Source organism: Saccopteryx bilineata, chromosome 4 (assembly GCF_036850765.1).
Source record: "Saccopteryx bilineata isolate mSacBil1 chromosome 4, mSacBil1_pri_phased_curated, whole genome shotgun sequence".
NCBI lineage: Eukaryota > Metazoa > Chordata > Mammalia > Chiroptera > Emballonuridae > Saccopteryx > Saccopteryx bilineata.
In genome coordinates, this window is record NC_089493.1 from 231,707,079 (window position 1) to 231,851,257 (window position 144,179).

The window sequence follows — 144,179 nt, forward strand, 5'->3', positions numbered from 1 at the left end:
AGGTCAACCCTTTATCCACTGCGCCACAACAGGTCAGGCATCAAGTATCATCTTGATAAGCCAACATTGTAGTTCTGTTCCCAGTCTGGGTACATTTAAGAATCAAATGAATGCAAAAACAAGTGGAACAATAAACTGATGTTTCTCTCTCTCTCTCTTTCTTTTTTTCTCTTTTCCTTCCTCTCTCTAAAATCAATTTAAAATAATTTAAAATTAGGCAGGGGGATATTTATACATTGAAACGGCCAAAGAAATTTACATCTAATTGTCATATAGCCAGTTAGATGGGGGTGATAGACATAAAGACTTGTATGACTACACAAAAATTAGGTAATGTAAATTTCCAATCTAAGAAATGCAGGCTACTTACAAACCTCTCTCCTTAGGTCAGAAGGTGCTTATAGAGCAACTATAAACAGTGTTCAGTAAATCAATGTTGGAGGCAAAAATCCAGTCCTTGACCAATCCAAGGTATTTTCTGAACATAAAGAAACTGATCAAGCTGAAAAGGTGGTCAGAAAAATGATGTGGGATGGTAACTTCAATATTTTAGTTGTGGGTAACAATTTTTCCTTAGTGGGAAAGAATTATATACTTTTTAACCTTGGAAAGATTTAGAGTTATTCAGAGGAATATTTAAAGAATTTAAAGCACCAGTACTTTTTATGTTAAGGAATCTTTGCACTTTTGCATTTTATGCAATTATAATATTTTAGAAAACTTAGTCAATTGGAGTATACAGATCAGCCCTGTCATTCCAATTTTAAGATGTATAATTGATTTAATTTGATTTTAAGCTGAAATTAATTTATTGGATTGCTAAGAATTATACCAGCACCTAGGAATTTTTGTAAGACATTTAAAGAATTTAAAATGCAGTTTCAAATGTTTAAACAATTATCATGAACCAAGTTAGTAAATGAGACTAAACATTAATAAAAAGCTAAAAAATGATTAAAATTTGCTAGATTTACAAATTGAACAATGTTGTATTTAAGTGAATGTGAGTGCTTAGGAATTTTGAATTTATAGCTTTACTCAATTGAGCATTTTAAAAACCAAAGTGCTGTCTGAATAATCTTTTTTGTGCCCCCAGGGTCCCCTTAAGGGCATCACAGAACTCACATTAGCAGAGTCCCCTGCTCCTGTGCTCCAATCTGGGCAGATGGCTAAGTCTGTGTTCCCTGTTCCTCAGTGTTAGCTCCAGTTTTCCCAGAGTATATGCCCGTGTCTTCCTCTGAATCACATGGCAACACCATTGTACTCAAAGGACACAGTGTTCTTCTGGGTGAGGGGAAGGGTGAGCATGTAAGGGCTGAGTGAGGAATAGACTTTGAATAGAAAAGCACTGGCTTTCCCGGAAGCCCCTGCCCCAAGCCTTCTGCACTCCTGTGCGGCTGGTTTGCTTTGGTTGCACTTGCCTCTCTCCCCTCTTCAAATCCAGTAACAATGCTGTGTGATCGCTACTTTCCAAAAATGTGGTGATCACTCTCATTTGATGTATTTTCTCATTCTTATTCTCTCTTGCGGTTTATTATTTTTTAGTCTTCCTTTCTTGTCGTTTGAGAGCAGACTAGGGAGGAGGTGTAGATAAATTGCATGAGTTCAACTCGCATTAATGGGAAATCTCAGCATTTTTACAATATGTATGATATAGTCTGTTAGTTAATCGACTATAATTTGTTTAAATGTCCCTTAATGTAAAGCATTTAAATTCCTTCTTTGACTTTCCTGTCAGCTTGTTTTCTCCTGATTATTTTCTTGCAGTAAGTTATAAGAAGTGAAATTGTGGGATAAAAGTAGTAAAGGGATACAATGTTGGGTAGTAGAAAGAATGATTCTGTTAGATAAGCAATTTTTTTTTATCTACATGAGTCTCAATACCCAAATTCAGATCGACTGAGACATTTATTCCCTAAATCAAAATACTATGCAAAATAAAATACAATAAAAGCAAATACATAAAATTTAAAGTAGCTATAAATATGGCTTAAAAAATAAAAAGTAAAGTAGTGCCATTGGTGTTAATATCCTATTCTCCAAAACTTCCAAAGTAAATTTAGTTCCATTACTTACCATTTTCTACCCTTAAAAAGTCTCTGGTTTTGAAAATTTCTATCTATCAAATCATATCAAAGTTTTATCAAGCTGTTCACACTCTCTAGGCTTCTAGCTTAGGCATTTGAAGGTTGAACAGTGCTTTATCTCCTAATTAGAGCATAGCAAGTGCTATTATAATAAAAATGAGTTCTCTCACTGACAGTGTTTTGTAATCCATAATGAAGTTATTATACCTTTCTGGAATCCTGCCAGCTTTGAGATAATGATATTAAACAAATGTTAATGGAAGGATGGTTTCCTTACCTCTTTGTTCTACTTGTATTACTAAAAAATTGATTGTCAAATCTGCTCAGCATAGATTCCTAGCATTTCTCTTTCTGTTTTCAGTTTGAAGAGAATATTTTACTACAAAATCTGTCTAGATTGAATCCTGCCCAATTTTTAATTCTTGCTTTCCTCTCCTCAAACTAAAGATAAGCCATTAAATATTTCTCACCTTCAGTGGCACCTTTAATAATAATAATAATAATAATAACAATAAAGCCTTGGCCATTTGGCTCAGTGGTAGAGCTCGGACCAGCTTGTGGATGTCCAGGGTTTGATTCCCAGTCAGGGCACACAGGAAAAGCGCCTATCTGCTTCTCCACACCTCCTCCTCTTGCCTCTCTCTTTTTCTCTCTTCTCCTCCCTTCCCACAGCCACGGCTTGATTGGAGTGTGTTGGCCTTGGGTGCTGAGGATGGCTCCATGGCCTCTGACTCAGGCGCTTAAAAAAAAAAAAAAAAAAAAAAGACTGGTTACAAAAGAACAAGGGCCACAGATGGGCAGAGCATTGCCCCCAAGTGGGCTTTCCAGGTGGGTCTTGGTGGGGCACATGCAGGAATCTGTCTCTAGCTGCCATCCTCTCACTAAAAAAAATAAAAAGTAAATGAGCACAAGCAAAAACAGAGCAGATGGGAGTAGAGGACGTCAGGAAGGAATATAAAATTATTTAATTATATTTCCCAGAATTTTATAAGAAATAAAATATGCAAAAAGAAAAATGTTAAGCCTATTTATTATTCAACATGGTTTTAAACAGCAGAAGTTCTAGTCAAGTAATTCAGCTACAGGCCATTCATTTATGTGGAGGCGTTCTTTTCAACTTCATCATAAATGATCTGGTCTAGTTCTTCCGAGAGCCCTGGGAGGCTAGCAGACCAGGTATTATCATTCTCACTTGGCAGAGAAGGAATTTGACATCAGAGAGTTTGTCAGAGGAAACGCAGTGAGTCAGTGACAAAGCTAGAAAAGGAGCTCAGGTATCCCAAGCCCTTTGCCTTTTTCTCTCATGAACCATCTGTCAGTGTGTAGCTCTCTCCTCTCTCTTTATTAGTTTAAGTTTCTAACCTTGCAGAGTGGCTGTAGTTCTCAAGGAATATCATTTGGTTTTTGTTTTTTTTTTAATAAATAAATTTTTATTTTAATGGGGTGACATCAATAAATCAGGGTACATATATTCAAAGAAAACATGTCCAAGTTATCTTCTCATTCAATTCTGTTGCATACCCATCACCCAAAGTCAGATTGTCCTCCGTCACCTTCTATCTAGTTTTCTTTGTGCCCCTTCCCTCCCCTCTCCCCCTCTCTGTCCTTCCCCCCCCCCCCCCGTAACCACCACACTCTTGGTCATGTCTCTTAGTCTCGTTATTATGTCCCACCAATATATGGAACCCTGCAGTTCTTGTTTTTTTTTCTGATTTATTTATTTCACTCCATATAATGTTATCAAGATCCTACCATTTTGTTGTAAGTGATCCGATGTCATCATTTCTTATGGCTGAATAGTATACCATGGTGTATATGTGCCACATCTTCTTTATCTAGTCATTTTTTTTTACAGTGATTAAAGCCTTTAAGCAAACTCTTGGCCAATACAGCAAGAATCCATAAAAGAGTAGTGTCCTTAACATGTTCACCAAGTCCAAGTTGGCCCCAAAACCATGCCAAATCCCTGAAAAATGCAACCCAACCCCAGTTCAGTCTGTTAGGAGCTGTCCCAAGGAGCAGGAGTCCAGGAAAAGTTCACATCCAGGAAAAGACCGCATGGCACTGGAATTGTCACAATTCTATACTTTGCAGCTCACATCCAAGTCCCAATGACCGCTGCTTCTAGCTGGTAATGATTCAGGTAGACTGGAAAAGCCATCTGCAGCATGTGTGGAGATGGAGCTTCTGTTCTCCTCTGCCTGGAGAGATGAGACCAGGTTGCTTTTCCCTGGAGCTCTGTGACTGTGGCGTGGTAAAGAGAACCTTGAGATACACTAAGCTGGGTGGCAAAGGTAGATTCATAATAGAAGTTGGCAAAAGGGGGAAAGAGAACTCTAAATTAGGAGTAGGTCCCAGCCTGAAATATGAGTGGGGCATTGAGGTAGGAGGAATAAAGGAAACACTATATATTAAACAAAGCAGCAGAAAATAGGACTATCAACACCCACAACAGAGATCTTTGAGGGAAGAATAAAAAACCTGACCATTCAGGCAAGACATAGTTTAAGTGGCCCTTGTGCAAATGAGATCAGTTTACCTGCTTCTTGGAAGAAATACCCTAGGCTTGTCCACAGTGTCGTAGATGGGGCCGATGGCCCTGGGCACCTTCAGCCTTCAGTGGCAAACCCCAGCATTCTGGGCAAGGTTAAGTCATAGGTGGCTGGAGCAGGGCTGGAAGAGACTAAACCCTCCCTTAGAGGAGCGAGGGGGAAGCCTACCTTCCAGTGTCCCTGTTTCCTCACAGCAGAGGCATGTAAGTCTGGCAGGCTTTAGCTCAATGACCTTCCTTTCCATTATTGAAGCAGGACCCAGATGGCATCCTATGAGACCCCTTTGGGGCATTGGAGCCTTTAAGGGTGTATCCTAAAAGCTGGTAATTCCCCTGATCTCTATTGGGCTTTTTCTGCCTCTTGGTATCTTAAAAGCCATGCTCAGAAGATCTCTCTGAGGGGTTTGAAGATTCCCATCCGCCTATATAAATCTTTTCATTATATCTGGAGCTATTTGGAAAAAGACAAAACAGTATTATTAGCTGCATCAAATAAAGAAGGTAGTAGTTTGCAGAAGAAAAAGATTTGGCATCTCCTGTTCATCAGCATTGAAAAGAAATTTAAAAAAATTTTTAAGAAAAAAGCATGATATGGTAGACCTGTAGGAGTTCCAGGATATGACTTCTCCCTTTTAAATTTCTTTAAATTGACCTTAAAATATTTGCTGGGTACACTTTAATAATACCTTAACTTTAAAGATTGTAAGAATGACAAAATACAGTAAATGCTTTTGCTCCATATGTAGGAGCATTTTCAGTTTAACCAGTTTAGGAAATCCAATAATAGAACAATGCATACAGACAATGAGCTATAACATGCTTAGCAGCCTCTCCTGTTCTGACAGAGGTTACTATAAATCCAGAATAGGTATCCACTGTAACATGGACATAGGACTGTTTGCCAAAAGAAGGTATATGAGTAACATCCATTTGCCAAAGTTGTCCTGGTAGGGGTCCTTGAGCGTTAACTCCAAATGAAGGGGCAGATTGTAGAATAGGACCCCTTGGACAAGATTTCCCAATCTGCCATGCTGCTTCCCGAGAAAGTTGAAACTGTTTACACAGGGCTGCAGCGTTCTGGTGATGAATAGTATGAGACTGAATTGCTCGATCTGTCATGGTTGCTCCAAATAATTTTCTTTTGGGTAGCTTGATCAATAAGGGCATTCCTAGTCCCTGTCCGGTTGGCTCAGTGGTAGAGCGTTGGCCTGGCATGCAGGATTCCCGGGTTCAATTCCTGGCCAGAGCACACAGAAGAAGCGCCCATCTGCCTCTCCATCCCTCCCCCTCCCCTTCCTCTTTGTCTCTCTCTTTCCCTCCTGCAGCCAAGGCTCCACTGGAGCAAAGCCGGCTGGGGCACTAAGGATGGCCACGTGGCCTCTGCCTCAGGTGCTAGAATGGCTCTAGTTGCAACAGAGCAACACCCCAGATGGGCAGAGCATCCCCCCCTGGTAGATGTGCCGGATGGATCCCCGTCGGGCGCATGCGGGAGTCTGTCTGACTGCTTCCCTGTTTCCAACTTCAGAAAAATACAAAAAAAAAAAAAAAAAAAAAAAGGGCATTCCCTTATGCTAAAGCTCCAGGGAGCATGGAGTGAGCTCAAGTATGTCCTATAAAACATGGAGCTCTATGTTGACATACAAGTCTTTGAAGAAGGAGGACCTGCTGAAATAGTTCATCAGCATTTGTCCCTAAGACAGCAGTCTTTATAGTGGAAACACCATAAGTAAATATTTGCTGTCTGTATATAGATTAAAGGGGGAATATGGAAAATGCTGAAAAGCCATGACAATGGCATATAATTCTAGACTTTGAGCTGATTTTAAGTTGACAGTTTCAGTATAAAGTTGTCCAGTGATTTGCAAGAGCAATTGCCATTTAGTGGAAGTTTCCCAGAGCCATTGTTGTTGATCCTTTGAAAAAAGGAACAACAATAAATTTGAGGCTCAAAACCTCTAAGCTGTAAGGATCACCTGTGCCCCTTGATAATCCAGGAGGCAACAAGATCAAAATATGGAAGTGTATTCCATGGGCTATTAGATGGTTCAATGTGCCCAAGCTATAGCTTGGCTTGTACAAGTATATACAATGTGCCAAGCTATAGCTTGGCTTGTATAGTATAGCTGCTCTTGTACAAATTGAGCAGCTGCCCTAAGTTTCTCCTGAGAAAGGTGCCATTGGTCTACCCATACAGGATTATCTGATTTCCATGTAATTGGGTCTGCACAATGCATTATTGTGGTTGCAGGAGCTACCAAGGCCCCTATGCTAAATTTTGATATCCTAATCCACACCTTCTGGTATTGGGTGCCACTTCTATGGGGGTGAGAATTTCTCGCTGTTCTTTCCCTAGACCCCTGGTGGGCAAAAATCCCTGATCAAGCATCTGAGTACTGACTAAACCATTCGGACTGACAAGCAACGCTCCCATATTCTTCAAAACATCTCTACCCCACAAATTAACTAGCCATCCAGGGAGCACATAAGGCTTAAAAAATTCAGAATGACCTTCTTAATCTTACCAATGTAGAAAACTAGAACTTTGTTGAGGGGATTTACTCTGCCCTATACCTTGTAATTCTGTGGCTGCTGCATGAGTGGGCCAGGAAGAAGGCCAGTGTAGCTTAGCAATAACAGATACATTAGCTCGAGTATCTAAAAGTCCTTTAAATTTATGCTCATGTATTGTTAGTTCCATTTCAGGGCGTTCCTGACCTTTTTAAAAAAAATCCAATTGGCAAAATCAGAGGAGCCGAATCACCAATTTGCTTGGGGCCCCTTTTGCAGAATGTGGCCTGAGAAGCAGAATTAGCATCCTTATACTATTCTTCTAACTGCCTGAATTAGCCGTGAGACACACTTTTTTTTTTATTATTAATTTTGATGGGGTGGCATTGATAAAATTGTCTTCTGTCACCTTCTGGTTTTTTTTGTGCCCCTCCCCTCCCCCAACCCCCTCCCTCTCCTCCCCCCACTCTGTAACCCCAACACTGTTGTCCATGTCTCTGAGTCTCATTTTTATGTCCCACCTATGTATGGAATCATATAGTTCTTAGTTTTTTCTGATTTACTTATTTCGCTCAGTATAATGTTATCAAGGTCCATCCATGTTGCTGTAAAAGATCCGATGTCATCATTTCTTATGGCTGAGTAGTATTCCATAGTATATATGTACCAAAGCTTTTTAATCCACTCGTCCTCTGATGGACACTTGGACTGTTTCCAGATCTTTGCTATCGTGAACAATGCTGCCATAAACATGGGGGTGCATTTCTTCTTTTCAAACAGTGCTATGGTGTTCTTGGGGTATATTCCTAACAGTGGTATAGCTGGGTCAAAAGGCAGTTCGATTTTTAATTTCTTGAGGGATCTCCATACTGTTTTCCACAGTGGCTGCACCAGTCTGCATTCCCACCAGCAGTGCAGGAGGGTTCCCTTTTCTCCACATCCTCGCCAGCACTTATTGTGTGTTGTTTTTTTGATGAGTGCCATTCTGACTGGTGTGAGGTGATATCTCATTGTGGTTTTAATTTGCATTTCTCTAATAATTAGTCATGTTGAGCATTTTTTCGTATGCCTATTGGTCATCTGTGTGTCCTCTTTGGAGAAGTGTCTATTCATTTCTTTTGCCCATTTTTGGATTGGATTGTTTGTCTTCCTGGTATTAAGTTTTACAAGTTCTTCATAAATTTTGGTTATTAACCCCTTATCAGACTCATTGTCAAATATATTCTCCCATTGTGTAGTTTGTCTTTTTATTCTGTTCTTATTGTCTTTAGCTGTGCAGAAGCTTTTTAGTTTGATAAAGTCCCATTTGTTTATCCTGTCTTTTATTTCACTTGCCTGTGTAGACAAATCTGCAAATATATTGCTGCGAGAGATGTGAGAGAGCTTACTGCCTATGTTTTCTTCTAAGATGCTTATGGTTTCACGGCTTACATTTAAGTCTTTTATCCATTTTGAGTTTATTTTTGTGAATGGTGTAAGTTGGTGCTCTAGTTTCATTTTTTTGCAGGTAGCTGTCCAATTTTCCCAACACCATTTGTTGAAGAGGCTGTCTTTACTCCAATGTATGCTCATACCTTCTTTGTCAAATATCAGTTGTCCATAAAAGTGTGGGTTTATTTCTGGGTTCTCAGTTCTGTTCCATTGATCTATATGCCTGTTCTTATGCCAGTACCATGCTGTTTTGAGTACAATGGCCTTATAGTATAACTTGATATCTCATTTGGTTTTTGTAATTCATGAAAACGTATGTTACAAATTAGAAGTATTTTAGTTAGTTCATGGAAATTCTGGTAGCTTGATTGGATTCCAGAAGTCTTCATTCAAAGAAAAATATATAGCTCAATTTGTCTTTTATTTATTCAGCTGATGTCACAACTCTTTATAGTATGTTTGTGGGAAGAGAAGTGGATGAAGATCTGGAAGGCTTGTCTGCCTTAGCCCTGTCCTCTACTGGTCCACAACCCAGTGGGCAGATCAGCCACCCTCCTCTACCCACAGTTGCCTCAAGGTAAGACTGAAAATAACATCTACTTTTCCTGCTTTACCAATTTTTTGTTTATTTTTTTGTTTGATAAGCAAAAATAAGATGATACTCAGGAGAGTGCTTGGTAAATTGTAAAACACAACACCAAGGTAAGATACTATTATTTCATCAATACACAGAACAGGTGAAGAGATATCTCTCAGACTAATGTAAGGGAGAAAGTGAAACGACAATGAAGACACTTCAGCCTTACCTGATGTTAACATTTATTTGCTTGAATGGGTGATACAAGTTGTTGACCTTATGTAAAAATTTCCACTACAAAAGCAGCTGAAAGGTGTGCATTTACAATTAGCTAGGGGTGTGTTTCCAGAGTACAAAAGTACACCAGCAAGGTCACATTTCTAATCCTCAAAGATAAGAGTAACAGGGAGCAAGCAGTAGGATTAATTCCAAATTCACTATAATTTGGTAATTTACTAGTTGTTTTTAGACTTTCTATCTTGTTTCTGGGTTTTCAAATTTTCTTACCAATGAACAGCATTTTTGGAAGAGAAATTAGTAAACTCGTGTGTGTGTGTGTGTGTGTGTGTGTGTGTGTGTGTAAACACAGGCAAGAATGAAATGTTTAGAGAAAATTTTAATTGTTCCAGAGTTATCACTCATGGAAAATTCATGGAGGAAAGAATACCATGTGATGCCCAGCCTGAACTACTCATCTATAAGGCCTGACTAAAACGTGATACAATAGAAGTTTTAAAAAATTTAAGTTTTCTGCTCCACTTTGGTGCAGGGAGAAGAGAGCAGGCCACCAAAGTAACACGCATCTGTGTGGTGGGGTCCTACTCATGGCTGTCCAAATGTCCCTCAGTGCTTTTGCAGTACTGAAGACGATGTCACCCTACCTATATATCTTTGGTCACCCTACCACCGTCCCTGGCTTTTGAAATTCTTTTACTTAATAGTTCTCAGATAAGAAATTTAGATCTATAAAAATAGATAGGAGTGAATAGAAAAGACAGAAAAAGAAAAGAATTGATTAAAAAAAATTTTTTTTTCTGAGATTGGAAACGGGAAGCTAGTCAGACTCCTGCATGCACCCAACCGGGATCCACTAGGCATGCCCACCAGGGGGCGACGCTCTGCCCACCAGGGGGCGATGCGCTGCCCATCTGGGGCGTCACTCTTGCATTCTAGCGCCTGAGGCAGAGGCCACAGAGCCATCCTCAGTGCCCGGGCCAACTTGGCTCCAATGGAGCCTTGGTTGCGGGAGGGGAAGAGAGAGACAGAAAGGAAGGAGAGGGGGAAGGGTGGAGAAGCAGATGGGTGCTTTTCCTGTGTGCCCTGGCCAGGAATTGAACCTGGGACTCTTGCAAGAATTGATTTTTAAATTGAAAAAGTACCATAGAAAACAATTATTCTTCCAATTGCAAGATAACTTTTTTTTTTTTTACAGAGACAGAGAGAGAGAGAGAGTCAGAGAAAGGGATAGACAGGGACAGACAGACAGGAACGGAGAGATGAGAAGCATCAATCATTAGTTTTTTGTTGCACATTGCGACACCTTAGTTGTTCATTGATTGCTTTCTCATATGTGCCTTGACTGTGGGGCTGCAGCAGACCGAGCAACCCCTTGCTTGAGCCAGCAACCTTGGGTCCAAGCTGGTGAGCTTTTGCTCAAACCAGATGAGCCTGCACTCAAGCTGGCGACCCCAGGGCCTCAAACCTGGGTCCTCAGCATCCCAGTCCGACGCTCTATCCACTGCGCCACTGCCTGGTCAGGTGCAAGATAACTTTTATTAATATTTTTATTTTTTATTACAGTTGACATACAATATTATGTTAGTTTCAGGTGTACAGCATAGTGGTTAGACATTTATATACTTACAAAGTGATCACTCACATCAGTCTAGTACCCACCTGACACCATACATACTTATTACAATATTATTGACTTCACTTCCTATGCATACAACTCTTTTTGTTCTCTTTTTTTTAGACAGAGAGAATTTGGAGTTTTTTTGTTATTATTATTTTTATTTATTTATTCATTTTAGAGAAGACAGAGAGAGAGAGAGAGAGAGAGAGAGAGAGAAAGAGAGAGAGGGAAGGGTGGGGAGGAACAGGAAGCATCAACTCCCATATGTGCCTGACCGGGCAGGCCCAGGGTTTTGAACCGGCGACCTCAGCATTCCAGGTCAATGCTTTATCCACTGTGCCACCACAGGTTAGGCTCTTTTTGTCTTTCAAGACCACCTTCTTACTTTAATTTTTTACTAAACACTCATCCAAAATACGGTCTCTTCACATGAAGTGTTGGTAGCACCTACTAGGCTTGATTGAATAGTTGATAATAAACTGTTCATTTACAACAGTTATTAATGCAGCTCCTCTGGATGTTAGTAGCAATTACTTGGAAAAAATTTTCAATGATTAATTAAATCTTGAAATAAGCTTAGATTAAACAAAGTTAAATGGGCTTCCTTAATGTAGGAACCCTCACAGCCTTTAAAAATGATTACAAGTCTGTGATTCTTTCAATGGAGAATTTAATAGACAGTATTCTCCAAACATATTTGACCATAAAATACCTTTCTCTTGGGAAAGAAAGATAATTTAGGAATTGATATTAGCATGGTTGTTTTCTAATGGCCTTTAAAATAGGCTGGATCTGAATTACAATCCAAGTTTTAGTCCTAGCTCTGCTATTATTACTATGTCTCTGGACATGCCACAAAAACCTTTCTGAGCCTCAATATCCTTATTGTAAATGAGAATAAGAATACTGTACTTAACTTCCAATAGTAATTATCAGATAATAAAAAAACCACCTCTGTGAAAGTGTCCTGTAAATTGCAAGGCATTTTAAATATATAAGCATGGTGAAAATAATGGGTACAGCATTTTTTTTTTACCTATGCATTTTGGAGAGAGGAGAGAGAGAGATAGAGAGAGGGAGAAGGGGGAGAAGGAGCAGGAAGCATCAGCTCCCATATGTGCCTTGACCGGGCAAACCCAGGGTTTCAGACCAGCGACCACAGCGTTCCAGGTCGACACTTTATTCACTTGCCACCACAGGTCAGGACTGTACAGCATTAAAAGTCAGTCTCACCAAGAAAGTTTCACCTACCCTCTCTTTTTAAAAAATGTTGGCTCAGCGGTAGAGCATCGACCTGGCGTGCAGGGGACCTGGGTTCGATTCCCGGCCAGGGCACATAGGAGAAGCACCCATTTGCTTCTCCACCCCCACCCCCTCCTTCCTCTCTGTCTCTCTCTTCCCCTCCCGCAGCCAAGGCTCCATTGGAGTAAGGATGGCCCGGGCGCTGGGGATGGCTCCTTGGCCTCTGCCCCAGGCACTAGAGTGGCTCTGGTCACGGCAGAGCGATGCCCCGGAGGGGCAGAGCGTCGCCCCTGGTGGGCGTGCTGGGTGGATCCCGGTCGGGCGCATGCGGGAGTCTGACTGTCTCTCCCCGTTTCCAGCTTCAGAAAAATACAAAAAAAAAAAAAAGGAAAAAAAAAGGAAAAAAATGTTCTTTGACATTAGATTAATGCTGTATAATAATCAGATTTCCTGATTCAGCAAAGGAGAGTTGTTCTCTTCCAAACTATTCAGGTAATGAAGTATTAATTTTAGGAGAAATAACTGTAAAGTAATGAGGCAAATGTTTCCATGTGGTTCACTTTTTTATAACAATATCAAATGTGAATTCTTGCATAGTACTTACTGACTTAGAAATGATGAATATTAAAAAATAGGCTTCATCATTGTTGATTAAATACCAGACGATCATTTTCCTCACTTGGGTCAGCAGTCAAACATTAAGAAATGAAGGGAAATAATTATATGAGTAAATAATAAAATGATTTTAGGCTTCATCCTCCTAGCATCAACTAGGTGGAAAGTGGAGATATTATTAGCCCTGTAAAAGGCCAATAAGCAGGTTGTAGAAGAGTGAAGAAGCAGAGGTCCTAAGACATTTAGTTAGCATTACTGAAATAGAGTGAGTTGGTTGATAATATTCCCTTAAACAAAATATAATTGATATCGGCTGATTTTTGCCCTTCCTCTGAATTCATCTGTTGAAGTCTTAATCCTCAATATGTCAGAATGGAACTGTATTTGGAGAGAGGGTCTTTAAAGTGGTAATGAAGGTAGGCCCTGGCCCGTTGGCTCAGTGGTAGAGTGTCGGCCTGGCGTGCAGGAGTCCCGGGTTTGGTTCCCGGCCAGGGTACACAGGAGAAGCGCCCATCTGCTTCTCCACCCCCCCCCCTCCTTCTCTCTATCTCTCTCTTCCCCTCCCGCAGCCAAGGCTCCATTGGAGCAAAGTTGGCCCAGGCGCTGAGGATGGCTCCATGGCCTCTGCTTCAGGTGCTAGAATGGCTCTGGTTGCAACACAGCAATGCCCGGATGGCCAGAGCATCACCCCCTGGTGGGCGTGCCGGGTGGATCCCGGTCGGGCGCATGTGCGAGTCAGACTGCCTTTCCATTTCCAACTTCAGAAAATACTAGAAAAAAAAAAAGATAAAGTGGTAATGAAGGTAAAATGAGATGATATAGGCGGGCCCTAGTCCAATATGACTGATGATCTTTTATGAAGAAGAGACATATGAATACAGACTCTACATAGACTAAGAGGAGAATCTCTGAGAACACAGTCAGAAGACAGCCATTTATAAGCCAAGGAGACAAGCTTTAGAAGAAAGCAAACCTGGCAAGACTTTGATCTTGGAAGAACAAAAAATAAGTTATGAATAACTTCTGTATGGTTATACATGATTCATGTTTTAGGCAAATCTAATCTTTTACATACCATTGCTTTCTGTTCTTTTCTTTTCTTTTTTATGTGAGAGGAGGGGAGATAGCGAGGCAAACTCCTGCATGCAACCCAACCGGGATCTACCTGGCAACCCCATCTGGAGCCGATGCTTGAGCTCCAAGCTATTTTTTAGCACCTGAGGCTGATGAGCTCCAGTGGAGCTATCCTCAGTGCCCAGGGTCACACTTGAACCAATAGAGCCACTGGCTGTAGGAGGGGAAGAAGGAGAGAAAGGGGAGACAGGAGGGGGAGAAGCAGATGGTCACTTCTCCTATGTGTGCTGACCAGAAATTGAACCTGAGACATCTATACACTGGGCTGATGATCTATCCACTGAGCCACTGTCCAGGGCCTACCATGGCTTTCTAATAAAAGTTTATGTGGCTACCTCTTAAGTGAGTTCCTGACTCTGAATGTCTTAATTGTTCCTTCATTAGAGGAACAGTAGAATACAATAGTTAAGAAAAAGATTTGTAGCTAGAAAGCCTGGAATCCACTCCTGGTCCCGCTACTGTATCAATTCATTTTTTTTATTTTTTATTTTTTTAATGAGAGAGAAAGGGACAGACATAGATAGACAGATAGGAAGAGAGAGAGCATCAGTTCTTCATTGTGGCTCCTTATTCTCCTTAGTTGTTCATTGATTGCTATCTCATGTGTGCCTTGATGGGAGGGGGCTGGGGTAGTCTATAGCTGAGCCAGGGACCCCTTGTTCAAGTCAGCAAACTTGGGCTCAAGCCAGTGACCATGGGGTCATATCTATGATCCTTCGCTCAATCTAGTGACCCCACGCTCAAGCTGGTGAGCCTACACTCAAGCCAGATGAACCCACGCTCAAACCAGCAACCTCAGAGCTTTGAACCTGGATCCTCAGCATCCCAGGCCAACGCTCTATCCAGTGAGCCACCACCTGGTCAGGTTCTATCAATTCATTCTTAAGTTGCTATACAAATAGTTTCCATTTTGTAGTTGTTGTGAAAGTTAACTGAGATAATGGATGTAAAGTTTGGCTATGGTCCTAAAGGACTATAATACAGACATTGAATTTGCAATTCATATATTGAACACCAGATGGCAGTGTGGTCATCCAAGGTTAGGTCGTTGTGTTGTCATGTTGATGAGCTAATGTAAATGAATATCCCAACCAAATTCTAGAAGGGTAACCAAATTGTAGAAGATTTCTATGGAAGTCAGATAAATTTAAAACATCCATGAAAATAACTATATAGAAGCTCACAGAAATATGCATAAACAAAGCTTTAATAAAATACATCTGATTAACATTACTTGCTTTACATCACTAATTATTCAAATCATTGCTTCATGGTTTATTAGCTGAATAACCTTGGTCAAGTTACTTATTTTTTTCTAAGCCTAAGTTTTCTTATCTGTAAAATAACATATATACTTAACCAAATTTTGTGGAGCTCCTACCATATGTCAGGCATTATTCTCAGAGCTGGGGATAGAGCACTTAGAAAAAGGATAGAAATTGTTGCCTTCATGATGCTTATACTCTAAGTTACTAGTATATAGTGAATAATCAGAGAACCTCTATTATATAAAATTATATACTGGTTGTTTACCAGGATGTTAAAGACTCTACCTTAGTCTTCACTGAATCCCCAAGGGAGGCCTGTAACAAAAAAAATAGGTATCTTTACATTTTGTCGCAACGTATTTGATAGACTGTTGATGCAGCAGTATCTGCAGAAAGAGGGGTCAAAGCTGCAAAGCTCAGCTCAGGGCTTCTCTGAAGCATATAAGAGAACCTGGGTAGGTTGGGGGAAAAAGGATTGTTTTTAAAGAGCATTTATTTGGAGAAAGTTATTGAAGGACTGTGTATCCACACCTTAGTGAAGATAGGGTGATGTTTCTTGTCACCTGAGAAAGGGGTCTTCCCTTCACTGGGAAGGCTTGGCAGAAGTGCCCTGGAGTTGAGGCACATACAGACTGCAGGAGGGGCTGTGGCTGCGCAGGCCTGAGGACGCAGAGTGGAGGGGAAAGAGCTGCGTTGGAAACAGAGTGCCCTCCTACAGCCGACTGGCAAAGGTGACCAGAGCTTCTCATGGGCCGATGTGACCTCTGGGGAATGCCTATCTGGAAGGACAATATGATACCCACTGTTAGAAGATAAACTGAGGCACATTAATATTTTCAAGAGTTCATTTGAGCAAACCGATTGGAATCGGGCAGTGCCAAACTGGAAGTGGGTAGCAGTTCTCTGTGGACAGGCGCTAGGGGGGAGGCTGTTCCTAGAACAGACCCAGAAGCAAAGCAAGGAAATTATTTGGAAAAACCTAGTCAGTTGCTTGTGATTGGTTAGTTTTCAATTTAATTTTCTCAATGAGTGCATTTATAGAAATTGAATCTGGCTTACACTTCTGTTTACTTACATAGGCTTCCAAGACATCAGAGCCACCTCTGTCTAAGGGCCTCCTTGTTTAATGCCACTAACACTGTAAAGAAGATGGACGGCCAGATAGCTGCCCAGAGCATGAGGGAGGAATGAGGACTACTCGGGGTGAGGCGCTGGGACATCAGAGTGTGGGGGCCCCAGCAGCCCTGTCTTTGAGGAGCTAGATTAGAAAAAGAATCAGCACTGGGGACCCCCCTCGCCAAGAGGGGCCAGAGGTTACGTCGGCCAAGTAGCGCTTTTCTGTCCTTTCTTCTGCCACTCACACTTCAGTTCTGAAGTGAGGGTGAGAGGCGTTGCCCACAGAGGTCAGTGGGAAGAAGATAGCCCCCCACTGTGGCAGGGGTGGAGCACTGCCATGACAGGAAGTTTGTAATGTTAATCATTATACAGCACTCAACATATTAATGGTTAAAATGAGACTATTCATGTGCCTAGAAGGGATTACAACACTTACATTATTATTAAGATTCTAAACATTAATATAGGATTTGCCTGAGATTCCATGCACAGATGGGGAAATACAATACTTAGGTCTCCGAGTGAAAGTAGACTTAACATATACAGTACTTACGACAGTCAACGTTTTTGATTTTCATCATTGTTTTAAAATCAACCCTTGTAATTTGTTTGACTCTAAGTGGTACAGCTTTTATACTGAAGACAGGAAGGTTTGTCAAAATAGTGTCCCATGAAGAGTGGACCAAGCAGAACTCACACTATTCCTCAGTTCCTTCGCATCCCTCCACAGCTAGATTGGCTCTGCTCTTTAGGCTCCAAAGGAGGGAAAGTTTCTTACCTGAATGTCTGGTTCAGACCTCCTGGTCTCAGCACGTAGTCCTGTGAGCTGTGGGGATGATGGCTCACCTCCACACACCTGGCCGTCCGTGAGTATTGGTAGAATGAGTATACCCATGAAGTTCTCCAGCAATATGAGGGGGATTGTATTACTTCTAGGATTTGGGGCATGAACAAACTCGGGTCACAAAGGTAAGAATGGTGTGATCTGAATCATGCCTTCAGGACTGTTTCTTTCCCACAAGACTGTGGGGCGTTTTCACCACAGAGTGTCAACACTTTCAGGGAAGGCAGCAGTTTTCAAAGTGGTGTTCTGCCAACTCTTCCAGTTCAGAGGAACAGAAAGAGAGAGAGAGAGAAACATGGCTTCACTAGTCAAATCACTTTGAGAAATGCTGCCCTTTGTCCTCCCCATTAAACTACATTCATTAGCATAGTATAGTCTCCAAAGCTGCATAGGTTAATTTTGCTAAGCCTGGCATATTTACCAACTTTATAGGAGTTCAAAACACCTTTTCCCTCAGCACTCTAGTTGACATCTCTCGGACCAATGTGTCACACCATACTGGATGCACAGGGTGGAGGCATTGTTTCTAAAAAGGCTCTTGAAAAGGAACAATATGTAGATAAGTTAGGGTAAATAAATAAGCCATGATTCTGCGAAGTAGAGAGCAGGGCTGCCAGGAAGCAGGAGTCAAAGGGAGAGAGATTTGATGACGTGATGGAGGATGGAGAAAGGATTGAAAAGCTCTAAGCTCTGTATCTGGAAGATTGGGAGGTCAAAGGGAGCAGGAACCTAATGGAGAAATGCAACATATTTCACACAATGTATGACAAGCTACAGAAATGGTGTTATGTTACTGTTGGTCAAATAAGTTTGTAAATATAGTATATATGTTTGCTCGTTTATAGTTTGCATTGGTGTGCGAGACAGGCTGTAAGCTAGCAAAGTCATTATAGCCTAAGGCTTAGTTTTAAAACTAAGCCTTTCCCCACACCCTTGACTGTTGCATGATAGGGGTGGTGCACACTTATGAGGAATCCCATTATGTCTCAGATAAGTGACTTTGTATCAGAGACTTCTTTGTTTGTATATTGGATTAAAAGTTTTGATTTCTACACTATAAAATGGGGCAGAGGAGCCCATGCTGAAGGAGAGCAGAGAAAGGCCACGTGGAGGAAATAAGAGGCAGCCAAGATGGCGGAGTGCTGAAGGAGAAGCCAGTTTGTGCAGAGTTTGTGCAGAGAGAAGGAGATGGGGAACAGAGGTGAATAAGGCTGGTGAGGTAGATACCTTTGATTCTAGGAAACTCAGATAAGTCAGTGGCTTTGGGAGCCCTGAATGGAAAGGGAAGTGTTTTCCCACTGTGTGTATTTCTTGCCTGCTGGGTGCAAGCTAGGATTAAAGCTAATGGCCCACCAGTTCTTGGCTCTGTTGTTTCGTTACTGTCTGTTCGAATCAAATGCAAACCTGCACAGGCCAGGCAGCTGTGATGGTGGCCATGGCTACTGGCTTTACAGTTACTAAAGGGGATAAAAGACTTAAGGCAGATAAAATGCCACAGCCTATAATTTAGAGTGAATTTTACCTATTTGATTAAGACTTCTATACCACTTCCTAAGTACTGGGCTGTGTTTCAGAACATGTTACAAATATTAGTTCATTAAATTCTCAAAATAACTTTAAGATAAATGTTATCATCCTCCTCATTTTACAGATGAGGAATCTAAGGCACAAAGATATTTACCAACTTGCTCAAGGGCCTGGACTCAGGTCTAGATCTTCTGTGTCCAGAGTCCCACACTCTTAATTTCTGCTCCCCACCACCTTTGAGAGGCCATGAAATGAAACAGGATGCTGACGGAGGTGATCCCGAATCATTCAAGAGTACAAGCAAATGTCCATGTAAAGGAACAACTCCCCATCTGAAAGGGGAGAAATGGCCCTGGCCGATTAGCTCAGTGGTAGAGCGTCGGCCTGATGTGCAGGAGTCCCGGGTTCGATTCCCAGCCAGGGCTCACAGGAGAAGCACTCATCTGCTTCTCCATCCCTCCCCTTCTCCTTCCTTTCTGTCTCTCTCTTCCCCTCCCGCAGCCAAAGCTCCATTGGAGCAAAAGTTGGCCTGGATGCTGAGGATGGCTCTGTGGCCTCTGCTTCAGGCACTATAATGGCTCTGGTTGCAACAGAGCGATGCCCCAGATGGGCAGAGCATCGCCCCCCTGGTGGGCGTGCCGGGTGGATCCTGGTCGGGCACATACGGGAGTCTGTCTGACTCCCTCCCCGTTTCAGAAAAAAATACAAAAAAAAAAGGGGGGGGGGATAAATTGCTCTACTTTAATCAAAACTGACATTAATATTTATTCCTATAACTTCTTGACATGACCTTTTGTATACCCAAGATGAAACTAAAATTGATGTGAGGGATAGGATTTCAGGTAAAACAACTTACCATATTTTTTGCTCCATAAGATGCACTTCCCCCCCCCAAAAGTGGAGGGGAAAATGCCCAGGCATCTTATGGGGTGAAAAATACGGTATTTTACTAAATATTTTAATACATCATTTGGTTTAGAATATTTTTTTTTCTTATTTTCCTCCTTAAAACCCTAGGTGTGTCTTATGGTCAGGTGCGTCTTATGGAGAGAAAAATACAGTAAGTGATAAAACTTGTGTTGGTCAAATAAGTTTGTAAATATGATATATCTTTGCTTGCTTACAGTTTGCATTGGGTATGGGGGACAGGCTGTGAGCAGGCAGGGTCCTTATAGCCTTTCCCACCTTTTTTCCCCCCACCCTTTTAATAATAAGATTTTTTCAACACTAAGCTTGTCCCCACACCCTTGACTGTTGCATGATGTGGGTCGTGCACTCTCATGAGGAATCCCATTATGGCTCAGACAAGTGACTTTGTATCAGAGACTTCCTTGTTTGTATATTGGATTAAAGGTTTTGATTTCTACACTATAAAATGGGGCAGACCAGGGCTTTCTCTCTCTTCGGTTCCTAAAATTAGCATTGCAGGGAGAGCAGAGAAAGGCCACGTTGAGGAGAGGTGAAGCAGCCAAGATGGTGGTGTGCTGAAGGAGAAGCCAGTTTGTGCAGAGTTTGTGCAGAGAGAAGGAGGTGGGGAACAGAGGAGAATAAGGCTGGTGAGGAAGAAACCTTTGATTCTAGGAAACTCAGATAAGTCAGTGACTTTGGGAGCCCTGAATGGAAAGGGAAGTGTTTTCCCACTGTGTGTATTTCTTGCCTGCCGGGTGCAAGCTAGGATTAAAGCTAATGGCCCACCAGTTCTTGACTCCGTTTTTCATTACCATCTGTCCGAATCAAATGCGAAGCTTCATGGGCCAGGTGGCTGTGATGGTGGATGTGGCTACTGGCTTGCAACTTGTTACCACAGCAATGTTGCCCAAGGGGCAGACTTACATTTCCATGAAAAATGTTAAGCAGAAGATCTTGATGTCATTTCATGCACAATTTAATAAGATTTAGCTCTAAAAACAAGGATAAATGGAAATTTATATTTTCCTTTTTTAAAAAATATAACTCATGCCTGACCAGGCAGTGGCGCTGTGGATAGAGCGTCGGACTGGGATGTGGAAGGACCCAGGTTCGAGACCCAGAGGTCACCAGCTTGAGCACGGGCTCATCTGGCTTAAACCAAAAGCTCACCAGCTTGGACCCAAGGTCGCTGGCTTGAGCAAGGGGTTACTCGGTCTGCTGAAGGCCCGCGGTCATGGCACATATGAGAAAGCAATCAATGAACAACTAAAGTGTCGCCACGAAAAACTGATGATTGATGCTTCTCATCTCTCTTTGTTCCTGTCTGTCTGTCCCTATCTATCCCTTTCTGACTCTCTCTCTGTCCCTGTAAAAAAAACAAAACAAAAAAAAACACATAAAAAATATAACTCATATTTTGGTGGGAAAGTAATTCATACTCACATAAATTATAATGAAGAAAATACAAATCACTCATGATTCCACTGCCCAAAGACAAGCACTTCAATGTATTTGATTCCCTTTGTTTTCTGTGTTGAATTTATGTGAGGTTATTCTGAATACATTTTACATCTTACATACCTTACTTAACATTAGGTGTAAACATCATGTATGTTTTGTCTGTCATCTTGCTTTAAGGGTTTTATATTTCTATATTGGTGCCCTGTCCTGTGTTCCCTCTTTCAATACAGGGAATATGGTTCTTTTGCTATCTCTTCTGTAGTAATTTATCTGGTTTTCACTTCTCCTTTTTATTATACTTCTGTTAAACAAACAGGCCTCTAATTATGCAAATCAGGATTGAAATGGACTTTTTTCCACTCAGCCCACCTCAACAGATGAGAAGTTTTCTAAGTTTCTATTTCTTCATAACTGTCCTCCTCCACTTGTAATCTTCATTAACAACATTTGGAGTTTATAATATACAGTAATGCCTCAGTTTTCGTTGACTTTGGTTATCATCAGTTTCGGTTTTCTTCGATTATTTTAGCGAAAAATTTGTCTTGGTTTTTATTAGTTGTCTCGGATTTCATCAGCATGCCCTCGTGACCTCGCTGCTAATTTTGCAAAAACAAAGGGCAACAACCCACGCATTCTTCTGCTCAGTGTGGCGTTGTTTCTCGTTGTGTGAGCATAATCCTGCGTGTCTAGCCAAATAATTCCATTGCTTTCTAGTGTTTTTGTGCTTTTTAAATTGATTGTGAGTGCTAATACAGTAATACATTTACACTGATTCATATGGAAATAATTGCCTTGGTTTTTGTCAGTTTCAGATTTCACTGGTAGTTTTCGGACAGATTATAGACGAAAGGGTATTAATATAATATAATATAATATAATATAATATAATATAATATAATATAATATAAAACAAAACAACACAACATAACATATCATAGGCCTTGGCTGGTTGGCTCAATAATAGAGCATCGGCCCAGCATGTGGATGTCCCGGGTTCAATTCCTGGCCAGAGCACACAGCAGAAGTGACCATCTGCAACTCTATCCCTTGCCCTCCTCTTTCTGTCGCCCCTTCTTCCCCTCTCGATTGATTTGAGTGCATTAGCCCTAGGTGCTGAGGATGGTTCTAGGGAGCCTCCACCTCAGGCAAAAATAGCTCAGTTGCAATCATGGCCCCAGATGGGCAGAGCTTTGACCCAAACAGGGGTTGCTGCATGGATCCCAGTTAGGATACATGTGGTAGTCTGTCTCTCTGTTTCCCCTCCTCTGACTTGGAGAAAGAAGGAAAAGTTAATTAATTAAGAAAACATAGTATAACATGATAGATCACATATTACAATATGTTATAATTATTGTAATTATTAATATAATATATATTTAAAGATGATTTGACATTTATAATTCTGTGACCATATTTATAATATTTTTTCTTTTTTACCTTTTTATTTAGAAATAATTTTAGTCTTTTAAAATATTGCAGAAACAGGCCCTGGCCGGTTGGCTCAGCGGTACAGCGTCGGCCTGGCGTGCGGGGGACCCGGGTTCGGTTCCCGGCCAGGGCACATTGGAGAGGCACCCATTTGCTTCTCCACCCTCCCTTCCTCTCTGTCTCTCTCTTCCCCTCCCGCAGCCAAGGCTCCATTGGAGCAAAGATGGCCCAGGCGCTGGGGATGGCTCCTTGGCCTCTGCCCAGGCACTAGAATGGCTCTGGTCGCGGCAGGGCAATGCCCCGGAGGGGCAGAGCATCGCCCCCTGGTGGGCAGAGTGTCGCCCCTGGTGGGCGTGCCGGGTGGATCCCGGTCGGGCGCATGCGGGAGTCTGTCTGACTGTCTCTCCCTGTTTCCAGCTTCAGAAAAATACAAAAAAAAAAAATATTGCAGAAACAAATACAGTGGTACCTTGAGAAACGAATTTAATTCGTTCTGTAACCGAGCTCGTAAATCAGTCAACTTGTATATCAAACTGCTGATACTGGACCTGTGTGCCAATGCACCAACTAGAGGCAGCTTCCCGAATCATGACTCGTATCTCAGAGTTTCACTCGGATCTCAAACAAAAACTTGGACCGAGTCACAGCTCATACCTTAAAAAATTTGTATGTTGGTCTGTTCATATCTTAAGGTACCACTGTAGTATAAAAAACAACCACTCCATAACCTTCACTCAGATTTGCAAAATATTTCAATGTATCTTAATATATCCTTCTCCAAAAAGATGTATGGGCAACAAATAAGCATATGAAAAATGCATAACATAATTAGTCATTAGAGAATGTATATATACAAATACATGTCTATATATTCATACAGATATATTGCTCCACTCAGTTGTGTAGTTTTTGGTTGCTCTGCATGTGTACCCTGACAGGGGATTGTCATACAGATATATTGCACAGAGAGAAATGCAGAAATGTAAATACATCTAAAGAGATTAGGTAAATTTTTAGGAATCTATTCTTTGGTACCTAAATGCCAGAAATACCAATTTATTAACAATATAAATATATAATATAACCCCAATTAATTCAATAAAAGTATTTTTTAAAAAGAAGTAAAATTTTGTAGTTGCAAAATAGTCATAAGGAAGATGATGTCAGAGTAATGCCAGTGTAAGAGATACTCCTGATCTTTACCCTTGAAATGCCAACTAACTGAACAACTATAATGCAGCAAAGGAATCCCAGCTGGGCTTGCAGGCACACCTGAAAGATCCACATACTGAATAGACTAAAGGGTTCTTAACAATACCACTCTCAAATGCCATCAAGGAAGAAGAAATTGAATACTATGACTATACAAGACTGAGATGTAGTTCAGAAAGAAAATTAAAAATCTCCAGAAAAAAATCTCAATCACATGGAAGCCTTGGAGTTAAATGCTAGAGAATTCAAAATTTATGTTCTGAAAATACTCAAAGAGATGCAAGAAGACACCAATAGACAACTTAATGAGCTCAGAAAACCAATTAATGAACAAAACAAACACCTCACCAAGGAGATTGAAACTTCAAAAACAGAGATAAAGAATTCAATACATGAATTGAAGACTGAGGTAGCAAGTTTAGCTAACAGAACAAGCCTGATAGAGAAAAGAATCAGTGACATTGAAGACATACAACTAGAGATGTCACAGAGACAAGAGGAGAGAGACTCACGAATTTAAAAAACTAAGAAAGCTATACAGAATTGTCTGACTCCATCAGAAAGAGCAATATAAAAATAATGAGTATATGAGAAGAAGAGAGGGAGAAGGGAATGGAGAGCCTATTCAAACAAATAATTTATGAGAATTTTCCAATCCTATGGAAAGAATTAGAACCTTGAATCCAAGAAGCAAACAGAATGCTGAGTTATTGTAACCCAAACAGACCTACTACAAGGCACAGTGTAATAAAAGAGTCAAAAATCAATGACAAAGAAAGAATCCTCAAAGCAGCAAGGAAAAAGAACATAACATATAAAGAAAGACCATTAAGTTATTAGCAGACTTCTCAACAGAAATTTTACAAGCCAAAAGACAGTGGACCCAAACATTCAAAGAATTAAAAAAGAGGAATTATCAGCCAAGAATATTGTATCATTAAAGTTATCCTTCAAATATGAAGGAGAAATGAAAACTTTTACAGACATACAGAAGCTGAGGGAATTTATCACTAGAAAACCCCCACTGCAGGAAATACTCAAGGGGGTATTCAATGACGTACAAAGAATAAAACAAATCAAAACTACAAGTAAAAGCTCCAATAAGGTCACAATAAAAACAAGGATAATCAGTGACAACAATAACATAAAGATCTGCAGTAGCAGAGGAGGATGGAGTGCAGAAGCACTCATAAGACAAAGGACCTTTGTACACATGAACATTTTCTTTTTTTTCTTTTTCTTTTTTTTTTTTTTTTTGTATTTTTCCGAAGCTGGAAACTGGGAGGCAGTCAGACAGACTCCCGCATGCACCCGACTGGGATCCACCTGGCATGCCCACCAGGGGGCGATGCTCTGCCCATCTTGGGGCGTCGCTGTGCCGCAATCAGAGCCATTCCAGCGCCTGAGGCAGAGGCCACAGAGCCATCCCCAGCGCCCGGGCAAACTGCTCCAATGGAGCCTTGGCTGTGGGAGGGGAAGAGAGAGACAGAGAGGAAAGAGAGGGGGAGGGGTGGAGAAGCAGATGGGCGCTTCTCCTGTGTGCCCTGGCCGGGAATCGAACCCAGGACTCCCGCATGCCAGGTCGATGCTCTATACCACTGAGCCAACTGGCCAGGGCCAAACATTTTCTATTAATAACCTAATGGTAACTGCCCACAAAAAAAGCCACTACTGAAACACACAGCTTAAAAAAAGAAGAAACAAGAAAAAAAATATGGAATACCACCAAACAAAAACAACTGACAGAAACAAAAAAAAAAAAGAGAAGAACCAAAGAAGATACAAGTTACCAGAAAACAAAACATAAAAAGGCTATAGGAAATCCTCAAGTGTCAATAATTACCCTAAATGTAAATGGACTGAACTCACCAATAAAGAGGCACAGAGTAGCAGACTGGATCAAAAACCAAAACCCAACCATATGCTGCCTTCAAGGCACATCTACGCTGCAAGGACAAAAGTAGATTCAAAGTGAAAAGTTGGAAAATGATTCTCTAAGTAAATAATATCTAAACAAAAACAGGTGTAACCATACTCATATCTGACTATGCTAACTTCAAGATAACAAAGGTAACCAGAGACAAAGATGGACATTTCATAATGATAAAGGGGACACTGTATCAAGAAAACATAACGCTCCTTAATATATATGCACTTATCCAAGGAAAACCAAAATATATAAGACATCTACTAACTGATCTAAAAACAGAAGCAGACAAAAACACAATCATACTTGGAGATTTCAACACACCATTGACGGCTTCAGATAGATCACCCAAACAGAAAATCAATAAAGAAATATCAGCCTCAAATGATACTCTGGACCAAATGGACATAATAAACATTCATAGAACATTTTATCCCAAAATGTCAGATTATACATTCTTCTCCAGTTTACATGGAACATTCTAAAGAATAGACCATATATTGGGCAACAAAACTGACATCAACAAAGTCAGGAAGACCGAAATTATACCACGCATGTTTTTTCATCATATGGTTTTTAAAGTTCTATGTATGTATCTATCTATCTATTTATTTATTTATTTATTTATTTATTTATTTATTTATAAAGACAGAGAGAGAGAGAGAGAGAGAGCCAGAGAGAGGGATAGATAGGGGCAGACAGACAGGAATGGAGAGAGATGAGAAGCATCAATCATCAGTTTTATGTTGCGACACCTTAGTTGTTCATTGATTACTTTCTTATATGTGCCTTGATCATGGGGCTACAGCAGACTGAGTAACCCCTTGTTCAAGCCAGCAACCTTGGGTCCAAGCTGGTGAGCTTTGCTCAAACCAGATGAGCCCGCATTCAAGCTGGTGACCTCGGGGTCTCGAACCTGGGTCCTCCGCATCTCAGTCCGACACTCTATTCACTGTGCCACCACCTGGTCAGGCTATGATATGGTTTTGAAATTAAAATTCAACTGTAAAAAGAAAGTAAAGAAACCCACAAAAATGTGGAAATTAAACAACATACTTATAAAATATATGACTGGGTCAAGGAAGAAATAAAAGCAGAGATAAAAAAATATATACAGACAAATGAAAATGACACGCAACATGTCAAAATTATACATTATGATCAAGTGGGATTTATTCTGAGGAGGCAAGGCTGGTACAATATTCGCAAAACAATCAATGTGATTCATCACATTAACAAAAGGAAGGAGAAAAATCACATGATAATATCAATAAATGCAGAAAAAGCATTTGATAAAATCAAGCACCCATTTATGATCAAAATCCTCAGCAAAGTGGAAATACATGATAAAAGCCATCTATGACAAACCCACAGCCAACATCATACCCAATGGGCAAAAATTAAAAGCAGTCCCCTTAAGATCAGGAACAAGGCAAGGATGCCCCCTTTCACCACTCTTATTCAACATAGTTCTGGAAATCCTATCCACAGCCATCAGACAACAAGAAGAAATAAAAGGCATCCAAATTGGAAAATAAGAAGTAAAACTATCATTATTTGCTGATGATATGATAACTGTACATAGAAAACCCTAAAGACTCAGTCAAAAAACTATTGGAGCTAATAAGTGAATTCAGCAAAGTGGCAGGATATAAAATAATATTCAGAAATCAGAGGCATTTTTATATACCAACAATGAACTATCTGAAAGAGAAATTAAGAAAACATCCCCTTCACTATTGCAACCAAAAAAATAAAGTACCTAGGAGTAAATTTAACCAAGGAGTTTTAAAGACTTTACTCGGAAAATTATAAGATATTGATAAAAGAAATCAAGGAAGATACAAACAAGTGGAAATATATACCATGTTCATGGATAGGAAGAATAAACATCATTAAAATTTCTATATTACCCAAAGCAATTTATAAATTCAATGCAATACCAATTAAAATACCAATGACATACTTTAAAGATATAGATAACATATTCCAAAAATTTAAATGGAACCAAAAGAGAACACGAATAGCCTCAGCAATCTTAAAAAGGAAGAATAAAGCGGGAGGTATCACACTTCCGGATATCAAGTTATACTACAAGGCCATTGTACTTAAAACAGCCTGGTACTATAAGATCTATAAGAACAGGCATATAGAGGCCTGACTTGTGGTGGCGCAGTGGATAAAGCATCAACCTGGAAACACTGAGGTTGCCCGTTCAAAACCCTGGCTTGCCTAGTCAAGGCACATATGGGAGTTGATGCTTCCTGCTCCTCCCCCTTCTCTCTCTCTCTCCCCCTCCTCTCTAAAATGAATAAATTTAAAAAAATTAAAAAAAAAGAACAGGCATATAGATCAATGGAACAGAACAGAGAACCCAGAAATAAACCCACAGCTTTATGAACAACTGATATTTGACAAAGGAGGTAAGAGCATACAATGGAGTAAAGACAGCCTCTTTAATAAATGGTGTTGGGAAAACTGGACATCTACCTGCAAAAAAAAAAAAAAATGAAACTAGACCACCGACTTATACCATTCACAAAAATAAACTCAAAATGGATAAAAGACTTAAATGTAAGCTGTGAAACCATAAGCATCTTAGAAGAAAACATAGGCAGTAAGCTCTCTGATATCTCTTGCAGCAATATATTTGCTGATTTATCTCCACGGGCAAGTGAAAAAGAAGACAGGATGAACAAATGGGACTATATCAAACTAAAAAGGTTTTGCACAGTTAAAGACAATAAGAACAGAATAAAAAGACAAACCACACAATGGGAGAACATATTTGACAATATGTCTAATAAGGGGTTAACAACCAAAATTTATAAAGAACTTGTAAAACTCAACACCAGGAAGACAAACAATCCAATCAAAAAATGGGTAAAAGAAATGAATAGACACTTCTCCAAAGAGGACATACAGATGGCCAACAGGCAGATGAAAAAATGTTCAACATCACTAATCATTAGAGAAATGCAAATTAAAACTACAATGAGATATCACCTCATACCATTCAGAATGGTGCTCATTATCAAAACAACACATAATAATAATAAGTGCTGATGAGGATGTGGAGAAAAGGAAACCCTTTTGCATTGCTGGTGGGAATGCAGACTGGTGCAGCCACTGTGGAAAACAGTATGGAGATTCCTCAAAAAATTAAAAATGGAACTGCCTTTTGACCCAGCCATCTCACTTTTAGGAATATATCCTAAGATCACCATATCACTGATTCAAAAGAAGAAATGCACCCCATGTTTATTGCAGCATTGTTTACAATAGCTAAGATCTGGAAACAGCCCAAGTGTTCATCAGTGGACAAGTGGATTAAAAAGCAGTGGTACATATACACAATGAAATACTATGGGGCCATGAAAAAGAAGGAAATCTTACCTTTTGTGACAACATGAATGGATCTGGAAACTATTATGTTAAGTGAAATAAGCCAGGCAGAGAAAGGAAAATATCATATGATCTCATTCATTTGAGGAATCCAATGAACAATGTGAACTGAGAAATGGAATAGAGAGAGAGGTGGGATCAAAGGGACCAGAGGGAAAGCGGACAGAGGGGAAGGGGATGAGAGGATGGGATCAGAGAAGGGAAAGAGATTGGTGAAATTATATATATATAACACAGTGTAACAGAGAGCAGAAAAGTAAATCCTGGAAAGAAGGGAGGAGGTCATTGGGGGGTGGGCTAGGGGGATGTTGAGGGAACACAGGGGTGGGGGAATGTATTCGGTGCTACACTTGAATCTATGTAAACACAATAAATTTAAATCAATAAAAAAGGAGAGATCAGAAGATATATACAGATGAATGAAAATGACAACATGACATATCAAAATTTCTGTGATGCAGCGAAAGCAGTAATAAGAGGGAAGTTTATATCATTACAGGCTTATATCAAGAAATAAAAGCCATCCCAAGTAGACAACCTAACATCACACCTTAAGAAACTAGAAAAATAAGAACAAAGGCAACCCCAAGTTAGCAGAAGAAAGGAAATAATAAAAATTAGAGCAGAACTAAATGATATAGAGAACAAAAAAAAAACTATAGAAGAAATTAATAAAACAAAGAGCTGGTTTTTTGAAAAGATCAATAAAATCAACAAACCACTGGGTAGAATCACTAAGGAAAAAAGAAGAAAGACTTATATAAACAAAATCCAAAATGAAAGAGGAGAAATTACCACAGACATCATAGATACACAAAAGATCATAGTAGAATATTATGAAAGATTTTATGCAACTAAATTCAACAACCTAGAGGAAATGGATAAATTCCTAGAACTATATAATCTTCCTAGACTAAGTCATGAAGAAGTGGAAAACCTAAACATACCTATAAGCAGGGAGGAAATAGAAACAACTATCAAAAACTTCCCCCAAAATAAAAGCCCAGAACCAAATGGCTACACTAGTGAATTCTATCAAACATTTGAAGGTAATTTGGCTATTGAAGCAATACGGAAATACCAAGACAGCAAAGAAATGTCACTTGTATGTTTGTAAGTTTGATTTGAAGAACACTATTTTAGTGTGATGGAACTACTACTCTGTTGATGCCCTCTCAAGTAAGATGAATGCACGTGTAGCTATGACACATTACTGGTGTTCATTTGCTGGTTTAATAGGAACTCACCTGTTAAAACAGGCTCGGATTGATTTGTTGTCTTACTCGGTTAGGTGGCCATGTAGCTGACAGTGCTCTGACATTGGAAGTTTGCCTGTAATGCAAGAAAGTACCCGTGATAAGGAAAGAAGACTGGACTCTCTCTTTCTGAGGTTTGCCAAGGAGAAGATTCATTTCACATTTATTCCCGTGCCCTCAGTTTGGAAAGTGCTTTGCCACACTGCATTTCATCCACTGCTCCCAGCTCCACCACAGGCAACTACCTTTTAGAAGTCACGACTGTTCTGCATGCTAGGGTACAGTGCTGGCCTGCATGTTTCTGTGATGTGGAAATGCCACATTTTCTTTTGCTACTGTGTGGTCTAAGCCCCCAGAGAACCAGCAGTCAAGTCACCCAGCAGGTTGTATGGGTGAAACAGTTTTCCCTGAAGAACTGTAAGTAATTTAAGAAAATTAACTTCAACAGAGAAAAAATGTTTTAATATTATATACCCCAAATGTATCTGTTCCCCTAGTCCAAGGTAACACCCTCAAAAGTGGTCATTTAAGGGCACACATCGTTTCTGTCTTACTCTCCTGTCTTCTTTTTCCTTGCCTCTAATGTTCACCCCTCCATTTTTAGTAAAATGCTATCTATTGCTGGCCCCCACAGGGACTTGTCTTGCCCTAGTTTCCATCCTCCTCCTTCAAAGAGATCAATCTGGAAAACGAAATCGTCTTCAACCACATATTTTCAATGCAATATTCAATCATGAGCATCAGCCGACTGCAGCAGAAAGTCCAGGTGGGTTTTGGCACTCTTAAAATCAAATATCCTTAAGATTTAAGGTAAAGCTATGCCTTTTTATCATTCCAAGTGGTAACTGATGAATCACACACACACACACACACACACACACACACACACACACACACTTCACGGATAAACAACAAATCTCAGAGCAAAAGCATTGTGGGAAAAAACAGCTGTGTTAGGCTTGCTTGCAGGCTTACTGACTGCAAGCACTTTGCATGATTGGTGCATGGGTGCGTGGCAGCGCCATGTGTATGCGGTCTATGTAGGGCTGTGGGTGCTTTCCCTGGGTGGCGATTCTCCCAGATCGCCCTCCGCCACCGTGAGGGGTGGTTTTCCCTGCTCCCTTGCCCTTCAATTTGCTTACCTGTCTTTGGGAGCCTCCAACAAACGGGTATGGCCCTAAGTTTTCCGGCTCCACAGTTCCTTTACCATCTTCAGCCCGAATCCAGTGGGAACCTGCCTGGCCTCAACCACCAGCATTACAAGCATTTAAATTCATGTTGAGAATCAGAAACAGTTTCCTGACTGTAATATATATGGGCTGATGAAATACACTTTACATTGTTATGGAGCCATGTTAGTTCCCTCTAGCTTACTTCAACAGGTACATTACATAGATTCCACATCCTTCAAGGTCCACTTCTTTGTACATAACAGTCTATCAACAGCTTTGAAATTATACTTTTATTTTTATCTACTGTATTTATTTTTTATTAAGTGAGAGGCAGGGAGGCAGAGAGAAAGACTGCTGCACACTCCCTGACCGAGACCCACCTGGCAAGCCCCTTACGGGGACTCTTCTGACCATCTGGAGCCACTGCTCTGTTGCTTAGCAACCGCTCTACTTCAGCCCCTGAGGGGAGGCCATGGTGCCATCCTCAGCACCCAAGGCCAACTTGTTTGAACCATTTGAGCTGTGGCTGTGGGAGGAACAGAGAGAGAGAGAGAGAGAGAGAGAGAGAGAGAGAGAGAGAGAGAGAAAAGGGGGAGGTGGAAGGGTTGAGAAGCAGATGGTTGCTTTTCTTGTGTGCCCTGACTGGGAATCAAACCTGAGACTTACACATGCTCGGCTGACTCTCTACCACTGAGCCAACTGGCCAGGGCCTTGATTTTTTTTTTTAACCAGAGGTTATTTCAACTTCTGACCCAAGTTGGGGAAAGAAGGTTTGGTTTTCATCTTACAATTAGACAATAGTTATACTGTAGCTCAAACTATTTTGACCAATAGAAGCACAGTGATCTAATCAAAATACATTTCAAAATGGCCAGAAGATACTATAATAATTCAAAATGTTACATTTTTGTAACTGTGCACTAGAAAGGTTACACAGAGTAGGTAATTATAGGAAGCAACTGTCATCCCTAGGAGTGGGATGACCAAGTGAGGAGGGTGGCAGGGATTCTTGCAACCTGGGAATTCAGAGAAGGGGCCTTGTTGGTCTTGACTTATACCTTGGAGGTTGGTGGTGCTGGTGGTGGGAAGTGTGCTGGGAAAATTGGAACTGCAACTAACTGCTGCGAGGGGGGAGAGAGCTCCTGCTACAGAGATACTGACAGACACAAAATGCAAACAAGGAAGCAGGGAGTCCTTTCTTCCTGCACTTTTCCAGTTTCGTTCTAGTGCCCCCTACTGGCAGAGATCACCAAAAAAAAAAAAAAAAAAGCAGAAATGTTTACAGTGCCCCAACCTTACAGCACGAATGGTGGGGTTTAGAGTTGAGACTCATATGTCTACCTACTATCATTAAATTGAAAAATAAAGTATAATTTGTAATAAAAAGATGTGGAAATGATTTTTCATCAAATAGCCTGAGTTAACAAATAAAGTAAATGAAGAAAAGATTGAAAACCACAGTAGGACAACTCTGAAAGAAAATTTGAGAAGTAAAGCTAGAATTAATGGAATATATCACAACATGTGATTTCTAAAGGTCTGAGATATAGCTAAACAACAGAGGTTTCTGTTTATGATGAGTGAGAAAATGGAAGATCCAGAGAATTTTTTTAATCTAATCAATAAATATTTATCAAGAGCTTGTACCTACCTAGCTGTTTGTCTCAGTGGAAAGAGCATCGGCCTGGTGCATGGATGTCCTGGATTCAAATCCTGGTCAGGGCATACAAAAGAAGTGACCATCTGCTTCCTTCCCTCTTCCTTTCCCCCTTCTCTTCCTCTTCCCCTCCCACAGCCAGTGGCTTGATGGGTTTGAACGTAGGCCCTGGGAACTGAGGATAGCTTGTTTGGTATGAGTGTGTCAGCCTCAGGTGATAAAAATAGCTCAGTTAATTTGAACATCAGCCCCTGACAGGAATTGCCAGGTGGAACCTGGTTGGGGTGCATGCAGGAGTCTGTCTCACTATTTTCTTTCCTATCACTTAAAAAAAAATCTTAATATGTGTCCAGAACATTTAAAGTGCTAGGAACTACAGCAGTGAATAAGTGGGATAAAGATCTGTGTCTTCACCAAGCTTACATTTTAGCTGTGGAATCAGATGCCAAACAAGATCCATTAAATTAATGAGTTGAATGCTATAAATACTTGCACGACAAACAAAATAAAAAGGGTATATAAAGAGGTTGGAGGGGGCAGAGAACTAAAGTTTTAAATATTGTGCTGACGGGAAATGGTACATTTATAGATACTGTGAAAAAAATGTTTATGAAAGAAGAGCCAGCAATGGCCATACATAGAAGCATGCGTATCTACATAAAACAATGTATCTGCTATAGTGTAAAAGAAAAGGTGACCTTACCTCATGTCTCAAATATTCTAGAGTCTCCTCTTTACAAGAAGAGTATCATCATTGTGTTACATAAAACATGGCTTCCTCAAGGTGAGATTAGGTTGTCCCTGCAACCGATTCCCATAGAACCTATGTTGCAGGAGCCTCTATCATATTGGCTTGAAGGGAAAGTTTAATGTAATCATGAGGTCTCTGACAGACAGGAAAGACATCTAAAGCTCTTGCTAACTTTTAAGTTGCCATAAAGTTAGTGGTACTTTGTTTCCTGCTCTTGTTTTCTGAGATTGGTGTCCATAAAATATTCCCACCCTTAGTTATTTTGGTGGATTTATGTTTTTAGCAACTAAATGTTTCCTTCACTAATGTTAGCTCTTAAGCCACTACGACATCTCAGGTACTGGGTATAGGTTATATTAATACTAAGAGCAATCTGGAAAAATAGGTATCATGATTATTTTGTAATTGAGGAAATGCACAGGGTTAGGTAGGTCAAATAATCTGAGGAAGGTCATATGATTAGAATCTGGGGCTATATGATTTCAAAGTCTGTGCCATATCTTTTTAATCACATCATGTCTTATAAAGTAATTCTGTCAGAAGGTAGGAGGATGTCAAGGCTGCTCCAACTGACCCATAAATGTGTAAATCATTCACAGCAATAGTTACATACAGAGACAGTTTTCTTCCATAAACTGCTCTTTATTCTGGAAAAGAATGAGTATGTAGAAGTGAATCTTCAAAAATAAAGATAAGGATTTGGGCTAAGAGTTTGGGAATAACAGGAAATTATAATACTGCAGTAAGTTAATGATTGGAAAGGTAAAGTTGGCCATGTCAGAAAATGACTGAGAAGAGCCTGACCTGGCGGTGGTACAGTGGATAGATTGTCAGCCTAAGATGCAGAGGACCCAGGTTTGAAACCCCAAGGTTGCCAGCTTAAGTTTGGGCTCACAAGCTTGAGTGTGGAGTTGCCATCTTGAGCATAGGATCATAGACATGACTCCTGGTTGCTGGCTTGAGCCCAAGGTCACTGGCTTGAGCCCAAGGCCACTGGCTTGACGAAGGGGTCACTGGTTCATCTGGAGCCCCTGGTCAAGGCACATATGAGAAAGCAATCAATGAACAACTAGGATGCCGCAATGAAGTATTGATGCTTCTCATCTCTCTCCCTTCCTGTCTGTCGTCCCTGTATGTCTCTCTGTCTCTGTCTCTGTGTCTCTCACTAAAAAAAAAAATTACTGAAAAGAAATTAATAGACTAATGAAGACTGTCAACAATTGGAAAGCATCAAACTTCGATTGATGAATTTAAATATTGATAATTAAAATTTTATTTCTTGACTATGCATTCATTTTGCATAACTCAAAAAAAAATTCAAAATATACAAAAGAATACCTAGTGAAAGGTTTACCTTGTACCTCTGTTCCTGGACACCAATTTTCTTCCTAGGGCCAATTAATATTTTCCATTTCTTGGGTATGCTTCTAGATATATGTTCTAAATTATGTAAATGTTGCTTTTAAACTGCTTCAATTTTCAAAAACTTGTTATTTGGAGGTAATTGTATGTTCACATGCAGTTCTAGGAAATCACACAGAGAGATCCCATGTCCATGGGCAATATCACACTCACATAATTACAGGATCCTTCATGTTGCCTACATGTTCCTTTTACTCTGTTTCCCGCATTGGTAACTTAGAGTGTAGTACCACAGAGTACTACGTTATGGGCATTATCCCACTCACATAATTATAGGATCCTTCATGTTGCCTACATCTACATCCTTTTCACCCCTACTCCCTTATTTGCCATTAATCCATTCTCCATTTCTATAATTTTATCATTTTAAGAATATTCTAGGCCCTGGCCAGTTGGCTTGGCAGTAGAGTGTCAGCCCAGCATGTGGAAGTCCCGGGTTCGATTCCCGGCCAGGGCACACAGGAGAAGTGCCCATCTGCTTCTCCACCCCTTCCCCTCTCCTTCCCTCTCTGCCTCTCTCTTCCCCTCCAGCAGCTAAGGCTTCATTGGAGCAAAGTTGGCCTGGGCTCTGAGGATGACTTCATGGCCTCCACCTCAGGTGCTAGAATAGCTCCTGCTGCAACGGAGCATTACCGCCTGGTGGGTATGCTGGGTGGATCCCGGTCGGGCGCATGCGGGAGTCTCTCTGACTGCATCCTTGCTTCTAACTTCAAAAAAATATCAAAGGATGCATACCTAAAACTGTCCAAAGGAAACACAAACCAGCAGCGAGAAGCAAGATGTCCATGAGGCAGCCAACAGCAAAATCCACTCTAGTCCCTGAAAGCAACAGTTTTCTTCTGGACCAGCCATAAAGTTGGAAAATATGATTCTAAAAAAACAAAAACAAAACAAAACAAAACAAAAAGAATATTCTATAAAGTAATAGAATCATGTAGTTTGTAGCCTTTTGATATTGGCATTTTTTTTTGTCTCAGCATAAATCTCTGGAGACTTATCCAAGTTGCAGCATGTATCAATAATTTTTTCCTTTATTCTGCTGATAGTATTTCATGAAATGGATGCAACACAGTTTAACCATTCACCCACTGATGGACATCTGGATTGTTTCTTGTTTTTGTTTTTGACAATGGTGAACAAAGCTGAACACAATCATTATGAAAGTTCCCAGCATTCACATACAGGTGGGTGGGTGAAAATAAGTTTTATTTCTTTGGAAAAGTGTTCAGTAGTATAATTGATTGGTCATATAGAGTTGCATATTTAATTTTTTTCTAGAGTGTTTTTCCAAAATGTTTGTGACTGTGCCATTTTACATTTTTACTAGCAATGTATGAGTGATTCAGTTTCTCCACATTCTCATCAGCATTTGGTGTTCTCATTATTTTTTATTTTAGCCAGTGGTATTTCATTATGATTTCACTTTGCATTCTTTTAATGGCTAGTGATCTGGATCATCTTTTCATGTGTTAATTTGCCATCCATATATCTCCTTTAGTGAAATTTTTCTTCCTATAATTTGCCCATTTTTGAATTAGATGAATAAATTTGTTTACTTTTGAGTTTTAAGACATTTATTATATATTCTAGATACTAATTTGTTGTTAGCTGTTTGATCTGCAAATATTTTCTCCCAGTCTTCTGCTTGTCTTTTGATTTTATTTTATTGATTTTAAAGAGGAAGGGGAAGTGAGAGAAAGAGGAAGGGAGAGAGACACACACACATAAACATTGATCTCTTCCTGTATGTGCCCTGACTGGGAATCAAACCCATAACCTTTGTATATTGGAGTGATATTCTAACAAACCAAGCTATCCCCTAGGGCAGGGGTCGGGAACCTTTTTAGCTGAGGGAGCCATGAACGCCACATATTTTAAAATGTAATTCTGTGAGAGCCATACAACGACCCATGTACGTTACGCAGTATCCAATAAAAATTTGGTGTTGCCTGACCAGGTGGTGGCGCAGTGGATAGAGTGTCAGACTGGGATGAGGAAGACCCAGGTTCAAGACCTCGAGGTCACCAGCTTGGGCGCAGGCTCATCTGGTTTAAGCAAAGCTCACCGGCTTGGACTCAAGGTTGCTGGCTCCAGCAAGGGGTTACTCGGTCTGCTGAAGGCCCACGGTCAAGGCACATATGAGAAAGCAATCAATGAACAACTGAGGTGTCGCAATGAAAAACTGATGATTGATGCTTCTCATCTCTCTTGTTCCTGTCTGTCTGTCCCTATCTATCCCTCTCTCTGACTCTGTCTCTGTAAAAAAAAAAAAAAAATTTGGTGTTGTCCCGTAGGACAGCTGTGATTGGCTCCAGCCACCTGCAACCATGAACATGGGCAGTAGGAAATGAATGGATTGTAATACATGAGAATGTTTTATATTTTTAACGTTATTATTTTTTTATTAAAGATTTGTCTGTGAGCCAGATGCAGCCATCAAAAGAGCCACATCTGGCTCACGAGCCATAGGTTCCTGACCCCTGCCCTAGAGCATTTTGATCTTAACAGAGTTTTTAGCAGAGGAAATGTTCTTAATTTTAAAGAAGTCCAATTTATCCATTCTTCCTTATATAAATCATGTTTTTCTTGTTGTATCCAAGAAAGTTTACCTTTTCTTTCTTTTTTTTCTGTATTTTTTTAAGTGACTAGTGGGGAGGTAGAGAGAGATAGAGAGACAGATTCCTGCATGCACCCTACTGGGATTCACCCAGCAAGCCCACTAGGGGGCACTGCTCTGCCCATCTGGAGCTGTTGCTCCGTTGCAACTGGAGCCATTCTAGAGCCTGAGGTGGAGGCCATGGAGCCATCCTCAGCCCCTGGGCCAACTTTGATCCCATGGAGCCTTGGCTGCGAGAGGAGAAGAGAGAGATGAGGAGAAGGGTGGAAAAACAGATGGTGGCTTCTCCTTTATGCCCTGACTGGGAATTGAACCCAGGACATCCAAACAATGGGCTGATGCTCTACCCCTGAGCCAACTGGCCAGGGTAGAAGTTTACCTTTTCTAAAAGGTTTTTAGTTTATGTTTTAAACTTAAGTCCATGATTCACTTTTAGTTGTTTGTGTAGAGTGTGAAACTAAGGTGGAGGATCAAAGAAATTTATTTTTGCCTGTAGATTTCCAATTGTTCCAGTATTGTTGTTGTAAAGGCATCTTCCTTCCATTGAATTGCTTTTGTTTCTGTGTCAAATATCATTTTGGCATATGTCTGTAAGTCTATTTCTGTGTTCTCTATACTGTTCTACTGGTCTTGTTTATAAGATGCAATTGGATAGACTGATTCCTCACATTTTATTCTTGCTTTAAGTATTGATGAGGTCATATGCATTTTCTACTTTAGTCTATTACTGTGGTGGATAACATTGATTGATTTTTGAATATGAAACCAACCTTGCATCCCTGGAATAAACTAAGTCATAGTGTATATTTCTTTTTATATATGGCTGAAATTTATTTCCTCATATTTTGTTGGGCAGTTTTGCCATCTATATTTACCAAGAGATATTTGCCTGAAGGTTTCTTTTATAATAGTGCCTTTTTCTAGCTTTGTATCAGAGTGACATTAGCTTCATAAAATTAATTAAGAAGTATTCATTCTAGCTCCAGCTTCTGTAAAAGATTGTGCAGAAGTGGTGTTAATTCTCATTGAAATATATGTCAGAGTTCCTCAAGAGTTCCCCTGGCCCAGGTACTGTCTCTGTCTGGAGTAAAGTTTTAAAATTATGAATTAAATTCCCTTGATAGTTATATGGCTGTTTATATTATCTATTTCATGTTGGATGAGTTGTGGTAGTTTGTATTTTTCAAGGAATTGGCAATTTTTATTTGAGCTATAAAACTAATGTGTAGAGTTGTTCATAATAGTTCCTTATTGTCCTTTCTTAAAATGTCTGTAGGGTCTGCAGTGACATCTTCTGTATTATTCTGATATAGGTCATTAAGGTCTCCTCCGTTTTGTTGTTAGTTTTGTCAATTTTATTGATCCTTTCAAAGAACCAGCTTTCTGTTTCATTTATTTTCTCTATTATTTTTCTATTTCAATTTCATTGATTTCTGCTCTTATCTTTACTATTTCTTCCCTTCTGCTTGCTTTGGATTTATTTTGCTCTCCTTGTTTCAGGTTCTTGAGATAGGAACTTAGGTTATTGATCTGAGATCTTTCTCTTTTCTAATGTACCCATTTAATGGGATAAATTTCCTTCACAGCACTGCTTTACTTGTGTGCCACACATTTTGACATGTTGTATCTTGACCTTTGTTCAGTTAAATGTATATATTTTTTATTTTCCTTGAGACTTCTTCCTTGACTCATGAATTATTTAGAAGTTTGTTGTTTTATTCCAAGTGTTTGGGCATTTTCCTCTTATCTTTCTGTTATTCATTTCTAGTTTGATTCCATTGTAGTTGGAGAAGATACTGTATAATTTCAACTCTTAAATTTGCTGAGATTTGTTTTGTGAACCAGGATATGGTCTATCTTGGTATATATCCCACAAGCATTTCAAATATGGTGCATTCTTCTATTCTTAGAGGAAATATTCCAGAGATGTCAGATATACTGCTCACAAAAATTAGGGGATATTTCAAAATGAATATGAAGCAATAGAATATCCCCTAATTTTTGTGTATATCCTCTTGGTTGATGGTATTGATCCTTGCTGACTTATTATCTAGGTATTCTATCAATTGTTAGTAGAGGGGTGTGGAAATCTTCAACTACAATTGTATATTTGCCCATTTCTCTGTTCAGTTCTATCAGCCTTTGTTTTACATATTTTATAACGGCAGTTTTGTGTATATACATTTGTCTTCTGGGCATATGGACCATTTGATCATTATATAACATCCCTTTCTGTTTCTAGTAATTTTCTTTGCTCTGAAATCTAATTTATTTGATATTAATATAGCTACTCTTGCTTTGTTTACAACAGTGTTTGCATGACATATCTTTTTTCCATCCTTTCTCTTTGAACTTACCTATATCATTATATTTGAATTAGGACTCTAAATATAAATGACTGACAGAGCTTATCAGGATGGCCCCAGACCATAGAGACATTCTTTAGTGTGGTGGTGGAGCAGGAGAGAGCTGAAGGGAGGAACTAAGAGTGTAAGGCAGAACCACCCCATCCATGGGCCTGTTGTGCACTGCAGCATTTAGCCATAGGTGGCAGCCCTGGGGAAGAACAGAAACCTCTGTCGACAGATGAGTATAAACCAGGGGTCAGGAACCTTTTTGGCTGAGAGAGCCATGAACGCCACATATTTTAAAATGTAATTCTGTGAGAGCCATACAACGACCCGTGTACGTTACGCATTATCCAATAAAAATATGGTGTTGTCCCGGAGGACAGCTGTGATTGGCTCCAGCCACCTGCAACCATGAATATGAGCAGTAGGAAATGAATGGATATACATGAGAATGTTTATATTTTTAACATTATTTTTTTATTAAAGATTTGTCTGCGAGCCAGATGCAGCCATCAAAAGAGCCACATCTGGCTCACGAGCCATAGGTTCCCGACCCCTGATATAAACCAAGACTTCCTCTTACTGCCTGTCTTCACCACCTACTCAGGGCCTGGTATAACATATGCTCTTGGAACTTTGACCCTACCTGAGAGAGTGTGGAAAAATCTTGGAAAGACGGATGTCTTGAAAGTGAAATAAAATGCTGTACTGGTCTGGGGCCAGTCTGCCCTCACATTCACATTCTCTGCCCTTCTTCTACTCGCCTCTATGTTGCAGGCTTGCAGGCTTTCTTCCTGGCTGTTATGGCAGCTGGTGTCCAGGTCTGGCTAACTGGAAGGCGCTGGCAGGATATTGGAGGGCAGGAGGAGAAGAGAGTCTATGGTATGTTTTGCCCTTTTCCGTGCCATAGACAAATCCTTTGGCATTGGCTGTCTCTCCTCTGCCCAGCGGCTCTCACCATGTGAGCCATACTGCCTGCTCACATGGGCCATCCTGCCTGACCACGTGGGCCATCCTGCCTGACCACGTGGGCCATACTGCCTGACCCCTGGTTTCCAGGAGCCCTGCTTCCTCCCTTTATTTCTCCAGCTATGCTAATTTCTGGACTATCTCACCAACCCCATTTTAGCTTCTGAGTTATTTGATTGCCTGTGTTATTAATTCCTTGCATTTAATTTTCTTTGTAAATACTTAGAGTAGTCTCTAATTTCCTGGTTAGTCCCAGCTTGAAACAAGTAGGTTTAGAGAAAAGGTAGAGATGTGGTATCTCTTGCACAACTGGCTTTGTAGTTTCTGTTTTATATTCACTATGTTATCAAGTCTACTCAACCTGTTCTTCCTAGCTGACTGTTTGCTAGGTGACACTATTTACACTGATAGGCAGGAAATCCGATTAGACATTTCTCCTAAGAGGACATACAAATGGCCAGAAGATATATGAAAAGATACTCGACATTACTAATCATCAAGGAAATGCAAGTTGAAACCACAATGAGATATCACCTCACACATCAGAGTAGCTTTCATCAATAAATCAACAACAAGTGCTGGCGACAATGTGGAGAAAAGGGAATTCTTGTACACCGTCGGTATTGTAAATTAGTGCAGCCACTATGGAAAACAGTATGACGGTTCCTCAAAAAATTATAAATAGAGATGACATACAATCCAGAAATTCTACTTCTAAGGTATTTACCTAAAGAAAACAAAACCACTGATTTAAAAAGATATATGCACCCCTATGTTCACTGCGGCATTACTAGTAAGTGATGTCCAAGGTGTGTGTGTGTGTATGTGTGTGCGCGTGTGCGCACATGAGTATAAAATGGAATTTTGCAGCAGTAAAAAACAAAACAGAAACAAACCCATAAATATAGAAAATAAGCTGGTGGTCAGGGTCACTGGCTTGAGCATGGGATCACAGACATGACCCCATGGTCGCTGGCTTGAGCTCAAAGGTCGCTGGCTTGAGCAAGGCATCACTGGCTCTGCTGTAGCCCCCCTCTCTGTCAAGGCACATATGAGAAAGCAATCAATGAACGACTAAGGTGCTGCAACAAAGAATTGATGCTTCTCATCTCTCTCCTTCCTGTCTGTCTATCCATCTCTCTGTCTCTGACACACACACACACACACACACACACACACAGCATTAAAAAAATAAAAAGAAAGAAAATAAGCTGGTGATTGCCAAAGAGGAAGAAATGGGGAATGGGAAATTTAAAAAAGTATGATCCTTTCCAGAAAACCATCATTTTAAAATGATTTTGTGGGAAGGATGTCTTGAGACAAAGATGGAAGACAAAAATGGAACTTAAACAGGGGCATTGGAGCTGGAGTATCTGACTCCCCTGACTCAGAAGGCCTTTCAGATCACAAGAATTATTCTGTTTGTCCTAATTCTTTATAAGCATGCCTTAAAAAAATAGATTGACTAGATCTTCACAGAACATACAAAACCCTGGGAAGGGCTTATGCTTTACTCCCGCCACCCATACACACCTCAGACGCAGCCTTTGCAAGCCACGGCCTATCTGAATGAAGACAGTACTCATTCAAAGTTATTGTTGGCACAGATATGGAAGGCAGGGCCTGCACATAAAGCTGTTATCAGCCATTAACTGCCTGGTGAGTTGGTTTATTAGGTGTTCTTTGTGACACTCCAGGACTGACTGAAGTTGTGCCTGGGTGAGTAGTCAGGGCTAGAATGCATGGAGCACCACCCAGAAAGAGATGCAATTTGGTGACAATGCCCTCTCAAGAGGGCTAACCCTAAGCCTAATAAACTTAAAGGCAAAGCAGAACTTTATTGCTTTTGGCCAAAGAACAATGCCAAACTTTCAGAGCAAAGTGCAAGTACAAGGCAGTCTTCTGAAAAGGTTACAAAATTCCAGACAGGGCAGAATTAAAGTAAATTTCTGAATATAATACATTCAGTGTTTTGGAGATGGTTTTATGAAAATGATCATTAGATTATAATCTGAAATAACTTTCAGTGTGTTCTCCTAAATTATAGATGCAAAACGAAGTCCATTCATTTATTCAACACATATTATGTAGTATCAGGTTCTAGATTAGAGAAGTTATATACTTATTGATATTGGAAATAAAGTGATTTATGTTTTCTAAAATTATTCTTTAGAGAATATTAATCAAAATTTCCTTCTCCCTCTATATTCCCTTACTTATTTTAGGACACACATAGTACTATAAAATGTCTTCTAGATAAGGAGCCTTCAAGCACCATGTTGTTCAAGTAGGAGTGTTCAGATTTATTTATTTGCATTTATATTATCAGGGGCATATATAGATTTTGGAACATGTTTGAATCAAGATTTGTCTAAATTTGTATTAATTTACACCAAATTTATGCCTTTTATTTTAGATAAATCATTTTATTAAAAAATAAAAAAGAACAACAAAGTCTCTTGGATTGAGAATGGTACATAAATTAGCAACATAACCAATTCTAAGGTTCCACTGCCTAGGTGTGTGACCTCAAGGAAGTTACTTCAGTTTTCTCTGTCTTTAAAATATGGATCAAAATTGGTCACTAACTTATAGACTCGTTGTGAATTGTAAATTTGAAACCACAAGTAATAACTTCTGGCACACAGTGAGAGCTATATAGACATTAGTAAATATTCTTATTGCCGAGTTTATTTACTGGTTTGGCAGAGGAGATGTAAAGGAACTGGTAATAGAAAATCTGGATAAGAGAAAATAGTTTCTTATAAGAATGGAAAAAATCAAGTCTGAACATTCAAGAATAGCTAATCCACTCGGTATCACTTTGAATTCCTTCCCCTTTCTCTACATATTTAGCACTTTCCTAAAATTGATTTTATAATTTGTAATTTCATGGGTCTCTAGTCTTCTCCATTTCTGCTCAGTGCTGAATTCTTTAAGTAGAAACCCATAAATGACAATCACCACACGACTTATCTGGGGAAAGCTGAGTGGTGCTGGGTCGGTGAGTTGATGAGTTGGTATGGCCATGCTCCGCAGTTGGATCGCCAGGTCTGGGCTGGGTAGGGGGTGTGACGACTCCGCCCCTCGAGCCAACTTCACCAGGCCTCCCGGGTGCCTGGGCCCGGCGCTGGAGGCGGGCTCGGCGCTGACGGGCTGAGCCTCTGCAGCCCGCGGGAGGAGGGCGGGAAGCGGGCGGAGGGGGAGAAGGAGGCGGGGACTGCGCCGGGCGGTAGCTGGCGCTGAGCGCTGTGGGAGAGGAGAGGGTACCCAGCTGGCTCCGCTGGCGGCCTCCGCCCGGATCTCGGCACCGTAGTCCTGCGCTTCTCCCGCCCTTGTCTCGGGCTCCGCGGCCCCGGGCACGGCGGGGCGGCGAAGCTGTGACCCCTCGGTAGGTTGCACGGGGACAGCGGTTCCGTCTGCAACCTTTTGTGCTGCAGAAAAGGTGGTGACGGGTGGGTTGGTGGTGGTGGGGGGGTGCCCCAGTAACCGATCCTCGGTGTCAGCCCCAGTCGCGGCGCCGCCCCTTCCTCCCAGCCTCGTGCTGCGGCCGGGCGCGCGGAGCCCGCGCCGTGCTGGTGCACCGCGGCCGGGCGGGCCTCCGGGATGGGCGGCCGCAGCGAGCCCTCGGCGGGCCGCTGCCTGGAGTCGTGGCTGGGGTCTGGTGAGCTGGGTGGGGTCCTGGCCGGGAGCGTGCGGGAGGGCAGCCCGCGGTGCCCTGGCACAGGGGTGGGGCCGGAGACGCTGAGTGTGCGGCGGGCGTGAGTGCGGGGCCGTGCGCCCCGTGTGCGCGCGGCGTGCTCGCCGGGGAGCTCGGGGGACTCGGCGACCTGCCGACTCCCGGGGTGCGGCGGCGCGGAAGTCGGGGCGCTCTGGCGCGCACGCTCGCCGTTTGACCGCCGGCCCCGCTCCGCAGGGGCAGCAAGCCTGGGGCCCCGTTGAAAAGTAGCTCTTTCCCGGGCCTGCTGCTCGGTGGCCGCGTGCCCGGCCGCCCGCCCGGTGCGACTGCCCGGGCCAGATAGTCCCTGTGGGCGAGCCCTGCGGTCTTATCTCGCCGAGCCCCTCGCGCGCGCAGCAATCTGGGCGGGGGGCGACTGCCGCGGGTCCGCGGGGGCGGCGGGGGCGGGGTACCGGCCTGGGCCGGCGGCGCGCGTGGGGTTTGGCGTCGGTGCTGGCTTGAAGCGAAAGCGGCAGATGTCGCTGGGCATCGTCGCCCTCGCCCCACCTGTCGCGGTGGACTTCGGGGCGGGTGGGAAGCGGGGGAAAGGGATTTCCAGGCGAACGACAGTCAGACCTTGAGCAGGCGGCCCCATTGTGAAGCTGCCAAACTCTCTCTAGTGGTGGAATCTGCAAATTTCTGTCAGAAAGGAGATGAGAACACGAAGGAAATGATGGCCCCGTCCTTTTCCCCTTGCAAGTGTTTGAGGTTCTTAGGATCTTCCTGCTTCTTTCCCCACGCCAGTTGGCCCCCAGTGGGTTAGTAATTTGTGTCGAGTCAAGATGCTGAGTGTGTATATGTATGGCGCTGGCGCACTGGCAAAACGGGCTGGGAAGTTTTTAATCGTTTGAGGAATTGGAAGAATGGAGGCAAAAGCATTTTATAGCGTGCTTGTTACTCCTAGCTGAAGGAACAATTCTTGCACAATATTTTTGATGTTAGTAGACTCTTCATTTTATTTTATCTTCTCAGATGAGTTACACAACAATTTAGAGTTGTTACTTGGTTTGATTTTAAGGCTGTGTAGAGCATGTTAGACACTAGAGAGAGAGAAATGATCTCTTCCTAAAGTTTATTTTTCCAGTTATGTTAAAATACAGTACTGGTTATTATTGCAGAAGCTTTTGGTACTTTAATTCAGGACCATGATTTATGCTTACATAATTATGTTTAATGAATGTTTCACAGATTTCTTAAGAGTTTATGTACCTGTGTATGCATTATGAACTTAATAAAATGACCAAAATGAAATGTAAGGCAGTAATCTCTTTATTTGACAAGAACTGATGAGTAGAATATGCTTCTGCCAACAGTTTAATTGCAGATGAGTCTGTTTAGTAGCAACAATTCTTAGGTATTAGGTATAGGACATTTATTGACTTTACAGATATAGTCAGTTACTTTATTTTTTCTGTGTAATTGTGTATACCTGGAGAGGCATTGTACACATTAACTTTTAAGTATTTTATGTTGTGGGAATAACAAAACTGTATATACAGGATTTAAGTTTTCTTTGCTGATGTTTATCCTGGGAAGATGGGTGGTGATCAGGTCTTCTCTTCCAGAGACAACTCAGATTTTGTCACTGGTCTACAAAGATAAGTTCCCAGTTCTAAGCTTTCATCTGGAACTTTAGCCAATTCTACTGTGTACACCTGTCTCATTTTGGTCATACTTCCAAAGAGGCCAATTTCTTGGAAAGATTTCACGTAGACCTGCAGTTCTAGTTACCCTCAGCCATATTTGTAGTGAAATTGAGGATTTTCTAAAATAGGTAGGATGATTTCATCTAATGATAAGACAGTGATAATCTAGCTTTAATTTCTACTAGCAGAAATAGAAAATGCATGTTGCACTTTAAGGGGTTGCTATGAAAAGTACTGATATTAGAGAAACACATTTTTGTCTTATTGAACTTGTTACAGGTTGTCTTACCCACCGTTGGTGAGGTTAATGATTTGTTTGTAAGGTCAAGAGTGGTTTCAGGAAGTCACACCCTATTTAACTCTTCTTAAAACATTACTGCTGATTTAGTTTTAATGAATTACAAATGAAAAAGTAAGAGTAATTTAAAGTAAACTTTAAGATGAGCATGTATGCAACAGCTCAACATTTTGTCTTCATTGCTCGTGTTGTTAAATCATTTTATTTCTGCTCAGTGTTTGTTACTTGAGAGTGTTTTTGCTCCTTCTCCCTCTTAGTGTTTTAGAGTGCTCTTTGAGATGAGTGAGTACAAAATGTTTTCATTAGTCTCACTGGAACTTTTGAAAATTAATATTGTTTTTCTAAGTGATTTTTCGTTATTGGTCTCTTTTCAAATAGCAACTCTGTCAAGTACTACCTGTTTTCATTATTTTCACTGTGTTGTATGGGTTCTAGAACCAATAACTTCTCTATCAGTTTTCTTTGCCTAAAATTTATCTTACTTTTCATAATACGATTTTTAATGATTAGTGGGATTTATTTACCAAAATTCACAATGACTATGTGCTGGACTTCCTTTGTAATTTGCAAATGATAGATTTTGTTAAAATATTTTCTTATTGCTGTTTTGTTAGTAGATCTATACTGAAGCCTGAGTTTTATGGCTTATTTTGTATGGGCTTAAACATTTCCATCTGGAACTTCCTATATTTTTGGGAAAATCACACCCTTCTCTGGGTTCCCAATGCCATTTGGGTTTGCTGTGATCGCTGTTAGCTTTGTGTATTCCTGTGTCTGTCTTCCCCTCTTGCCTAGTGTCCCCGTGCGTGTACAGTGCTGGGGCATCATAAGACTCAAAATATTGTTGAATGAGTAAGTGAATAATTAAATGGCTAAGTGAATACACCCAAACAAATACTCCTCAAACCTGTATGGGAAGCCATTATGCAAGCAGAGGGTCCTTCCTTCCTATTAAGGCATTGCTTTACCATTGTTATGTGTTACTTTTGAGTAGGATAGAAATGTAATTGCCAAACAGGGACACTTTTGTGACATAAAGGGGGTGCTGTAAATAATTATGCCAGGGCCCTGGTATATGGCTGAGATAGGTGGCCGCTCTACTTTGGAAGGGCATTCTTCTTTATTTACCTCTGGTGATATCTATCATCTTGCCTGAGAAATTTGACACACTTGCTAGTTAATGTTTGCAAACTTTTCTATTTGTGGAAGCCTCATTTACAGTCTAAGGTTGGATGTCTTTTGCTGAGTCACATGGTTGTCCTATCCAGAGGCCTGTGGACAGCTCTTGACCATGCTTAATTTTCCCATTTTCATTGCTTACAGGATAAAGTCACAGGCCTTTCTGGTTTTTTTGTTTGCTTATAGCTGGAAGCATGATATAGTCTAGCCTTTGCTCTATTTGAATTTGGATTTCCATGCAGCATTTAGTTCATCTGGTGGGAATTTCCCATGAGTTCTTTTACTTTTCGCCGATTGTTTTTGAGAGGAGATCCGTTGATACCTTGCCAAGCCTTCACGTTCAAAACATTGCCCAGAATCAACTGCAAGTGTTAGAGATTTATAGATGTTTTAAAGTGTTCTAAAAATGTTATTTCAAAAGTATATTTTGGGCACTTTCATAGTACAATATTTTGTTTCTGATGGGAGATGGGGTTACTGTAATTTTTTACTGGATTCTTTTATAGGCAGTCTCTTAAAGAAGGAATATTCTTTTATTAGTTTCTGGCCTTGTTCTTTTAATTTTCAAATTTTTTTCTTTATTACACCATCACTATTTTCTTAGCGCCTGTGTACAGGTAGCAGGCAGTTACACACAAAACAGTGAGCAGAGTGAGAAATGAGTAAAAATGAGACTTGGAGTCGAGCTCCTGCACCTTGGTTTTGCCCGGCTGTGGCTCCCTTGGACTCTGTGTTTATGTTCTATTTTTGGCTTGGCACTGGCATAATAGGGATAATCAGTTACTATATTTTGTTTACTATGAAATTACCGACCATTGCCTAAGCTGCTACGTCAGCTCCAGTGCAAGAATTATTAGATAATTACTGTAAGACTTCTCTGCTTTCAAATCTGGAATGAGCTTTCATATATAAAGCAATGTCAACGGGCTCTGGAGACAGACGGATTGGGGTTCAGATTCCTGCTCTGACTCTCAAATGGTAGTACTTGATCAAATACTTGGCAGTGGGGATAATATTTTTCCCATGGAGTAGTAGTTAAGATTAAATTGAGTACAACATTTGACATAGAGAAGGTGCTTGAAAATACTAGTTTGTTTTTATTTCCCTTCCTCATTAAAAATCCATTTACTTAAATAAGAAGCCAACTTGAACTTTATATAATAATTTATAACATTAGTATTGGGAAAATTCTTTGGAAATGATTATTTCAAATGAAAATTTTATTGTTAGGGAACCATTGTTGTTACATCACAGTTCACTTTATGTTTAAACCAGAGGCTTTGCTGATGAAGTAGAACCAAGTCTTAATATGTCAGGTTCTTAAAATGACGGTTCCTGTCCCTTAGCTGTGATTGGGCGTTTCCTTTGAATAAAACTCTTCTAGGCTGGTAAGGAAAGGAATGAAATGGCAGACTCCTTGCCTTTCCCTGGCTATTTCTTTTCTTTTGAATTGTTGCCACTTCTTCTGACTCTCTACACTGATGTAGGTAAAATATGTCCACTTGGTTGGAGGCCTAGCCCCCACCCCCATCCCCAAGGTTAGACACAGAAGGAAACCCAACAACCAAAGAAACCTTTACAGGAGGCAAGGACTTGGGGGAGTTCTCTTGGTCTAAGAAACTAACCCAAAGTAGGTGATAACGGTAGAGTCTTTGCATTGTTATCTCCCTAGGTAAGAGGGAAAGCACAGGGAAGATGCTAAAAGCATCTAAAGAAGTGCTTTTTCAAGTTCTTTTTTCTTTTTAACGCCTTCCAAGAGCCTTCCGATCATTTGCCTCAGAGCAGTCTTACGAAGGATTTTTATTGCTATTTTGTGGCTAGAATGAGTAGACACCAAAAATTAATTGCACAATAACATCACACACCGTAAAGGGCTCTGTGACATGCGGAGTGCTTGCGTTCACCTGCTGCACCTCGTTTGGGCCACGTGACTGTACGATGGGGGAAGGGTGCTGTTGTCCTCATTTTGAGGATTGCTGTTTATGCGAGGTCAAGAGGCAGAGAGGCCTTAGCAAGGCTGTTCTTTTGACCCATGCTCAGGGCTATTTTTTCAGGGGACTGAGTCTGTTGAACCCATGAATATGACTAGGGCGAGTGGAACCAATATTTAAATCCCTAAGATTTAGCACAGTTAGCTGCTCTTACTCTCCAAGGAGAGCTTAAGCAACAGAACACAAAGGAAACAAGCTTGATAAAATGTTTGAGGTTTAATTTAGCTGAACAAATTCAAAAGTACTTTAAATGAATTAATTAATATTGTATCCTGTATAACCTGTAGCTGCTATTAGTATTTCCTGCTAGTTTCATCCTGGTTTGCAGTTAGAATTGATGTAATTGCTTTATAAGTTTTGTTATTTGTTAAATTAAAGGTTTATTTTTGTATCTCATGTTTAGTATCTGGAGTAGAACAGAAGAATTATTATGCCTGTGTTCCCTTGGGATTCATTGGAAATTGTACAGTGACATCTTCGGGGATTTAGTCTGGTAAGTTATGTTTTTATTTTGCTTTTTCTGTTTGTTAACCAGTTGTATGAATGTAATACCATAATGTGTTTTAAGGACTACATGAACAGATAAGTGTGAAATCTCAGTGTATTATTGCAAATATGTGTGCTACAGTTATGAAATTTTTAGTGGTGATAACTGAAATTGTTGCAAAACGCTTACCTTCATGTCTGAAATTTTTGATGTTTTGATTGAGTAGATTTCCCTTTTTTCATTTTCATAAGATGAAAGTTTTATGGAATATTTCAAAATATAGTAGTTAAGAGGTATTTGCTCAAGTCTCAGGGAAATTAGTAAAAACATTAGTCCCCAAAGCTTGGCAAAGCAATTTGCAAAAGGTTCTAGTTGTATATTATTGTACATAATGAATGGCAAAGAGGTAACTGAAAGGAATATGATTTTCACTTAAGTCAAATAACCAAGTATAACATTCCTTTTATCACATCATGAATTTAAACTGTTAAAAATATGCAATGCTGGCCCTGGTTGGCTCACTGGTAGAGCGTTGGGCCAGCATGTGGATTTCCCAGGTTCTATTCCTAGTCAGGGCACACAGGAGAAGCGACCATCTGCTTCTCCACCCCTTCTCCTTCTCTCTCTCTCTCTCTCTCTCTCTCTCTCTCTCTCTCTCGCGCGCGCGCGCGCGCTCCTACAGCCATGGATCTGTTTGAGCAAGTTGGCCTCAGGCTCTGAGGATGGCTCCATGGCCTCTGCCTCAGGTGCTGAAAAAATTACTGTTGCCGAGCAGTGGAGCAGGGCTCTACATGGGCAGAGCATCAGCTCCGAGTAGGCTTGCCAGGTAGATCCTGGTTGAGGTGCATATGAAGAGTCAGTCTTTCTGCCTCCCCTCCTCTCACTAAAATTGAAAAAAAGAAATATGCAATGCTATTGTTCTCCTTTAGTTGTCTTTTTTCAGTATGTCATCTGTATCTGTGCTGACACAATGGTTCATGTGGCTCCATATCTTTGAATGGCAAAAAACTTGATAATCTTTTAAACTCTTTAACATTTAGAAACTAGAGTGAGTTTATATTTTGTTATGTGATTCTAAATGGCCAATATCTTTGTAGGTACTTCCTTAGAACTATTTAGATGGCCATAATCCTTGAAAAAAGGCAGTTTTATAAAAGTGATTTCATATTATCAGTCAGAAGTAGAATGATTCAAAGGGATGATGGAGAAACACAGTTTTGTTTATTAAGTAGATGTAGCCTGGTAAATTTATGAAAATTCATCCTAAAACATTAAAGAATTGGAAACACTACTACAATTTTGTTTTGAAGAAAAGAGCAAGGAGTTTGAAAACCATAAGCACAAAGTAATTTTTTTTAGGGGATATTTAATGAGAATGTAACTGAGTCACTAACTCATACAACTGAAATAAAGCACAAAATTTGGCCCTCCAGTTTTTAAAATTCTTCAAATTGTATATTCTCAGAATCAGAAGGTATCTTAATGGTTATCCAGTCTAAGTTTGAATATGTTAAGTGACAGGTAAGTTACTATTTCAGGTTGGTTCATTTCCCCTTTTGTAGCTCTGTTAGACTGTCCTTTTATTTCTGTATCTAACTATATATGTATACTACATACATCTGTACACATACACATATTGAGAGATATAGATACAAGCACGCACACACATTCCTGTAGCTACAGGAATAGAAAAATTCAAAAATTTGGAGAACCATCGAATACTTGAAAATATATGAAAGCTTCTTTTATTTTTAAAGTCAGAGTTATTAAAGTATAATTTATACACAGTAAAATTAACCCTTATGAGGGATGGAGCTTGATGAGTTTTGACAAATATATCCAGTTGTGTGATGACCACTACAGTCAGTCAATATATAGAATGTTTTTATCACCTTCCAAAATTCCCTTGTACCCCTCTGGAATGCGTCCCCTTCCCCCAGCCTTAGTCCTTAGCAGCCATTGATTTCTGTCCCAATAGTCTTGCCTCCTCCAGAATGTCATGTAAGTGGAATCACTCAGTACGTAGCCTTTTCTGTCTGCTTCTTGCCCTCGCTGTGCTCCTGGTTTGCTCCTTTCCATTGCTGAGTGGCGTTGTAGTGTATGCATGGAGTACAGTGTATCCATTTTCCTGCTGGTGGACATTTCCATTGTTTCTCGTTTTTGGTAATTTTGAAGGAAGCTGTTAAAAACATTTACATTCAGGTCTTCGTATGAACGTATATTTTCATGTTACTATCTACAAGTCAGGTACGTGTGTAGTTTAAGCATTTATTTAAATTTTAAGAAATTGTCAAACTGTTTTCCAAAGGGGCTGTACCTGACAGAGGCTTCTAAAGAAGCTAAAATAACTACCAGCATGTATGCAGATGAAGGAACATGATTCTCATTCAGTACAGATTTAGTTTTATTTTATATCTAGTTTTAACAAGTTTGGTTGGCGATATTTTTAAAGCCCACAATGGTTTAGGAACAGTAAACTTGAAGGCCTTAGGGATAGGATAGGTTGTTAGCAAGTGGAAGCAGTAAAACTGCTTGTCACTAGCATGACTATAATTATTGATTTTTTTGTTTGTTTGTTTTAAGAAGGCAGGAACCTGGCCCTGGCTGGTTGGTTGGCCCAGAGGTAGAGCTTTGGCCCAGATTGTGTATGTCCTGGGTTCAATTCCCAGTCAGGGAAGACAGGAGAAATGACCATCTGCTTCTCCACCTCTTCCCCTCCCCCTTCCTCTTCTCCTCCTGCAGCCATGGCTCAGTTGGTTTGAACTCATTGGCCCCAAGTGCTGAGGATGGCTCTGTGGAGCCTCCACCTCAGGCACTAAAAATAGCTTGGTTGTGAGCATGGCCCCAGATGGGCAGAGTATTGGCCCCAGATGGGGGTTGCCAAGTGGAACCTGGTTGGGGCACATGTGGGGAGTCTGTCTATCTCCCCTTCTCTCACTTGGAAAAGAAGAAAAAAAATAAAAATAAAAAAGGCAGGAACTTGCAGGGGTGAAATTCTTTTGTCAGGTAAGTTCTATCTGATAAGTAGTTCCCAGTCATGTCTGCATCTTAGAATCACCTGAGGATCTTTTAATAATTTCTGAGCCCAGGCTACACCCCAGACAAATTATATCACAAAGCTGGGATAGAGCACAGACATCAGTATTTTTTTGCAGCTGCCTAGATGATGTCAGTGAGTAGACAAGTATGGAACCATGTGGTAGAAGCCTAGCTGGATGAAATCAAAGGAGCACTCAGCCTGGAGCCAGGAGACCTGGAACTGCCCACAAGGCTCTGGGTAAGCCCTTGCCTTCCTGGCTTCGGGGTGGTTTTTTTTCTATAACTGGAGGTTCCAGGTAGATAAACTCCAGGATGATTTTGTACTAAAATTTGATCGTTCTTGATATCATTAAACTGATAATAGCCATGCTTAGGAGATTCCATTTCCCCAGGAATGGCTCTGTTCTTAATGGCTTGTTTTCAGGTACCTCTTGAAAAGAATTCTGTTCATGGGATGGCATTTTTGTTCTGTATATTTAGACAGTTATATCTGTTTTTTTTTCTTAAGTTTTATTGCTGTATGTTTCTAAAAACAGTTCAAGCATATGGAGCAGTATTTTGATTACTGAGGGTTGACTTTTTTTGATAAGTCTGATTTAAAAAAGAAACATTCAGTACTTCTCAGAAGGAATTCTTTATAAAGCAGTTGTGAAACTTATCAGCTATTTTCAGAGATGGTCTGAGGAGCTAGGGCATCTAGGTTGTATTTTCAAAGTGTTACTGCTTTTGCCAGCTGTGTAGGAAGTTTGGCCTCCTGGAGAATGTTCGGACCTGAGCAGGTCCATCTAAGTCCCAGTCTTAAATGTGTTCGTCTTGGTGCATCAGGCCCCACTGCGTGTGTATTGAGGTTTGGACCAGTTAGCTTTAGTTCCAGCCAAAAATCTCAATTGCATGATGCACCCCTTGTTTTTAAAGTGTGCACTGTGTACATTTTTTCTGGTAAATTGTGAAGTGTTGCTTGTCTCATGTCTAGTTTCAACCCTCATATATTTAAATATATGTATATATAGTGGTACTTATGAACATGGCCAAGTCTTTTTTATTTATACGTTTTATAAAAATACATTGGTGCCATTGTTACTGGTTGGATTGTGAAAGGATGTGATCCAATTGAAAACCCTTAGGTGTCATTTGGAAAACTACAATTGTTCCTGGTACTTGTTTAAGAAACTCAGTTTTAAAAGCATTGTTCAACTACAAGTTGACTTTTTTATTCTTATTGAATTTTCTGGTTTAGACTCTTCTATCCACTGAAATTTTGCTACTTCTGTTATTATAACAACACTTTTTCTATTTTGTTTCCTGTCTTTGTTTTTGTTTTAAACTGTATATGAAAGGCATTGATGGAAACAATCAAGGTATTTCTGGTTTCTAATTTTTAGTACCCTGCAGTGCAGAACTTAGCGTTGGACCTGAGTTGGCATTGGACCTGATTTCTCAGTTCACATTAATTCTTATTGATGCAGTAGAAGTGGTGCCTGTTGCACATATCTGCTTTGTATACCAGAGTGCTTTGTAGTCATTTATCTTGGAAGCATGCTTTTTCATACAAGGTTATTTTAGAATATGAAACAAAATGCTTAGTCATCGATAAGTATGTTTGTTAAACACAGCAAACGCAGGAGCAGATTTTTTATGGTAAAATATAAAGAATTACTTCTAAATACAGGTAATCTCCAATTGTCATTCATTACTAATGAGTGATTTTTTTTTTTTTTTTCATTTTTCTGAAGCTGGAAACAGGGAGAGACAGTCAGACAGACTCCCGCATGCGCCCGACCGGGATCCACCCGGCATGCCCACCAGGGGCGAAGCTCTGCCCACCAGGGGGCGATGCTCTGCCCATCCTGGGCGTCGCCATGTTGTGACCAGAGCCACTCTAGCGCCTGAGGCAGAGGCCACAGAGCCATGCCCAGCGCCAGGGCCATCTTTGCTCCAATGGAGCCTTGGCCGCGGGAGGGGAAGAGAGAGACAGAGAGGAAAGCACGGCGGAGGGGTGGAGAAGCAAATGGGCGCTTCTCCTGTGTGCCCTGGCCGGGAATCGAACCCGGGTCCTCCGCACGCTAGGCCGACGTAATGAGTGATTTTTTAATAATAAAGTTTTCAGTGTATAATATTGGACAGCCATATATCTAGCAAGATACGCTGACTTTGAGACCATTCAATCTTTATTGCTTATAGCATCACCCCTCCCCCCCTTTTTTGCTTTTTTATAGACTTCCAGAATTAGAAAGAAAGTACCTAGACGATCTGTTGGACAGTATTTACACCACTTTGGCCAAGTTGAAAAGACAACCTGAGAAAGTTGATTGTGTAATGCTCTCAGGATCTTGTTTCAATATTTAAATTCAATCAGGAAATTCTCAGGAATTTAACAGCATAAAAATGTTGTTTTGAGTCACATTGAAGACTGGAAAACATACTGCTTAGTCAGCATTCCACCCAGCCAGCTAAAAATGAAATATTTGCCAATCTTTGCTCCCGTGTTTGAAACCCAACCTCCACCTAGCTTTCTTAGTGCCACACAATAGATGTTCTTAGAAAGGCAGTATTTAAGTAGAAAAGGACCTTAAAAAAATCTAAGCAATTTGTAGGAGTCCTGGTTGCTCCATTCACATTCCTACTTTAGTATCAAGATCTGAAGATGTTCTTGTACATATGACAGTACACTGCAGAGACCTGTGAAACCACGGAAAAGACCTGTGAATTTCGAGACTGTGCTGTTGCTCGGAGCAGCAGAAGTATTGATGTTTTATAGCTAAAAAATACAACAGTTTTTCTACCCTTAGAATTATTTATTAGAGAAGTTTATCAGGAAACTGCTATAGATGTAATATGTTTAAAATAAGAGTTTTCGTGTTTCAGTGCAGCAAGACTGATGGGAGAGATTTTACATATTGACTTTAGTTATTTAGTTAAATATTTGTTAGAAGATATTAGAAATGCTTATTTCTTTAACTTTCAGGTTAGGTAGTGTTTTCTACCAACAGTATGTTCATGTCATAAAAACGTGTATAGGTTTTTTACACTAGGCTGCTTGGTTAAAATTTTCAGAGCTCTTAAATCACATGCAGTTAAGTCTGTAGGTTACTATCAGGTTGCCTGAAGATCATGTTGGTTAGTTTTACCCATGCCCAGGTGATATTTTTATGGTTTATTGACTGCTGAAAACTTAATCTGTGATAGTTACTCATCTAACAGTCATGTCTATTTCCTGTCACATCAGAATTTGACCTTTATACATTGTGTCATCACTCCACTTTTTTAATTTTCTAGGTACTTATTTTCTAGCTAATATATAATTTTCACATTTTCCTCTCAAACCTTTAGATCCTACCATCCTTTATCCTGAACCCCTTGAGTTTCCAAGAATTCTGGATGTTCTGCTTTCATGCAGCAGGATTGGCTTAGAGTGGGAGCAAATTTTTGATGATCCTGTTGACCACGGAAGCCAGTGCCCACCCCTCTTGGCTGTGACTTTGTACACCGTTAACTTGCTTGGCAGTTTTTATCCCTCATAGGCAAAAAAAACAAAACAAAAACCCGACTTTCAGCCTTTGTTTGAATTATTACCTAATTTAGAATGGATGGGGTGTGCATCGTGGATTTTAGAAAGTTCATAATATGCCAAATGCAGGTTCTGCACAGGGGCTGGTGGGAATCCCTGGGCTGTCATGGACTGCCAGATTTGGAAGAGCCCTGGACCAGTGTGGCACTTGCTGTGACGAACTGCATGAGTGTCACCACCTGGGTAACTCTGCCTGGTGGGGCCCAGTCTGTGTGTGTGCTGGATTGCCTCCACAGCGCTGGTTACTTGGGCTTCACTGACCCTCCTCCGCTTGTCTTTTCAGAGTCAAGTATCAGAATCACTTCCTGTCTGTCAGGTTATGTAGGTTAGAGGCCTTTCCTAACCCTTCCTCTTGTGCTCTTTTGGACAATAGAATTAGTGAGAAAGGAGGGATTAGTTTGTCATTCGGCTTAGTGTAAACATTCGTTTCTTCAGCATCCAGTTTGATGAAGCTTCACAGAGCCCTGCAAAGTTGATTAGATGGGAAATCTTGAGGTTTTGGTATGCATATCAAAGTAGCCAGTAGTCACTTCCTTCCAGCCTCTTCACAGAGAAATAAATTATGCAATTCCATACAGACTTATTTTTACATTAATAAAATATAATTAAGCCAGGAATCTGAAATCTAGAAGGGTTGAGGAGCTAATGTATTTTGGTTAAGTTAAAATTAGAAATAGTCTTATGATTTAGAATAAAAAGTAAGTGAAACAGTATTGATCCCTTCAGCGTTTGTTTTATCTCAGGAATTGTTATTAATGTTAGTTTTCAGTTGTGCTAGAGATGGGGTCCTCGTGAGGACAGGGTGGCACCTGGCGTCTTTATTTCCCAGCGCGGGAAGGGCAACATGCAGATAGAGGCACAGGCTGTGGTTTTCCTTTAACTGTCTAATTGCTTGGATTTAACACTCAAATTTTAGGAAATGCATCAATTAGGAGAAGATATTGTTTTACAGAATTCATAAGAACTCATAAAAATTGACAGTATTCATAAGAATTATTTAATATAATAGCCCTCTTCAATAAATATTTAATCTTAAAATCAGTTATTATTTGACATTATTTTGGTTAGCGATCTGAGGTACCTAAAACTGTTATCTACTTCTAATTGAGGATCAAGTAGAAATAAATTTCCTCAAAAATGGCATTGTCATTCAGGTCCCCTTAGTATATTATTTCCCAAAATTTGACTTATCAGCAGTTTTCTAAGAATCCGGCCATTATTTGTGGTACTTGTCAGTGAGGTTTTCCAAACAATGTAATGCAATTATGGTAATGAATAATATTATTCATTATTAATTCTCTGCCATTTACTAAACTGTTTAAAAATGTAATCTTAGATGGTATATTTTATGATTAAAGGGTCAAATAAAATAACGTCTGATATTATATGCTTAATATTAAAAATGATTTATTGGATTTAGGATTAACTTTTAAACTACAAAGTGGTTATCTTTAAACAAGTCATTGGGGATATGGAAGGAAAACCATTAACAAGGATTGGGGGAGCCTTCCCTTAAGATGTATCCATATTGTAAGAAAACATTTTTAGGTCTGAATTGGAGTCTTTGCAGAAATGGAGCAGCTTTTATCTTCTTTAGGGGGTACCCCTTCACCACAGCTGGAAAGATGTGCTGGTGGGGAGAGCTCAGCACTTACTCTAAATCAAATGGTGAAAAATGTGAAGATGTTGGAAAGATCTTATGGATTCTTGTGAAACTATGTATGATTACTTTTATTTGCTTAATGTTCTGTATTTGATTTGCTTAATATTTCATCAAGGACTAAACTTTGCCTGATTGAAGGGAGCTCTGTATTTGGAGAAGTCGTGCCTTCTGTGGGCTTCTCTTTCTGAACCGTTTTCTAGCGCTTCAGACTTGAACCTGCCTTTGGGTTCCTGAAGACAGAAAAGGTATGGTCCTCTCGTGCTCCCTGGAACATTTAGGAGCCAGATGAAAACTGTCAGTTGTACATTGGCATTTGTTCAGGCCAGGGTTATTTCATGCTCCTTGAACCTTCTCAAATGATGTAGCTTGGCTCAAGGTTCTGTGCGTTCCACTCTTCTAATCTGTCTGTCTCCTTTTAGGAGTGTGCAGACTGGTGCCTAAAATGGAAGTAGATGTTAATGGAGAGCCCAGAAGTACCCTGAGCACCCTGCCCTTGCCTGTGGCCGAGGTGGGCTCCCCAGGAAAGGCAGAGGCAGAGAAGCCCCGCTGCTCCAGCACGCCGTGCTCGCCGATGCGCCGGACTGTGTCAGGCTACCAGATCCTCCACATGGACTCTAACTATTTGGTTGGCTTTACAACTGGTGAGGAACTGCTGAAGTTAGCCCAGAAGTGCACAGGAGGTGAGGAGAGTAAGGGAGAAGCCATGCCTTCCTTACGTTCCAAACAGCTGGATGCAGGACTTGCACGTTCCTCTCGTTTGTATAAAACCCGAAGTAGGTACTACCAGCCATACGAGATTCCGGCTGTCAATGGCCGGAGGCGAAGGCGGATGCCCAGCTCAGGAGACAAGTGCACTAAATCTCTACCTTATGAACCTTATAAGGCCCTCCATGGGCCTCTGCCTCTCTGTCTTCTCAAAGGTAAGAGGGCTCACTCCAAATCTCTGGACTACCTCAATCTAGATAAAATGAACATCAAGGAGCCAGCTGACACAGAAGTGCTACAGTACCAGCTTCAACACCTAACCCTCAGAGGGGACCGCGTGTTTGCTAGGAATAATACATGAAGGACCTGCAGAGTGTGGAAACCAGTTTAGGGCAGCCTGCACGTGGCTAGAAAAACCCACTGTTGTACTCTGTACAGGACTCTTCACATTATAGATGGTTATATCAGCTAAGTGTTCCAGGAACATAGAAATAGTTTGGATCAAATCTCCAATACAGAAATAAAATCACAGGTACTTGGGGAGAAATCGTTCTAGAGCACGCAACTACAAAGAATCAGAATGTTGACCGTTAGTTTGTATAGCTTCTTAGCTAGGAAAAAAGGCTTTGGTACAGTAACATCTTCACGATTCTGTCGCTTGAATTGGGAATGCTATCTGCTTGAGTTGTTGCTGACTTGGTATGATTCATTAGAAATTTATATCTTAAGTACTCAAGTACTTCTTTAATCTCTGTATTTTACTATAAAATGTATGTAATGATTTGTTTTAAGAAATTTAGAACTTGAACATTGCTGAATTGGACCACTTTTTATTTTTAAATATTGAGTTTAAATATTTTATAACTGGTTTTGCACTGAAAAAAATTAACATTTCAGATTGACAAGAGAGTAATCTTTCTTCACTTGCCTCAATAATATGATTGAGCAATGAACTTTTTATTTCCGCATGGAAAGTTATTGATCTCTATGGCTGTAAAATATTTCTTTATAGCGTTATTAACGTGTGTCTTAATAAAATAAAATTTGGAATACAAAGTATTTATTTTACAATAGGTGGGAGGGAAGCTTTTCCAGAAAGTTTCCAATACAAAGTTTTCATAAATTGAAAAAGTTTTCTTCTAGCTTATTTTCTAATTTAAAATTCATCTGGAACTTTAACATGGAAAGGGTTCTTTTAGTTGTGGATTATAGGCATAATACTGTTTGCATCTGCGTGTTCTGTAAGTGAATGGAACTTTAATAGAGGAGCTCATGATTTCCACTATTGAATGCTTAATCTCAGTAAGAAGTGATACTATTCAGCATGGCGCTGGGTCATTCCAGTTTTAGTTTTTTGCAGCACAAGCACTCATTGAAATTCTAGTTTCTAGGATTTGTGTAGGAGCCTAAAGTGCTTCTACAGTTTTAATGGGTTAATCCTGGATTACTTAACAATTTATGTCAGTTGCACTGGTTTAATTTGTTGCTAAAGAAATATTGCCCAGGCTTTAGTAACAAATGCGGCTCAACTATTCTTGAATATATTTTGGGGGAAAAAAATGTATGTAACTTACCTTTTGTAAAAGTTTATATTTCTTTTCTTTTTAGATTCTTGAAGGTGCAATTTATTACTGAATTGGCATTTCTGGCAGCATAGAGCTGCTTATTTTAAATTTTATTTTAGGGGTTGTGAGTTTCTTAGGTGTTAGCAGTCTTGCTTATAAAATAAGAACGTCTTCTAATTAATTAATGGGCCGTTCCTGGTGCAGTTGCGACTTTTCTTTAGCCAGAATGAATGGCAAACTATTTAGAGCAGAATAAATATTAGAGAAACCTAGGAACTCTTAATTAACGTTTATTATGCTTTCACTGCGGCAGACCCTGTGAAAGAACCTTGGTAAAGCTGGTCCATATCTTAACTGAGTTGATTAAATTTCTTGGTAGGCTGAAAATTTCAGCTGTTGATACTTTAACGTAAATTGCACCTTTGTAACATATTGTATTGACAAATGATCACTAAGATGAACTATATCTATACAGTCATTAGTTTGACAAGAAATAGAATCATGTCAGATGCCAAAGAGTTGGGATTTTTACGTTTAATGATTAAACATCGTTATTTATTGATGATTTACCCTGTGGAACTGTATTATTTCTAACTATGAAATAAAAGGGTGATGTAAACACACATTGTTGTGTGATGCTTTAAGCGAGATCCACCATCCAAAGGCTGGTTACTGTTCAAGTTATTTTTAGGCTCCTTTTTATTTTAAAAAATTATTTTTGGTGCTCATTCACAGTTCAAGGTAAAGGATGTATTCATGGCAATGACTCTGTTCCATCCATTAGGAAACACAACTGTGTACCTGCCTATACACCTAAATAATTTCTCGAGCTAGATAAGAATATGTAGCCTTTCTTTTTGTTTTTAGTTAAAGACAGGTAAAGCTATGGCAAAAATTAAAGGGTTAAAAGTTGGCGATACAGTACATTTGTTATGTCTAATTAGTAAAGATACATAATGTTAAGGTTTGTTTCCTAGAAAGAAAATTTTAAAACTTGGGGTCAGTGGTTTTTAAAACGTGTTTGCAGAGCCTTTCAGTAATTCATTCTTGCTTTCTCTGCACTCCACGGACTGGACTCCTAGGTAGCAGGTGCTGTCCTATAGAGAAACGAGGTTAGGCTGGATCTCTCGGCTGAAAATGATGCATTTCCTCTAGTCTTTTTGAATTTTGTTCGCCCATTTTTATTCGATTTAATATTCCAAATGAAACGGCACACTTTTGGCCATATACCTGATGATGTTATCTTGTTCTTAAATACATTGCAGCACCGCATAACTTCATAAATCTTTTTTTCCAAAAATATGTTTTAGAGGCTCAGCTGATGCATGAGGTAACAATAGAATTTCAGTCCTTGTCTCGGTCCAAGGTGAGCTTCTTTTGCTTTTCCTACTTGTGTCAGCTGCATTTGTACCTCTGGTTCCTGGGCCCCTGTAGTCTGAAGTCAGGGAAGAAGAGATTATGGGGGTGGATTAAAATGTTAACTCATTCAGAATCCCCAGACACTCTGGACTCTGGTTCAGCCGGACTACTGATTCAGGCCCGTCGAGAACTGTCAATCAGTTGCCCCTTATGCCCTGTAATGCCCATGTGTGGTTCACTGTCCTTTCCGCCTCCTTGAGATGTTTATTTAAATTATTTCAGTATTTGTCAGTATTTGGGGCATGGGGACCTTTTAGAAGATTCTACATTAACTTTGGCCTTTCACTAAATAAAGACTATTTCTTGAGATCTTAAGAAAAGCAGCCCATTTTTACTTATTTTTTTATTTTAACATACTTTTATCTCAAAAGCTTTTATTTATTCCATTATAACCACTGAAACTTTTTAAAGGGAACTTTGAAGTGACCCTGACCTAAGTGGCTGTTCGCAGTCACAGGACAGAAGAGAGACTGTCAAGCAGTTTATTAATGGCACGAACACTGTAGAAGAGTTGGGGTGGAGAGAAAACAGGGATGTGTGTGAGTGTGGTGCAGCAGGGCCAGCGAGTATTAAGTAAAATTGGCTTTTAAACAATATAATTTGATTAGAGAAATGGAAATTGGTGGTGATTGCCTTGGAAATATAATAAATGTGATTAGAAAGCTAGAAGTGGAGGTTGTCAGCACTTAATGATGCGCTTCACTTTGCACTGTGCGTCTTTCAATACAAATGGTGAGGTGGATTCTTTGATAGTTTACATTAGAAGAAAATGAGGGATATTTCTGGCTGAGGAGAATAGTACTAGGAAAAGATCCCAAGAAGAATGGATTTGATTGTTATTTTGAGTGTGCTAAGCCCCGAGGACACTTTGTTACTTACTCTAGCATAGTGAGAGGTTGAATTTGTCTTCTCACCATTGTTGTAAAATGTCTTTTTTTTTTTGGCAAGAGAAAATGTCTGAAACCCAATCTTCTAAATATTGTCACCCCTGTTCTCGGGGTTGTCATTGATGTACAGATTTTTGGGAGAGCACAGGATGAGGAAAGGGAAATATAGACAGAAGAAGGCAGTGTCGACTGGAACGAATAAGCATAGCTACACAGTCAGTGGAATACTTCAGTGGTTCTGGCTAGGCCGCCTCTGGAGCAAAGAGCTTTCCTGCGTTTGCTTTTGTGGAAACTAGCAGCACTTTCAAAGTTCCTGCTGAATGCTCTTGAGAACAGTCTTAACTGTGTGCCTGGGGGAAGAGCAAGGAGCATGGGTCGCGTAAGGTTGACCTGGAAGTCTGATTCACCAAGGAAGAGTATTCTTTACCAAACTTTTCTATAAAAGGATTACACATGGATAGATACTTGGAAAACTTTGAATCCTGTATCTTTGGCCTAATGTTTCAATTAGGAAAAAGAACTTACGCAGTAAGATGTTCTTTTTTTTTTTTTTTTTTTTTTAATAAATATTTATTTTAATGGGGTGACATCAATAAATCAGGGTACATATATTCAAAGAAAACATTTCCAGGTTATCTTGTCATTTAGTTCTGTTGCATACCCATCACCCAAAGAGAGATGGTCCTCTGTCACCCCTCCCCCTCCCCCTCCCCCTCATTCCCTCCCCCCACCCCAGTAAGATGTTCTTGATCTAACTGGAATCCAGATTTTGGCTAAGGGGTTAGGGTAAAGATGGCAGATACTCAGCATGTATACCACCCCACACCTCACCAGTGCCTGTGGCAGACATCTCTAATCCGTTAGTGCACAGTCTCTTGAGTCCAGATGTGGCCTCATTATCTTCCCTAAACCAGACATTTAGAGCAGCTGCTACTGAATTGATCAGCATTACACTGGAGATAAAACCTTTTTGCCCACCACATACACCCCACAATGGATTATAGTGTGAGTTGAAAAATGATCTGAACATTATTGAGTTGGAAACCATTCTGGGCCCTGTCTTCTAATCAGAGAACAGAGGAAAATAGTCCCTATTACCATCATCCACAAAGCACCTACTAAGTACTTGCAGGCACTCTGGGGACATAAGGACTTTTAAGATCGATTTTACTTTCAAGGATAGGGTTCTTGAAAAAGCACTGGGAGAGGAAGGGCAAGGTGGCAGAAGATAAAGGCCAATGCGTGCTTTGTAGAATAAATAGTCATTTGGGGGTGGGAGATCTTAAATCCTCTGGGACTGAAATCTGAGAAATCTTGTTCATTTTTCTTTCAGTAGACTAGCCAACTTATTGGATGTGTTTGCTTATACTACTGATCTGTGTACAGGGTGAAAAAAAGTGCCTTCATAGGGAGGTGCAGGAGATGAAAAATATGGGCAGGCAAAATCTTAACAAAATAATGGAGTCTGAGAAGATGCAGGGCATGCCGACAATGTTTGGTGGTTACTTCCACTGTTCTTTTTGGTGGCTTGCTAAATGGGCCGACCCACTTTCTAGAAGAGTTATGGTGGAGGCTTAGTCAAGGAACTGGACTATTGGAGTTGGGTGTGAGAGGTGGTGAGAACTATGAGGGAATAGATAAATGACTATTTTAGTGATTTTATTTTTCCCTTGCACTGTCCTTCATCCTGGGGTGCAGGAGGAATGACAGGTTTGCTTTAATTATTTAGGGTCCTAAGTACATTTAAAAATGTGTATTGTTGACATAATGTGTATAAGAACTTAAACTACATGGAAAGCATTTTGCGCAAGAAATTTTTTAATATAATATGAAATGGCCAAATAGAACCCTGCATTAGTTGGTAGATTTCTGAATTTTACTTTCTATTATTTATAATAAAGTTTGAGTTTTGTTATTTTTTTATGAATGTTTCTCATATTTTTAGTGTCATGTCATCTAATGTGCTTATAAGGAAAAAATTGTTTAAGGGATTAGGATAGTTATAGGTTTGACTACTGTTTTGTGTTTGACCACATTAGGTAATCCACTTATAGTTTAAAAGATACTCATTACATGTGACAAAGTGACTTTTTTTTAAAGAGGAAAAGGGTGTGTCATGTTATATTAGATATAAATTTCACTCCCCCAGAATTCATTTTTTAAATTTTTGAATGCTTGCTGGATCAAGCCATCAAAAGTGAAGTAGATGGGGATTGTTTTTTTCTTAATATTTAAAAAACTAGTTACTTGCTTTTTTTTGAGGACCCTTTTGATTAGAGTAGAGATACCAGAAAATAAATAATGAACAGCATGACTTTCCCCACTGGGCCAGGATACTCTGTATGGAAATTATAGGAAATGCTACAAATGATAATAATTCCTAATCTGTGATATAGAAAAGTTGTGAGAGCTACCTCATTTTTGTTACCCTAGATTTATAGTGTGATCAGTAATGAAAGAGGGGTCTTTGTGTATTGACAACAGTTGTATGATCTTAGGAAGTTACAAACAGAATGCTTAGGGAACAATGGTGGATTTTATATAAAGAATATAAAGACAAATTCATTTTTGTTGAAATAGAACCACCCACTAAACCAAACAACTGTATGTGTAGAAATTGATGCTCCTTCAAATTCATGATTCAACCTTTATTCACCCACCAGATGTTTATTGTGATTATATTATGTGCCAGCTCAGTGATGTCATGAAAATACAAGGTGAGTGAACACAGAAGCTAAAGTCAAGACAAACAGTTGCATTTTAAAATGAGTGCTACTAATAAACATAGATTTAAGCTATTTTGAGCACAGAGAACAGAAAGTTCCTGATTCCACCTTAAGTGTGGGGAGAGCTTCACCAGAGAAACTGTGCTTGGGCCTAGCGGGTGCAAAGGAGTTTGCCAGGTGGGTGGAGAGGTGAGGGCTTCCAGGCAGAAGAGAATGCTGTGTGGGAATATAAGACTGGAAAAGGCCTCAGGGTTCATGCATTCTACTTTTCCTGCTATCCAAACCAACCTGATCAGAAGTATGTCATACATCTTTCTAAAAATAAAAATCTCTAGCAAAGGAAATCATTAAATTTGACCCACGTTTTTTGGTGATGAATTTAGCAGTGAAATTTCAAATCATGGTAGTTAAACTGCCAAGTAATATTTTACAGTCAGCATTTCTCCTAATTCAACAACCTTCTTACTTCTCTAGCCTTAACACCCCTCTCAGTTTTTGTGGGTCTCTGGCGTCCAGAGTTCGTACAGCTAGCTATCGCTGCGTCTACACCGGGGTGAGGAATAAGCTTCTGGTACTAAGTAGTCAGTTTCAGACCCTATTTGGGGACATAGCTGGAAACTCTGGGCCCTGAGAAAAAGTCCTAGCTGCTCCTGATGCACATTCATCCGTTAAGATGAGTGGGGAGGGGACTGAGCTTGCTCTCTCTGCACTGTTCTTGTTCTTCTGCAGGCAGAACAGAATGCCCGGCTCTGCAAGCTGCCAAACTTACCCTTCACAAGTTCTCTTTTAAGGCTGGAGGGTGTTGTTTCTGCAAACAGCGCACATGGGGCTCTGTGCTTTCAGAAAACTCCATCAGCAGAAACACCCTGGGCTGAGTTTGTCCAACCATGATAATCACACCCAGAATTCTCTTCTGCAGGCCTCTTTGTAGGATTTAAAAATATTTGCTGGGGGAGATGGGTGAGAAGCAGGTGGAAAGGTCTGGGGGTTGTGACTATTATTTAATCCAAAGAAGTTTTAATCGTCAACAGCTTATTTCTCTGTTCCCTTCTCTCTTCTCTGAGGAGCCAGCTATAAATTAAAAATGATATATTGAAAAATGTAAAATGCTTGGCTTTTCACATGTTTTATGATTGTGACAATCTTGATTTTGTGTGATTTAAAGATAAAGCCTCACCCACCCTGGCCTCACCATTTATTTGTAGGATACGGTTGATCATGTGCCTTTGTTTTATTTTTTTATAAAATGGGAAACATAATTTGTGCTTTACAGTTCTTGTGAGAATGAGACATACTGTATGTAAGATGAAACGCCTGTCACACAGTAGTCACTGAACAAAGTACAGCCTCTGGCAGTAATAAAAACAATCTTTGAAATCCCTGGTTTGCCGTGTCTTGATTCACTAACAACTGCTTTAAAAAAGTTCTAAATAAAAAACAGTGCTTTTATTTTTAATATTTAAAATATAAGTATTTTTTTTGTTTGTTTTTGTTTTGTTTTTCTTTTCTGAAGCTGGAAATGAGGAGAGACAGTCAGACAGACTCCCGCATGCGCCCGACCGGGATCCACCCGGCACATCCACCAGGGGCGATGCTCTGCCCACCAGGGGGCGATGCTCTGCCCCTCCGGGCCGTCGCTCTGTTTGCAACCAGAGCTACTCTAGCACCTGGGGCAGAGGCCAAGGAGCCATCCCCAGCGCCCAGGCCATCTTTGCTCCAATGGAGCCTCGGCTGAGGGAGGGGAAGAGAGAGACAGAGAGGAAGGAGAGGGGGAGGGGTGGAGAAGCAGATGGGCGCTTCTCCTGTGTGCCCTGGCCAGGAATCGAACCCGGGACTTCTGCATGCCAGGCCGACACTCTACCACTGAGCCAACCGGCCAGGGCAATATAAGTATTTTGGATAAAATATTGCAAAATCTTGAAATGTGTGTTCTATGGGTTAATATATATTGCCCCTAACATCCAATCAATGAACTGATAAACTTGTGTTTTCTGAAATGGACTGTGACATTTCCAGTGGCGCAAACATGATCCACTTGGGTTGGGAAGAAAGTATTAACCTACTTTAAAATACTTTTTTATTTGATCCTTTTAAATTTTTTACTTGTTGTGTATATCAAATACATAGCTTGTCAGTAGCAGTAAATTCATAAAATATATAAGTATGTGTATATTGGAGATATAAACCCAATTTCTTAAAACTTTTTTTTAAAATAAAAAACAGCACAGTGGATAGAGTGTTGGCCTGGGACATAGAGAAACAAGGTTTGAAACCTGAGGTCACAGGCTTGGGCCCAGGCTCATCCAGCTTGAGCGTGGGCTCGCCAGTTTGAGTGTGGGGTCGCTGGCTTGAGTGTGGGATCATAGACATGACCCCATGGTTGCTGGCTTGAGCCCAAAGGTCGCTAACTTGAAGCCCAATTTCACTGGCTTAAGCCCAAGGTCGCTGGCTTGAGCAAGGCGTCACTTGCTCTGCTGTAGCCTCCCCCTGTCAAGACACATAGGAGAAAGCAATCAATGAACAACTCTGATGCCACAACGAAGAATTGACACTTCTCATCTTTCTCCCTTCCTGTTCCTATCTGTCCTTCTCTCTGTCTCTCTAGAGTTTGGGAACGTTTCATCTATTACATCTATTATAACATGAAACATTTTCTCTTTGAGTGCAGTTTTCCTCCTTGGAATTTTGTCTTCATATATATTTGAACATGGGCTTGAAATTTAGCATGATTAAAAAATAAAGAGCATTTTTAGATATGTGCGTGACATCTCATTTTGATTCTTAGTCTACATCTCCGTAATTTTTATCCATTGCAGTAGTTTTAAAATTTCTTGAATTTGTTTTCTGGTTCCTAATTTAAGGACTTAATACAATTTGGGAAGTAAAAGATACCCGAACAGAACTCACCTGTCTCATTAGGTTTCTGAAATTGGCATTGTGAACCTTGTGCACACAACATATTTCTGGTTAGGTGCTTCTGAACTAAGTGATGAAATATTTGCTGACTATCCCATTTGCAGAATCCATTATTTGTGCCTCGCATGAGGATGTGTCTGTGGCTTTGGTTATCAGTGCCCTGTCTTGTAAGAACATGATAACTGTTTACCCTGCTGAACTTTCTACTTCCTTATCCCACAGTTGTTTCAGGCAGCCATTTCTGACCATTTGAAAACCCTTTAAAAAAATAGAATTTCTAATTTCATTCTTTGGCCTATATCACTGTTACAGAATATGCCTCTCTGGAGCTTGATTTCTCTCACAATAACAGGTAAATTGTATCCTGGAAAAAGAAAAGGTAAAACTAGAGATTGTGTTCTGGTACACTTTGTTCCCAGAAACAACAAAGGGATAAATACCAACTACCAAAAGTGTCTAGAAAGTAACGTCTTCCCCTTTTCTTCTCCCTCTCCTTTCCTTCTCTGATGCTGATGCAGCTGCTAAGAGCCAAATCTGACCCTACTTCCTCTAGGGACAGGGTTTAGGTGGTCCAAGGGGCTTCTCTCTGGGAATCCTACATATTGTTCTCTCCATCTTTAGGACCAGCTGTCTCTCATCAAATTACACAGCACAATTCACCCTCAGAAACAAATATTTGCTGTAGTTAACTTTGCTACAGTAACTACGCTTAACATCCTTTAAGGCAGCGGTCCCCAACCTTTTTTGGGCCACGGACCAGTTTAATGTCAGAAAATATTTTCACAGACGGGCCTTTAGGATGGGTCGGATAAATGTATCATGTGACCGAGACAAGCAGCAAGAGTGAGTCTTAGATGTAACAGAGGGAATCTGGTCATTTTTTAAAAATAAAACATCGTTCAGACTTAAATATAAATAAAACGGAAGTAATGTAGGTTATTTATTCTTTCTCTGCGCACCAGTACCAAATGACCCATGGACTGGTACCAGTCCGTGGCCCGGGGGTTGGGGACCACTGCTATAAGGTATACATGTTACTTTTATTTAATATGTAACCCTCATTTACAGCCTGCATTCATTTTCACCACTTCTGTATTGTCCTTATGGAAAAAAGTACATGTACCAATAACTGCATATAGACATTCGTTTGATAGACTTGTTTTGCTGTCATCTCAACGCCTGGCCTGGTTTCTAGTGTGTGTTTTTGTTTTAAGAGTTGTTTCTGTTTTGCCTGGGGTAAGTTGAGAGCCCAGAGGGGAAATTTTCAATTATTTCTGCTAGAATTTTCTGGAGTCGCTAACAATGCCCTCGTTTGTCGTCATCGAGCCACTGTGCAAACTGAATTTGACAAGGACTATGGGAATTCAGCTTGTCTTCCTTTTCCATAAAGAAGTTATTAGCCATCTGTTGATCTTTTCTCCCAAGAATGTCTTACGATTGGTACAGTTTAGTTTTTCATAGCTTCTGAAGTAAAAAGTTTGCCTTTTTTATGTATAACTAGAATCCTTCATTCTGTAACAAAGCCACAAATGGTATTAATTGTTCCCTTTAAGGATTTGTGATACATATATCTAGGAGACAAATTGGCAAAAATAAAAAAGTTCATTTTTATTTTGTTGCAAGTGGAAAAGGCAAAATGACCGGTCTGGCTCAAATCCGGCCTCTGTAGCTGCTGGTTTTAATAATATCAGCTGAAGCAATGGAAAATTGAGGTGGAAGAAGGCTCTGTGAGTGTGTGATTGGATCTTTTGAAATTAAAGAAATGCTAAAGACATTTTATTTTTAAAGGCTTTTCAAAGCAGTCTTTCATTCATATGAATTTAAATAGACAATCAGATTTTATAACAACTCTGGGTGTATGTTGCATCTGTGCTAACCAGCCCCTTTCTGTGGGCCCCACTCGCAGCCTGCATTCATTATACCTGGGTAGTCCTGTGGCTTCTTCTCAAGGCCTGCCTTGTATGGGCCGTGCCTCATACTCATTCTGTGTTTTGCATTGAAATCAGTCACTATCAGAGAGTATATTTTTTTTTCCTCTGACCACTTCCTAGATTAAAAGTGCTTAGGTTTATTCAGACTCTTGGTATTGAGAACCTACTGTGTGCACACACTGCTTTGGCTCTAAACCAAATTAGGTTGTAGCTGGTTCTTAAGGAGAACAGTAAATGTTCAGGAAGCCTGTGAGTTTTGCTTAAGTTAAATATTGCATGTTCTTTATTTGTGTACATATAACCAAAAGTATCTGGAGTTGGCTTGTCCTGACAGTTTCACCGTCAATTAGACAACTTGGAAGTAGTCACGTGCTATCGCTAATGTAGTAGTAAAGGAAGTTTGAAATTACTGTTCTGAAAAGGAGATAAAGTACCTTTACACATATATAATTTCATTTAGTATTTGAAGAAACGTGGTTAAAAGGCCTCAGGATGCTCAAGCCAACCTATGTGTGAGGGTTTCAGGATAATTGCTCTAGATCTGTTCAAACCCTTAGTAAACCGACCTCGTCCAGCTGACAGGCGCAGTGCAGTCAGTGTGGGAACTGTGGGGAAAAAAAATCTAAGCTGGTTCAGTAACAGTCACCTCCTCCTTTTAAAAAAAAAACACCTCACTTGGTTCAGGCTTCAAAATCACTTTTCAATTGCAGACTTCAACTTTTCCCCAAAGTTCTCAGTGCCATGAGCTGTACGTGGAAGAAAAGTGTGTGATAACAGTACTTTTGTAATCATCTCGGGATTTTTTAAATGACTTATTTCTGTGTGCGCGCGCACACACACACACACACACACACACACACACAGCGTGACTGCCGAAATATGCAAGAATTAGAGCAAGATGATAGAATCTGGAACACCTCATAAAAGCCTGTCCTTAGGCTTTAATTCATTTCACTCCCACACAGTCTTTTTTTTTCTCTCAAAAGTTTGATTGAGCTGTCTGTAGTTGGGTTTTGTTGATTAGGAAAATTATGGCAAAATGATTTTAAAATCTCTTTGCATGCACTGTTTATCTTGGGCTCTTGTGATCATTTGCAGAGGGACTGAGAGTCCTATTTAGAATTCCCAGGGAAAGAGCAAGGTGAACTTAGGGAGGCAGTTTGCTTTGCTCTGCATGCAGTTTAGTTCTTCAGCATTGCCGAGGTCGGTCACTGAATTGGAGAGTGCACAACTGGCAGGAGCCAGGTCAACCTGAACCAAGCTGCAGAACCTGCAATGGAAAGAACGCAGGCCTTGAAATTGGACAAAACCTGGATTTGAATTCAGGGCTTAGCGTGGTGTCTGGTGCAATAGTAATGACCCCCCCCCCCCCCAGATTACTTATGATGAAATAAAAACAGATTTTATTCACCTTTGGTATATAATCAAGGATGTTTGCATCGTTCAGTTTTACTTACTTTTATTCCTGGATCATTAAAATAATTCCATGGCATGTCACACACCATGAAAATACTCAGTTTTAAAACAATTCTGGGCATTTTCTTCTGCTATGAAGAACAAGTTATTTTCTCAAGACGTCTTCTACACTGGATGTTGGGCAATGGCTGATGTCAAGTCTGAATCGAGTTTCTGAGATTGCCAAGCAATTGTGTATTTGCTCCTAGCTGAATTCTGAAGTGATTTTCCTCTTATGTATATACCTCATTTTAGTGATGAAGACAATTTATAAAAACAATGCATAATCAAACTTGCCTATCAAAATGAAACAGTCAGTAAGCCACTGATGTAATTATCTTTAAGAACAAACAGGTAAAGAAAACAACTCTGCCCATCCATGACTAAACTATAAAGTATACATTATATAGATTGTAAAATTAATAGAATAATTTATACATAGTATTAAAACATTTCTAAATTGCTTTTAAGCCTATACCTGTAGGTTATTTACAACAGGTTAGAGTTCCTAAATATGTTCTGATTTGGAGTGATAATTAAATGTGTGTCCTCTTGGAATCAGATGCTATAGTGTAGCTAAACAAATTAAAGTGAAAATTAATTTAGAAGCTAAGTGCTGAGGTGAAAATGTCGGCTGACCTTGGTTTCAGACAAAAATGGCCTTTTAAATAAGGTATAATAAAGTTTTAATCCTGAGTCTCTTTTTTGTTATTAAATCTGTTTCATGTTTGGTGTAATTCTAGGGTAATACCTTCCAACCTCTTTCACTTCTAAATCATTAAATGAATGTTGGATGGGATCCTAGAGATTGCAGTCCCATAGTTATTTCAATTTATAATTTATTTTTAGAAATAAAAAACAATTGCTAATTTAAGACTGACATCATAATAAGTACCTTTCCTCAGTTATTTTTTATTGACTGTTGAGGGAGGGCATCTGTTTTCCAGGTGACTCCCTAATCCGCTTAATATGTGATGACAGCAGTTTTATGGGTTTATATCCTGAAATTGCTTATTTTGAGAGCAACAGGTTTCTCTAAGGAATATTTACTCAGGACTTCTTTCTTTTTTCCTTAGTGGTGCAAGTTAGGAACTTTTTAGACCAAACAAGAATATTCTGATAAATATAACCTCATTTACACATTAAAAAATGTTCTATTCCAGTCTGTCACAAAGGAACTAATTTTCAACAAACAAATGAAAACCAAATTAAATATAATAGACAATTTTCATGCAGGTGAACATGCTGAGGACCCGTAAGTATATGTTTTTCCATTTGAGTTCCCTAAATGGGGGCACTAAGCATGGGAGCTGTGGTCAGTCGGAATGAATGAGAAAGAACAGCGGTGACCTTTGCATCAGGGGAAAGACATCATTCTGCTTCTGGCTTTTCACAGTTAATGTGTTTGTGTTTTTATGTATGACCGAACCTGAAAGTTCATCCCTAATCTTGATCCACAGGGAAATGGCAGAAATTCTAACCAGCCAAATTATAAAAACGTAAATTTCTTCTGGAGGAAAGGTCAATAATGTTCTGTTCATGGGGGAGATCTCAGCACAGCAAGCAATCCTGATTAAAATTCCTGTGGAGAGCTGGTGATTTGTCTGAGTGGAAAACTAAACAGGTCCCTAGTCACCTAGATAAGATGACATCATGGGGGCATCACAAACTGACCAACAGATGAATACTCTCTCTCAAATATCAACTTTATTTTTAAGTAGAAAAACAAAAAGGGCTGCATTTAAAAGCAACTATTTATAGTTCTGTGATGTGAGGCCACCAGTTTCCTATAATTCCCATTGTTCTCTAAAAATAAAGATCCATTTAACTGAGGAGGACTGACAAGTGATCTTGTGATGGATATGAGTTCTTGTTTGTTCAATGTGTGAGACTAGGGAGAGTAGCACTATGCATGTCAACACTGCTGGAAACCTCTGGCTTGAAGGGGACCTGCTGCCTTTGCCTGATCGTAGAGACCTGCATGTACTGCTGAGAAAAGAACTCTCTTATGGCTGGTTTCTGCTTTTCCTGTGGAAAACACAGCCCTTTTATACGAGGAGCACACAGCCAGCATATATAATTGGTACCAAGTGACCAACCTAATGAATAAGGTTGGTCTGTGGGGAGGATTCAGTTCCCCTCCCGCACCCTTCAAGTTCTTATTTCTTGACCATGGGAGTTTTGCAACTGGTATCACCCATATCAACTAGGACCTTCCTATGATATCTCAAGATAATTTGTCTCCTGAATTTAAAATAACCCGAGATGCACCCTTTTAACTAGAGGCCAACAAAATGATGCTACCTCCTTGTTGATGTTTCCAATATTAGATTTTACTGGACAGTTCCTACTTATAGTTTCTTCATTTTCCTTCTCAATTTTTATCTACACTGCAGTGCCTGTTGTTTTTTTTCCCCCCTCTTGTAATACAGAAGAAAAAAGTTAAAAAAAAAAAAAGAAGAGTTAAGGAAAGAAATAACTGCAGATTCGGTGCTTTTCCAGTCCCACTTTGAAAGCACTAAGACAGTTGCTGTCTCCCCGCTGTCCGTCAGCCGGGAGCTCCAGGAGAGCCAGGGACTGTGCCGGCTTTCACAGAGGCCTTGGGAATCCTTGTTTGAAGCTTCTCATCTTGTCAGTGCCAAAGGGTGAAGGAGAATGGAGCGGTTTCTCACCATCAGTAAGTCCTGACGTTTTGTCTTTAATCCCTTTTTCATTGTGAGCTATGTTAGATGCTCTGAGAAGACACCCAATTACATTCTGAGCTGCTATCCAGGATCTAAAACTGCTCAAGAAAAGGGCTTTCTGTTCAGGAATCTGCTAGCATATGTGTGTTCTGCGCTCTTAGCTTTTCATATGAAATTATAATAAATTGTGCGTGAAGGTGAAACAGCGAGGATGATGCGGCCTTATGAAATTGAATTTAGTGGATGGTTAATTCTGATGTCTCTGAAATATTGCTTGTTCTGAAGAAGTCATTCCAATGCCAGGAAAGTCCTTGATGTGTTTGGCATGGAACTGTGACATTTAGCTGTTAGGCTGGATGACACATTTTGTAAAGAGCTGACAGGGCTAAGGCTAAGTACTCGAGTGGTCTTGCTTCTAATGCATGTGTGTAGTTCTCTGTGTGCCTAATTATAACTAAGAACTTTATAGACTTCCTAAGTAGTAAATATATGGTCTTTTTTTTTTCAAAGAAATTTAGAAGGCTTCATGGTCAGATAAGCAAATTTAGGATATCTGTATTTTTAAATGTGTAAGTTGCACATTTTCTATTATCAGAATGCAGCTATGTATTGTGTGTGAAAATCAATTTAAATCAGAAAAACAACTAAAATTCATGACAAAGGGGGAAATATTGACTGATGCTTAGTAGGTTTAAAAAAGCAACATAATTTCAAATATTTCTTTATTTTAAAAATGGACACATTGTAGGAAGCAATGCACAAATGAAGACAAGTTCATGGATTGAAAACTTGATAACAGTTTGTAGACAAATAAATGATACTAAAAATTGAAAAAATAAAATGCCTTAAACATTTTTACTGAGCCCAAAGTGCAGTTTCAAACTAACAATTACAGGCATACCTTATTGTATTGCATTTTATTTCTTGTGCTTTCTCAGATGTTATGTTTTTAACAAATTAAAGGTAAGACCATCCACCAGCAAAAAAGATTACAACTTGCTTCTTTTTTTTTTTTTTTTTTTTTTTTTTTTTTTTTTACAGGGACAGAGAGAGGGATAGACGGGGACAGACAGACAGGAATGGAGAGAGATGAGAAGCATCAATCATCAATTTTTCATTGCAACACCTTAGTTGTTCATTGATTGCTTTCTCATATGTGCCTTGACCCCGGGCCTTCAGCAGACCGAGTAACCCCTTGCTCGAGCCAGCAACCTTGGGTTCAAGCTGGTGAGCTTTTGCTCAAACCAGACGAGCCCACACTCAAGTTGGTAGCCTCGGGTTCTCAAACCTGGGTCCTCAGCATTCCAGTCCGATGCTCTATTCATTGTGCCACCGCCTGGTCAGGCACGACTTGCTTTATCATGATACTTGCTTTATTGGAGTGGTCTGGAACTGAATCCACAATATTGCCAAGGTTTATCTGTACCATAAGGCTGGTGAACCCTGTAAAAGTGAATAGGGCTTTTTCACATCATTCATTTAGAATTAGCTACAGATGGCTGGCTTGAGTGATAATCTGAATGTTAACCCCAATTTCATAGTATCCACTTTCAAGGCCTTGATATTGTGAAATTATTTTGTTTTAGTACTCAGTGGGTTTTCATTAGTGAATGTTCACAGCTTTGAGAGAGAGGGGGAAAAAACTGAAGCCACTTTATCTGCTAGGTGGTCATAAGTGCTTTGCATCACGATTTGCTTTGCTGGAACTAGGGAGGGTTGTGTGTAGGTGACAAGACTATGTCATCAAGTCTACCCTCAAATGCTACTTAGGCTGCCAGGGGTCACACAGGCCAGCAGGAATCTGCAAAAGTGGATTATTTTCTTTCTTTTAAAAATTTTTTTATTTATTGATTTTAGCGTGAGGAACAGGGAGAGTGAAAGAGAGAGAGAGAAAGAGAGAGAGAGAAAGAGAGAGAGAAACATTGACCTGTTTCTGTATGTGCCCTGCCTGGGGATCAAACTGGCAACTTCTGCACTTTCAGATGATGCTCTAACCCACCGAGCTATCTGGCCAGGGCAGAAGCAGATTATCAAGAAAGCTACAGATGGGACTGTGCTTATTGATATAGACTTTATTTGGAGTTACATTCAGTTTTGATATATTAAACATTGATATAAAGCAGCAAAACAATGATCTAGACTTGTCTTTGGTTATTTGAAAAATGTATACTATTTTTCTAGCATCGTTTGTGAGTTTTAAAATTTCATTTTGGAATAGTCCAGAAAAATCACATTTCATAAATACCAAGCATCAAAAAATACCCCCAAATATTAATTGAATATATTTGGCTAAATTTACTGCACATATAGGGGAACTATAATTTTAAATGTTTAATAGTGAGTGAAAAAATCTTTGCCAAGATCAATGACACTTTTTGTCAGGGATACCTTCCCTTGCCATCCTTTCTAAAATTGCAAAACTGTATCCAGTTCTCCCAATATAATTTCGTTATTTTTTCTTAGTTTTTATGACTTTCTTGCATATTAAGTATCTTAACTTACCCTGTTTACTTTCTGTTTCTGTCATAATGTGAAGTCCACGAGGGCAGGCATTGTGTCTGTTTTGCACAGTGTTGTCTTTGTCTCCCTATTGCCTAGATCAGTGCCTGGTGCATAGTTGGTACCAAGTATTTGTTGACTAAATAAGTAAATTTTAAGAGATACAGATATTTATTAAGCAGACACTGTGTGGCTAAACCTCACATATAAGTACCTGTCTTGGTTTCTGAGTATATTGATTTAGTTAATACTTTATTAAATGTGGAATCCAAGCCCCTTCATGTCCATAGAGTCTGTAATTTTAATTTTCAGTGTTTGTGATAATAGGGCCCTATCAATCTGTAAGAATTAATACACATTCAGGAGATTTCTGCAGTTACAGCTTAAATTCTAAACACATCCATTTGAATCACTCTAAGTAAATCATGTGCTTTTAGAGAATGGGAAAATTTTAGAGAAGAGAAATCTTCACATTTTACAATTATGATATAACTGCCAAATTAGACCAGCTTTCTGTCACTTGGCAATTTAAGAGGCTGTTGAGGTGTTGGGAACACACACCTGGGCTTGAATGCTGGCTCCATCACTCACTAACTGTGCCACCGTAGGCACATCCCTTAGCCATTTTCTTCCTCAGTGTCTGCGTCTGAAAAGATAGATGGATGTGGGGATGGAATGAGATAATACCTTCAAGTGCTTAGGACAGTACCTGGCATATGGTATGTGCTCGTTGGTGTCAGTATTGGTGTGTGCCCACTTAGCTCAAAACAGTTCCTATACTTAGTTGTTTTGCATTTTGTTTGTATTTGGAAATAATGTCTACAATATTTACCTCACTTGGGAAGCAAGGAGCATACCGAATAGAAATATATTCAATGCACTAGCACTCTTTGTCAGGTGCCCTATAGTTGTTTGTTTTTTAAAAAAGGACTGTGTCTTTCACAGTCACTAAGATTTTTGCTTTATTGGAGAAGGAGCAACAATGATTATTAAATGCCTCTAATTATCTTAGCTCTGTGTTGCTTTCACTCTCTAGGGGAGCCAGTGGCTGTGTGCACTGGGGTTACTGTGGTCCAGAAAGGAGAACTAGAGGGTAGAAGTTTGTGGACTCACGAAGACTGCAGGGGACATCCACATGTTGCTACAGGGAGACAGAGCAGCAAAGCACCCAGAGGCTCTGAGGACCAAAGTTGCCATGGAACGTTGACTCTACTGCGCCCTGGCAATGGGATCTTGATCAGCCCCCTGACTTTCTAGAGAGGTGGAAAAGAGTGAGAAGTGAGCGCTGTGTAGACTGAATTTGAATCCCGCTGCTGTACATTTTGGGTCAAACTTCTCAAACTCAAAGTCTTAATTTTCTCTTTATATTGGCCATAAAGTGATCTCTATCACAGTGCTGGTAAGATTCGACACAGTGAAGTCACTTTGAGCTGAGCCTCGTACACGAAAATGCATAATCCATTGTGTCACTCTAATGGTGGACACACCAGCATCTTCCTTAAGGATTTAGGAACTAAATAAGATCTATAAAGCACCTAGTACAAAGCATGTTTTAAACATATTTTTACCTCCTTCCATCTTGACTTTCCAGGGAATGGGTACGATTCTCCTGCTTCCCTGCAGAGCATCTCCACCTTCTGCTTGCTTGTTTCTCCCCAGCAGCCTCTCCCCAGTCTGGGAGTGACGCCCACGCAGCGCACGGGCCCACGTCCCGCAGCCTCTCCCCAGTCTGGGAGTGACGCCCACGCAGCGCACGGGCCCACGTCTCGCAGCCTCTCCTCAGTCTGGGAGTGACGCCCACGCAGCGCACAGGCCCACATCTCCTCTTGCAGCCTCTCCCCAGTCTGGGAGTGACGCCCACGCAGCGCACGGGCCCACGTCCCGCAGCCTCTCCCCAGTCTGGGAGTGACGCCCACGCAGCGCGCACGGGCCCACGTCCCGCAGCCTCTCCCCAGTCTGGGAGTGACGCCCACGCAGCGCACGGGCCCACGTCCCGCAGCCTCTCCCCAGTCTGGGAGTGACGCCCACGCAGCGCACGGGCCCACGTCCCGCAGCCTCTCCCCAGTCTGGGAGTGACGCCCACGCAGCGCACGGGCCCACGTCCCGCAGCCTCTCCCCAGTCTGGGAGTGACGCCCACGCAGCGCACGGGCCCACGTCCCGCAGCCTCTCCTCAGTCTGGGAGTGACACGCAATGCACGGGCCCACAGCTCTTGCTTCATGCTCACCAAGTGCAAGGTTCAGAGGAGGATGTCAAAATGGGCCACTTTGCAAATGCCGCACATTTCATCTTTTTGAGCTTTTCCACTGAAACATACCCACCTGTGTCCCTCTCTTCTTCTCAAAGATAATTGTGTCTCCTCAGTACTTAAAATCACAGAATCCTAATGCTAAATAGAATTTAGTCCAGATGCAGAAAACAGGGCCAATCCAACCCAGAGACATTTCGTTTCACTTCCCAGACTGGGCTTCTGTGGGGCTTTAAGATTTTTTTGAATTAGTGTTAATATTTTAAAGTCAGACATTTTGAATTAAAACACACAGGCTCATATGTATTTTAGGCTACTCTGGTAGAGCGGGACAGTCTGGCAACTCTCAGCCCAGATTCCCCCAGGTGACAACAGTCTGGAGCGAAGCAGAATCTGCCCCTATCTTTCCTGTCCTTTGTTTAGACCTAGCCCATACCCGTGTCCCTGGATCTACATTACCTGCATGGCTATTGCCATCAGTAGTCCACTTCTTTCATTTACAGACGTGCCACTGGAATCCAAGCAAGGCTTGCTTGCTGCTATTTACAGATCGAAAGGGGAGTCTATAACTGAGGATGAACATTCATTCTGGTTTTTCAGGTTCTCAGCCCTGCTTGTTGTATCTTCTCATCTGAAATACATTACTCTGCTGAGCTCACGTTTAAACACTTTTTATGACAAATTTTCAAACATCTGGGCCCGTTAACTTCCTTGGTTAGGGAATGAACAAGTCTAAATGAATACACAGGTTCAGGCTGACTCTTCAGTCCCGTTTCCTTCATTCGGTTTCCCAGCTCTCAGCTGCACCCATTGTGCCTGTTCCCGACTTGTACGGCACTGCCCTGCTTGTACACAACAGTCATGAACACGAGGCGACTTCACTTGAGACTGTTCATCCAGGGGTGGCAAGCTCAGGTGCGCATGGAGCCAGGCTGTTCACTGTGTGTGACAGGCTGGGGTGACCTGGACACATCACCCTTGAAGAAAGAGCACAGCTATCCCTCAGCTGTACTTGTTAGTTGCCATCAGGGATTCCTGGAGCTGTCACACCTTTTTATGCTCTGTTTTTTAGGGGAAACCCAAGTCATAATTTTATCTGAAAACTTCTGGCTTTGAATTGGGCAATTAATTCACATTTGTAAATAAAACCGTTTTGTCTTAAAAGAACAAAGGCTCAACAGTTTGTGACCCCTGCCAAGGAGAGGTCCAGGTGAAAAGATGGACAGCTGATAACACCCTGCTCCAGGAGGGGTAAAGAGAGATATGCGGAAAGAGCAGAGGCTTTGGTTGTAGACAGAGTTGGGTTTGCAGCTCAATTCTACCACTGTTCCTATGAGATGCTGCCCAAATTATTTTTATGTTTGATTTCAAACCTCTCATCTCCGAACGCCTTTAATACCTTCGGGGGTTGACATGAGGATCAAAGAGAGATGCTGGTCTAACACCCAGCACAGAACAGGTACCAAGACCATCTCAGCTCCTTCCTTTGCTGATCTCAAATTAGTTTTTGCAGGATAGCATATTTGAATTTAAATCTATATATGTACTTGTTGCTTGTTGGGCAAAGGGGTTTGTAAAATTTGTGTTTTTTTGAGTTTGCTCACTTTTATTGTTAAAAATGGCACTGGGGCCTGACCAGGCGGTGGCGCAGTGGATAGAGCGTCAGACTGGGATGCAGAGGACCCAGGTTCGAGACCCTGAGGTAGCCAGCTTGAGCACCGGCTCATTTGGTTTGAGCAAAAAGCTCACCAGCTTGGACCCAAGGTCACTGGCTCAAGCAAGGGGTTACTCGGTCTGCTGAAGACCCGTGGTCAAGGCACACATGAGAAAGCAATCAATGAACAACTAAGGTGTTGCAATGCGGTGCAATGGAAAACTAATGATTGATGCTTCTCATCTCTCTCCATTTCTGTCTATCTGTCCCTGTCTATCCCTCCCTCTGACTCAGTCCCTGTCTCTGTAAAAAATAAATTAAAAAAAAAAAAAGAAAGGTAAAAAAAAATGGCACTGGGCAGCCACGTATTTGCTTGCCCTCAGAGCAGGGCAGTTGATTGAAAATTGCAGATTGTATTCCTGCTTGGGAAGGGCCATTGTCTTGCTAATGTTGTCTGGAGGAGAGGTTTTCAGGCCAGAAAGTTTTGAAAAGACCAGAAAGGAGAAAGAAACCTTGTTTGCAGAGAGTGAGAGCAGAGAGAGAAGCCATGTTTGCAGAGAGAGCAGAGAAAATGCAGAGTGCTGAAGAAGTCAGTCTGTGCAGAGAGGAGAAGGTGTGCAGATGGGGAACCAGAGCTGAGGGGTTTGCTAGCTCCGCTAACACTGGTGGGGCCTTTGATTCTAGGAGAAACTGAAGAAGATTCTCTGGTTGTGGAACTGGATAATGTGTCAGGGCTTTGTGAGCTCTGAATGAATGAAGAGAGAAGTGTTTTCCCTGTGTGTTTGCTCGTCGGCCGGGGTGACACTTTAGTGAAGGAATGGCCCACCATTTTTTGGCTCTACTGTTTCTTTAACATCTGCCTGAACCCAGTGAGAACCAGCATGTTGCATGGCCACGATGGCGGCCACGACTACTGGCCCTACATCTGGGGTAAGATTTGGATCAATTGGCATGGAGCCAATACCACCCTTGAGTGGTGGGGTAGAGGATTGGTTGTTGTTATGGTTCCCCATGGCTGTTCTTTTGGGCACCGTGCCTGGCTGATTTTTACAGCCCAGCAAAGGAAACCGAGAGCTCTGTGCAAGAGGCTGCCCGAGGCCTGCAAACTGAGCAGTGGAAGGAGTTGGAATGGCCACAGGAGAAAAAAATGCAGATCCTGGAACTGGAGCAGTCTCTGTGCAGGGGCCATGCTAATCTTCTCTGTATCGTGCCAATTTTAGTATATGTGCTGCCGAAGCGAGCGCTAGAGCAGTCTCTGGAGAAGGAGGCCACACAGGTTCGTGAGTTGCAGTTTGCCCTGGAAGTTGCCGAGAACCAGCAATCACAGGAGCCTAGGATGGAGCTGTTCCAGCGGAGTGGCTCTGAGTCAGCGAGATCAGGTGTTTCCAGCTCCTCTTCTGAGGATGAGGAAACTTGGGCTGAAGCTGCCATCTGCAAACTCCAGAAGATAAAAGCCTAGCAGCAAAGAGTACCTACTAAGCCCCTGGTAGGTTTGCTGTGATTGCGGGCAAAGGGGTGGATGGCAGCATGCTGTCTGGAACAGAGGTGGAAATGTTGGCCACCGTTGCCACGTGCCCTTCCTGGGACAGTGTCTTTAGAGCTGCTAGGATGGCAGAGATAAGGGGGAGATCTGAGGCCCCATGTGCATGGACTGGCCCCATGTGCACCAGCTCCCTTGTTGGATGGACATGCAGCTTTTGGATAACATGAGAGACCCTGATGGGGGGCAGCTCTGCTGGAGGCCCCCTGCACCGGAAGCTTTTCATCCAGTTGGAGAGAAGCTCCAGGACACTTTGCGCTTTGGGCAGAGAGTACTCAGAGAGACATTGTGAAGGGCACCTTTGTAATTGTTGAAAGTGTATGACTTGTGCTGTTGTATGTACCTCGTTCCTTGCACAGGAATGCCTGTGGTGTGGATTGCAAAGTGAGCAAATGGGTGGAATGTTGGGAAAACGAGTTTGTAACATTTGTGTTTTTTGAGTTTGCACCTGCATGGCTGCGATGGCTGCGACTACTGGCCTTACGTTGCTTTATTTCTTTTTTTCCGTCCCAGAGTAGTAGGTTGAAGACTGCTCCTACTATTTTGGTGCCCTCCTGCTTGCTTCCTCAGATCCATGACTAAAAATGAGCCTTTAGGAAGAGATGAGCTGTATTAAATGTGACCTGGTGCAATTAAAAGACATTTCAAACAAGCTATTATTTATGGCATTAAAACACATATCAACAATTAAATACATTCAAATATAGTATTGCAAGGTAATAATTCACTGCCAGAAAATATGCTATAATTTCCAAGCAATATTTCAGTTATGACAATATATACATATGACAACAATCCAGATATGCTGGCAAATTCAGACATTCCACTTTATTTTTAGATATATTTTCCTACTCATAACAAAAAATCATATTTTATACTTTTCCTTTTTTTTCTGAAAAATTTAAGGTGTTTCCTACTGGATTTGGGTGAACTTTGAGAGAATCCTAAATGCTTTTTTTTTAGTAATGAAAGCATTTAGGCAGAGCTATGACAAAAGAAAGGACCACCTCCTCCCTTGATGTTACTTCTGGCAGTTGAGGGTGGGGAGTGAGATCAACAATAAGGAGAATTAGGGAATTAGAAGTTTGACCATTTGACTCTGGTTATCATCCAATTAGACATTCTTTGATCTGTAACTATTCTTTAGTTAAGGAAGAAAATAAGAAAAGCCACAAAGGAAAGAGTGGAGTCAGGGGTCACCAAACTAACCGTACCCCATGCTGAGACGGTGCCTCAGGTGGGGAATCCCCTCCCCATCCATTTCCCTGTTTTTACTTATCCTCTGTCTCTCTTTCACTCTCTCCCACTCCTGACCCCCATCTGATCATATGGAATGGCTTTAAATTTAGGGGTAATATCCCATGGCAAAGATAAAAAATATTTGATAAAAAAATATTTTTATATATTTTTCTATAATTACTCTCATAGCTTAGAAATGGTCTATGAGTTGGGTGATGTAGCTGTTGCTAGGGAAACTTGCTTTTTAGTGAGCAGCAATTTTCCAAAGCAGATGCATTTCCTCTTTTACTAATGAGTTGTGTAAATGGTACCTCTATTGCTTTTTGCTTTCACATTTTGGAAACAACTTGAACTATTTGCTTAGGACAGCAGGCATCTGCTGACAATGGAAGCAGATAGGCTCCTAGAATGTCTTATTTATGTGCCACTTGTGTGGCATATTTCAAAAGCACATTTGCTGTTTTACATTTTCTTGTTAGAAGACATTTTACACCTGTTAACACCAGAAATAATTGCTTAGACTTAAAAAAAATCTCTCTCTAAAAAGTTTAAGTATGTTTGGTTGCACTGTACGTTTCATCCCCACCAATGGAATGGTAAAGGGGGCAGCCCCCTGATTTGGGCTGGGAAGCAGACTAGAAGTCCTACTCTGTAATAGCAAACTGAGTATTGTTATGCAAAGTTGAGTGGGAGCAAGGCTATTTCAGAGGCAATAACGTTTTCTTCCAGTTCACTGATCCACTAATTTCTATTCACTTTCAACAGCTCTTGTATTTTTCAGAGGAAAAAAAAAAAAAGCAGCTATTTTCTACCATTGGTGCTGCTCTCATCTTTGGCTGTGAACAAAATCTGCCTGGATAACAAGGAGGACTGGTCACCCTCTTGCTTTTATGGACAGCTGGTAATGGGTCCAAACACATGCAAATAAGGAGTGTAGCTATTTCCATAGAAGGTGGAACCACACACCCTCTAATTATGCTCTCAGATTTTACACGGAGGAAAAAGATGGATTGAAGGGTTTAGGAAAGGAAGAGTCTGGAGAAGGAGGGCAGGGGCAGTTTAGATAGCGTGAAGGATTTATGAGGAAAAGACAAGGTACTCACTTCTTTCCTCCCAGTATCTCCCTGAACATCCTCAGAAAGTTTTTAAATTTGGTGGCTTTTCCCGGTATCACTGAAAGGAAAGAATATTACGCTGCTTATAAGTTTAAATTTACAAGAAGTCCTCCCCTAATATGATTATACAAGATTATACATGACCTTTTTCTTTGTGTTAAATCATTTGCTCCTTTTTTTCTCAGAAGTTTTGTCCTCTTGATAATCTTTCTTAGAAAGATTTTAGCTGCATTAGCAGTTGATATATTAAGTGCATGATTTTAGATCTCAGTTAATTCAACTTGAATCTTTAAAAAAAAAGTAAGTAGGATACTTTCTTTTTTTTAATCTTTTTTATTTTTTTATTTTTTATTTATTTATTCATTTTTTTTATTCTTTATTTATTTATTCATTTTAGAGAGGAGAGAGAGAGAGACAGAGAGGAGAGAGAGATAGGGGGGAGGAGCTGGAAGCATCAACTCCCATATGTGCCTTGACCAGGCAAGCCCAGGGTTTCAAACCGGCGACCTCAGCATTTCCAGGTCGACGCTTTATCCACTGCGCCACCACAGGTCAGGCAGTAGGATACTTTCTTAATATAACATAGTTTCAAGCTGAATGGCATTCTGGCTGTGGCATGTGAGAAAAAGGAATGCATTATTTTAAAAATATGTCGTATGCAAGATTACCAAGAGGATTCTAATGTACACAGAACAAGAGCCACATTTTCCAGGTTACTCTGCATTGTATTAGGGGCTTCCTCTGTGGGTTTGGTGAGGTTTGTCCCTTTTCCCATTTGTGTATTGAGAATATGGATTCCTTCCCCTTGGGAGTTGTCTGACAGCGTATTTTCCCATTATATATCAGAATACAGTTTCTGTTTTGGAAAATATTTTTTTAAATAAATTTTTATTAATGTTAATGGGATGACATTAATAAATCAGGGTACATATATTCAAAGAAAACATGTCTAGGTTATCTTGTCATTAAATTATGTTGCATACCCCTTGCCCAGAGTCAGATTGTCCTTTGTCACCCTCTATCTAGTTTTCTCTGTGCCCCTCCCCCTCCCCCTAACTCTCTCCCTCCTTCCCTCCTGTGTCCTCCCTCCCCCCACCCCTGGTAACCACCACACTTTTGTCCATGTCTCTTAGTCTCGTTTTTATGTTATTTTGGAAAATATTTTAAAATATTTTTCTTTTTAAATTAAACTCCAGACTGTATTTGGAGTTCATCAATTTTTCCATTAATGTCCTCTTCTGTGCAGATTTGCTTCTTTTACCTAATTTCTTTTTTTATTCAATAATTTTTTATAGCAGCATGGATTTGTATATATTAATTTTATACTTTGAGTTATAATCCAATACTGCTTTATTTAGCTCCTCAGAATGTTCCACCTATGGCCATTTGGAGCCCTTTCTGATCGATTTCTGTGCCCCTTTGACAAAACCCTATCCTTTTGTTTTGGGTTGTCTATTTGTTAGCACTCCTTACTTTCTGATACTATGTAGGAGATGCTCCACCTTAGAGTCGGTAGAAAGGCAGATCCTTGTGGCAAGCCTCACAAAAGAATACAGTGATGTTTATATTTTTAAATCACTTTAAAATGAGCAATCTTGTATGGGAGAAAGGTATTAACATAATAATAAAATGATGGTGATAAACAGTACGAAAAACTTATAAAGGGTGTGAATGCATCAAACAAAGGGACCTGACACCACTGGGTTAGGATGAGAGGAAGAAAGGGAGCAGCAAGGAAGTTTTCACTGATGAAGTAACATTTGAGCCGAGAGCTGATCAAACCTGAGGCCAGAGCACTGATGACGAAGGCGGAGAATCTCAGGGGCAGGTAGAGAGGCAGACAAGCGTGTCATTAAAAAGGGGTCTTGTGCTTCAGCAACCTGCTTATTTCAGTCAGCATATTGATTCACATGTCATTAAAGATTATTAGAACAGTGGCTTTAACGTTATGTTCCCAGAATGCTAGCTGTCCTTTGAGTATAGCACTGCCAGGGCCTGCCTCTGGGAAGCTGCACCTCCCTCAAGCTGAACATCAACCTGAGACTGTTCTTATGGTGTAAGCTCTTCTTAACGTTTTAACTTAAAAGATTCTAACCAGAAAAAATTTGAAAACCACTCATTCTTCAATATGAGTTTTATGTTCTGCAGCAGGTTACATGCTCATCCGTTATATAGATGTGTTTTATGTTATTTAACCAATCCCTCGGAACTCAATATTTAGGTTGGTTTTTAGGTTTCAGTAATACACGAGTGTGATGAACTTCTCTATTCAGAGTATTTGGTGCATGTAACTTTTTTGTGCAATTCTTTACTGGTTCTTTTTTCAGAATTCATTCCACATATATCTGACCTCCATTTCTAGGAGAAGGTTGAAGGTGTATTAGTTATAGTGATACATAATATATTCACCCCCAAAATTTAGAGGCATAAAATGAAAATTCTTTATTATCTGGTCAGGGATTCAGGAGAGGCTAGGCAGGGTCTCTCATGTGATTGTAGTCAGTTGTTGGCTGAGGTTGTGATCATTGGAAGGTTTGACCAAGACTGTGGGATGGTGGCTCATGCACATGGCTAGTAAGTTGATGCTTATTGTGGGTAGGAAGGCTTTGTTCTTCTCCACATGGATCTCTCTACAGGGTTGAGTGTCCTCATACATGGCGTCTGACTTCCCCAGTATGAAACATTGCAGAAAGGCTGACAGAAGTTGCAGTGTCTTTTATGATCACACAAAGGAAAGCACATACTGTTATTTCCACTATTTTCTGCTGGTCACTGTGGTAAGCAGAGTAATGATCCTTTGAAGTTGTCCTAAAACAACGGAACTTTTGAATGTGGTATCTTTTATAGTAAAAGGGATGTTACTGCAGACAATGAAGTAAGATTTTGAGATGGGTAGATTATCTTGAATTATCTAGTTGGGTACAATGTAATCACCAAAGTCTTTGTGCATAAAACAAGGAAGCTGGAGAATTAGAGTCAGAGATGGTGATAGGTCTACAGAAGTAGATGTCTACAGAATGAGATGTGATTGGTAGAGGAGGCCATGAGACAAGGAATGTAGGCAGCCTCTAGAAGATGGAAAAGGTGAGGAAAGAGATTTTTCCTTAGTGCTTACTGCTGACACCTTGATATTAGCCCAGTGTGACCCATTTTGAACCTCTGACCTCCAGAATTCTAAGATAATAAATTTTTGTTGTTTGAAGGCACTAGATCTATAGTGATTTGTTACAGAAGCAATAGGATAGTAACGCAGCCCCACATCCACGATTCACTGTGAGAGGGTACTATAAAGGTGGTAAGGATAATTTAGAGCCACCTTTGATGCTACAAAAGGTATGCCTAGTTTTAAGGTTTGGAAATCTAAATTATTTTTATTTATTTATTCATTTTAGAAGGGAGAGAGAGAGAGAGAGAGAAGGGAGGAGGAGCAGGAAGCTTCAACTCCCATATATGCCTTGACTGGGCAAGCCCAGGGTTTTGAACCGGCGATCTCAGTATTTCAGGTCGACGCTTTTATCTACTGCACCACCACAGGTCAGGCTAAGGTTTGGAAATCTATATTGTCAAACTGCCCCTTAGAAACAGCCTATGAATCTGTAACCAGAAATTTGAATAAATATGATTAAGTGAGATCAGAGAAGTTGTCTTTCAAATGACCAATCTTTCCAGCTCATGAATTTTCTTGTGAAAGAGAATATAATGGAGGAAATGGGTTCTTTAATTGTCTAGGTGTCTTTCCTTATGACATCGTGGGGGAGTAGGTAGCAAATGGGAGAGCTAAGGCTGAAGGAGCTATCTCTATGCTTCCTGAGGCTGTATTTCCCACCAATTTACTGTATTTACCCATGTATAAGATGCAGCTTAATTTTGGGGCCCGAAATTTGAAAAAAAATGTATTACATAAAGTTATTGAACTCAAGTTTTATTCATCATAAAATTCATACAACTCCTCATCCATGCAAAAAAGCGGGAAATGCAAGTTAAAAAAATATCTATAACCACTGTATAAGATGCACCCAATTTTTAGACCCCAAATTTTTCAAAAAAGTGTGCGTCTTATACACGGTGAAGTACGGTATTCTGATCCTCAGTATAAGTAAATTCCTAAGTGCAATTCTACAAATACATTTTCACCTGGTAAAATTTAAGAACCATGTCACACTTTAAAGCCACTAGATTGTTCAATATAGCTGAATTTTTGTTTTTAGTATTATCCTGAGAATTGTCTCTCAAGGTGAGCATTTGCCTACTGTTCCAACAAGAGGAGCTTGAAATAAAGTCACGTGTGTGTTTAAGAGGAGACCGCTGATTTCCAGAGAAGCTAAGGTGAGCTTATTTTTTGCAGAAAGCAAGGTCTCTGCTGGAGAAAATTTAAGAATGCTTATCTCTGGTTCCCTGTTGATCATGCCTAATATCTGAATGTGTTTTCCTAATGCTGACATTACAACCTTGGGCCACCGTGAATGAGGAAAGATTTATTTTTCCTACAGAGTATCTACTGCCCAACAGAGAAATGCTGAGCAGGGATCTTTCTCATTTTAGAAGTTATTATTTTCTTTTCTGGAAGATATAAAATGCTTCAAAATTAATTAAACCAAAAATGGAGATATGCCGGTAAGCAGATGCTCTTGCCAGCGAGGAAGTCAGTTCCTGTGTGCTTTCCTAGGCTTTCCCCACAAAACACATAGCATTCAGAGACCATTAGGTTCCCTTTATTTTATAAATGAGGGATCTGGGGTCTAGAGGCTTGATCTGCCATGTGAACACAGGAACCTATGAGTACCAGACAAGTAACATTTAAAAAGAATGTATTTTACTCATCATTGAAGCAGGGGTGGGGTTTCTTTGTACTGTTTTTATTTTCCTGCTTCCCCTGTAATCAGACAGGAACTTTCAGTTGAAAATCTTGGTAAATGTCACCCAAGCTTTTTTAAGCCAGCGGGCACTAATTAACATAGCTTTAAAATTCCACAGGTAGGCGGGGCTCTGTGAGATTTGACTCAGGCATTCAAGCGCTTTCTCCAGGCCCTCATTTCTATCGCCATCTCTCGGTTCTGTATCCTCTGTGTCAGAACCGTTTTCAAATACTCTGTCTGTGCAGTGACATTAACCTTTCGTTCTCCAGTTTCACGTTCAGTAGGAGAGAGTGCGCGCCTCTTCCCTAACCGCACACCACGCTTCCCAGCGTCGTGTGTTTCAGTCGGGTCCCGTGCGCATCACTAAACCAATTTTCCTCGCTTGGTCAGACATGAGCCATGTTCCATACCCCTGCAGTGGAGGGGAGCCAACACTTTTTGAATCACAGGGACTGAGATTTGAGGGAAAGTCTGGGTATGGTTATTCAAAGAAGGGGAATGGGCGCTGGCTGGTCTCCAAATTGCAAATGGTTTTCTCTATTCCCTTTTAAAATTTCTTTCTTTACATTTATTTATCAAGCATCTGCCATGTACCAGGTATGGAGTCGGGATAAAGCAGGCAAGGTCTCTGATACATGGAGTTTGTAATCCAAAGGAAGAAATGAGTGCGTGTAGAAATAATCATTAAAATATATAATCCCACAAATGGGTTAAGTATAAAAACAAACAGAGATTAGTGCTTATCTATTAGAGATATTTACAGATAAAATGATGTGAGGTCTGGGATATTTTCTTTAAACTTCTCTGGGTTTGTGAAGGATTCTGGAGGTATAGCTGGAACAAAATTGGGTAGATAATTGATAAAGCTGATTGATGAGTATGTGGGGATCTATTATACCATATTTACTATTTCAGTATATGTTTGAAATATCCTTTAATAAAAAGTTTAAGAATGTAGTCTTATAGTCAAATATACTCTTGGGTAAGTACTATGAAGGAAAAAATCAATCTATCATCTATCTGTCTATCTATCTATCTATCATCATCATCATCATCATCACCATCATCATCATATCTATCTATCTATCTATCTATCTATCTATCTATCTATCTATCTATCATTTACAGGAGGACCTAATAAATTTTCAGTGGTCAGAGAAAATTTTCCAAGGAAATGGTATGTTTGTTATCATTTGAAGTATGACTACTATTGAGATATTATTGTAAGGACAGTACATAACACCATTCTCCCTTTTCAGTATGGAAACAATTGAAAGAAAGATAAAGGGATCGAGAGATGGAGATCAAAATGTCAAGTTTATTACTGATACAACTTAGAGGTATCTACATATGTAGGCAAGTAAAGCTTGCTAATGCTTCTCTGAATTGAATTTATACTTGAAAACTGTAGGCAAGATTACAGACAAGAATCCACTCTTATGAAAGCTGAAATAATGATAAGGGCTGGAATGGTCATACTCAATCCCTTTTTGAAAACACTCCAATCAAATGGCACTCCTTGTCTTAGGCCAGAAGGAGTGAGTCAGAATGGTACATAAGGTCATAATGTCACTATGGGAGTTTCTCACAAATGGATGCATGAAAAGTAGGAGATAAATGTTCCCTTCTTAACAAGTAGGAGTAAACTAAATTAAAGGGTGAATGGGTGGGTGGAGAATAGGGAAGTGTTTCCTGGGCAAATGGAACAGCATGTGCAAAGGCCCTGTCTATTTCTATGTACAAGACACTGTGCCAAGTGCTGGGGTATATAGGGATGAATGAAATTTGGTCCCTACCCTCAATTTGTTTATGGTTTATGTAGAAGACAGAAAGAATGAAACACAATAAACAAGATATACCTAAATACTGATAAAGAGGAACAAATTCAAAATAGGTTAAAATTATAGAGGTAGTCAAGATGAATTTTGAGCATGTACTAGTGGAGGAGAGAGAAAAGGGAGGAGAAAGAGGAGAAGAGGAAGATTAGGAGGAGCAGTTACTTAACTGGTCTTTAACAGTGGGCAGAATTCCCATAAGAGGAAGAACAGGGAAGAGTACTCTACGCAGAGGGAACTGCATTGTACCTCTTGTGGCCTATTTTTGTCCTGTGTTTCCATCTATATAATTGTTTCCACATTGTTGCGGCTTCTGCTGGAGAGAAGGCTCCTCCCATCACCTGCCCTTGGTGCCGTGACGCCTCAGAGCACAGGCCTGGCATTCAGTGCTCTTGCCCGCTGTCCTCCCACTGTCCCCCACAAAGTGACCCTATCTTCAGGCTGCCTGTGGCTGCTGCTTACCTGGATTGTGTGGGAGGTAGGCTACACGCAAGCCAGGATGCAAGTCTGTAATTATTTTATAGTTTTATTGGTGGTTTGAGGTCAGGATCGCAGAGAATCAGAATTTGTATCAGCAGAGTGTAATACACTTCGGGGAGTGGCAGAGAAACTCTCATTGCTGTAGCTGTCACATGAGATGAAAGTGTCATCCTTTTATCTCCTCCTCCCCTGACTTTCTAAAGCTTTTAAAGAAACAAGCTTGAGAGAGTGCCTTTTTAAAAGTAGGAGGAGTAGTGGGGGAAATTTCCCTCGTGGGAGCACATGTGACAAGTCTTTATGATGTCTTTTGCATAAACAGTAGGATTCCCACTTAAGGCTCTGTTATTCTTAAATAAGACAATAGATTGAAAATATGTCTACTTTCAAAGATTCATCAAAAATTATTTATGTTTTATACGTAAAGGTATTTTTCTTGTCCTAAAATAATTTATGCATAGTGAAAGCACAGGTGGGGACTTGCCACATGGAAAGTTTTTGAACCTGTTAGCATTTATAGCCCATCCACACGCAGGCAGTTTTAAAGGCTGCATACCTACTAGGGAAAAGAAGGAGAGACACCCTTGCCCAAAGGGTTTACCATGAGGCCATTGATCAGAGCAGACAATTTGGAACAGTCCTCTAGATATTCTGTTACAACCCTTCAGGTTTATAGCTATGTAAAATTAATTTTAAACTGTCATTAAAAAACACATCTAGCCTGAGCAGGCGGTGGCGCAGTGGATAGAGTGTTGGACTGGGATGCAGAGGACCCAGGTTCGAGACCCTGAGGTTGCCAGCTTGAGCGCGGGCTCATCTGGTTTGAGCAAAGCTCACCAGCTTGGACCCAGGGTCGCTGGCTCAAGCAAGGGGTTACTCAGTCTGCTGAAGGCCCGCAGTCAAGGCACATATGAGAAAGCAATCAATGAACAACTAAAGTCTCGCAAAGAAAAACTGATGATTGATGCTTCTCATCTCTCTCCGTTCCTGTCTGTCTGTCCCTGTCTATCCCTCTCTCTGACTCTCTCTCTGTCCCTGTAGCCAGGAGACACAGAGTCAGGTCGCCACCCACATTATGTTCTACTGAGACAAAGGGGTCCTCCCTTCATAGTGAAAGTTTCTCTCCAGATCCCCACTGAGGTCCACTTTATGTAAATGAGGTGTCCAATTGTGCAGTTCTGACTGGACTGGGCAGGTCTCAGTCCATTGGTAGAAAGAGGATGGCAGGGTTCCTCTGCAGCTGTTGACTCAGCACAGACAGCCAGGGCCATTGTACAGGAACCCTGGAGTTCAATGTGGGGTTCTTCCTGGTGGATAGAGGACATGGCGGCACCCTGTCAACAACTGCCTGTTAGGCTCTTATTATTCCTACAGTTTGGGTCCTTGGTTAGTTGAACACGGGGAGTCCATCTCAATACATAAATTCTGTCTAGGGGTTCACATCAAGTGAATCTTTCTTCTCAGGGTCCACAGCTACTCAGCAAATTTTAAAAAGGCACCTGCCTCCAGGTGGGGCTGCTGCAGACCAACCTGGTAGTAGAGGTCAGTGGGCAGAGCACCTGTGGGGTTTCAGTGCCTACTTTTCCCCCGCCAGGGCCTGTGATTAGTGACTCAACTGCAGACTTGTGGCTGTGTTCAATAACAGGCTAATGCGATATTACTGTGTTTGGGTTGTTAAATATTCTTATTTTTGCCCAAATTACATGCTTTTAGACTTGAAAGTTGTGATGATTAATTTTATGTGTCAACTCAACTGGGTCATGGAGTGCCCAGATATTTGACTAACATGATTTCTAGGTGTGTCTGTGATTGTTTCTGGGTGAGATTAGCATTTGAATCAGTAGACTGAATAGAGCAGATTGTCTTCCTCAATGCAGAAGGGAGAATTCTCTCTGTGTGTGTGTAATTGAAGTAGGACATCAGTGTTCCATTGCTCTCAGAATGGAACTTATATTATGGGCTCTCCTGGTAGAGCCTGACATGAGGAGCACCTGCTGGTTCTCAGGCCTTCAGGCTGGGAATGGAACTCTACCATAGGCTCTCCTAGGACTCCAGATCACAGATGGCAGATTGTGGGGCTTCTTCACCTCTTGGTTCTATTTCTCTAGAGAACCAACTAATATGAGTCAATAATGATATAAAATTGTTTGATTTCTTACAAATACATCAAGACGTTTTCTTGACCAAAAGATGTTCATTCTCATTTGAAGCACTTTTTTTTTCCATCTCATTTTCCACATCACTTCTCTCTTGTAGGTCAGACCATTGCCAGTCTCCCCATTCTCTTTGCTTCAAGCTACATTGCTACAGTGTGCCTGAGCGTGCCGGAGCCTCCTCTGGAAATTCCACTCTATTCATATCCTTCCTGGTAGGGAAGTTTTCTGAGGAAGGGCCAAGGAGTAGAATTTATGATTTAGTCACTTTAGAAATGGGTCATATTCCTGAAACTGTTACCTCAAGAGTTTTTGCACATTTTAAACTAAGATATTTGAAACTATTAAAGAAGAATGTAGGTTTCATAAAAATTTTTATTAATATATTTGATTTAGTCATCTATTTATTGAGTGCCAGGTACTAAGCTGGGTGCTGTGGAGAAAACAGAGATTAGGGTATCGTCCTTACAGTTTAGTAGGCAAAAATAAGCATATTATGACACAAGGTACAGCGTTCTAATAAGCGAGTTCCAAGTGCTACAGCAGATAAAGGAGAGGTCCTATCTGGTTAGTAGGACCTGGGAAAGCTTGATGAAAGTGTCTTTCGAACTAAGATTGATGAATGAATTGGATGACAATGTGATGGTGAGAGAATTGTAGAACAGTGATGTGGCAAAGTACAGCAGTATTGGGGTGCATGTGGTCCGATTTAACTGAAACACAGGGTATAATCATGAAAATGATAATGAGAGAAATTGTTTACTGAGTACCTACTATGGGCATGCAACGTTTCTAATCTGCAAACCCTGAAGAAAGGCATCATTACTTTCTTAACATATGGAAAGATCTTTGACTCAGAGAAGTCAAGTAACTTGCTCACAGTTACTGAGCTGTTAAGTGGTAGTGTTGGGAGTCAAATGCAGATCTAGCTGACTCAAAAGTCAGAGTTCTTTCTAGTGTACCACTACTCCCTTGAACTTGTGTATGTGGAGAAAATGAGGACTATTCCAATCACACAGTGGATTGTATAGGGTGTGAGAGGAGGCAGAGGCAAGGAAAGCATATGTTTTGATTGAAAATGACTTCTTATAAGGTGTTACTCTGGCAAAATATGCTCAGAGTCAAGTGACATATAAAAATGATAATGATGACAGTAAGTCAGTGCCATTTACTGAATGTCAGAAACAGGTAAAAAGTGATCTAATCTCTGATGCTTACAACTACATGTAGCACATGTAATTTGCTACATGATGTAGTAGAAAGAGCAGAAGTGTAGAGTCAAAAAGAACTTGGTTCAAATCCTGCCTTTATCCCTTTCTAGTTATTGAACTCTAGGCAAATTCTTTAATATTTATGAACCTCAATATTTTCTTCTATAAAACAGGCATATATGCTATGTCATAGAGTTCTTGTGAATGTCAGAAAAAAATCTTTAAACAGCTATAATGCACTTTATAACAAAAACAGAAGAATTAGGTAATAGAACTAAAATCCTAGTATAGAGGCAATGGTATCTCTGAGCATGTCTCAATGAAAAACATAATAGTATAATGAAGATGTGAATAGTCATAGTATCAAAATTTAACCTACCTTAAAAAGGTTTTTCTTTTCTTTACAAAAAGAATTATGTACCAGAACAGGCAACCGAGGTTATTAGTACGAATATTCTAGCAACCGAGAGGGTTTATATTGGTATATATAACCACAAAATATACCTAAAGTTATTGGTTGTAGAACCTCATGATAAATGTAACTCATTCTTACTTATGTTGAAATATGTTTTTACTTTCATTGTATTAATGCAATGCTGTCGGGATTTATAATGACAGTTTTTAATTCTTTTTTGGGAAAAAATTAGTGTATCAAAAGTAGGTCATGCTGTGCATAGATTTCTTCTCCTAGCTTGATGTGTGCTTACATAGTAGATTGAGAATTAAATCCTCAGCATGGAATTTGGATAATTCTGACATTTATTTTGCATGTCAGAAATATGACAAACATTTATGGGAAGTCTGTTTACTTCTAATTCTTATTCATTGATGAGAGAGAGAGAGAGAGAGAGAGAGAGAAATCAATTTGTTATTCTACTTATGCATTCCCTGCTTTATTCTTTCATGTGCCTTGACAGGGGATCAAATACACAATTGTGGTGTATCTGGACGATGCTTTAACCAACTGAGCTACGAGGCCAGGGCTATTTATTAAAAGTCTTGCTCTGGTTGTTTTGAATGTAATATTTTTGCAAGAAAACCCCTCACTTGTTTAGAAGACTTTATTTTTGTTCATAGACTCTTTTAATTGAGACTCTTATATGGAAAACTTCAAGAGGGACACCCTGTAATGGGTGAAAGCAGGGAGGGAGTGTATAGCATGCCAGGTAATTTCACCTCACTGAAACCCTAGCCTCTAATGCTTTAATTGATCTCTGTTCTATCCTGGGATACTGGACTGCAATTAACTTAACCAAAAACAAAACAAAACATTTTGAACAACTTTTAAGCATATACAATTGTCAAACTCTTTAGAACATATTTATGTTAATTTTCTAAAGGTTCTAATAACTCTGTACTCCTGGAGCATATTGTGAATAATCCTACTGAACTATCAATAGTGTTACCAGTTCGTAAAGCAGGAAGAAAAAAAAACTGACCAAAATTGCTAAAATGTATTTTCTCAAAAGGGTTCCTTTTAGTACAATAAGGTAAAGTGTTGAAAAATATGTCCATCTTGCAAAATATTTTCTCAGTCTTGCCCTGGCATACCCTAGGACAAGGTATAATTTCAAACATTGAATAAATGCTTGCATTAAGTTGGTTTCTCTCTCCTTGCCCTGCAATCTAAATCTGAGTAATTTGACTCAACCTAGACACATGTAAATGTTATAATATTATTTTTGTTTTTATATTCATTCATTGCTCTTATATTAGTATTCAGATATTACCAACTCTTAAAAAATATATTTTAAATTTATTTTTAAAATCTATTTTAAAAATAATTTTAACCCTGGAATTTATCCTAGTTTATAAATTTGTTCCATTAAGTAGTCATAAATTTAGATGCATAAAATGTGCAAAAATGGTGTGGTAACATTATTTTTAACAGTAAAAATATGGAAAAAATCCGAAGTATTTAATACTAGGACACTACTTACATACATTAGACTAGACTCATAAGTTGAAATATTTGCAGCTATTAAAATGGAATTTTTAAAGAGTAGCTAACAATATCAGAAAATTCTTGGAGTTTGATATGAAGATTATAATTAAAATTATATGTACAGTATTTGCACAAATTGTAAAAAATGTCAAAATATATTTGCATCAAAATTATTGGAAGAAAATATATCAAAATGTAACTGCCTATTTTGAGGCAATGGGGTTTTGAGTAATTTGTTTTCGTCCTCTTTCATTCATTCATATAACCAGTCTTTATTGAAAAACCTAACATGCAGTAGGCACTACACCAGAGCTGTGCAGTCAATGGTGAGCAAAAAATAGAATAGCTTCTGTCATCATTATGGAGAAGACATATGTTAATTTTAAAAAAATACACAAATTAATGTAAAATTACAACTGTGATAAGTGATAAAAAGAAAGACAACTATAAGAGTATATCAAAGGGAAGCCAGCATAATTTGTAGGTTAGCTCACCGAAGCACTGACAAGGCTTCTGAAACTTGAGGTGTAAGCAGGAGATGTCAGCAGGTGCATGAAGAGTGTTCCTTTGCAAAGAAACAGCACCACAAAGTTTCTGTAGGAGGATGAAACACGGTGTGTTTAAGTGAGAGGGGGCTGAGTGTGGTGGGTGGAAAAGGGGCTTTAGGGAGCATAATGTAAGATCTGTGTTTTTAAAATTTCGCCTCTTCCGGGTTCGATTCCCGGCCAGGGCACACAGGAGAAGCGCCCATTTGCTTCTCCACCCCTCCGCCGTGCTTTCCTCTCTGTCTCTCTCTTCCCCTCCCGCAGCCAAGGCTCCATTGGAGCAAAGATGGCCCGGGCGCTGGGGATGGCTCTGTGGCCTCTGCCTCAGGCGCTAGAGTGGCTCTGGTCACAACATGGCGACGCCCAGGATGGGCAGAGCATCGCCCCCTGGTGGGCAGAGCGTCGCCCCCTGGTGGGCGTGCCGGGTGGATCCCGGTCGGGCGCATGCGGGAGTCTGTCTGACTGTCTCTCCCTGTTTCCAGCTTCAGAAAAAATGAAAAAAATAAAAAATAAAATAAAATTTCACCTCTTCTGCAGTGTACAAAAGAGATGGAAGGAAAGAAGAAGCAGAATCAGGGAACCAGCTGGGGGATTGTAGCAGTGGTACAGGTAAGTGATGCTGCTGTTTAGGATTAAGGAGATGAAGTGAGGACAGAGTCAGTTGGATGGAATCAAGATATATTTAGGAGGTGACAATGGAATGGGCTCGATGATAGATTGTATATGGGGGTGAAGAATTAGGAAAAACTGAAGAGGACTCCTAGGTTTCTAGTTTGAGCCAGTGGTTGGAAGGTAGTGCCAGTCACTGAGGTCGGTACTTGGGAAGAGGGTTAGACCTGAGGGGAGAGTACGGGTTTAAGACATATTAATATCAGATGGCTTTGAGACATTTAAGTGGAATAAATAGTAGGCAGTTGGCTATATAGGTCTTAAACTTAGAAAAGTCTGAGTTCATCCACTCCCTTATACCTAGTCACTGACATATTGTAAGTATTTAATAAATATTTATACAATGAGGGAATGGGCTGGAAAAGGTAAATTTGGGAGTCATTGGCTTATGGTTGATAACTGGAGTCCTGTTGGATAAAATTCCTAAGAGCAGAGCATAGAATGAGAAGAAAAGATGACTTTGAAAAAGCTCATAGAAAATCCTCCATTTAATGACTTTGAAGAAGGAGAAAGAACATAGGGGAAGTAGAGAGGTTGCAAGAAAACTAGATGACGTGCTATCGTGAAAATCAGGAGGGAGAGATCAACCATGTCACAACTGCTAATAAGGCAAGCATGAGGAGGACATGAACATCCTTTGGGTTTAGATATTGAAAGCCATTGTTGAATTCAGCAAGAGGTATTTTGGTAAAGAGAAAATGGGTGCCAAGGGGAGGGGATAAGAATGGTATCTAAATGGTGACGTGGGGTCAAGGGAGGTTATTTTTGCTTGTTTGTTTGTTTATATATTTATTTATTGCTGATGAATTGACTTTGGTTAAATCTCACTGGAAAAGGTGGATTCAGTGTATGTGTGTGCGTACACACACGATTTGAAAATATAAGAATGATAAAAAATAATCTATTATATAAATTTCCTGTGAAGGCCAGAGGAGACGAAATTCAATGCTATCTGATTCCGCTCACTGGCCCCACGAACTCAGCTTTTCTTTTGTTCACATGACGCCTTGTCTTACTAGTCAGTATTTCACATGCTTTCAGGTGTTCTACCTACAAGACTATAAGCTTCTTATCGCCTGGCCATATGCTTAAAGAGTATTTGTTGCATTAAAGGAAACATCACACTTTCCAAATGATATATGCAGCCTATTTAAGACTTTTAAAGGATAGAACAAATAAAATCAATTTTAAAGCAAGGAGTGCTTGATGTTTACATACTTTTTCTTATTAAGGAACAATAACCTATTTAGCTGAGTAAACAAAAAAATTAAATACCTATCAATGCTGCTGTTATTTGGTGTTATTAGAACTATCACATTGCTATTCAGTTTGCTATTCTATACAAAGCAAACTAATATACACTGAAAATGAGCAGTCTTGTGTGAAGAAAAGGTGTGTGTGGATGTGTGTAGCTACCCTCACACTCGCAAACAAATCAACATTGTGATAGAATTAACCAATTTCCAACAAGCAATATAGTGTATTTTAAAATATTAAACAAATTTAACTTGTCAAATAGCTTGTGCTTCTCAAAGTTGTCAAATATTTTCATTATGGGGAAATTTTTATATTGGCAAAAATTTGAAGATCCCTACTCTTAGAGTGAAATGGTTTAGTAACTATTAAATGAGAAGATATTTTGAAAGATATTGGACCACATAAAAATCTAATAGATAAGTTAGAGAATTTATAACTAACATAAATTTGAGGGTATGTGCATTTGAGGTATATACATTAGGTGGATACTAATTGGTTAGACTGGGAAAAGTAGCTGCTGAACTCTAGTATCAAGGGTGAAGAATAGCAGAGTCAGCTTTCCAATGATCAATTTTAAGTGGATTAATGGGGGAAATGACACTTTAGGAGATTTGAAACTAATGGCAAACTATAGCTTGTTGGTTGTGAGGGAGAAGTGTGTTATATAAAGGTTCTTGATGTTTCATTGGAAAAGGGTTAGTGTTGGGCAGAGGGTGATGAATGACTGGGGTGTGTGCAGGTATGTCTGAGATAAGATTGAGGTGGCATGAGTCATCCAAAGGGAAAGAAAATAAGACTGTAAACACCCTGACTCCACTTTCCTTTCCATTTTCTTGACCAAGTCAGAGTTATTTAACTTTAATTCCCAAGTTTGATTTGGCTTTTACGAGGTGATTTTTTATCTTGCACCATGATCCTATGCACTCTTATAGATACTGTTTTCCAATTTATATAAAAAAATTGTGCTCTAGATGTGAGAAGAGTTAGGAAATTCTGAAGGTGATGTATATCACCTGTGCTTTTTGAAACTCGGAAGTATGGAGGGAAAAAAACTGTGTAATGGTATGCTAAGAATTTGTCCTTTTGTTGGTAATCCAAAACAGTTTCAGGCAAGAATATGTAGAGATGTGATTTATAATTCAGTTTATAGGCTATAGAACATATTAGTTTAAAATAGGGCCTCTGGAGTAAAAATGCTTCCATTCAGTTCTTGTCTACTTCTTAATAACTGTGTGATCTTGAACATGCTACTCGATTTCTAATATATCTCAATTTTACAACATGGAGTTGTTTGAAGATTTAATGAGATACTTGGGATAGTATTTCTGTGGTGTCAGTTGTTACTTCTCCATTTTCATTTCTAATTTTATTTATCTGAGTCCTCTCTCTCTTTTTCTTGATGAGTCTGGTTAAATGTTCATCAATCTTGTTTACCTTTTCAAAGAACCAGCTGTTGGTTTTATTGTTCTTTTGTATTGTTTTTTTTTAGCCTCTATGTCATTTATTTCAGCTCCGATCTTTATTATTTCCTTTCTTCTGCTTCCTCTAGGCTTTATTTGTTGTTCTTTTTCTAGGTTTTTTTTTTGATTCAGGGTTGTTCATTCGAGCTTTTTCTCACTTCTTAAAATATGCCTGTAATGCTATGAACTTCCTTCTCAGGACTGCTTTTGCTATGTCCCATAAATTTTGAGTTGTTGTATTTCATTTTCATTAGTTTCAAGGAAACTTTTTATTGCTTTTTTTTATAGCAGGCCCCTTAACATTTCTTGCAGTATTGGTTTGGTTGTAATAAATTCCTTTAGTTTTTTTTTGTTTGTTTGTTTGTTTTGTCTATGGAGCTCTTTATTTCTCCTTCAATTTTAAATGATGTCCTTGCTGGATAAAGAAGTCTTGGTTATAGGTTCTTGTTTTGCATCACTTTGAAAAAGGCCATCCCTTCTGGCCTCAAGTGTTTCCTTTGAGAAATCAGATGTTATTGTTATGGGGGCTCCTCTGTAGGTAATTAACTGCTTTCTCTTGCAGCTTTTAGTATTCTTTCTTTGTCTCTTAACTTTAGCACTTTAATTATGATGTGTCTTGGTGTAGACATCTTTGGGTTCCTATTATGGGACTCTCTGTGCTTCTTGAACTTGTGTGACATTTTCCTTCATCAATTTAGGGAAGTTTTTAGCTATAATTTCTTCAAACAGGTTCCCTATCCCTTGTTCGTTCTCTTCTCCTTCAGGAATCCCTATGATGTGGATGTTGTTTCTCTTCATGTTGTCACAGAGGTCTCTTAGAGTTTTCTCAGTCTTTTTGAGCCTCTTTTCTTTTTGCTGCTCTGCTTCTGTGCTTTCATTTATCTTGTCCTCTAAATCACTGATTCAATCCTCTGCTTCACCTAACCTGCTGTTGATCCCTTCTAGTGCAGTCTTCATTTCTGATATTGTATTTGTCATTTCTGACTGGTTCATTTTTATGATTTCAATGTCCTTTTTGATGCTTGCTATCTCTTTATTTAGGTGCTCATTATGTCCATCCATTGTTGCTCCAAGATCCTTGAGAATCCTCAAAATCATTATTTTAAACTCTGCATCTGGTAGTTTGGTTACTTCCATCTCATTCAGTTCTTTTTCTGGAGATTTCTCTTGTTGCTTCATTTGGGTCACATTTCTCTGTTTGCCCATTTTTGTCTGTGTATTAGGTAGTGCTGTCTGACTTTGCAATTTTTGTGGTGTCTTTATGAAGAAGCTGGGCTCGATGGTACTGACCTCCAAGCCACTGGTTTTCCTTGTTCTAAGAATGCTTTTTCAGGGTACTATTTTCCCTTTTGTTGTATGTGAGTATTAAATGCAGTTGGTCCTTTCATGTGTACGGTTATCCCTTCAGGCTGGCTGACTCTAAGAGTCAACCTTGATCATGTGTATTACATACTGTGCAATGTCTGTCCCATTGGGCGTATTTATTCTCCACAGTGTCTGGTGCCTTCTAGGCTCCACATTTGGGTGTGCTGCTTGTGCTGGTAACTGAGTGTAGTGTTGGTGCTATCTGCAACCCACACTAGTTGTGTTGGCTCTAGATCTTCTTGGGTTGGCATCAGCTGTTGTTTGTAACCCCCTGTGGGCTACCTGTCTGCACTACTGCACATTTTTCTGTTTGTGCCTGTGTTTTCTGTGCCTGGGTAGTATGGGAGTGGCCAATCTGTGTATAAGGATCAGCTTCCTTCTGCTTAGAGATGACAGCAGCTCCATAAAAGCCCCAAGCTCTGTAAGATTTGTCTCCACTTTTCAGCTGCTCCTCCTCCTCTTGCAGCTGCGTGATCTTCCCATAGAGTCTTCTGTAGTAAGACTGTAGTGTGGGCTCAGACTGGCCTTACCTAACCTACCCCTCTACAGTTTGCACGCTTGGTGGTTTAGGTAAGCTGAGGTTGTGCATACAACGTTAGTGGGACCCTCTGCTTCAGGGGACTCTTGGTCAGGAGCTCAGTATGGGGAATGTGGCCCCTACTCCAGAGCTTGATCCCTCAGCCACTGCTGGATACTTAAATTATTTTTCTCCTCAACAAGGTGAGCAGCAGGTTCAGACTGAATGTGGCTAACAGTCCCCTCTACAGAAGTTATTTTCAGTTGGTGAGAACCCCTCTACAGAAGTTATTTTCAGTTGGTCTCAGGGAGGAAGACTGAGAGTGTCCTCTCCTGGGGCTGACTGTGCCTCCCCAACCCCAAAGGTGGCTAAACTCCTTGACCAGATCCAACAATAGACTCACAGAGACCCATATGTTTAATGTCCATGCTCCAAGCCTCTCTCCCTTCCCCCTGTGGAATCTAGCCCAGCAGGATAGAATATCCAGTGTCCAGGCCGGCTGATTGTGAAGCTCCACTCTATCCAAAGCACATGAACTGCTGTGCTGGTGCTGATCACAGACAGTGGAATTCGCCTCAGCTGGGCCAGGTGTGAGAAGCCTTTTTTTTAGGATACCACTCTAGCAAGGGTTGTTAGGTCCTGAACTGATGCTCTTTGCAGTTGGCCACTGGATGTGCTAGCCCTGGGCCTCCTGGCAGGAACCTGGTGCAGACCAGTGAGAGACACTGCCCATGACTGGCCTTTAGCAACCTTCTTGGAGCTACAAGCAATCCAGAGTTTGTGGCTGCATCTGCTGGGCCCAGGTGTACATGGAAATACCAAGCAGCTCTCCTAGACTGGCTTTTACCCACACTGGGCCTAGGGAAGGTCCACTTAAAAGGCCAAGTTTCCCTGAGTCCTACCTCCTGCAACCTCTGTCTGTTGGCTTCTTTTTGGGTTCAGCCGCTGAAAAAACCTCTGCTATAGTCTAGTGCCTGCAGCAATTCAGGGATTAGGAAGGGTGGTGGTCAGCCCCAAGAGTTAGTCTGTCCAGAGTTGTTTTACAGACTTCAGTAGGGTGTGGCCTCTGAGACCCAAAGGTGTGGTCTGCCTGCCCTCAGGACAGTTTCTACTGAGTCTTCCGGGAGGTGGAAGCACCAGTCCTAGAGCCGGAAGCTTGTGGGGGAACACTCTGGTCTCAACACCAGAAAACTGAGTCATGACGTGCCCCCCGCTTCTTGGCCTCTCAGAGCAACCCATTGCCATGACTGGGGTAGGATAGACTCCCGAGGGCAGAGCTGTTGCTTCTCCCCAAGTTGATGCTGCACAGAAGGGACCCTCTGCCCAAGAAAGATGGCGACTGCAGTACTGAAGAATGACTCAACACGGGTTCTGGTTTCTGTTCCCCATAGTGTCTCTCCCTGGGCCTCCAACTTTATGCTGTCCTCATGCAACTCCAGTCCTCTCAGCCCTCCCTCCCCCAGAGCCCTGGGTAGGTGTCTGTGAATGAGGTTTTCTGCACAGGTCCTTTAAGACAGAGCTTGTGTCTCTGAGAGCTGCATCTCCGAGAGCTCTGTCACTTTCTCGCAGACACCCTGCTCTTTTCACTGCCGAATGCTGCGTGGGCATCTCTTCTAGGCCCTGGGGCTCTAGGTTGGGGCTCTGGGCCTGGGGCTAAGCACTCACACCTCTCAGGGTGACCTTCCCTGCAGTGATAGTCCCTCCGGACCCTCAGCCTTTCCTCACTCCTGGAAGCGGAGCAATCCTTTTCGTGTCTCCGCCCTTCTTACCAGTCTCAGCGTGGCTTCTTCTGTGATCCTTGGTTATAGACTCTTCTTCCTTTAGTCCAAAGTTGGTTTTTCAAGATGGTTGTTCTTCAATTAAGTTGTAATCCACTTTGGTCCTGGGAGGTGGCAGTTGGAATGTACACTTACTCCGTCACCGTCTTAGAATCCTCCTGAACTTTCCACTAGCATTAATTGTTGATAAATCTAACCAGTGGCTCTTCATACACATTTAATTACTTCTGTGAGTGGATAAAAATCTAACTGAAGACATTGACCTAGTACATGAAGTAAGTCTGTTCATTTAAAGCTGTCACACTTTCCCTCCTCAATACTTAGCTAGAATCATCAGAATCAGAACGTAGTCTTACGAAAAGCACAGCTCCCTTCTACATCCTCCTAAACCCTGAATTGCCAAACCATTTTGCATTTAGAGTGAAGTCATTATACCACAACCAACAATAATTACTCATAAATGAATGACAATATAGTGGCCTTAGAAAATTAAGTAAATGATAACATTTTGTTTTTTAAGAATTGTAGGTGAATTAGAGTCAATATTCTTAGTCAAGCTTGAAATGGTTTCCAAAGTATTGCAATATAGAATAAGCAAATATTGATTGAAACAAAGAGCACAGCTTCAGGAAATTTTGCAGTGATTAGTTTGAATGCTTTATTTTTAAACAATGGAATAAATACCATTAAAGTTAATTAGCAATCATACATTCTATGCAATACAGCCCAATTCTTTATGTACCTGGCAATGAACTAATTGCATAAGTGCAAAGTATCCTCCATTAACATTATGCCCAGTCACTCTGTTTATATATACTTTATACAATGTGTCATATAGTAATGATTGTATTAATTGTACTGATTGTATTAGTCATTAATTATTTATTGCTCTAAAACAACAGAATGTTAAAATTCTCCTTGAGCAGTTTAAAAAGTCTTTATGTACAACTCACAATCATGTCATTATGAATTTGGGCAATGGATCTATTGTAGATGGGTTTACAGCACTGAAGTTCATAGATTTTAGGTATCTTTCTTACGTCAAGTAGAGCTTATCAGTGGCCAGAGATCCAGAGATGACAACAGTTTTCTGTGCAATCGTGGTATTACAGATTCATATATCCAATTCAAATGCAATTCTCTTTTATGTCAAATCTTACCAGAGACTCTGAGCTTAGAGAACTTTTGGTGTAGATGACCTAGAAGGTGGCAGAAGAATGTGGTACAAACATCATAGTTCGGGTTGGCAAGTCCTTTGTAGTGGCTCTAATTGATCACTTTCATTTGCTAAGTTGCTTGTTGGAGCATTTCTTGTACTGAGGGCAAAAATGGACAGATAGAAACACAGTTATATCATGCAAAAAACTCTAAATTGTACAAATGGGGAAGTGGGTTAAAAAGCAAAGAAATAATTAATATCCTCAGGTGAGCCTTAGATTTCATATGTGTTTCAGCTTAATCCTCCTCTAAATCTTTTGCAGAGCTACAAAATAAAACAAAAGAGATTGACTTATATAAATCACCATGACCTTTCTGTCTACACATTGATGAAGATGGTAATGAGCAGTGAAACTGAGAAAGAGTCAGCAACAGAAAGGAAAAACAAGGCTCAGGTATGTTGGGTTTAGTATAATCATGAGCTGACTAATTTTGAATTATTTCTTTCCAAATTAGATGAAGTGAGCTTTTATTTCTGAAAAACCTAAACAAACCCCATCATGCCCCATAATACAGATGATACACACCCTTCTTTTCCACTAGTAAAGGAGATTTTGTTACTTTGGGGCAAAGAGGCAGACATGATGAGAACATATAGTCTAGTACTGAGTTATAAAATGCAGCTTAAGACCCTGACCAGGCAGTGGTGCAGCAGATAGAGCATTGACCTGGGATGCTGAGGACCCAGGTTAAAACAGGCTGAGAACCCTGAGATCACTGGCTTGAGAGTGGACTCATCGGCTTGAGGGCAGGCTCACCAGCTTGAGCACAGGGTTGCTGGCTTGAGCGTGGGATCATAGACATGAACCCATGGTCGCAGCTTAAGCCTGAAGGTTGCTGGCTTGAAGCCCAAGGTTGCTGGCTTAAGCAAGAGGTCACTGGGCAGCTGAAGCACACCACCTCCCTCATCAAGGCACATGAGAGAAAGCAATCAGTGAACAACTAAAAGTGCCGCAATGAAGAATCGATGCTTCTCATCTCTCTCCCTTCCCGTCTCTCTATGTCGCAAAAAAAAAAAAAAATAAATAAATAAATAAATGCAACTTAAGAAATACTGAGCAAAGAATACTACAACGTGCCTAAAGGGTACAGACACTTCCTTTTAAAAGTCAATGTTAAAATCTGGGTTAGTATAAATCAAAGGTGGAGTTTCTGAAACAATGAGAAGAATAGAGAATATTTTGTTGATTTCTTGTTTTTCATATTCCTTTTAACTCATTTATGAAGGCAGCATTTTTGTAACGGGTTTTGTAATGTGACTGTTATGAAACCTTGTGTACTTGGGCGGGGGTTGTGTGTGTGAATAGTGGCTGATGATGTGTGTGGGTGTGGCAGTTGGTGGTGTATGGGCTTGTTATTGTGGTGGGTGAGAATGGCGGTTTGTGTGGGTACTTGGGCAGGGCTGTTGTTTTGCATATGTGTGTTTGGTGGGAAGTATGGGTTTAGCTTCTGTCCAGGCAGGGCACTGGATTACTATTAGGTCGTTTGAACAAATGAACTTTTGGTATCCCCAGTTTATGGAGAAGCACAGATCAATGCTGAGATGCTGACTATTTGCTTTAAAGCCTTTATTTGCTAACTAGTTCTTGTGCCTGAAGGTTCTTTAGCAAGTCCTAAACCTCCTCCAAAAGCACCCACCCTTGGCCCTGGCCAGTTGGCTCAGTGGTAGAGCGTAGGCCTGGCGTGCAGAAGTCCCGGTTCGATTCCCGGCCAGGGCACACAGGAGAAGCGCCCATCTGCTTCCCCACCCCTCCCCCTCTCCTTCCTCTCTGTCTCTCTCTTCCCCTCCCGCAGCCAGCCGAGGCTCCATTGGAGCAAAGATGGCCCGGGCGCTGGGGATGGCTCCTTGGCCTCTGCCCCAGGCGCTAGAGTGGCTCTGGTCGCGACAGAGCGACGCCCCGGAGGGGCAGAGCATCGCCCCCTGGTGGGCAGAGCGTCGCCCCCTGGTGGGCGTGCCGGGTGGATCCCAGTAGAGCGCATGCGGGAGTCTGTCTGACTGTCTTTCCCCGTTTCCAACTTCAGAAAAATACAAAAAAAAAAAAAAAAAAAAGCAGCCACCCTTGAGCTTACTGTTGGAAGCCGCTGTCCACCCCCTCCACTGGAAGTATTTTCAGTCTGCTTTAGGAGAACAGAGTGAATGAAAGAGATTGGAGTGAGAGGGAGAGAACATGAGAGGGAGGGAGAGAGAGAGAGAATGTTAGGGGAGACAGAAAATGAGAGATCCCTCTGCTTTTGAACTCTGTAGCCCTGACATCCCTAGCCATCTTGGCTTTTGTCCTAGGGGACTCACCTTGACCATGGGGCTACAGGGCTAGCACAGTATCTCTGGAGGCCTTTCCTGGTTATTTACAACTTCTGTAAATTAACTGAGGACTAACGAAATGTGGTGCTGGGTGGCATCACAAACCAGCCAAGAGCAACCCTTCAACCAGCCTTACCTGGGACAGATTAATCTTCAACTCTTAACTAAAAAGTCCTGCAACAACTTAAACCTCTGATTTATACTAGACTGTAATATCTCCCTTTGGACACAAAATAACCTTTTTTCCTTTGATAACAATTTTTTTTTAAGTTGGGCATTTTAATATCAAAGTAGAGCATTTGTTTTCCAGTGCTGGTTCCATAGTTATTTGACCAGCTGGTTTCTATGGTCTGATAGGGAGTGAGCTCAGCCCCTCCCCCTTTTCTTCCATGACATCTTTTTGTTGTTATTCTTTTTTTTGGGGGGGGGGAGAAATTTTTTTAAATTTTATTTATTTTTTTATTTATTCATTTTTTACAGAGGAGAGAGAGAGGTAGAGAGACAGAGAGAGAGAGAGAGAGAGAGAGAAGGGGGGAGGAGCTGGAAGCATCAACTCCCATATGTGCCTTGATCAGGCAAGCCCAGGGTTTTTGAACTGGTGACCTCAGCATTTCCAGGTCGCCACCACAGGTCAGGCTTTTTGTTGTTATTCTTGAGCTTTGGGTTTTGTCCTCTTTTTCTTTTTTCTAATTGAATTTATTGGGATAAAGGTGTTAAATGTATATAACTCAATAAAACATCATCTGCACACTGGGGGCGGTAAGAAAATTTTAACTAAGCAAGTGGAAAAGGGGAGGATAGCTCTACTTTTTGTTATCTGATTGGTTTACAAGGTGCCTCCACTTCAATAATTGCAATGGCTAGAGAAAAATTATTGCTTCTTTGATTCTGTGACTGTCTTTTGTCCTCAAAGGTATAGCTAAGAAAAAAAAAAAAAGAAGAAGAAAAGAGAAGTCAATGTCAACTGACTTCAGAGGAAATGTTTGAGGTGGGCGTGCCTGCTGCCAAGTCTCCCTGGATGTTTGAGCATTGTCTCCACATTAGTCATGGAAACACTGTGACTTCAGCAGCTTGGTTGTGAGCAGACCATCTCAGACCTCTCTTAAATGCTTAGAGAGGTAAGGGAGATATTGTTAACGGATGGAGCAATTCTGTGTGTGACAGTAGGCAGTCTGGGGGCTGTGTGGAACTGCTCCATAGAAAGAGGCAGCTGCTACATGTACTCATCAGCAGTTGCCATGAGGGAATAGCAGCCCTCCATTGTGCAAACACCTCTATGGTTTCTCTCCATATCTAGTAGAAGAAATAGACTAAGTTGGGGTTACATTCAGTTAAACTTGTGAATCAGTCAGCCTGAAGAAAAGTATTAGGGAATCCTCTGATATGAAAGTCTCTCACAGAGGATCATATTAGTTTGCTAGGACTGCCATAACATTAGTTTCAGACTGGGTGGCTTAACCAGCAGACACTTTTTAACCATTCTGGGGGCTCATAGTCAAGATCATGGTGTTGACGGGTTTAGTTTCTTCTGAGGCCTCTCCTTTTTCCTGTAGAAGGCTGACTCACTGTGGCATCATATGGTCCTTTCTCTGTACTCAAGGATCTTTGGGACTCAACTTCTCTTTGTGTGTCCAACTGTCTTTTTTAAATAAGAACATCAGTCGCAATGGATTAGGGTCCACTCTAGTGACCTCCTTTTAACTTAATAACCTCTTTAAAGGCATTTTATCCTCAGAGGTATCTCAAAGATAGGGCCACCCTTGAACTCTTACTGTTGGAAACTGCTGTCCCCTCCCACTGAAAATCTTTTCAATCTGCTTTAGGAGGAGAGAGTGAATGAATGAGATTGGAGTGAGAGAGAGAGAAAATGAGAAGGAGGGGGAGAGAAAGAGAATGTTAGTTGAAATTATCTTCAAACACAGTCACACGCTGAGGTACTGGGGTTAGGATTTCAATATATGAATTTGGGATGGGGACAATTCAACCCATGATTCAACCCCTCTGCAGTCTGGGGTCTGCAGAGGCAGAAGCTTGGGCATCTGCACCCTATTCTCCTCATGTAATCCAGTAGACAAGTGTGTATTATAAACAAGAAAGGAACAATGCCAGCGTCACATATGCAGTGACTTAATTAGTGGTTTAAGTTTATCCCTAGACAAGAATCCCTAAAGAAACTTGTGATTAAATATAGATTATAAAAGTGTGCTAAAGAGAGTGTGGAAATACTTGACTCCTGCAACAGAATCAGCTTTTTCATCATTGTGAGTCTTATTCCATTCTAGAGATGGCATTGCCCTTAAATAGTCAGTAATCAGCACCTCCGTGCCTCCCAGCGTTTGTTACCAAGCACAACTCCGTATTCTCTAAGACAAAGCATCCGTGGTGAGAAGTGACAGTTTATGCTCTCTGTGTGTTACGACAGCCTTGGAAGCCAGTGCGTGCTTAGCCTTTCACACAGAAGCTCCCGCGTTGATGAAAGCAACTGCACAGACTGCTTTTTCCAGTGAGTAAAAGAAGAGCTTGCCTCTTGTGGGAAAAAAAAAAAGTGTAGTATAAATTGAATATCCTAAGGATGTGCTGCTTGCAACTCTTCACTTAGGAAAAAGTGCAGTTTTTTGCACTTTTGGTTGGGTGGTATAAAAACTCAACAATATCGATCTGTTAATTTAAGTATTGAGCACAGAATGTTCTCACTTCAAATTTCTATAACTCCTCTTGGTTACTGATGAATCAAAATGCTGTTGTAAATGCATTTTTGCAATCCTAGGGGTAGATGATCGAAATATGGTATCACATCTAGCAGCCTAGGAAAGTAGAGCCTCTGGGAAAGTTATAGGTAATAGATTCCTGAGGGTGGATACTTGATCTAAGCTATCCTCATCAGTTTCTCCACTTAAGAATTTGGAATTAGGTCTCTGGGGTTTTAGTGTACCCCTATTGGATGTGAGGGGATAGAAAAACAGGGTTTTGGGGCGGTGGAGGAGTAGGGAGGGAGGTTTCGTATTTGGGCCATGTGCATCCCCCGGTAGAGAAAGTCTGTCTGAAGAGGAAATGAAAGGAGACAGAGAAGTGGAAATGGAAACACCTTACCTGATAGGGCGATCATGGGGGTAATCAAGCTCCTTTCTCCCAATTCCGTGTTTCCTTCCCTGGCATGGCCCAGGTGCATTTTCTGCCCTTTGGGTTCAATGAAATATCCACATATCTTTCTAGTAAATACCACTCTTTGCTTAAGAGAGGTTGAAACCCTCAGTTTCTTACAGTAAATATACAGTATAGCCTACACCAAGAAAAGTAATCAAGTAATTGTGAAAATCATCATCATCCAATTCTGAGCAACCATTTCAAATCTTTCAGTTTTTTTCTCTCTAGGACATGGCCTTTGATGTCAATTGTAGGTTTTTCTATCACTTTATATTCTCTCCAAGTTTTGAAAAAGCAAATATAATCATTTTTACTTCCTGGTAGTATAACTTTTTTTTTTTTTTTTTTTTTTTTTTACAGAGACAGAGAGAGGGATAGATAGGGACAGACAGACAGGAAGGGAGAGAGGTGAAAAGCATCAATTTTTTGTTGTGGCTCCTTAGTTGTTCATTTATTGATTTCTCACATGTGCCTTGACAGGGGGGGGGGCTATAGAAGATCAAGTGACCCCTTGCTTAAGCCAGTGACTTTGAGTCCAAGCTGGTGAGCCTTGCTCAACCAGATGAGCCTGCGCTCAAGGTGGTGACCTCGGGGTCTCGAACCTGGGTCCTTCGTGTCCCAGTCCGACGCTCTATCCACTGCACCACTGCCTGGTCAGGCCTGGTAGTATAACTTTTAATAAGCTTTTCTATATTTTGGAAGTTTTATTTCTGAAATTTGGGAGCAATGTTTGCTAATTTTAATGCTTTAGTATTTAACACATTGCTGGTCTGTATTAGAGCCTCGATAAATAGCTGTAGAAAAAATTATTTTGACTTCCTTTCTAAGTCCTTCAAGTGACATTTGAAGCTTTGTATTATTGGATAAAACACGCTGCTCTGGCTTCCAAGTGGGCCTTGACCTGCTCTGGGCTGTGAATGTTAGAATTCGTGCAAAGAATCTATCAACTACCTGAATTCAGATGCTGTCAATATGTTTCATAATTTTAATCTCTTTTTTTAAATTTTTATTTATCTGCTGTGGGAGATTGCCAAATGCTCTAGTCCAGAGAAATTGAGGGATAGATGAAGAGTATTTTTTTGGGTAAAAGGGGGGATGAGGTGCTGTTTAATAAGTGGTGCATTTAGATCTGTATTGCTTCTCTAAAATCACTCAGTTTTGGTTTGCTGGATAATCCGGGCCGGGCCTCAGCTAGACTGGCTGTCACTGTCAGGTGTCAAGCCTAAGGGATTTTAGCACCAGAAACGTGGTCTGATGCATTTGTCCTTTGGAAGAAAACCCTCCTCAGTCGCTGTGATTTGATAGGCAGCCCCAGAAGCTGCTGCCAGGTAATTAGTGGTGCACCATTAGGACAGTCCCTGCATAGCTGCTACATGGACTTTAGGCAGGAATCTAGCTTCTCTGAATCAAAGCTTTATAGTACCTTTATTTGTCCTTTTTTTTTTTTTTTGTATTTTTCTGAAGCTGGAAACGGGGAGAGACAGTCAGACAGACTCCTGCATGCGCCCGACCGGGATTCACCCGGCACGCCCACCAGGGGCGATGCTCTGCCCACCAGGGGGCGATGCTCCGCCCCTCCGGGGCGTCGCTCCATTGCGACCAGAGCCACTCCAGCGCCTGGGGCAGAGGCCAAGGAGCCACCCCCAGCCCCCGGGCCATCTTTGCTCCAATGGAGCCTTGGCTGCGGGAGGGGAAGAGAGAGACAGAGAGGAAGGAGGGGGGGGGTGGAGAAGCAAATGGGCGCCTCTCCTATGTGCCCTGGCCGGGAATTGAACCCGGGTCCCCTGCACGCCAGGCCGACGCTCTACCACTGAGCCAACCGGCCAGGGCTATTTGTCCTTTTTATGAAAATAAAATATAACCTTATTTTATAGAATTAAAAGTGGCTTGCATACCACAATATGAATACATTTAAAATACATTTAATGTGACTCAGCTGTACACTTAAAAATGTTAATATGGTAAATTGTATGTTATATGCATTTACCACAGTTAAAAATAAAAAAAAATTAAAGAATGGCTCATGATCTTATTCTTACCCATGGTTTGATGAGTCCTTAGGCAAGTGCGTATATATTTAGGCTAAAGTGGCCCCTTTGGTTTTAAATTTATATTAAATGTTTCTTTGAATTAACACTGTCGCAGCATTCACTTTGAATGTTAAATATTCTCAAACATTTTGCAAATACCCCTGCCTTCCTCATGTCTGCTTTTCTTTCATGAACATTTATTGAGCAGTTAGGTATCGGGAAGCTGAGGGATGGGAAGCGGGATTTCCTCTCTGCCCCGCAGACTGGTTGGCACGATTAACAAGCAAACACTGGGGCAGACATTCTAAGACAGATGTGTGCACATGATGTTTAGGAGGGGAGGACGGGTGTGAGTGAGTTCCTTTTCTTGGGGGCAGAGGGAAGAGGGCAAGCAGGAAGGTGAAGAAGCTCTAATGACTGGCACGTTACTTTCTCTGTGATCTACAATATGACATCATCATGTATAAGTGATAATGACAGCAGTAGGATCAGGGACTTATGAAGATGGTTTGGAACAATGAATATGGAATTGTGAGCAGGAGCAAATAGAGACACAGAGAGAAATGCCAGGCCATCAGAAGGCAAGTTTGGGTAGTCTTCTCCAGGTGCTCTTACTTAGCTACTAAGATGTAGGAGACACCTCTCCAGCTAGTTCCGTTCTGAGCTGCTCATCAGCTCCCAGCTGGCTTCTGGGCTTAAACCTCAGAATAAATAGAATGTACCTGAGGCTGCTACCTTTCCTTTTGTAAAAAATAGAACATTTTCTACCTGCATGACTTACAACAAATAAAAACAAAAAATGAGTTCAAACATGTTTTCCCCAGAAATGAAATTTAAATATAGTCCTTTTTACTACTGGTATCATAATTAGATTAACCAGCATGACCAAAAAAGCTGGACATGACCTAGTATTTCTACTGTATTTTAGCTTTTCTTCTTGGATAGTAGCATATTCTGCTTCTGCAAGACTGACTGTTCTTTTATAACAAGACAGAAGTCACCCAGTTTAATCCTACTTCCTACCTATTCAGACAAGAGGCAAGATTTCACAGCTTTAAACAAAGATGGCTGGTTCACGTTTTAGATCCCCACTGACCAGCTATTGTTCCACTGTTGTTCTTTCTGGGAAAAATCACTTCCAATCCCGATCTAAAGTACAGATGCAGGGTAGGGGTCAGCATGAAGATCGGGTCAGCTCTGGTGTGTGGGGCTTCCTTTGTGAGTCCAAGGTACTTCATTCTGACCAACACTGCTCTCATGTGGCTTTTGACTCAACCTCATATTGGAGCTGCAGATCCTTCCTGCCCTCCTCAGGAGCGAGGAGCTTCCAGGCTTCCTCGATGACTGTCTTTCCTGCCGGTCCTCACTGGCATCCAGAGGTGCCACCGCTGTCTTGCCTAAGTCACTGCTTTCAGGTGACAGGACTCCTTGGAGTCTCAACTAATCCTCACTTGGTTTCCCACAGAGCATAATTAGTAAATATTTCAAAAATAGTTTGTGAAGTATTGAGTCAATTCTGAATCAGAACCCAACATAATTTCTTGCTTATTTCATCTTCATTTTGAAGGTTGAATGGCTTCTTTAGACTCAGTCAGTCATTTTGTGGGTTCCACTTCCCCGCCTTTGGCTTACTAGGAGGTGCTTCGCAGCGACCCAGTTAGTGTGGTTTCATCAAGGACCTACTCGAGCTTGTCATTTGATACACAGGTGGATAAAAAGCAGTACCTGTCACCAAAGGCACTCACATTTTGGTGTGATAAGCTAATAGTTAACATACAGCAGTATTTCTCAAAATGTTGTGTACAGAATAGTCAACTGGATAACATGCAGATTCCTGAGCCCATTCTTAGAGCAATGTCTTCTACAGAGCTGCCAGCGAACCTACGTTTTTAATGAGAACGTAAGGGGGGGCGGGCTGGGTGTCAGTGGAGGGGAGTCTGATGCAGATGGTGTGAGAACCACCTGCAAGGCAATGTGCAAGGGTCGCAGTAAAGGTGTCTACCCTGGGTGCTTCGGGAGCTAAGGAAGGGCTGATTGACTGGGCAGAGGGAAGCCACTGTTGGGTGGGGAGACCCAGGAAAGGAGGTTTTATTGCGTGACTCTATTATATTCTCTCACATGATCTGTCAGTTTGAAGTCACGTAATTCTCCTTATCCTTTGCCCTTTGTCTCTAAAACCTCTTCTAAAGTATTTTCTATTTGATCTATAGTGCAGAACCTTTCTCTCATATTTTTTATGAGTTTTTTGTTTGTTTGTTTTTAACCAAATTATACTATCTGCCGCTTCATGGATCTTTTCTTTCTTTTTCTGAAGCTGGAAACGGGGAGAGACAGTCAGACAGACTTCCGCCTGCGCCTGACCGGGATCCACCCGGCAGGCCCACCAGGGGGCGATGCTCCGCCCCTCCAGGGTGTCACTCTGTTGCGACCAGAGCCACTCTAGCACCTGGGGCAGAGGCCAAGGAGCCATCCCCAGCACCCAGGCCATCTTTTGCTCCAATGGAGCCTCGCTGCAGGAGGGGAAGAGAGAGACAGAGAGGAAGGAGAGGGGGAGGGGTGGAAAAGCAAATGGGCGCCTCTCCTGTGTGCCCTGACCGGGAATGAATCGAACCCGGGTCCCCCGCACACCAGGCCGACGCTCTACCACTGAGCCAACCGGCTAGGGCCCGCTTCTTGGATCTTATGCATCTCTTCCCATTTCTAGACATGCTGTAATTTAAGTAGCAGTTTCCTCCAAAACCAAGTTTCTATTCTCAGCTCCTTATTTCTGAATTTCAATTACTTCATATGCTTTTTGTGTTTTAGCAAATGAGCTCTTTTCCTTAACCCTGAACTGAAAATATAACCCTTACCTCACCCAGACATTGAATGTATTATTTGCTTCTGTTGGATTGAGAGGAAGACGTGGAGTTTTGTTTCACGAAACTGAACTGCAAAGGAAATGTTCAACCAAGAGCAAAACATTTTCTTCCTAGAAATCCATTAGCTGTAATGGATATAAGTCTGTAGTTATTACTCTTGGGGATTTTGTTGAGAGAAGACTACACAAGCAGACCAGGAGAGAGCAGCTGATAAGTGTATAGGAAAGGCTGTCACAGGGTAACTTAGCACCTTTACATTTGTGTCTGAATTTACATGAGAAAGTGCAAACTATATCCCATGCAAATCTTTATGCAATTAGTTTCTTAAGTCATCACTGAGAAATGAGAATGTCAAGCTGTGGAATTGTTTCCTTTTTTATATTCAAGTATTATTTTCTCATTTGAAATGTTGGAATATAGAGACAAAAGCTGTTGTGTTGGCAGGGAAGAGAGATGTCAAAAAGTTTTGTCATCCATTTTATGAAAGAAAATGCTGTGGACTGAATTGTATTTCCCTCACATTCATATATTGAAGCTCCAACTTCCAATGTGACTATTTTTAGAGACAGGACTTTTAGAAGGTAATTAAGGTTACATGAGGTCACAGGGTAGGGTCCTAATCTGATATGATCAGTGGCCTTAAATGAAGAGGAAGAAAAAGAGATTTCCTTCATGTACATGCACCTGGGAGAAGCCATGTGATAGTCTATAAAATATATGTTACCAGAAATGTCCATGTAAACATGTCTGCCTGTTTACTACATTCTTTATTACCTACACCACACCATGTTTTCTGCAGTTCTGCCTGCCTGCCATAGACTCTGAAAATGCCTCTGAAATTTTTCATGGGGACAAGGCCCTTGAATTTTATTTATTTAATAATATAAATTCACTATTTTCACAATAAAGGCAAAATAGCTGAATTACAAAAAGAATTATTTTTTTATTTTTTTACAGAGACAGAGAGAGAGTCAGAGAGAGGGATAGACAAGGACAGACAGACAGGAATGGAGAGAGATGAGAAGCATCAATTATTAGTTTTTCATATTGTGTTGCAACACCTTAGTTGTTCATTGATTGCTTTTTCATATGTGCTTTGACCACGGGCCTTCAGCAGACCAAGTAACCCCTTGCTCGAGCCAGTGACCTTGGGCTCAAGCTGGTGAGCCTTGCTCAAACCAGATGAGCCCGCGCTCAAGCTGGCGAACTCGAGGTCTTGAACCTGGGTCCTTCTGCATCCCAGTCTGATGCTCTATCCACTGCGCCACCGCCTGGTCAGGCCAAAAAGAATTTTTTAAAAACCATGTACACAGTAAATAATTAGGTAGTACAGATGAGTTTATGATGACAAGTAACAGTTTCTCACCCACACTTCTCCATTCCCAAGTAATCTCCCCAAAGACAAGGTCTTTTAGCTATTACTTTCAAAATTTCTTTTGAAGATGACCTTGAAAACTTTAGATAATAAACTTATTCCGACACTCTTCCATAAACCAGTAAACCACACCTATAGAATTTATATTATAAAAGTTGAGATAATAACTCACTTCATTACTTTCCCATTCTCATCTCCCATAGTAAAGGTTTATATTAGTATTTTTAGTGTTTCTAAGCTTTTGTAATTTTTAAATAATATCATAGAACTCATTTTGGGGCACAGGATTTTTTGATTCCTTGCTTTGTAAAATGAATACATTTAAGTAGTAGGACCCTTATGTTTTTCTCATTTCCCCCCTATTTCTACATGCTCCTCCTATTAGCTGTATATTTGATTTCATGTGGACAAGGTTAACATTTACATTTCATTCTGCAACCACAAATGTGTCTTCTATGCTTGTCCAGACTTTGACTCTAAAAAAGGCAATTTTTTTTTTAATATTTTTCTAAAGCTGGAAATGGGGAGGCAGTCAGACAGACTCCCGCATGCGCCCGACTGGGATCCACCCGGCATGCCCACCAGGGGGCAATGCTCTGCCCATCCGGGGGTCACTCTGTTGCGACCAGAGCCACTCTAGCGCCTGGGGCAGAGGCCACTGAGCCATCCCCAGTGCCCGGGCCATCTTTTGCTCCAATAGAGCCTCGGCTGTGGAAGGGGAAGAGAGAGACAGAGAGGAAGGAGAGTGGGAGGGGTGGAGAAGCAGATGGGCGCTTCTCCTGTGTGTCCTGGCCAGGAATTGAATCCAGGACTTCCACATGCCAGGCCAACGCTCTACCACTGAGCCAACTGGCCAGGGCCAAAAAGGCAATTTTTAATATTTTGTTTTTAAAGATTAGGACCCAGGATATTCTGTACAAATGGGTTTTCTACAAGAATGGAATTTGGAAATTTGCCACTGGGGCAATTCTGTATTAAAAATTATATTTGTTTGAATTATGATGTAAGATAAATGTGCCATTATTCTCTTAAAAAGTGACAGCATACACAAAATATCAGAAATAGTGTTATAACTATCATTTCAATAATTTTTTAAAATTGTGTTAATTTTTTATAAAATTTAATGCAGTGTCTAATCAGATTTTTTGGTTCAAAAGTTCTTAATTAGACACTGCATTAAATGTATTGCTTTAGAAGTCATGATAGTGATTCTTTACAACTGTTTTACTCATTGAATTCAGTAAAACTCTATCTTTAATATGCTTCTGCCATTTGATGTTTAAAAATATTTTATATAACTAAGTCAGAATCTCACTAAAAATCATCCTTAGAATCACACCAAAAAGGATTCATTATTGTTAAAAGTGTAATTATGGTCACTGGTTTGGATAAAGACAAGGTCTTATTCTTAATAATCTCCCTTGTACTGAACTCTACTATGTCCAATGAAGTTTGTGGAAGGTTTCAGTGGGTCAAGTATGTCTGTGTACTTAATCATATTAACAATGCTAATACATTGCCTTTTTTGTGTGGTCATATTTCCAGTATGGTTGTTAGGGAATTATCTGTATATCAGGGACTACAAGTTTCTATGTCTTTTTGATGAAAATATGTTCTTGAGCTTTCTTGCCTACTTAGCATTTCATATCTTGCAAACATAAATTCTGGAGGTAAGCTTAACTCACATAGCTCCGTATTTTTTCACTTTCCCAAAGATAGTTATATCATTTCTGAGGTAAGAGGATCAATATGGAATAGAGTTTTCTAAGTAAGGGCAAACCAGAACCAAATATAACACTGATGAAACAGTTAGTGGCTTCCTGTTTGTGATGTTCGTAAAAGATATAAAGCTGACTAATACCAGGATTTGAGTTCTGCAGAAGATCATATGGTCAGAAAATACCTGAGACAATCTTTTTACTAGTCCTGAAGCTTTCTATTTTACAATAGATTGCAATGGAAATTCCCTTTTAAGGCCCTTAACTTCTGATTAAATCATATATATATATAATTATGAAAAATTTATTTTGAACTAATGTCAGAATATTTCCTTAGTTTCTATTAGATTATGAACTCCTGGAGAGCATTTTTATGCTTTTTCTTCTTTATATCTTCTAGAGTGTACTAAAGAATGCTTCTCACTCATGGGATTGTTGGCAAGTGCCTGTTTTCTGTGTGGTACTACTGCATTAATCAATTTGTGTGCATTACTTTCTTTAATTCTTTTTTTTTTCTTATCAATAATTACTTTATTTATTTATTTTTTAAATTAATTTTAATGGGGTGACATTGATAAATCAGGGTACGTATGTTCAGAGAAAACATCTCCAGGTTATTTTGACATTTAATTATGTTGCATACCCCTCACCCAAAGTCAAATTGTCTTCCGTCACCTTCTATCTGGTTTTTTTTGTGCCCCTCCCCTCACCCCACTCTCTCTCTCTCTCCTTCCCTCCCCCCCACACCCTCCCTCTGCTTCCTCACCCCCCTCCGGTAAGCACCACACTCTTGTCCATGTCTCTGAGTCTCATTTTTATGACCCACCTGTGTATGGAATCATATAGTTCTTAGTTTTTTCTGATTTACTTATTTCGCTCAGTATAATGTTATCAAGGTCCATCCATGTTGTTGTAAATGATCTGATGTCATCATTTCTTATGGTTGAGTTGTATTCCATAGTATATATGTACCAAAGCTTTTTAATCCACTCGTCCACTGATGGACACTTGGGCTGTTTCCAGATCTTCACTATTGTGAACAATGCTGCCATAAACATGGGGGTGCATTTCTTCTTTTGAAGCAGTGCTATGGTGTTCTTGGGGTATATTCCTAACAGTTGTATAGCTGGATCTAAGGCAGTTCCATTTTTAATTTTTTGAGGAATCTCCATACTGTTTTCCACAGTGGCTGCACCAGTCTGCATTCCCACCAGCAGTGCAGGAGGGTTCCCTTTTCTCCACATCCTTGCCAGCACTTATTCTGTGTTGTTTTGTTGATGAGCGCCATTCTGACTGGTGTGAGGTGATATCTCATTGTGGTTTTAATTTGCATTTCTCTAATGATTAGTGATGTTGAGCATTTTTTCATATGCCTATTGGACATCTGTATGTCCTCTTTGGCGAAATGTCTATTCATTTCTTTTGCTTATTTTTGGATTGGATTGTTTGTCTTCCTGGTATTGAGTTTTACAAGTTCTTTATAAATTTTGGTTATTAACCCCTTATCAGACGTATTATTGAATATGTTCTCCCATTGTGTAGTTTGTCTTTTTATTCTGTTCTTATTGTCTTTAGCTGTGCAAAAGCTTTTTAGTTTGATATAGTCCCACTTATTTATCCTGTCTTTTATTTCACTTGCCCGTGGAGATAAATCCGCAAATATATTGCTGCGAGAGATGTCAGAGAGCTTACTGCTTATGTTTTCTTCTAAAATGCTTATGGTTTCACGGCTTACATTTAAGTCTTTTATCCATTTTGAGTTTATTTTTGTGAATGGTGTAAGTTGGTGGTCTAGTTTCATTTTTTTTTGCAGGTAGATGTCCAATTTTCCCAACACCATTTATTAAAGAGTCCATCTTTACTCCATTGTATACTCTTGCCTCCTTTGTCAAATATCAGTTGTCCATAAAGCTATGGGTTTATTTCTGGGTTCTCTGTTCTGTTCCATTGGTCTATATTCGTGATGGTGAACCTATAACACACGTGTCAGCACTGACATGCATAGCCATTTTCGATGACACATGGCCGCATGTGGCTGCATACCAGAGAAGTATGGGGCCACATGCCGAAAAGGATGTTTCATCCTCCGCTCCTGCACGGCCAGGTGCAGTAGCCAAGGATAAAACATTTGCTGTAGTGTAGACACTCTGTGCTGGAGGTCTGTTGGCCAAAACAATAGAACTCCGGCACAGAGCATCTAGTTCTGGGACGTCCAGTTAGGTTGTTAGGGTATCTTTGACCTCACTTCCAGCCGGCAGAGCAGGGAGCAGTGGAATGCCGTGAGGGACGCATCTCTGGGGGCCCTCTGATGGCCATTACCTGCAACCACATAACCACAGCAACCATCATGCAATCTACTGTTCTGGGGTGTCGTGGATTTCTAATTGACCATCATTACTGAAATAATTGAGGGGGAGGCTGGGAGAGGTGAGGGCCTGTGCTATGGGTGCTGTTTCCCACCATTAGAAATAGTGGCAGCCATCTTAATTTACATAAGATGCAACTTGCAGAATTTCAAGACAGCATTTGGGCTCAGGTGTTTGCCGACTTGAGGTCAAAGCTTGAGAATCTGGAAAGGTGCCGCTTGGAGAATCAAGAGAAGTGTCACTACGAACTGGAAGTTTAGAGTGCCTAGAACTGATTACCAGACACTTTTAGCACCCTGAAAAATATCGCAATGGCTTTACTCACAATTTTTCCCTCTAAGCACTTTTGTGAGACCTTATTCTCAGCATTAAATAATATCAAAACCAACAAAAGAAACAGATTGACAGATGAAGTTAGTATCGTTTGCTTGGGCTTGAAGTGTACAAAATACCAACCTTCAATTGAAGATTTAGCCAATGAAATTCAGCAACAGAAAAGTCACTAATAGGCAGGTTAGTTAAAGAATTCCCCCTCTCCCTCACTTATTTTAGTTCACGGCACCCCACACAAGTGAAATAATATGAAGACCAACAAAAGAAACCTACTGACAGATGAACAAAGAAGTCACTAAGCAGGTAAGTTAAATAATTGTTTTTGGTTTCTTAAATACAGTTATATATTGCAATTATACATTTTCGTTATTTAAACTCTAAATATTGCAAAATTATGGTTTTTTTCTCGAAGTGACACACCACTCGAATTATACTTGTTTTTTTTGCCGAATTTTGACACACCAAGCTCAAAAGATTGCCTATCACTGTTCTATATGCCTGTTCTTATGCCAATACCGGGCTGTTTTGAGTACAATGGCCTTGTAGCATAACTTGATTTCAGGAAGTGTGATACCTCCCACTTTATTCTTCCTTTTCAAGATTGCTGAGGCTATTCGTGTTCTTTTTTGGTTCCATATAAATTTTTGGAATATGTGTTCTATATCTTTAAAGAATGTCATTGGTATTTTAATTGGTATTGCATTAAATTTATAAATTGCTTTGGGTAATATAGACATTTTAATGATGTTTATTCTTCCTAACCATAAGCATGGCATATGCTTCCACTTGTTTGTATCTTCCCGATTTCTTTTATCAATGTTTTATAATTTTCCGAGTACAAGTCTCTAATCTCCGTGGTTAAATTTACTCCTTGATACTTTATTTTTTGGTTGCAATAGTGAAGGGGATTGTTTCCTTAATTTCTCTTTCTGACCATTCATTGTTGGTATATAAAAATGCCTCTGATTTCTGAGTATTAATTTTGTATCTTGCCACCTTGCCGAATGCATTTATCAGGTCCAGTAGTTTTTTGACTGAAACTTTAGGGTTTTCTATATACAATATCATATCATCTACAAATAACGATAGTTTTACTTCTTCTTTTCCAATTTTGGTGTCTTTTATTTCTTCTTCTTGTCTAACTGCTATGGTGAGGACTTCCAGAACTATGTTGAATAAGAGTGGTGAAAGGGGGCACCCCTGCCTTGTTGATGATCTTAAGGGGATTGCTTTTAATTTTTGCCCATTGAGTATGATGTTGGCTGTGGGTTTGTCATAGGTAATCTTTATCATGTTGAGTCCCACTTTGCTGAGAATTTTGATCATAAACGGGTGCTGGATTTTATCAAATGCTTTTTGTGCATCTATTGAAATTATCATATGGTTTTTCTCCTTCCTTTTGTTTATGTGATGAATCACATTGATTGATTTGCAAATATAGTACCAGCCTTGCCTCCCCATTATAAACTCCACTGATCATGGTGTATGATTTTTTCATATATTGCTGGATCTGATTTGCTAATATTTTGTTGAGGATTTTGGCATCTATATTCATCAGGGATATTGGCCTATAATTTTCTTTCTTTGTGTTGTCTTTGCCTGGTTTTGGAATCAGAATTATGCTCGCCTCATAAAAGGAACTTGGAAGTCTTCCTTCCTCTTTAATTTTTTGAAATAGCTTGAGAAGGATAGGGGTTTTCTTCTTTGAATATTTGGTAGAATTGACTTGTGAAGCCATCAGGCCCAGGACTTTTCATTGTTGGGAGTTTTTTGATAACTGTTTCTATCTCATTTGTTGTAATCAGTCTGTTTAGGTTTTCTGATTCTTCCAGATTGATTTTTGGAAGATTGTATGTTTCAAGGAATTTGTCCATTTCATCTAGGTTGTCTAGTTTTTTGGCATACAGTTCTTCATAGTATTTTCTTACAATATTTTGTATTTCTGTTGTGTAAGTTGTTATTTCTCCCTCTCATTTCTGATTTTATTTATTTGAGTCCCCCCTCTTTTTTTTCTTGGTGAGTCTAGTTAAAGGTTTATCGATCTTGTTTACCTTTTCAAAGAACCAGCTTATGGTTTCATTGATCCTCTGTATTGTTTCTTTAGCCTCTATGTCATTTTTTTTTACTCTGATCTTTATTATTTCCTTCCTTCTACTATGTCTGGGCTTTACTTGCTGTTCTTTTTCTAGTTCTTTTAGATGCAGGGTCAAGTTGTTCATTTGAGCTTTTTCCAGCTTCTTAAAGTATTCCTGTAGTGCTATGAACTTCCCTCTCAGTACTGCTTTTGCTGTGCCCCTTTAATTTTGAGTTGTTGTATGCTCATTATCATTCATTTCTAGGAATTTTTAAATTTCTTCTTTGATCTCATTGTTAATCCATTCATTACTTAACAACCTGCTATTTAGTTTCCATGTGTTTGAGAATTTTTGAGTTTTTCTGTTGTGGTTGATTTCTAGTTTCATGCCATTGTGATCTGAGAAAGTGCTTGATATGATTTCAATCTTCTTAAATTTGTTGAGACCACTTTTGTGCCCTAACATGTGGTCTATCCTAGAGAATGTACCATGAGCACTTGAAAAGAATGTATATTCTGCTGCTTTAGGGTGAAAGGTTCTGTAGATATCTATTAAATCGAGTTGATCTAATGTGTCCTTTAAGTCTGCTGTTTCTTTGTTAATTTTCTTTCTTGAGGCTCTATCTAGGATGTTAGTGGGGTATTAAAATCCCCTACTATTATAGTATTGCTGTTGATCTCACCCTTCATATCCATCAAAGTCTGCTTTATATATTTAGGTGCTCCTATATTAGGTGCATAGATATTTATAATGGTTATATCTTCCTGTTGGATTTCTCCCTTTATCAATATGTAGTGCCCTTCTTTATCTCTTACTATAGCCTTTGTTTTAAAGTCCATTTTGTCTGATATAAGTATTGCTACCCCAGTTTTCTTTTATTTCCATTTGCATGAAATGTTTTTTCCATCCTTTTACCTTCAACCTATGTGCATCTTTTGTTTTAAGGTGTGTCTCTTATAGACAGCATATGTACGGGTCCTGTTTTCTTATCCATTCAGCTACCCTATGTCTTTGATTGGATCATTTAACCATTTACATTTAAGCTTCTTATTGATATTGCCATTTATTCTTTAAAGCTGTATTCCTCTTTTGCTATGTTCTTTTCCCACTTTGATCTGTTTACAACAGGCCCCTTAACATTTCCTGCAGCATGATTTGGTTGTAATGAATTCCTTTGTTTTTTTTTTTTTTGTTTTTTTTTTGTCTGGGAAGCTTTTTATTTCTCCTTCAGTTTTAAACAATGACCTTGCTGGATAAAGGATTCTTGGTTGTATTTTTCTGCATTACTTTGAATATTTCTTGTCATTCCTTTTCTGTCCTCATGTGTTTCTCTTGAGAAGTCGGATGTCATCCTTATGGGGGCTCCTTTTTTATCTAGCAGCTTTTAATATTTTTTCTTTATCGCTCAGCTTTGGTATTTTAATTATGATATGTCTTGGTGTAGATTTCTTTGGGTTTCTTTTTAATGGAGTTCTCTGTGCTTCTTGAACTTGTGAGACCCTTCCCTGTATCAAATTAGGGAAGTTCTCAGCTATGATTTGATTGAATAAAGTTTCTATTCCTTGTTCTTTCTTTTCTTCTTCAGGAATCCCTATGATGCTGATGTTATTTCTCTTCATGTTGTCACAAGGCTCTCTTAGAGTTTACTCAGACTTTTTGAGTCTCTTTTCTTTTTTCTGTTCTGCTTCCATACCTTCATTCAACTTGTTCTCCAACTCTCTGATTCGATCCTCAGCTTTATCCATTCTGTTTTTAATTTCCTCCATTGTGGTCTTCATTTCTGATATTGTATTTTTCATCTTCGACTGATTCTTTTTTAATATTTCAATATCCTTTTTTATACTTGCTATTTCTTTATTTAGGTGTTTGTAATGACCATCCATTGTTGTCCTAAGATCCCTAAGCATCCTAACAATCATTATTTTAAACTCTGCATCTGGAAGTTTGGTTATTTCCGCATATATTACTCAGTTCATTTTCTGGAGGTTTCTCTTGTGATTTCATTTGGATTGCACTTTTCTGTCTTCTCATTATCTCTGTGTGTTTGGGTGTGTTGTTTGTAGAGCTGGTTGAGTCTAGGCTTGGTATTGTCTGTCTCCAATTTTTAGTTATGTTATTTCTACATCTTCTTGGGTTGTCATCAGCTGTTTTTTTGTTTGTTTTTTACTTTTTTTAATTCTTGATAAATCCCACGAGGGAGGCACACTTTAGTCCCATTTCATGAATGAGTGATTTAAAAAGAGAAGAGATTAAGTCACTTGATTTGTGTCAAATATCTGGTTAAATGATAAAGCCAGCATTGCTCTGTGTGACTAAACTCTTTCAGAATGTCTTATAGTTGGAATCACAAGTTAATAGCCTTTTTAGATTGCCTTCTTTCACTTAGTGATATGCATTTAAGGTTCCAGGTCTTTTTATGGCTTCATAGCTAATTTCTTTTGAGTGCTGAACTGCATTACATTGTCTGGATGTATCAGTTTATGTATCCATTCACTTACTGAAGAACATCTTGGTTGTGACCAAGTTTTGGCAGTTATGAATAAAATTGCTATAAATATTCATATGGAGATTTAAAAAATATGTATAAGTTTTCAACACCTTTTGGTAAATACCAGGGAGTGCAATTGCCAGATCAAATGATAAAAGTATGTTCAGTAAGAAATCATCAAACTGTTTTCCAAAATGACTGTTTCATTTCGCATTCCCTATAGCAATGAATGAGAGTTCCTGTTGCTCCATATCCTCACTCCATATTGTCACCTTTCCAGATTTGAGCCATCCTAGTATGTATGCAGTGGAATCTTAGTATTTTAATTTTTAGTTCTCTAATGACATATGTTACTGGACATCTTTTCTTATGCTTATCTTTTTGAGTGGTGTCTGTTAAGATTTTTGGCACAATTTAAAATATGGTTGTTTCTTTTACTGTTGACTTTTAAGAGTTCTTTGTGTGTTTTATATAATAGTTCTTTATTAAGCATCTTCTGCAAACATTTTCTAATCTATGGCATGGCTTGACTTTCTCTTGACATTCATTTTTGCAGAGCAGACATTTTTCATTTTAATGAAATCTAGTTTATCAGTTATTTCTTCAATGAATCACACCTTTGGTATTCTACCTAAAAGGTCGTTGTCATACAGGTTTTCTCCTATGTTATCATCTAGGAATTTTAGATTTTAAATTTGTGGTTTGCATTTAGATCTGTGATTAATTTTGAGTTAAATTTTGTGAAGGGTGTAAGGTCTAGATTCATTTTTTTGCAAATGGATGTCCTGTTGTTTCAGCACCATTTGTAGAAAAGACTCTTTGCTCCATTGTATTGCTTGTGCGTCATTGTTGAAGATAAACATTATATTTACATGTGTATATTTTTGGGATTTCTATTCTGAGGAGAACCAAAGCATGTTAGTTTATGGCCAGCACCACTCTCAGATGTGAGTAAGGCCTCTGTGGATCTTCCAGCTTGGCCACCTCTCTAGCTCAGTGAAATCACATAAGTCCAGGAAAAAGCAAATGGGACTCCCCTGCCAAGCACTGAATGACAAGAAATACTAAATAATTGTCATGTTAAGACATTAAGTTTGGGGAGGTCTGTTAGATTGCAACAGTTGACTAATATAACATGACAAAAATACTAGTAGTCTTTGGAAACATTTTTATACTTCAACTGAATAGCTGACTAAATCAAATGATGTGTTAATTAGTTTGTAAATACGAATACAATTTTATAGTGAGTTTTGGAGACTTCAGCTTCTGTATTCAACCAATAAAGAAACCACAGATGAGGAGTGCTGTTTTATTCCAGAAAGTACACTTATGAAAGTTACACCTCAGTAAAATAAAGGGCAAATAGGACCTTAAGTAGTCTGTGTAACTACAAAAAACAGTTTATACAGTTCTTGGCTTCTGGAAAAAGAATATCATCAGTTTAATAACTGTCAGGATTTCTGTGGATGGTACAATTTTGAACTGTGGTCTGATTTTAAATGCTTTTGTGGATCATAGTAGTTGCTAATAGTTTTTGAGAGGCTCTGTTAGCTGAGTAGAGACTGGGTTGCGCTGGTGGTCAAGGATGATTTCAGTTTTTCTGCTTGGGTAATTGCTTGTTTGACTGATCATTCACAACATTAATGGGACAAGATGGAGGAGTAGACTTTAGTAGACTCATGACAAATGAATCATTGGACTTGTTGACTTTGAGAGGTCAATGGAACATTCAAAATAAGGATTCTAGTTAGCATTTGGATATATGGGTCTAGACAACATGGAAATAGCTGGGCTGGAAATAAATATTTTGGAGTTCTCAGCATATAAAGGATAGCTCTAACTTTGTGGATGAATGAAGTCATCCAAGGAGTGTTTGTAAAGGGAAAAGAGAAGAATCCGATTGCAGATTTATGGGGCACACTGACTTCTAAAGGATTGTCATGGGAAGAGAAGTATGCAAAACACTCTGAAAACAAGTAACTAGAAAAATAAGAAGAAAAATAAGAGGGTACAATATGGGGGCAAATAGAGGAAAGGAGAGAGAGAGAGAATGAAAAAGAAAAAGAGAGAGATTTCTACCTAGACTTAAGATTTCAAGGCCTAAATATAGGTGCTCATATATTTAGATTTGTTATTCAAACCCAATTAATTAAAATACATGGAAAACCCATTATGAAAAAAATGCAAATGCCAAAGAAATTGGAAAGTGACCTATGAAAATAATTAGTGAAAACAATTACAGTTTTACTTAATGATTAAAAAGGGAAGCAAACAAGAAAACCATTTGCAAATTTGTTCAGATAGAGATATTAGGATATGAGTTTAAATGTTTTTTAATAAATTGCTTATTCCTCTTGTCTTTTACTATTCCTTTTGCTGCATCTGAAATTAAAATTAATAGAAATCTATTTTGAGTAGCCTAAAGACGACCCAGCATATCTGCTTCGCAGCTAAACAAAAATAGCAATTGTGAAATTTGCAAATGCATTAACTAAAGCCAAAATCAGTTTGTTAGAGCTTTGCTGATAAAGTACCACAGAATGAATGACTTAAACAATAGAAATTTATTTTCTCACAACTCTAGAAGCTAAAAGTCTGAGGTCAAGATGTTAGCAAGGCTGATTTCTTCTGAATTTCTCTCCTTGGCTTGTAGATGGACATCTTCTCCCTGTGTTTTAATGGTCTCTCCTCTGTACATGTCTGATCTCTTTTTCCTATAAGGATACCAGTCATATCAAATTGGGGCCTGCCCTAGTGACTTTAACTTAACTACCTCTGGAAAGACCCTATCTCCAAATATACTCACATTGGGATTTCAGCATAGGAATTTGGAGGGGAGCACAATTCAGCTCATAAGAATCACACACACACAAAAAAATCTGCTTAAAATTTTAACTTCTATTTATTGGCAGAAAAATAACTTCTTTTATCATCATGTTATCTATTATCTATTTAATTTTAAGTTTCACATGTCTATATTTCATCATAGGCATATGTTTTATTATTAATGAAGTATGTAAATAACTATGTTTCACTATTGCTGTATAGTTATTTTTTAAACCATTGAATTGATAGATATATGAAATTCCAACTGCCTTTTGTTGTTCCACCTGGCTGTCTGACCTCATCCTTACTTACTGGATAATTGCCCCTGAGGCAGAAGAATTCCAGAAAGCTGGTCAACCTGTCCCAAGAAGGAGCATTCCAGAAAGCTGAAATCGTAAAACCATAAAAGGGAACATACCAGAACTTTTGACTCAGTATCCCCTCAGGCTCCCCAAAACCCTATAAAATTTGCCCCTAGTTTGTAAGCGGTGTCCTTCTCCCAGAGAAGTGCCCCGACAGGTCTTTCTCCTCTAATAAAGCCTGCACACCTGGTATTCAAGTGCCATCTCATTCTTACAGGAATGATTGGGGGATTAAAAATAGTCACATATTCTTTGACATTATCTCATCAAGAGGAGGGAGTCTAATGTCAATATCCCCTTCCTTTGAATCTGGGAATCTATTCGATTTGACCAATGGAATATTGCAAAATGATGCTGTTCTGGGCTTCAGCCTTAAGATACTGGCAGCTTTCATTCATGTCTCTTGACATACTCTTATGAACCATGAGCTCTCATGTAAAAAGTCCACTGCCCTGAGACTGCCAGGCTGGAAAGGCCGTGTATAGGTGATCTGGTCAACAGTCTTCTTTCAGCCGTCTTTGCCATGACGTTAGATATGTGAGTGAATCCGTCTGGGATCTTTCATCTGCCAACTGAACACCACCAAATGACCTTGGTCAATCCCATATGAAAAGTGATGCTTGTAAAAATATTTTCTAAATTTGTTTTTTTGCAACTGAAAGCTTACCAAATATGTTAATTCCTCAGTAATTTCAACATATTGAACTTGGTATACTCAATCTGAAAATGCTCTATGTAGATTAACAAACTAGATCTCGCCTGGTTGTAACAGTTGTCATGGAATAATTATATGTCTGAGTCCAAGGCCAAAGATTCTCTTTTATGATACCCCTTAGTATCATAGAAAAGGAAGCGAACTTGTTGCAGATAGAAAATACAAGGCACCTGTGGGTACTGAAAAGTCACCAAATACCTTCAGTTATGACTACTATGTGTAGAAATCTTCACATTTAATAGGCTATTTACTCATCTGTTTTTCAATTAATTAAAGATAAACAACCCAGTTGAATATCAGAATAATATAGTTTCATTTTAGAGTGTACATTTTTATTTCTAGAATAACATTCTGAGAACAAGGAGTGAAAGCTGAAATAACCATTCTTTCAAACATTTTTTCCATTTGTCCAATAACGTCATCTAACTGGAATTTAACAGTGATGGTTGACAGCTGTTACGGTTCTGATTCCTATGATTGGAGCACTGATACTTTACAAGGGCAGCAGAATGATGCTGAGGGGGATGTTTGCTGCATGCATTGCTTTCTTTGTGCAAGGTGGTGAGAAATGAATTGGCAGTAGGAATGTTTTGCCGTGAATATTGCAGATTGGAAAGAGAAGTAGAAATAGAAATGGGTGAAAAATGTATGAGGAAGTCAGAAAATAAAGGAGTAAACAAATAAAAAAATTTAAAGAGATAACTTCAGATAGTTTTATATCTATAAAAAAATAGCAAGGTGATATAACAGAGTGACAGGAGTTACCTGAGATGGGGTCCAGCGCGGTAGGTAAGAACTGCTGCTTTCCCTAGTAAGGGGGCAACTTCTCCCTGTCGTAGGTGTATGTGTGGACCTCTAGTTTACTAATCCTTGTAGATTAGTGGTCAGGTTCCACGGCAGTGTTAGTGACACACATTCCAGAAATAACATAATTGTACTGTTTGCTGACTTACTCTATCATTTTAAAAAATTTTTGAATCCTGAAAAGATCAAATCAGGATAACATGACAATTTAAATATGTAGAAGGTAATAGTATTTACAAGCATTACTAAGTTTAGCAGTGGTATAAACATTCTATGTATTAGTTAACTTTTTACAATGGTTCTCAAAACTGGTTAACAACATGTTCATGTTAGAGATGACGCCAGTTAGGCTACGGGAAGGAAATAATTTCCCTCTTGTCACACAGCTAGGAAATGGCAGAGCTGGGATACCAACTCAACAGTCAAGACTACTTTCCATTACACTACACCAGTGGTTCTCAAACTTTTTGAAGTCAGGGCGCATTTAAAATCTTACAAATAATTGTAGGCACACTATATACAAATTTCTGACGAATATGTTATAATAATTAAGTCAAATATTAAAGAAGAAATATATAAAGTCCAAGGATGCTTTTATGGTAATTAAACAAAATAAATACAACAAAATTAAATTTATTCTGACTTTAAAATAATTTTTATGTTACATTTTTTTGAGTTATACTTTTTAGAATTCATAAAAAAGAGAGATTAAAAAATAACAAAAATGTTATCTTTATATATATATATATTTATATAGATACATTCTTAATAAGATTTAGTAAATTCAGTGGGTCCCAGCATGAATGTGTTAAGTTTTTTCATTCTTGTGTTTATGAGAAACATGAGCCTGATGTGTTCTAGCGATTTCTTCAATGTTAGGGCATATATTTGAAAGGCAAACTCTCATTTCCTCGTCAAGACATTGAAGAATTTATCTTTTTACTCTTAATTGTGTTGAGTGCAGAAAACCATACATATCATCTTAACTTTACACCAAACAAAGGATAGAAGAAACTTGCCTCCAGTCTTTCTGGGGAACATGGAGGGTAGTATAAACAATCCACCACAGCTTAACAGCCTTTTGGAACCTAATCAGGCAAGTGAGGGGGGGGGGGGGGGCTTGGGCAGACTGTCAGTTTATGGTCAATTCCCCACATCTCTGTCCCCCAAAAACCTAAACTCCAACAACCCTGTTGGTTTTTTGGTCCCCAAAAGGCACATATTTCTGTGGAATGCCATAGGGCACACCTGGAAATCTTCCTGGACACACCAGTGCACCCTGGCTCACACTTTGAGAACCACTGCATTATACTGTCTTCATAGAATAGCCACTTTTGTATTCAAGACTTTGATGGGATAGTATCAGGTGAGAAATTTTTGTATATGATGTGCAGTTTTTGAGGATGGTACTCTACTTTTTTCAAGGCCACTGACAATCCTTAACTTGACCTTGGGGAGTCAAAAGAAAATAAAGACTTGCTTTTTCATAGAAACACTGCACTAAGGAAAATGTGTTATAGCCAAGCAATATTCTGTGTAAACAGCTAATAAATCAGGAAAAAAAGGAAAAATGTTAACAGTGATTTAGCAGCAAATGGGGCATTTGACCTGCAGCTCCCAGATGAATTCCCAAACTACATGAATAATTTATTTTAGGAAGATGAAATGATAGGGGTTATGTAATGCTTGATGAGAAATCGCAGTCGTAATCGGGGAAATTGCTTCTACTTAGCAGGGTCACCGCAGAGGAAGGAGTGGTCCCAGGATATCATTTTCCACCTTGAGAATCTTGGCTGAAGCAGTGTGAGCTTTCTGTCCAGCTGCAGGCCAGCTAGTGGAGCTGCAGTCAACTTCTTTTCCAGAGACCTCAGAAACCCTTTGAGTAGCTACCATCCAAATGGCCTCTCTGCTATTTTCTGAGAGGTTGTGCTCTAATCACAGCTCCTTATCTTAGAGTTGCAGTTACATTTCCTAGATTTGCACAGATGCAAAGCTCTCCCAGAACTAGGATAAACTGTCAAGTTGTAGGGCAGCTCAGTTGCTCCTTGGATTTTATGCCCTAAGGGACAAGCATGCCAAAGAGCGTCTGAAAGCTGAAAGCTTAGTGTTGGCAGCTGAATTTTGACATTTCAGGCTATTATCAAAACTCTCAAACAGCTGAAACTCAGGTATGTAACAGTTAAGCTTTCTGTGAGCCGTGCTTATTAGGCAGGAAGAATGCTATCAGTTGCATATTATCCTATTATCCTGTGCATTTCAGTTGCTTTTTGTTAATCAACTAAAACTAATGCATTGTTGAAATATTTAAAACAACAAGGCAAATAAAGATCCATCGTTAAGATTTTACTCTCAAGACTATGCTCAATTTAAAGATATGGCCTCCTACTTTGAAATAATTAGTTGGAAAAATATACCACTGTGCTTATGAAAAATGTAAAAAGCAATACAAGAATTCACATATTTGGTAGTTTCTGTAAAAGCTCACATTTAGTCCTTTCCCCTGTAGACTTAGAGGAAAGTAATGAAAAACCATATTTCTGCCCAAGCCAGAGCTAATACACTTGAATATGTTGTTGTCTGAAAACATATTCTTTTTTTTTTTTTTTTTTTGTATTTTTCTGAAGCTGGAAACGGGGAGAGACAGTCAGACAGACTCCCGCATGCGCCTGACCGGGATCCACCCAGCACGCCCACCAGGGGCAACGCTCTGCCCACCAGGGGGCGATGCTCTGCCCCTCCGGGGCGTCGTCCCGCCGCAACCAGAGCCACTCTAGCGCCTGGGGCAGAGGCCAAGGAGCCATCCCCAGCGCCCGGGCCATCTTTGCTCCAATGGAGCCTTGGCTGCGGGAGGGGAAGAGAGAGACAGAGAGGAAGGAGGGCGTGGGGGTGGAGAAGCAAATGGGCGCTTCTCCTATGTACCCTGGCCGGGAATCGAACTCGGGTCCCCCGCACGCCAGGCTATGCTCCACCACTGAGCCAACCGGCCAGGGCCTGAAAACATATTTTATCAAAATAAGGAGCTAAAAGGTGAGTTGTGTGTGTGTGTTTTTTAAAAATATACAATGTGGTCCTCTTCCATTAAATGCTAAAAAACAGTATCAGCGTTTTGAAAGATAAAAAAGGTCAGAATTAGAGAAGCTATTTGGAGGAGAGTATGTCAGAATAAGAATTGGGGTGTTTTTTTTTTTTGTTTTTTTTGTTTTGTTTTCTTACAGAGACAGAGAGAGAGTCAGAGAGAGGAACAGATAGGGACAGACAGACAGGAACAGAGAGAGATGAGAAGCATCAATTATCAGTTTTTCGTTGTGACACCTTAGTTGTTCATTGATTGCTTTCTCATATGTGCCTTGACCGTGGGCCTTCAGCAGACTGAGTAACCCCTTGCTGAAGCCAGCAACCTTTGGGTCCAAGCTGGTGAGCTTTGCTCAAACCAGATGAGCCCGCGCTCAAGCTGGCAACCTTGGGGTCTCGAACCTGGGTCCTCCGCATCCCAGTCCGATGTTCTATCCACTGTGCCACTGCCTAGTCAGGCAAATTGGGATTTTTTTAATAGCAAGAAGGAAGAATAATGATTCTGTAGCAATATTTACTTTATATACAAACTATATATTTTTGTTAATGAAGACAAAAATGATATTATATTACTAATGGTAAGAAAATATGGCTCTTTGGTTTCTAGAAAAAATGGTTAGAAACAAGACCTTTCTCACTTGGAAAACACCACCTCACTCCCCATATGTTAACTATCAAATGAACTCAGAGACTTAAAAAAACTTGGCCCCAGCCCCAGTAGAACCCTCACCAAGCATTGCAGCAAATAATCCTACCTTATGCTTAAATACTGGCTAAGCACAAATTGAAATGTGTCATTAAAGTAATTAACCCAACCAAATCCCCCTGGTTGCCACAAATTGAATGTGAAATTGTAGAAATCTTTGATGTTCTCTAACTCATTCATGACTGAGAACTAAGTTTGAGAAAACAGCTTTGAGATGAATCCTGTTCTTCATACAGTAAGTGCTCAGTTTCCTGATCATGTTCTCTATGTGTGTACACGACACCAAACAGGCAGTCCATTCAGTCAGTTTAACTTCTTCAAAAACAATTCTTACTGAAAAAAATAAAAGAAATATATTTACAGCCCTGGCCGGTTGGCTCAGCGGTAGAGCGTCGGCCTAGCGTGGGGAGGACCCGGGTTCGATTCCCGGCCAGGGCACACAGGAGAAGCGCCCATTTGCTTCTCCACCCCTCCCCCTCTCTTTCCTCTCTGTCTCTCTCTTCCCCTCCTGCAGCCAAGGCTCCATTGGAGCAAAGATGGCCCGGGCGCTGGGGATGGCTCTGTGGCCTCTGCCCTAGGCGCTAGAGTGGCTCTGGTCGCAACATGGTGACGCCCAGGATGGGCAGAGCAACGCCCCCTGGTGGGCAGAGCGTCGCCCCTGGTGGGCGTGCCGGGTGGATCCCGGTCGGGCGCATGCGGGAGTCTGTCTGACTGTCTCTCCCTGTTTCCAGCTTCAGAAAAATGAAAAAAAAAAAAAATTATATATTTACTTGGACTTTTCTAATGAGTTAAGTTTTACAGACACAGATTGGGAATTAATCAGTGCTCCAGTCTGATTTGCAGGTTAAATTGTGTAGTAGCTTTGTAAGGACACTAATAATATGCAATAGCAGCAATAGCAGTTAACACTTAAAGAATGTGTATGATGTGATAGACATGGCTTTAAGCCATACGTGTATATGTACGTACACCTATATACATATATATATGTATAATAGTCCTCAAAACATCCTTGACTTTGGTAGATACTATTATTATCCCCACTTGGCAGAGAAGGAAATAGAGGCTCAGAAGCTTATATAACTAGTCCAGGGTCAGAGAGTTGCTATTTAAATCTGGGCCATCTGAATGAATGTAAAGCTTGTGCTATTTATTTATCACTGTATTTTAGTGTCCTTTGGTTCAGTCACCAAATATGTACATGTTGAGATGTATTCATTTGAAGTTTATCTGCCGCACAAGAATTTTAAACTTCGATGAGAGTTCCTCAAAACTGTGATCAATATAGTGAAGAGGAATGTTAACAATAGAAGCGATAGTTTCAAGCCCCCACATAAAAATGTCTGCAGCCAGAGCTGATAATGGAAAAATATTGATTGTGTCTCTAAAAGGTGATGAACCTCAGGACCCAGAACAGCCAAATTTATATCCCTGAAATTCCCTTCTCATATTTGCAAATTCTCCTTTCCCTGTTTGAAAAGCTGGCGATGTTAGAAGTGATGACAGAATATCACAGAATCAGCCCTAATAACAGCTGTTAACTCAGATTAGAGCAAGTAAAAATTTCTCTCAGTTTCTACTGCATATCTGTTATAGTATTTTTTTTTTTATTCTGTGAATAGTGGGCTATAGAATGGTGTACAGAATTTTCCCTCCATTTAAAATATTTTTCTGTATTTATTTTATTACTTCATTTCCTGAAAGTTTTTCTGTTAATTCATTGTAACCATGAAGCTTCAAACAGACACCAAGGAGTAAATAAAAATATGAATACTTCCCTTCAGTAAAACAAAAGTTTATTTGGACTTAAAACTATGTTGACTTTAATATTTTTGTATATGAAAATGATTTTTTTAATATCATTATGCACCTCTGAATTTTGGAGTGCTTTATTATAGCTATTAATTACAATATTAAGATAAACTAGGTTTGAAAGGTAGTTTTCTCTTTTTTACTAAGGCTTCTGTGTGTTTTGCTCAGGAACTTTTATGATCCTTTCTCATTTATTTTATTAAAATAAAAACAGAAACAATACAAAGAATAAGCTAATGGGCTGGCAAAAATGTAAGACCTTTAGATTGCTTAATTTTATCTCTGCCAAACGGCTTTTAGTAAATGCTTTTAAGAAATTGATATTTATTTTTATATAAACTCAGCTCCTTGTTTACATTTCTCACTGTTGAAACAGAATGGATCTTTATTTGGAATTTCCACTGAAGGAAGTGACTTCAAGTGTTATTTTCCATTAGTCTCTTAATCTTTGATGTGGCCAGCTCTCTTAGTGATCGCTGTGGCCTTCATTGCAACATACACGAGCTGCCTTGGGTCACGTGGTCAATATGGAGACGAGGAATAACTACAATAGAGGAAATATTTCCCATGTTTCAGATTCAACAATGTCTGGAGGCAGATGTTAGCTGGTAATGGAAAATATTGATTTGTGAGTCGAAGCTCATCAGGACTGATAATAGCCTTACCTTTACACCTCAAGAGCATATACGAAGTCTGGCTTTGGGCCACGTCTGGCTCCATCTAGGAGACAGCCATGAGAAATGGGATTAATACTCAGGCTTTAAAAGTTCTCAGATTCCATTCCAGATGGCACTAGAGATTTGATCTTAGGTTCTACAACATCTGAATTTCAGTGTTTTGATCATTACATTGAGTAAAACTATATATTTTAATTTTTCCAAGGCCTAAAATTAGATGAAAGCCTATGAAACTTTCTGGGTCTCTCAAATAAGTATTTCTGGCCCTTTCAATAAATATATCAATTTCCATTTTGTTATTACTCTGATAATTCCCATTTTTAGAATGATGATAAAAATAGAAAAGTAGATATTCATCAAGATATATTTTTGTGCTGTCAAAAAGCATTTACACTGGTTAGAACTTTTCTTTTGGGACTTTATGATACTTTACATCAATATTTTTCAAAGTGTGGTCCATGGACCACCTGCATCAGCAATCATTTGGTGTGTCTGGCAAAAATTCAGATTGCCTGTCTCTACCTTGACTTACTGGATCAAGATCTTTAGGGAAGGAAGGCACTTGGGTGAATATGTATTTAATAACCTACAAAGAAGAATGTTTTTCTTACCCTAAAGTTTTAGAAGCATTGCCATATATATAATACTATAATGTTTTATAGTTTATGTCATAAATCACTTTCACATTTATGATGTCATCCGACTCTCTTAGCAACCTTGTTAAATATAAGAAAAGGTAACGTTTCCTTTTTTATAGATGGAGAAACAGATCTAGAAAAATTCAGATTCTTACCCAAGGCTACAGAGACAAGAAGAGGCAGAATTGAGGCCTGTCTTCAGACTTTCCAGTCTAGTTATCTTTATACAGCATCACGCCCGTTTTCCTTTCACACAAGATGTTAGCTGCAGGTATGTGGGGCTGCAGCTGAGTCCTGCCACTCTCCACAGTTTTATTCTATAGGGAATGGAGATATTTCAAAGATTTTCAAGTACCAGCAGCATTGTTTAATCATATCTATGTTCTAGGAGACAGCCTAGACTTGGAGAAAAGAGAAACCGAAGCAGGCAAGGTGACTTGAGGGACGTGTTTCTTCTTCCACATCAGCAATATAGGCTGGGTTACTTATGCCAAAAGTTCTCAAGTTGCATTCCAGAAGGAAGTGGAAATGAAATATTTTTTTTACCCAGATATAGTTGTGAAATCCAGAAAGTGGTTCTTTATGGTGCCTATTGATTTTTAACATCAATCAAATAGCTCCCCGAATAAGTTGTTAACTCTATAAAATAGAACCGTGTTTCATTCATCTTTATATCTCCAGAATCTAGATTAGTGTTGGCCGTATGGTTTTATTAAACATGTTTGTTGTTTGTTTAATAAACTTAAGTGAATGATAGTAAAAATTTAGTTTACACTGGCAAATGTAAATTATTGTTTACGTACATAGCTCATATTTTGTACTCTTAATATATGCCAGCATATAGTTTATGGTATACTGGCATGCCTCAATCTATTGCACTTTGCTTTGTTGTGCTTCACAGAGCTTGGGTTTTTTTTTACAATTTGAATGCAAAACCTTCTACCAGCAAAAAAATTACAACTTGCTTTATCAAGATGTTCACTTTATCGTGGTGGTCTGAACCCAACCTGTAATATCTCCAATGTATGCCTATATTTACTCATCTGGTTATTGCAACCACCCTAATATAATCACCCCTGTTTTACATGAGAAGCACAGAGTGGATAAGTAACTCATCCAAGGTCAATCACTGTCCAAGCTCTAATCCTAGTGGAACTGGGCTTTGAATTAGGTAGTCCGATTCCAAAGCTTTGCTATGCTACATTATATACATAAATTATTGTTTGTTTCAATTGCTTATCTTTTTTTAAATATTATTTCATATTGGTATAAATTGGAGTTTAATAGGTATACCATATGCTACGGTAATAAACAACACTAAAATATCAGTGGCCTGACCTAATAAAGGTTTATTTATTTCATACTCAAAGTTTTATGTGGCTTAGATGACTTTTCTGTGTGGCTCTCATCCAAAAGATGACTCAGCAAGCTGGGCTGCTTTCATCTCGTAATTACGCCAGCTGGAGCCGGTGTCCTCCAGGGTTGAACAGGCAGGGGAAGGAAAACGAAGGTGGCATATCAGCTCTTAATTGCCTACTCCATAAGGTCACATAGCACATCCACACATATTTCACTGAGCAGCACTGTTCACACAGCCCGACTTAACCGAAAGGACGGCTGGGAAATGGAGAGGAATATGTGGATCTTTGGTGAGCACTAATCATTTATGCCACAACAAGAAATACAATAATAATAAATGCATACAGATAAAATATTAGGAGCAATGCATTTGTTTTCAGGCCTTGGCTCTAGTACTAATTAGTTCACTGACCCTGAATGTAATTTACTTGGCTTTGAATCAGTTTCATCACATGTAAAATGGGCATAGTGAGTGAAACCCAACTCGTAGGGTTGTACGAATTAAATGAGACGGTAGATGTAATGACCACAGCATAGTGGTGGACATACAGTAAGTGCTCAGTACATGACAGCCATTGTACAGTGTGTCCGTCAAGTCATGGTGCACTTTTGACTGGTCACAGGAAAACAACAAAAGACAATAGAAGTGTGAAATCTGCACCAAATAAAAGGAAAACCCTCCCAGTTTCTGTAGGATGATGTGGCAGCATGTGCGCATGCGCAGATGATGACGTAACACCGTGTATAAGCGGAGCAGCACACGGCCATGCCAGTCGAGATGTGGGTGGTACAGAGGAAAGTTCAGTGTATTCTGTGGCTCGCTAAATTTGAATTCGTGACCAAAGAGCAACGTGAATACCCTCATGTTTATAATGAAGCGCCGCCACATAGGAATAACATTACTCGGTGGGATAAGCAGTTGAAGGAAACCGGCAGTTTGGTGGAGAAACCTCGTTCTGGTAGGCCATCAGTCAGTGACGAGTCTGTAGAGGCTATACGGGATAGCTACCTAAGGAGCCCTAAAAAATCTGTGCGTGAGCCCACATTGAACTGCACTGAATAGGTATGAAACTGGGAGAGTTTTCCTTTTATTTGGTGCAGATTTCACATTTCTATCATCTTTTGTTGCTTTCCTGTGACTGGTCAAAAGTGCAACATGACTTTATGGACACACTGTATTAGACCGGCTTCTCCAGAGAAACAGGATCTACCTATGTTTATATCTGTCTATCTATCTATCTATCTATCTATCATCTATCATCTATCTAGAAGAGAGAGAGAGGCATTTGAGGAATTGGTTCATGCAGTTATGGAGACCAGCAAGTCTAAACCTTCAGATAAAATCTGAAGGCCAAAAGCTGCTGCAGAACCAGGAAGAACTGATGTTCTGATTGGAAGGCCATCAAGCAGGAGAACTCTCTTTTACTCAAGGGAGAGTCAGCCTTTTGTTCAATTCAGGCCTTCAACTGACTGGATGAGGCCCACCTACATTGGGGAGGGCAATCTGCTTAATTCAGATTACCAGTTTAAGTGTCAATCTCAACCAAGAATATCCTCACAAATACACCCAGAATAATGTTTGACTTTCTATCTGGGCACCTCCATGACCCAGTCAAGTTCATACATAAAATTAATCATTACAGCCATTAGTAGTAGCAGTATTAGATACAGTCTATAGTTAGACGTTTCTTTCTTCTTTCGTGAAGTTTATTTTTTCTCAGGTAACCTTTTTTGTTTGTTTGTTTTCAAAGATTCACATTAAAAATTCCTCTCAGATTAACAGTAGATGCTCAAACCAGTTGGACACTTACAAATGAAGGGAAGATTTTGGTGACCAGAGTGAGAAGATAAAGTTAGTAGTGCTCATATTAGACCATCATCTTGATAATCAAACAGCCATCTTGAAAGATGAGCAGATAGGTCTTTTAAAAAGTTGTCACATTGCCGTGGCCGGTTGGCTCAGTGGTAGAGCATCAGCCTGGTATGCAGGAGTCCCAGGTTCGATTCCCGGCCAGGGCACACAGGAGAAGCGTCCATCTGCTTCTCCACCCCTCCCCCTCTCCTTCCTCTCTGTCTCTCTCTTCCCCTCCCGCAGCCAAGGCTCCATTGGAGCAAAGTTGGCCCCGGGTGCTGAGGATGGCTCTGTGGCCTCTGCCTCAGGCACTAGAATGGCCCTGGTTGCAATGGAGCAATGCCCCAGATAAGCAGAGCATTGCCCCCTGGTGGGCATGCCGGGTGGATCCCGGTTGAGTGCATGCAGGAGTCTGTCTGACTGCCTCCCCGTTTCCAACTTCAGAAAAATTAAAAAATAAAATAAAAAAAAAAAGTTGTCACATGGAAGTCTAAAAGCAAAATTGTGTCTCCAATATTCTGGTCTTTCTCTTTCTCATTACAATGTTTATAGTAATTGTTTTGATGTTATTTTTTATTTATACACTGTTTGCAGTGTTCAGTATAATTTTAGCTAGACTTTCACAATCATATTAAAGCTAATCATGTTACCTGACCATGAGGTAGTGCAGTGGATAGAGCGTCGGTTTGGGATGCTAAGGACTCAGATTTGAAATCCTGAGGTTGCTGGCTTGAGCATGGGCTCACCAGCTTGAGTGCGGGGTTGCTGGCTTGAGCATGGGATCATATAATCCCATGGTCACTGGCTTGAGCTCAAAGGTCACTGGCTTGAAGCACAAGGTAACTGGCTGCAGCCGAAACGTTGCTGGCTTGAGCGGGGGGTCACTGGCTCAGTTGGAACCCCCTGTTCAAGGCACATATGAGAAAACAATAAGGTACTGCAACAAAGAATTGATGCTTCTCATCTCTCTTCCTTCTTGTCTGTCTGTCCCTGTCTGTCTGTCTGTCTCTCTCTCTTGCAAAAAAAAAAAAAAAAAAAAAGCTAATGACACCTATAATCCTCAATCTCACATTTAGTAAACATTTTTTTTCTTTTTCTTTTTCTTTTTTTTTTTTTTTTACAGAGACAGAGAGAGTCAGAGAGAGGGATAGATAGAGACAGACAGACAGGAACGGAGAGAGAGATGAGAAACATCAATCATCAGTTTTTCATTGCGACACCTTAGTTCATTGATTGCTTTCTCATATGTGCCTTGACCGTGGGGCTACAGCAGACCGAGTAACCCCTTGCTGGAGCCAGTGATCTTGGGTCCAAGCTGGTGAGCTTTGCTCAAACCAGATGAGCCCACGCTCAAGCTGGCGACCTTGTGGTCTCAAACCTGGGTCCTCGGCATCCCAGTCTCATACTCTATCCACTGCGCCACCACCTGGACGGGCTTAGTAAACGCTTTATTGACTGTCTGCAAATAATCAGCCAAGGCAGGAGGAAGCAAATCTGCCCAAACTGTTTGGGTTATATAAAAAAACAATCAGCTGTTTGACTTAAGTTCTCCCTTTTCTGCTGGTAGACAACAAGGAGACACAGATGAAGAAATATTCCAGAGCCAAATTTGTCTTTGCAGTACATTGGAGAGACACAGAAAGCCTGGAAAGATACTGTGTTCTTGGTGCCTGGAAGTCTAGCAGACACAGGCTTTGTCAAAATGGTGGCGGAAATAAACTCCAGACACGCACAATGCTTTCCAGGAAAATGCTTTCTAATTTCTGGAAAATTCAACAAGAAACTTCCTTTGAAAGAAATCATGCCAGCCCTGTGTATTCAAGCTAGCAATCTATTGGACTGAATCAACCAGTCAATTGGTAATTATTATAAACCAGTTGTGGAAAGAATGTCTGGCCAGTGAGTCAAGGATCCC

General features: G+C 40.1%; 1 protein-coding gene and 2 non-coding genes across 9 annotated transcripts; 2 read left to right on the forward strand and 1 right to left on the reverse strand.

Annotated features, from left to right (window-relative positions):
* The first annotated feature begins 9,013 nt into the window (after positions 1-9,013).
* Positions 9,014-64,010, forward strand: MACIR (macrophage immunometabolism regulator). Of its 7 annotated transcripts, none has more exons than XM_066273955.1 (4): positions 9,014-9,154; positions 50,528-50,617; positions 53,767-53,888; positions 59,301-64,010. In XM_066273955.1, the coding sequence occupies exon 4, from the start codon at positions 59,324-59,326 to the stop codon at positions 59,945-59,947; it is 624 nt and encodes a 207-aa protein (XP_066130052.1). In that variant the 5' UTR covers positions 9,014-9,154; positions 50,528-50,617; positions 53,767-53,888; positions 59,301-59,323; the 3' UTR covers positions 59,948-64,010. The 7 variants fall into 7 exon arrangements, with proteins under 7 accessions (XP_066130052.1, XP_066130047.1, XP_066130045.1 ...); XM_066273948.1 differs by lacking the exon at positions 9,014-9,154 and adding an exon at positions 44,354-44,683; XM_066273954.1 differs by lacking the exon at positions 9,014-9,154 and adding an exon at positions 44,814-44,956.
* TRNAI-GAU (transfer RNA isoleucine (anticodon GAU)) lies at positions 19,105-19,180 on the forward strand. Its single transcript has one exon. It is a non-coding gene; the product is annotated as a tRNA-Ile (tRNA).
* An 18,700-nt stretch (positions 64,011-82,710) lies between the features above and the next one.
* LOC136336999 (U6 spliceosomal RNA) lies at positions 82,711-82,813 on the reverse strand. The gene has a single exon (XR_010731724.1). It is a non-coding gene; the product is annotated as a U6 spliceosomal RNA (small nuclear RNA).
* Positions 82,814-144,179: the final 61,366 nt, after the last annotated feature.

What these genes read in the sequence shown, in the direction of transcription:
- MACIR (XM_066273955.1), top strand. Translation starts at nt 59,324, where the DNA reads ATGGAAGTAGATGTTAATGGAGAGCCCAGAAGTACCCTGAGCACCCTG.